The sequence below is a fragment of the Microchirus variegatus genome (genome assembly GCF_963457635.1).
Source record: "Microchirus variegatus genome assembly, chromosome: 1".
In the NCBI taxonomy this organism is placed as follows: domain Eukaryota; kingdom Metazoa; phylum Chordata; class Actinopteri; order Pleuronectiformes; family Soleidae; genus Microchirus; species Microchirus variegatus.
Genome location: NC_139802.1, coordinates 14,596,712 through 14,740,890, shown reverse-complemented (window position 1 = coordinate 14,740,890; position 144,179 = coordinate 14,596,712). Strand labels below are relative to the sequence as shown.

At 41.0% G+C, this 144,179-nt stretch overlaps 2 protein-coding genes across 2 annotated transcripts; one reads left to right on the top strand and one right to left on the bottom strand.

Annotated features, from left to right (window-relative positions):
- Nucleotides 1-43,732: 43,732 nt before the first annotated feature.
- Nucleotides 43,733-119,523, bottom strand: me1 (malic enzyme 1, NADP(+)-dependent, cytosolic). The gene is made up of 14 exons (XM_083900995.1): nt 119,391-119,523; nt 92,924-93,057; nt 89,302-89,451; nt 66,682-66,757; nt 64,573-64,734; nt 56,223-56,326; nt 48,693-48,802; nt 47,351-47,448; nt 46,995-47,108; nt 46,412-46,517; nt 46,128-46,270; nt 45,873-46,046; nt 44,327-44,425; nt 43,733-44,197 (listed from the first exon to the last, which is right to left on the bottom strand). Exons 1-14 carry the CDS (start codon nt 119,520-119,522, stop codon nt 44,030-44,032), a joined length of 1,770 nt encoding a protein of 589 aa, XP_083757121.1. The 5' UTR covers nt 119,523; the 3' UTR covers nt 43,733-44,029.
- Nucleotides 119,524-134,754: 15,231 nt separating this feature from the next.
- prss35 (serine protease 35) lies at nt 134,755-139,842 on the top strand. The gene is made up of 2 exons (XM_083899555.1): nt 134,755-134,876; nt 137,836-139,842. Exon 2 carries the CDS (start codon nt 137,855-137,857, stop codon nt 139,109-139,111), a length of 1,257 nt encoding a protein of 418 aa, XP_083755681.1. The 5' UTR covers nt 134,755-134,876; nt 137,836-137,854; the 3' UTR covers nt 139,112-139,842.
- The last annotated feature ends 4,337 nt before the right edge of the window (nt 139,843-144,179 follow it).

The window sequence follows — 144,179 nt, the reverse complement described above, 5'->3', positions numbered from 1 at the left end:
AACATTTTAATTCGTTTCTGTCATATTTACCAGTGGGACAATGGCCACTGTTGCACGGTTTCTTTTCACCTTGCAACTACACACCTTGAATCTGTGCACACTATTCCGCGTGTGTGACTGTGTGCGACACACACAGAGAAGAGCAGACAAACCACAGTTGCTGGCAATTTAATACTTCAGACTGGTCACCGGTTTCATTTGTAGCCGCTGCAAAGGAGGGAAAGATATGACCTTGATGTGGCACAGTGAAGCCACAACACATATTGTCTCCTGTCGAGTATGGTCATGGTGGTGACAATGGTAGACATTCTTCTAAAAAATATGATTTTAAAATGTTTCAAATGTCTATTTTAGTGCTTATTAATACTACTACTACTACTACTACTACTAACAATAATAATTTAAAAAAAGTCATATTAATAATTTGATGACTAGGTTCAGGTCTTCTTTAATAGAATTTGATGTCAATTTTGTAAGTGAATTTCCCATGAGTAATGGCCAGTTATCGTCCAATAGGAGCCTGTTTGCATCTGTACAGTTGTATCTGTTAAACCTCAACATGGCGCTGGTCAAATGGTGAAGTGAGATTTCATATTCTTATGGGTGACATCACTACATGGTTGTAGCCAAGTGGAAGATAATTCACCCTAAGTGAACTCAGGGAAACCTTAACTCAGGCCAAAATGTGTCACGTTAGAATATCCAATCCAATCCAACTTTATTTGTAAAGCACTGTAAAACAACCACAGTGAACCAAAGTGATGTGCAGAAGAAGAATAAATAAAAGGCACAATAGCTCAGAGATGCATCCAAGACAATTAAAATAAAAGACATGGCTAAAAACCACAATAAAAAAACAGATCAAATAAAACCGACTTAAATGGAAATAACAACAATTTAAATAGTGTCAATGAGGTGAGTTTTAAGAAGAGATTTAAAGAGGCCTGATCATTCCACCGTTTCTGGGCCACAACAGCATTTTGTGTAAATATAAGATTACATATTACATATGTATATTAGACCAATAGTTCCACGTATGAACAGGAATTGACATTGTTAATCGTACGACATCACTACTGAAATTCACATCAACTCACAAGTTCAACACAAGATAATAATCCAGTTCAAGTAGAGTCTTTACAACATATTAAATCGAAGTGGAAGCTCTGACTCCCCCGTCTTGGGAGGGGGGGGGGGAAAGTGGCCTTTTCCACTCCGATAACAACCAGAAAAAGTGGAGCAGTGCAAACACACACACATGCAGTGAGCAGTTTTGCCCATTAGTAGAGAAAATGGATGGTTGGGTTGAGTACAAGTCAGGTGCCTGAGGTGGAGTGGACAGAACCAAACAACAGAGCAAAGCTTTTGATTCAGTGGTTGATCTTTGTTCACCCACTCAAACACCACCCGGCCACACCGTGTAAGACTGTATCTGCAGGTACTAGAGATGAAATGTTTTATTTTTTTCCCAACCCAACGTTGACCCCCAGTCTTTCTAACTGTGGGAGTTTGGTGATTGCATGGTCATGTTAGCGTTTACAGGACGAAAAAAAAAGACCACTGTGCTTTTCTGTTGAATGTGATGTCATGACATTTCGCTCTAAGAGGCGCGGATTAAATTTATTCCCTTGCTTAACACAAAACGAAGAAAGGGGCTAGTGTAATGCATACGAAATCCATCACCAGAATTTATACCATACACATATCCTCAATGTAACTGGCCACAAAACGCATGCCATAATTCAACCTACAGGAATTATTGTAATTAAACACAAAGTGTTTTCACTCTCAGCAGGGGAGCAGCTTCAGAAGCTCAGAGCCCACTGTCCCTTTATGTGCCTGTTCGCTTGAGTTCACTGTACCATGTATTATACTGTATTGTCTCATCTGTGTATAATACACAGGACTCTCCACTACAGGCCCCCACATTACTCTGGACCGGATCCAGGGGCTGTTTGTGTTCAGACGCCCTTCCCCTCTCACAGTATAACACCCTGCTTGCTCGGCCCCTCCCACCGGCGTTTTCAATCGATTAGTGCCGTTCATTAGTGGGAACATTGGGGAAAAGGAGTTTGATTGAGAGCGTTTGACTCAGGGCCCAGAATTAAATCCAAAATCAGACTTCACCAGCAGGCCAACCACCACATCAAGGACGACCTGTTTCCAGGCTACAATTTGAGTTTCCCCTAGAACCTGATGCGGTAACCTTGATCATAGGAATTCTTTTCATGGCAGTGATAAAGGTAGCAGACATTTCAGCTTCACGTTGGGGTTTGAAACTACTAAATATGCCAACTATGCCCTGCTGATGCAGCTGGAATACAGGCTTAAAGCAATCAATTTGAAATGGTGTTTAATCACTTCAAAAGAAAATCTGCTTTTGTAGCCGCCGCCGAATTGTTCTTTCAGTGCAAAAGGCTGAATACGAAAATATATAAACTGAGGGCCAATCATCATACATAACGCAATCAATATTTCTTGGCATGTGCTCAAAAAAAATGGAGTACAATTACAGCAAGGACACAAAAGCTGGAATCAAGAGAGAAACAGGCAACGCTGAACTGAATACAGGAAGGACAGGAATGAATGGCTGTAGGTCAGCCGCGCCATTTATTCAACCACCCCATTTTTGGTAAAACATAATGGTTACATATTGTCTGCCTTATATTGCTATTATAAAGGCCTGGACGCTGAAAGGAGATGTGAGTCATGAAATATTTATTCAACTGTAAGTGTTCAGAGAAGAGTTTTGTGGAGATTTAGTTCAGAATAAAATCTCTCGTTACCTTATTGAATACTCTTCACTTATGTATACATATACATATATATACACATATGCGCATATACATATATATACACATATATGCATATACATATATATACGCATATACATATATATATACACATATACATATATATACACATATACATATATATATACACATATACATATAAATATATAGTTTAAATTTGCCTAATCCCCAAATCGGCAAATCTTAGAGAAAACCCACCCACACACACATAGGGAGAAATAGAACTCTTATATCAAAATAAGAATTTACATACACTCAAATTATATTAATAGAAAATGGCTATAACACTGAGAATAAGCAACACAGTAAACATTGCTGTGTGCTGGCATGATTCATTATAAAAAGAAACACAAGCAGATTTGAACCAAATGGTGAGGTTTTTCCCCCCATTTGGTTCAAAGAGATGATTCTCTGTCGACTAATCAACAGACTGCAGTTTGTTTCCGTCCACCCTTCTGGTGCAGGACTAGTGCAAACTACCCCAAACAGAAGGGTGCCAAAAAGTGGGACGGTACTGATTGGTTATTTTTATCCTCCAAAACTTTTAACAACTGAACCGGACTGTACCACTTGGTGGAAAAGAGGCCTTTCGAGGTTAATTGGCTGAATGAGAATGGACCAAAAATGACAAAAGGAAAGGGAAGGTCTCATTCATGCATTCAAATATAATGTGGATAATTCTGAACTCACACTGACAGCCAACAATGAAGGAGGTCAACGTGAAGTACAATCACCGTTTAGTATGCCGGTGAAGAACACGGTCGTCTGATGTTAAAGTTGCTTCATAATACTGAAAAACCGAGCCACTTGAACATAAACCATGAAACTGTTGAGATAAGATTTAAGGTTACGATATTGTTACATTTAGGTTTGTGTTGGAACAGAATTTCCAACACAAAGACCTCATCAGGTTTCCTTTGCATTAATACAGCAAGACAAAATAAAGAGGAGAATGCGGGGCTTTATTTTGAACTTGGAACAGTGTCCCACTTAACTTGTTTAAATCCCTATGAGGATGTTGAATAGTTCTTCGACCTCCACCATAACAAAAAAAAAGTAGTTTAAAATCCTCAAGGCTTTTTCATTATTCTTAGAATAGTAAAGCCAGCTGGATTTCTTTTTTTTTTTCCAAGTCACAAGCATGCCCTTCACTTTCTGTCTTCCCACCTGACACACACAGATCGCACAGGCACACAGGTTTTATGCCATCTCCAGGACACGCCAGGTCTTCGGGAGAAGTGTTTCAGAAGAGTTTCGGTCAGCTGGTCAGTCTTTCGAATCGCTCGAAATTTTTTGGTGAACTGAAGCCACGCTCAAAAAAAGATGACATGATTTCACTTACAACATGCACGCGTGTGCATGTTTTAATTTCCCAAGGTTTCCAGATAATAGTTTCTCCGAGACCAACGACCACTCCGATAAAAAATTTTTTTTTAATTATTTTATTTCCCCTTTTTCCTTTTAAAAAATCATTAGAAACTGCAAAGTTGCAGAGTTTTTGTCCTTGCTATTTTGGATAATTCAGAGTGAAACTGCAACCACTACTGACCTTTTATAACTGAAAACATCAACTCTATGTGCAGACAGATACACGGCCCTTAATTATCAAAAATAGTATTTTCCCAGTGTTATTTCTGAGCATCAGTGATGAAATTACATTCACGTCCATTGTACTGGGGTGGAGGCTGAAACCTGAGAGATCAGTATAAAAAAGCCAAGGCAAATTCAAATTTATTAAAAGTAATTTGCAGGGCAAATTTGAGGCAGTTTGCCCTTCACTGTGGAGTCAGTCAGACTGCAGAGGAGGAAAAGTTAACGAAACATACACAGTTTCTTTGTTCCTTTGGGAACATTAGGCTTTCTGTAACTAGGCGAGTTTTACACACATTTTAGAGAATCATATAAGAAAAAAAAAATGTGTATCACATATCAGTTTTTATACTTGAGGGAGGTGGAAGAGTTGACATACCAGCTAAATGTAAACACAAATGAATGCAATGGGAACTGATACAGGGTTTTTAAGGAGCATAGATCATAGAAGTGTCACTCCAGATTCTATATTTCACTGCACTCAAAAACGGTGAAAAGTACAAATACTTTGTTTACGGTACTTCAGTGCAAAATTCACATATCTGATATTTGTATTTCTAGCAATGTGGACTTTTACCACACTACATTTCCCCTAACTGTCTCTGTTACTCGTTACTTCCCAATAAAAAATAGAAGAAGAGTTGGTAAATGGCCTGTATTTATATAGCACTTTTCTACACTCGATGACGAGCTGCTTAACACTACAGTTTTGTCATTCACACATCTTCATGATTCAACATGGGGTTAAGTGTCTTGCTCAAGGACACATACAGACTAGCAGAGCCAGGAATTGAACATAAAAGCCTTTCGAATTCAAAGACAACTCGCCCTACCTACTTTTTTTTAAAGTATCCCTTTAAAGTACTTTATACTAGACTGGGAGACAGTAATAAAATGTGATCACCTGTTGTCCTGTGGTGAGCCAGACTTATACTTTTGTACTACCTTCTGTTTATGTAAAGCATCTAACTAAAAAACTTAATAAACTGCAGTGAAATGAAACTAGTTTTAAAAAAAAAATTAAAAAAATATTTTCAGGCTCATCGCTCCCCCAAGAGGGAGCGCGGTGCTACCGCAGCTACAAACCGGTAGAAAAAACCCCGAGTCGTCACGAACGGTGCCGGTAATAATCCACCCACAAGCTGTGACAGTTGAGACGATGTTTCCACAAACGAATAACAATCGACGACATATCTACCAGCAGATCGGATGGTTAAAATTTCAAACAAACAAATTGTTGCTACGACATACCTGCACGGGCGGAAGCGGAAGCGGGTGCACGCGAGGTGACCAGGAAGTAGGCGGGTCTCAAAACCAAAGAGCAAAAGTGGAGACGAGAGGAACTTTCTTCATTAGAAAATACGGAGAAATTATTCCCTGGACGACAGATTTAACATGATATATTGAATACATTTGATTAAAAAAAGCTTAAAAAGATTATCCTTCTAAGGAATTATTCAGACTATGACTCACCATAGAAGAAAACAGCTGCTCATTTTGTGAAAACATTGAAACTATGGACGATGTATTTTTTTCTCATGTAACACAGTACATGCGTTCATAAGTGGTTGAAAGAAAACAATCCACTGACACTGAACTCTGTGTTCATGTTTTACACAACATTGAATGTAAAAAATGGTTCCAAAGCCCAGAGATTATATAACTCTCCCCGATGTTTAAGAAAGCTGAGTTGATTTACCTTCTATTGTAATTTATTTTATTTATTTGTATTTTATGTTATTTGCTGATGCACCTTTCCCTCTGATGCTATTTGTACATAAAATGTACAATAATAATACAAAATGTGTATACTTTTATAAGGTGGCCTGAAGCGATGATAGGCTACCAACAGAATGAGAGCAAGAAAACAGCACAAAATACTTAGTACAGTAGTTACTACAACTGTATTTATTAATGGTGCGTGCAAATGACAGAAATGCCCTCAGCAGAATTGTAAACATCTGCTGCAAAATCACTGGGGTTAGACATAGAGAGAACTGTTCAATCTGGGGACAAGTGGTGATTGAAAAGTTCAAGTTCCTACCCCCAGGTTGCCGGTTTCTCTTGACCCTGAGCAGAACAAATAGATACACCCCCCAACCCCCCTCGAGCATCAACATCTTTTTCATAAAAATAATATATCTTAATAACGCCAGACAACATGCAGATACACACCACGTTGCAGGATAAACCTCACAGAGGTTTGGTATGCTGTTCGGCAGACATGTTGCTCAAACTACCTGTTATACGCCTCCACCATAAAAACCCCTGTGTTATAACTTTGCCACACGTCGCTGAGGACGATATCACTTTGGATATTTGATACGACATGCATGGAACAATTTCCTTTAGTACAGAATGAACAAATCCAACATTTGCCACAGTTTCCCAAAACATTTTCCTTGAGAGCAATCTTGTAAGCTGTGGCTGTAACCTCAAGTGCTTGCAAAATTCTGCTGCACAACGGAGTGTTTCTCCGGCGGACTTCTGTTGAAAGACACTAACATTTTTGAGCAGGCAGGCAGAGCTCAGTAAACACTTATATACTTACGCCGAGAGCCTCAGTGTCTTACAAGGCACTGTTGTAAAGAAACAGGATGCAAGTACTTCTCCTCAGAGCTGGTGTCTTTATGCTGAAAATCATGACGCACAAATGAAGGCAAATACAAATGTAGATGGTTACCCTTTTACTCTGCAGTCAGTTTTTACATAATACAAGTTGACATTTTTAGATTTAAATATAGTGATTGCAAAAATAAAGGCCAGTCACTTCACCAGCGGATTTTATATGATTTTGTTTTGGTTGTCTGAGCTGTGACCCCAGATTAAAGCTGAAACCAGATGGTTGGACAGACAGGGTTAGCAAACTCCAAAAAAGGACAGAGCCGGCTCGAGCAAACAAACAGTGCGGACCAAGGGAAAAGAACTAGTAAACATAAAATAACACGCTTACATTGTATTTCCAAGGCCACCGTTCATGTTCTGCGGTCACCAAACTGTTCAAGAGAAAAACAGTTGGATTGCTTTTGTGTGCATGTGCATGTGCTGCAAAGGTCAGTGTTTCAGTCGACTCAGTTTTCTGGTTGGCAAGAAAGAGAGAAAGGGCCGGTCTGTGCGTGCTTGTCTCAGTTTATCAGCCAGTTTTCGGTCTGACAGAACTGATGCAAAGTGACTGCTCTGCTGCTGGCAGCCTGCTCTCCTGAAGCAGGTAGACCAGGAGATGAATGCAGGTAGTCAACACACACACAACTGGTCAGATTGAGCCGAAAGAGATGGAACAAATAGCGCCCCGTGCATGCAAATAAATACTCACTGCTCCATGAGAAGTGACCTGACTGCATAAATCACAGGGAAGACATGCTTCCCTTCTGGCCATGATGTGAAGACAGAGCAGATGTGAAGTGACGGGGCAGCTGCTGCAGCCTGCTCTCCTGGAGCAGGTAAGCCAGGTAAACACACACGAACACACATTGTAGGGAGTTATATAAGGAGGTGAAAGAAGGGACAAAGGGACACAAGGTGTAAACAGACAGACATCTGCCTCCTTCCACTGCCTGTAAAGATCGCAGGAGCTGGTTTTCTTTAAGGGAAAAAATGAAGGACACAACCATGCATTCCTGCTAATACAAACAAAGAAGGGGGACAAAAAGAAGAAGAAGAAGATAGACGTATGTTGTTTCTTTTTGCCGTAGCAGCAGCGTTTGCAAAAACGCAACACAATTAATCATCACAGTACACATTATGCACACATTACAATTGACCACACAAACGCACGGCAAAGAGTGAGAGAAACCCTTTCACCCTGCATTGACCTCGATTGAAGTTTTTCATTAAGTCCTAGGATGGATTGACGCTCAAAAGCGCGCTTTAATCTGATCCTATTAAATCACGGGACCCTGAATCTATGGTGTGAGGACAATGATTCATATTCAGACTTAAAAGACGATGAAGATAACAGGCAACGTTGTCCGCCAACCTCAGTATGTTGTCATTGTAGGCTGATTCATACGGTACAAGATTGCCCTATACGACCTTTGAGCAGATTTTAATTTGATGGAATCCTTTTTTCGCTTATGTGCCTTTACACCATGGCACAATACTTGAGAAAGCAGCAGAAGAAACGCAGTGACAATGGAAAAGCCGGCAGAAATGATGACGGTGCACGAGCTCACAGCGTCAACATCAGTCAGAAAGAGTCCATTAGTCCTCAGCCACGGCTCTGCCTGGCAGTTATGATAGCAACAGGTAGAAGACTGAGACTGTAGCACACCAGCTGTGGCCCACTGGTACCCCTTCCTCCTCTGTCCCACCACCACCTCTGCAACGCAAACACATGCTAAACAGGCCACTGTCTCCGCTGCCTCCCACATTCAGCTGCAAATGAGCCTGCTATGGGCCCCGGCGCTGTTTGATGTCATGAATAATTAGGATGAATTTTCATTTGCACAGGTCTCTAAAAAAAACCTTAAATGCCTATTGTTTAGGGCCCTCACATCAAGCAAGTATAAGGCATGTGAAATGAGAGCAGATTGGTGTGTAGTTTCATGCCGTCACCCGGCCCAGGAAATTGTGGGAAATAAGAAGACCAGAGAATAAGAAGAATCAGAAATAAAATAAAAACCCAGCAGAATAGAGCACTTACACGCCTATCAATGTGAAGCAACTTGTTCTCCTGGATCACATTAACCATGGACAACAGTCAGTGATTTATCTATATGAGGATTACCAATGATCTGTAACAAAGCCTGTCATGTATATTGGAACAAAATTACTACATTTGATACAACATTTGAATCAACATATACATTCTTTCCTTGTTTACATTGGTCTGAATTCTTAACTAAAACATACATTATCATTTATCTTTATCACCAATGTTTTTCTACCATGGCTAAAATTAGATTATTATGAGATTATGTCAACATCCAATATCATTGATGAAACAGGGTATGGCACACTGTATTTATTTTACAAGATATAGTAAAAATGAACCTGTATGTTAGACAAAATCTCATGAGAGATAATTTGAATAGAATTTGATGGCTAAAAACTGTTTTCACCGAATCAAACCAGTGTGTCTTTTAGTAAGGTAAAAAATCCAAGGACATTTCTATTAAAAAACAACAACTGACAACAAAATCACCAGCATTAACAAGTGAAAGGCAGTGAAAGCAGCAGGTCTAGCACTAATCGACTAATTGGCGGGTTAAAAGTTGGATTTAATTGAAGCCCACAGGCGTCTACAAGCCACCATCGACAGGCTGCTTATGCCAGTCTATAAGAGAATAACCGGTCAACTTTTCACCCTAAATTGATGTCGCTGGAGTATGAGACAGACACGCTTCATTCTAGCTTTTAAAAAGGTCCATAATACCAAGAAAGAATAAGCGATTCTCCTCTTTATTCCTCACTTTTCTGTAAATAAAGATGCGTTGAACGTTAAACATTGATTTCCTCATTACCCTCAGCCTACTAAACAACCAGGCAACTGCTAATGCACCACCGTTACACTTTCTGCACAAGGTCTCTAAAGGCAAACCTTTTCTACGTACCCTTTCATGTTTGTGTGATTGTAAAAGGGCATATGTAAGTGTACAATAAAGAATGGAAATCAAAGCAGCTTTCACTATTAAGTTTAATATGAAATCCTGTGGCGTCCATAGCTGCGGCTGCATCATGCCGACAGTCCTCAGAAGCGAAGGACAGGTAGACTAAATGCTGTAAGTTACTTGTAGGTGAAAAGCGGTGTCAGATTATGCATGCTGGGATTGCGCTGCGGTGGGGGTTATCAAGGTTGCCGAGAAAATTGTCAACTGCCCTCTCCCCTCTCTGGAAGAACTGCACAGTTTCCTCCGCCTCAGAAAAGCCCAAAACATTTTTGCAGGACTCACACGTTCACAGGCAGCCGACACAGATCTTTGAAAACACGGACACACAGACCACAGCCATTAATATATGAAATCATAATTCACACATACACTCATGATAGATGTCTGGAAGGATTGTGCTATAACGCAATATTACTGAATGTAGACGTCTGTCTTTAAGGCAAGTTTATTTGTATAGCTCTATTCAGACACAGGGCAACTTAAAGTGCTTTACAAGGGCATAGAAATACATTAAGAACAACACATTTCACATACATTAAAATGACATTAATCAAAATAAAAGGTCGATTCTAAAATGACATTAAAAGCAACATTCAAATTAAAATACAAAGTGATTTTTTAAATAATTTAAGAAAAAGCTGCAGTAAATATTAATGATGTTTTCAGGTGTTCAGAAAGTTTCCACAGGTGAGGAGCAGAATAACAGAATAACTGAACAACTAATAAGACCATTCAGTGCTTTGTAGATGAGTGAGATTTCAAAATCTATCCTTTGACTCACGGGAAGCCAGTGTAGTGATCTGAGGACTGGTGTGGGTGTGATGTGGTCCAGTTTCCTGGTATTAGTCTGCAGCATTCTGGACTAGTTACGTTTATGTTAAGACCTGGGAAGACACCATTATAATAATATAATCTGAGAAAGCAGGAACAATAGTTAGTTTAGGTTAATTTAGAGTCTATTTTTACTTGTTGTATTTAGCAATTTATTTTATCTTTTGTACGCATAAGGAATGCACTCAATTCAGTTGAAGAGAAAGAGATTCTATTCTATTTGTAACCATATTTAATATGTTCTATATAATATGCAATGCACAGAGCTATTATATTTAATATCCTTTAAGAAGATAGATGAACTTAATTTGTAATTATGTGCAACTGAAAATGGGCATCATAAATTAATATAAATACAAAACGATATATACTGTAACCAAGGTGACATATTATATTATATTCTATGTATAATAGATGATAAAGCGACTAAAAGGAAGTCACTGTTACCTGAATAGAAATTCTGATTTCTCTGAATATAAAGTGTTGCAAATGTGTCAAAACTACTCAACAGACACATTTGTCTTGCCCTTTTTTTCGGACATTTTAATGCAGAAATGTGACCCATTATATATATTTAACTGTTTGTCTTCTTTAATGCCCTCTCCAGTGTATAGAACTTTCTTTCACATCCTCAAGGGACAATCATTATCAAACGTGACAATGGCTAACTATTTAAACCCTTGCTCCCATTCAAAGGCAATAACACTGTGAGTGAGGAAGAGAAGTTAAAGGGGGGGGAAAAAGAAAAAGAAAGACAGGCAGGAATAGAAAAGGAAACAAAAGCCAATAAAGACTCTGGGAGAACGTGGAGGAGAGTAAGAGGACGGTGAAGACACAGAGAGAGGGAGAGGTGGAAAGAGCAAGACATGTCTGGAGAAAGAGATGGAGAAGAGGAGGCTCTTTTGGTGTGCAGTGGGCTGTGAGACAGGGCCATTCACTCTGATCTAAACACTCTGTCCCACTGCGCATCAGCGCTCTCACCCAGGCAGCCAAAACTGTGGCCACAGAGTTAACCAGTCAACTCCATTACAGTGTGGGGGGCGTGTACAGACCTGCCACACCAAAGGGCTCACGCCAGCTAGCCAAGAATATTAATTGCTTTTAAATGAAGTGGAAGTCTCTTTATTGGTTGTCTGGTGTTGGTTTGTTATCTGCAGAGCTGAAAAGGCCCCTCTGCTCTTTGGTCTTGCCGCCTTTGAAAGAGAAACTGACTCTGGATGAGGTCATTGATCAGCAGGGGCTGTATACTCCCGGCGGGTTTTTGTGTGCCCTGCCCCTTTACTTCCCCCATTGTCCTCCGTCCATTCAATCCTCAATGCAGTGTGGTCAATAAACATATTTGTTAATGACGCTTCTCCCGAGTGTAGATTCAGTCCAAAGCATGTTTACATATGATGCACCATTTAAAAAAAAAAAAAAAAAAGTCTTACAAGTTAAAGGGAAATCACTAATGATAAAAAATATAGGTCGTTAAAAATTAGTCGTTATTTCAACTGTCTAAAACATACCTGGTTTATCTTGCGTCACGTTGTCTGGTAATGGTGCTCGGCACGGGAAAAGAGTGAGAGGTGAGGAACCCACGTGGAGACTCTTGATGGACTGCTGTGTCCTTCTGTCCAGTCTGCAGGGCTCTGTGCACAAAATGGACAGTCATATTGTTGCAAAACAAACCCGGTCCCCCCCCCTGTGACGCCTCAAGGGTTGTGAAGTTCAGAGGCATCACGATACCAGCTGTCAATCACACTGGTGTCCATATGTTCCCTGCTTTATCATTATTTTTTCTCTAAATTGGAACATAATTAAGACCAGAAACGATTCAGGCCATTAACTCCTGATAAAAATTTTGAAATCAAGTGAGTATATAAAGTGACACACAAAAATGCTCTATCATTTTACAGTGACGCTTATATAATGTCATATAAAGTACTTTTTAATCATTTTTAGGTAACAAGTAATAAAGAACTCGACGCTGCTGATTGTCAGTACACGCATCACCACAGAAACGTCACGAGACGCTGTCATTTTTGTCTTGCTGGTAGTTTCTCGCGGCGTTCGCGTGACTGAATGCGTTTCCACCTGTGAGCCGTGTCGGGACTACAATGACTGCTGCTGCGGCTCGCGTCGTGTACAGTGTGTCCGCGTCTCATGGTTCCCACTGAGCTCTGTGTCTGCGGCCTAGCGGGCTGGCAGAGGGAGAGGAGGGAGAACATTATCTATAATTCCCCTCACCATCTCGCTCTCAAAAGGGCCTGGGGCACCAAACAAAGCCCTGCTGCTATAGACAGCCTCCGGAGATGAAGACGGAGCTGAGGTTTCACAGCCCCATGAATAAGGTTAGATATTAATCCAGCGGCGAGAAGAAAAAACATGCTACAGGTTGCTTTCTGAGCCTCCTTTGTGGGAATATTTCTTTGTGCTGCTGTCTGTCTGGCTTGTGAATAGGACCCCCCCTTCCCTCTAACTATGTCCATTGAAAAAAATTGGCTTCTAAATACAAGCTATTAGAATATTTGTGTAGATGAGTAATAAGTTATTAGTTGCAATTACTGGTCATCTATTAGTCTGGTATAATAGACTGATTAGGCAGGGGGCCTTTTAACTTCTGAAGAAGTAATTTGGAAGACAGCCTACCTTTGACAAGGCAAAGAAAGGCTTCCTTTATTCAGGCCATATCAGGCTATTGTACTAACAGACATGTTATAATGGGATTACTAGCAACTACACTGGACTGATGAAATCAGTGGCGAATGCATCATTTTGTATAATTCACAGGTTCTGGAGATGAGACGAGATTGTGGCTGGTGAGAGGGCACTTCAGACGGGATGAATGGGGAGAGGTATATGCATTACACAACCTATATTTAATGTCATGTTCTCCATATGGGAGACGGTGGAGGGTGATTCTGTTCCGTGTGTGTGTTTAATCATGGGGACTTCTGCACAGTTTGACTTGTGGAGGATCCAGAGCTTCCCACTAAAGAATATTCTTTGGTCGGTTTTGAGGATGACATGTGTCTGGCCTCTGAGAAATTGGAAAGATGGACTCTCCTGCACAGGCATTAGCCTACTGGTTCTTTGTCAAAGATTTTAAATCACCTTTTATTTTATGAATAACCTCTATTCATAATCTGTCTGAGATATCCAAGGATGCCTCATTGTTGTCAAACATACCACATCCTGAAATCGAACAATATAATCAACAATAGCTGCTCTTGTGGTCATGGTGCTTGGACTACTTCTGTTTTCTTTCTCCTCCCTTTTGTCCACTCCATTATATGGCATCCAAGGATATGCTGGTAAATCTTTAGTAACGGTATTAACAAGTTTGCACACATGTATGCGCTTGAAAATAAAGTGCATCCCAAAGTAAGGTCGGCTCTGTGAGGAGGACGGACCTGCACTCATGTGAGATGCTGCAGGCTTGTGCCCTTGTCCCTAAACACAACAGGAGCGGTCTCTCCTCCTGATGGCTGTGGCACAGCACAGAAATTAACAGAGGAGGTTCTTCATGCCTCTCCACCCTTCAGTTATTGAAGTCCTGCTTCATGCCTCCTCATTCACCAGTGGCCACAGATGGGGTGCAGGGTTGACGGTGGGCCAAATAACCTAGAACAATATCATCTTTCCATTGGTGGCAGACAAGTGTATCGCTGTCCTTCCTACCCACTTGTCCCATTATACCTCTGCCTCGCCTGTTGTTTATTCTAATGTGGTCCGGATGCAGCAGCTGGTGGTGACATGGGGTTGATTATGCTGTTCCCACAGTGACATATTCAAAAGAGGCCAAGGAAGAAACCATTGTTGCCTCTGATCTGTGGATGACAGGCCTGCCTGTTGCACCAGCTCCACGCTGACAATCTCGTGGCGAGAGGGGAGCAGGCCGCGCATCGGTGCCACGTACAGTACATGCAGAGCGGCACCAAATAAGAGCTTTTACAGCGAAATAATCGATGCCAAATTTCAGCAATTACACTGTTTTTGTGAGAAGGGAGACATTAAAAGATGTACGATAAAGAGGAAGAGCCGTCAGTGAGTGTTCGCTTTCTGCACAAATAAATGTATTCACACAGCGCCTTCACAAACACTTGCTCCTCTGGCTCTGCAATGTTTACGAGCATTTGGGACAATGCCATGCATACACGCAAAGAAGGACAGTGCCGCTATCACTCCGCCGCCAGTACACTCACTTCTTCATCACAAGGCCCAGTTTGGATCATTTGGTCGGTAATTGCTGCCCACAAGTGAGCCACTCCACATGAATGGAAGTGCAGTAAAGCGTCAGCGGCCAGGATCACTGTCTGCTGCCAGGTAATAGCCCCCCTTCCCTCCTCCCCGATCCAACCCTGTGTCCCTCTTCCTGGCTGCTTTTCCTGTTGAATGAGAGGATAAAAGTAGTGAGAGCTTTTGCAGAAAAGGAAGAGAGGGGGGTTGTGCTATAGGCAGTCCATAATTACCTGTAATGAGACTTTTGTCTTGAAGCATTATAGGGATGTTCTTGAAGTCACCCTGGAGGTGGTTTTCAGATGGAGGGAGAGCCACAAACGCCTCAAGTCCCCTTGTCGCCCATCTCATCCATATGTGCAGTAATAAGTAATTACTGAAGTCTTATTGAAGTCCGTGGAGAGTATTCTCCCGCTCTTTCTCTCAAGGCAGATGAATACCCACCACTCACCTATTACACAAAGTGACACTCCTGGAGATCCAATGTGTCATCTCAATCTTCCTCTTCAGCTCCACTCGTTCCTCTCCTCCAACACCCCCCCACTCAGTTTGAGGAAACAGCTGGCACCCTTTGATGTCTGACTGGCCTCTCACCAGGTCACCATCACGGCTGCATTTGACAGGATCTGTATTCATGTCTCGGAAACAACGAAATCATCTTCTATACGACACCATACTACTTTCTGACATCTAAAAGAGGAGAGCTCAGCAGAATTACACAACGGTGTTGACCGTTTGGTCAAGTGAGCAACTTTCTCCACGTCCACCCAGACAAAACCACAGATCCTTTTTTGACACAAAATCGTCATCTCTGCAAGGAGAACGATCCACTTTTTTCTCAGTTGCTGTAGGAAAACTGATCTCACAGTTTTCCTACAGATCTCACTGATCTCAGAGAAGCCACCGGGTCACAACCTGGCAGCTCATCGTCATTATCATCGTGGTGGCTTTTGTCACCGACGACACGCGAGGTTCAGATTTCCAGGCTGAAGTGACCGAAGTGAGACGCGATCGTCAATTTGTGTCACTTCAGAATGTGAGATCAGATATTGATTTGTCCAATATGAGGCTACGCGAGAACTGTTATATCAGAATCCACGCGGCATCAGGGCAGCACAGCAAAATCAAAACAACACAGGGGGAGAATGTTGTCCTCTATAGAGCCACGGTTCTCAAACTGTGGTACCACCAGTGGTAGACGAGCTTCCTCCAGAGGTACTTGGAGGAAAATCAGAAATAGTGTTCTACTGTATCAACCAGGGTATGTGATCGGATTGGAGCTGAGAAGTTTTAACCGGAGTGCGTAGAAAAGGACACAAAAAAACAAATCACAAATATTTAATATTAATAAGAATGGCCTTATCTCTCGCTCGTCATCTTAATCTAATTTCTCTACACCAGTGTGTGAAGAAGAGGAGGATGATGAGAGAGCAAATGATCTTTAGGGAATAAATTAAAGTTTTCTCAGGTGGTACTTGGCATAAAAAAAGTGTGCGAACCACTGCTCTAGAGCTAAATTTTGCCCAGAAATTTTACAGTGATGCTTCCAGTTCTGAATTTTTCCCTACAGGAAAGTAATCAGATTCAAATCTGATCTGAAATGGATCAGATTTGAACTATAAAGAGCCGTTTAGCTGTAGCTTGCACATATACCTTACATGTATTGGTGTTCACGCGTTCTACTACATTATTCTCACTTAAGCCGAGTTAATTAGTCAATGGGAGATTGGGTGCCTTGCTCAGGGGGTCTCTGGTTACAAGTCAAATTCCTTCATTCCTCTTGGCCATTGGCTGCAGTTAACTTTTGATTTGTATACTGAGACCTGAGGTGCACACACACACCAACGCTGACAAAACCATAGTCATTAAAAGCTTTCCTCTAAACATGATAAATGTGTTCTCTCTTGACCCGTCAACTTCTGTTCAAGGCCTCGTGTTGTTCACACAGACATGGCTTGGGCTGTAATAAAAACCATGCACCTCAACATTCAAATAAGACAAATTAGAACTTTTTTGAACGCACTAATGAAGAAAAGTTCAATTTGACCTGCTCGGAAATCGCGCTCTTGATAATTATACGGACTATAAAATCGAATCAAAGGGCTGAAGCTTTATTGCTTGAATAAATGAAATATGTTTATCTGCCATTTTAAATGGTGTTTTGGCAAAGCACTGATGGGGTCACCAGCGTACTCCATCCTGTTCTCCTCAAAATTAAGTGCTTTCTCTCCCTCTCTGTGTGTGTGTGTGTGTGTGTGTGTGTGTGTGTGTGTAAATGTTGACTAAACAGACAATTCACAATGAAAGCAAATCCCCAGAATGAAGCTACGTCCTCAACAAGAGTGAATCATTGCACTGTGAGATGAGGACATGTATAAATGTAAAGAGTGAGTTTACATTCATTTATATTCACGTAATTTTGGACTTGACCTCTTTTGACTGTAGGAAAGCTCTCCAGGAAATCAATCTAAATCGATGTAAAGCGCGCGTACATGTTTTTGCTACACATCAAGAACTTTTCTAGTATGTACATTGACTGTGTCAGAACCAGCAGACCTCGTGGAAATCAAAGCTTGGTTTTGGTTCAGGTTTGACATGAACTATTTATGGTTAAGGTTAGTGCTATTTTTTGATTAGGTTGTCCACAATGAATGGACGTCCATGCACACAAGCAGAGGTGGAAAAAGTACTAAAATATTGTACTCAAGTAAAAGTACCAATACTTTGATGAAATATTACTCAAGTAGAAGTAAAAGTAGTCATCTGAAAATGTACTCAAGTAGAAGTAAAAAGTAGTTCACTTGAAATGTAATTTAAGTAAAAGTTACTCTTTGCGTGGGGTGTGAGGGTAGTAGAAATATGACAAGGGGTCAGATATCGAAAACTATTTCGGAGCACACAGGATATTACGTCACTTTTGGCGCGCGCGCCCTCTATGTACATTGTGCTGGATTTTTATTTTTACTCGTAACGGATAGGATTTATAAAGTACAATACTTGAGTCAATACGTACTCAAGTAAAATACAACATCCTGATTTAAATTGTACTTAAAAAATACAAAATACACAAATAAAGTATTCAATACAGTAACTTGAGTAAATGTAAATGTCCTTCATTAGTTTCCAACTCTGCATACAAGGATATCTGTACGTGTGTGTGTGGATTGAGTTCTTGAAACTCTTTCTAGACTTGGAAATTGACCATTGGTGGCAGCACGTGCTATGACTCTCATAAAAACACTCTCTCTCATACGCTCGCACACACACACACACACTCAAACACACACACTAAACAGCTGTGCGAGTTGCCCTTGTTATTAGCCGTGCTTGTTTTTCTTTTGATTGCGGTAAGTTGCATTGCACTGCAACTCTGAATGCACGTCTCAGAGTGAGTGTGTGCCATGTGGATCCGTTCTCAGTGTCCACTCGGCAGTGGGACTAATTTGCATTCCTTTGTGTGTGAATAAAGGACACCTATTCTGGGGACAGAGTTTACCAGCTGCCATCCAGGACTAGTCCTTATTAGAGCCCTGCTGTTCCTCTGAGAACGCCAGCACATGTTCAACACGCGCTTTGCCACTCATACACGGCCACAGAGCCTGCACACACTCCATGCACACACACACACACACACACACACACACACACACACACACACACACACACACACACACCCTCAAGGACACATGCACCCCCACAGTCATAATCTATTCATACACAAATGAAACCACACAAATGCACTAAAAGAAACAGACACGTTATACAGAGACACTTGCAGAGGGTTCAGTCAGTGATTACCAACACCACTGGTTGTGCTCTGTAGTTATCAATGAAAGTGCAAAGGTCATGTCTCTCACACACGTCCTGCAGACCAGCCCCAGTTCACATAATAGCTATGTATGTGTTTTGCAGCCTGTGCACATAAGTAACACAGAATGGGATTCAATTAAATTATTTTAAGCCCATATTTGCTTTTGTTTTGCCAACCTGTATGTTTTCAAGGCCGTTCGCTGTGTGTTCGCTGTGAGCTTTAGTGTTTATATCACAACTGGAACAACAAAGAGGAAAACAGCTGAATACACTATATTAAAGTTCTTTAAAGAAAAGTAACAATATGTCCAGTAGGAACAGGAAAATGAAAAATGTTTGTGTATTACGGGGTATGATTTAGAGTTTAATGAACAGCAATGAAACACATCATATAGAGACATGAGACGAAACAATCTGTTGGCAGTGATTGTTAAAAATATATATTAAAACTTGCCGTAATACAGTTGTTCAGTGACAGACAGGTACACCAGCCAATTATACATGTGGTCCATGTATGTAAAAATGGAGTCTTCTGGTTTGAAAAGTGAAGCCCAGTATGTAGAATGTAAGTAGCAGTTAGTCAACAAGGGGCAAATCCACAGGTTGGAAACATAATAATATATATTTGATATATTCAAATAATATTTAAATGGAAGTCCATTAATGGTCTCAGTTGTTAGTTTCAGGTCTTGATGTCAATTTTGTAAATGAGAAAATACACATACACATGCAAATATGAGTGTTTGAGTGTTTACATGCATGTTAAAAGTCTGATTTTAGTCGGACTAAGACAATAATTCAGTTTTCTTAATGTCATGTAAACAAGTTAGTCCAATTAAAATCGAGCTAGTCTTACTCAGACTAACACACCTGGATAATGTGATTCATAGTCTGATTACTCCTGCTGTATACGCTTAGTCGGACGATTCAGGCTGGAGTCGGACTTGGCGTTCACTATTTGTTTTTCTACAACGTAAAGGTCAACAGGAAACTGATTCAATACGCACTAGCTTAGAAAGGATACAGCGCCACCTATGGAGGTGGAGTCAGACACACACAGCCAATAAATAGATTTTCTCCTCCGCATGAATACTTGGGGTGAATTCCAATTCCTTGCTTAACCCTTAATCTTAACCCTCAATCTCAAAAATGCGCACTCCTGCTAGTGCAAGTGCTGTCCCGATTCTCAGAAAAATTCAGTTGAGGGGCAAGTTTAAGGGCTGTATCGCCCTCAATATTGAGATTTTCCCGGACCACCCTTGGGAGCAAGGGCTACCCAGAATGCATTGCGTGTTTTCATATAAGAAAGATGGCGTCGAAAGCAGCGAAGCGAGTGCGATACAAATTAAGTATTTTCTTTGTTAATAGAGATATAAAAATTATGAAAACCATTGTATTATCTTAGTTTAGGGCCATATTATGGATTACCAACCTCATTGTTGCGTAACATTTATTTTTATTTTACGATCTTTTGTCAATAGTCGGCCGGTGCGGACACACAATCGTTTGCTATCGTTTACCCTTCAATAAGCCGTGGTGTGTGGTAACTGTCAGCTGAATATGTCCGTGGTTGTGGTATTTGTATGAGAATCATCTTATAACTCACTGACAACCTAATAACTTGACTGAAATAAAATAATGAATAAATAATCGTGAATGTGTTCTTCTTCTTCTTTCTTGGAGTTGACAGACTGGACGCAGCTTTCACGTAATTCTGCCCCCCGCAGTCTGAAGACGTATCTGCATTTAAGGGGTGTCCCATTTCTAAGTGACAAAATAACCCTCAACACTTGGTTTTGAGGGCCAGTTAGATAAGGGTTGAGCTTGAGGGTTAAGATAGGAATTGGAATTGGCCCTTAGACTCTGCAAATTGTCTGTCTTAGTCGGACTATGGCCTTAGCTTGATTAAAACGTGCATGTAAACACACTGAGTGTAATTGACAACTGGCTGGAGTTCATTTTGCAACCAGAAGACGTCTGTCTGTCTCAATTAAATGAGACACCTGAATTTTATTCTTTTTTGTTCAGACACATTTTTCAGGGGATTAAGAATAGTTCGACAAATAAGTAAAAAAAAAAAATTCTAAAAATGAGTTGTATTACAGTGTCAGAGTTTATTTCACACCCACAGTGTGACAATTCTATGACAAAACACAAACTGCCACACACAGACACAGCACAGCCAGTGATAATTATCAGCTACTTTGAAGTTTCATCCGATTGCCGCTTGCTGACACTCGTCTAAATATAAATGACTGTTAGATTGAGGAATGGTTTAGGTTTTTTGAAAAAGAGACAAATTGTTAAATTTGAGCTAATTAGCACAGAAGGAGTAGACAGTGACCAGAGTGGCCTTGGCTTGAATACCTGATTATAGAGCACCAAAATTATCCAGCACTCATTCCCAAATTACAGTCAGAGCTAACAAACAGACATCTGAGTGGACAGAACATCAATTTGTGTATTTTATTTTGCTGATATAAAGCATGTACTTCAGTCTCCCCCGTTCTCATATGTGTGTGTGTGTCAAGTGGTTGCTGATATTTAGGTTCATATAATATGTTTTTTTTATCCCACTTTTTGTTTTGGGTTTTCTTTATGCCTTTCTTTTCACCAGTTCTCCTTTATCTGTTTTGCATTAATTGCATCTCTCTTAATTGTTTGTGTGTTAAATAGAGCGCTCGCGCGGCGCACAACAAGTGTGGCACAACAATGGCACTTCAGGGATGTTGCGCACAAGCTAATGCTCGGGCACACTTCAGCCCAGTGGCAAAGTGCAGTTTTTAGTGCTTAATCAAAAAATCATTTTAAAAAGAAAGGATTATGTTAATTATGTTTGTTAATACAAACCAAACAATTGGCTCTGACATGCTGGTCGCCGAGGAAAAGACAACAGAGTAGGCAAGTAAGAGCAAATGTGGGAGGAAAACAAATGACTATTGAAATGAACAACTGTCGCTTTTTACTGTTTATTTTTTGAGGTTTTGATTGACAGATTGAAGGTGAGCCCCTGGATTTCATTATGGAGAGAGAAAATAAAAAGCTTTTCTTATCTAATCCTTTAATCCCTTAACCTGCAGTTCGTCAAACGGTTCATGCAGCGCTTCTGAGACACTTCAACCATGTTTTCTGTGCAGGTCAGAGACCTTTCCAGACACATGATGTATAAAGTAGGGATGGGAATCTGTATTGGTTAGTATCGGTTACTATGGGTTAGCATCAGTATCAGTCAGATAGTCGAGAAAATTACTGGATCGAATATTGGACAGATATGAATGTAAAATCACAGTTTGCCTTTGTAAGCTTTACAATCTGCCTCTGGCCTCAGACTCTTGGCTCAGGTAAGGAACAACTATCCCATCCATCCCAAAAAAAGTAAAATAGAAAAAACTAAATGCCCATTGACAACTTTTAACAGGGAATGGGTGTTTTCGACATGTCTCCTCTCTCTGATACATCGTCACCTTGTGATATCTTTGCACCAAAATGTCCTAACCAAACGTCACACACCCTACACCAAACAATGAATTGATGAATCCATTACTTATCCATTTATATATGTATATGTGCCATTTCTCAAAAGATATTTATCATTGTCTCATGGACACAGACTTATATTAACACTTAGAATAGACCAGGTGTACACAATCGGGATCAGCAAGAAACTATGTCTCACAATTATATAAAATATGATAATGCATTACAGTACACGTACAGCAATAAAGTATCTTGCTAATACTGGCACTTTGCATCAATATGATATTAAATAGAATCATATAATCATTTTGTCCCACATTGGCATTGTTGTGCGTCACAGAAGAAATGGTTACATTCATCCGTGCCCGCTTGAAGCCGACATGCTTAAATCATATACGATAATCATCAAATAAACGATGAATCTGTATTTGCTTGATGGGATGAGTCGAGAAAGGGAACGTTATCTTGTGGCATTGCCACTGCTGCAGAAGTTAATTGGACTTCCTCGTTCCAGGTTCAGTCAATTAAAAGTGATCACTGAACCAGCACTGCGATGAAATGTCGTCATTGAACTAAACATATTCATCTATTCACAATCTAAAGGTGCTATAGGACTGTGAGGTATCCTCTTGCTCTTGCATATTTTTTTTCTACAATTACTGCAATTGTGGGATATACTTATAGCGGAGAGAGCGGCTGTGTGATGCAGGATGACCGCTGTCACAATACTGACGACAGAAAGGCTTGGTGAAAAAAAGTAATTTCCTCTTGTTGTGTGGAGCTGCAGCAAAGATGGAGTGTGGGGGGGGATGAGAGGGTGAAGCCAGCAGAACTATTTGCCTGCAACTACTAGAGCTTGTGGTAATTACTATAATGATGTCTCCAAGTCAAGGCAGAGCCAGTCGCTGCTATCACACACAGAAGCTGACCAGAAAATAAGGAAATTTCAGAAAGGCACACAAGGCGGCTGCAGCAATCTTATTAATGCACACGGAATCAGGAGACATGACAGACTGAGCGTGGGTCTGACAAATATGAAGTGAGGTGGACAGCTGGATTCTTATTGTATTCTCACAAATCACACCAAGAGCTGTAGGTTGCTATGTGCTGAAAATAATAACATTTTCATGCCTTCAACAAATAAAAACACTGCAGCACTTGAGCCTCCCTGTGCGCTTAAGAAGTTTATATTTTACAGGTTATTTTAGATTCCGATCTTAATCCCGCCATATATTCACTGTTTTTTAAATACACTAGTACAGTGCCCGTAGGCATGTATTCCTATAGTGGGAGCTGAAGAAGATTTTTCAGTTATGCCAAATGACGTTGCACAGTGTTGGTATTATGTAAGCCCTACGCTAATGCTAATCATAGCCTCGCTAGCTTACCTTTGTAAATAGGTTTGCCAAGTTAGCCGCAAAAGTAGTAGCATGCTAATGCAAAATAAATATGTGCTCATCAAGGATGCACACCATCGGGCCATGCTCAACCCATATCCAAAGTCTTAGGGCAATCTGACTAACGGTCAGCGAGATATGCCTGTCACAGACAGACAGACAGACACACAGACACAACATGCTTTATAGACAGATAGATTACAGTTCCTGAATTTCAAAAATTCATTAAAATTATTCCTTAAGAGGTTTGCAAATATTTTCAACGAATCCATGTTCAGGGCGATGGCGACTATTATGATGGTAAATGTCAAGTCATTCCGAGATACTTTTTGTTTTTTTGAAGAAAGTCAGCTCACTGTCAAAGTGCATCAGGGCAAATGAATCATTTCCTGAATTTCAAAAAATCATTCAAATTATTCCTTAAGAGGTTTGCAAATATTTTCAATGGATCCTTGTTCGGGGTGATGCCGACTATTATGATGGTAAATGTCAAGTCATTCCGAGATCCTTTTCTGCCGAAAATAGTAGCATACTAATGCAAAATAAATATATTGCGAGATACGCCTGTCCCAGACAGACACAACTTGCTTTATAGATAGATAAATATCCACATCATCCAGCATCTGATATTGAAGCTCTTTTTGTAGGAATCTATCAACACCAAATAAACAGAGAATATTGTGTCTGAATGATCTATTCACCTGTATCTGTGCACTTCTGTCACTCAGAGACACCTGCATTTTCTTTAAATGTGACTATATTTTTATTTATATTTAAAAGTGACTATATATTATTAACATTTCTTTGATTATCTGACAATAGCTTGCAACAAATTAATTTGTGACTCTGCAAATTGCTGCAGAGACTGGGGTGGATGTGCAGGCATGGTAAGAGGTGCACAGATGCTCCTTTTCATATCCACAAGCGTGTGACCACAGTCACTGGTTCGCCCGGCGCCTGCTTGAGCAGCTTGGTTCTTATCCGCGTACAAAAAAACAGTTTGATTCTGATTGGTTCTGAAAGCCGGGAGACATATGGCTGGAACAACATCAATGCGCTTCGCCAGGTTTTCAAGTCAGGGACATGTCCTGTTATAATTACTGTACCTACATGCTCTATATATTGCTGCAGAGAGACAAATCATCATGGTCCCTGTCCTCCTTTCCAGTACTGGGAGAGAAACCACAGTTTAGAAAGAGAGACAGGACGAGTGCAGGGGGGACAATGGTGCACGGGCCGCAGCAGTGATCTGCAAATCATTTATTTACATTTGGCATCTGCATAATGAGGCAGGCAGCCAATGGCAGGGTGGCATGCCCTTAGTTTTAATGGGCACAGTGAGGAAAACTTCCAATTCTTCTTGACATTTCTCATAGTGAAATAAACGTGCTCTGGGTCAGAGTGTCTATTAGGAAGATAAGAGATGAACAAGTCAATTATACTTCAATGACTGCATAGCCAAGGGGACCTCATTAACGTGATCAGTGAGGTCTATGCTACAGCAGCATCTCCTGTGTGTAGCTCCTGATTAAAATGTGGAAGAATGACATGGCCCTTTTTTTCTCCCTTTCCTTGCTTCATAGGAAAAAAAATAAGAATGACAAAGTCCAAAAACATTGCATACAACACTGCCAGGCTGCAGCGTCTGGCCAGCCAGACAGAAATTGTTGACACATTCAAAAATGTGAGAGGAACACTCCATCAGGGGGTTGTGGGAGTGTTTGTGTTGTGCTGAAATCACAGGAGTGGATGCTTTGAGAAAACATTTGTGGCAGAGGACGTTGTGAGCTGTCATGCACAGCATGGACGGACTCATGGCCTTGGGTTGCAAGTGGAGGGTGGGTGCAGTTGGTGCGGTGGGGCGACGGGAGCGGTTGGCGTATCGCGGGCGAGCAGGCGGGGCACGGGACTGAAGCGTGGGTTAAAAAAGAAGAAGAGCCTGGGGTTTGGTGGGCGGAGTGGTGCAGCCGTTTTCTCTTTTTTTTCTCTCTTTCTTTTGCTCTTTTCCACTGTGCTGGCTTGTTTTCCAGGCGAGGACACTGCGATCTGTTGACGTTGATGGGATGAGTGCAGACAGGGTACAGGGAGCGCGGCTTGTCTTTTCTAGTGCTTGCATAGTGTGCATCATATTCAGCCACTGCTCCACTAAAGCTCTGATGAGTTTATTTAAATACTCATCTGGACCATGTGGGAATTGATCAGCAGTCATCCCATCAGCAACTAAAGTGTTTGCTTCTACTTTTGACTAAGAGAAAAACAACCTATTTCTGTGAAAGGAGATTAAACACAGTGTTTCATTTAGCAGTACTGAAACTTATGATCTTTACCCTTTATTTATAATAATATACAATAAAATATGTGAAATAAGTTGTATATTATTATAAATGATTATGCTTCTTCTCTCTTCCTTGGTTGATATCATTGTTATTGTCACATTTATATATTCTTATTTTTTTGTTCTTGTTATTTTTCTTACCTTTTAGTGTAGTACGTGAGTATTTTGTATTTTATTCCATCCACCTGCATAGGGACGACACAAACACGTAGTCAATGAATACCAGATTAAAGCCACAAATCCAGAATATATATGTACAGTACATGTTGATATGCAATGCCCCCACTTAAATCAATTGCTAAATAAAAATATTGAGTAACACAAATTACTTATTACATAGAGGTTCTAGTTCTGACTTTCTGTGAATAACTGTTCTCTGATCAGCTGCACCCATGGGTTTTATGGAGCTATAAAATGGATTAAATTACCATCACATCAAATACTTTATTGTCCCCACAGGGACATTTGTTCTTGGGCAAATGTGCCACTACAGCTGCAGAACAATATAGCACGACAGAGACAACAATCAGCCAATAAGGGTTAAGGTTAGGGTAAGGACATACAATTCACAGACTATTAATAACAGGGGAAAACACAGATGAATATTGCATCCAAGATAAAGAATATTAAAAATGTAGCTATAACTGATTAAAAAAGGTTTCCTTGTTGAGTTGTGTGACAGACGGTTACAAATGAGACTTTGAGATAATTACTTGTTCAGTCAGCATCTTTATCAGACTCAAGCCTGTTTGCTGTAACATCTTCCTGATCTATCCTTTCTTTGCATGCGTTTGTGTGTAGGAGGAGAGGAGAAGAGACAGTAACAAGCCTTTGTCCACAGGCACACCAAGCACGCACAAAGACGTCCCACTAGGAGAGCTCCTCGACATATCTGCTCACATACCTCCGTTATTGCTCCCTGAAACATGAATGATTTGATTATTTGATGACAGCTTATTTCTTAAATCTGTTTCGGCACCATATGTGTCTAATGTGCAGCTCGCCTGCCATGTGAATGCCTCGCCCTCGGGTCTGTGCGAGGCCAGTGCCGTTTTCAAACCTGGAGGGAGGATCGGCTTGTGAACTCAGACAGACATACTGCACCGTGCAAAAGCGCATCGGACTGGATTCAAGTGCATGTTCAAGGAAACGTCTTCCTATCCCACTTTCTCCCACTCTGTGTCTCTCTGTTTTGTTATGAATTAAAAAATGCTGCTTGAGGCTATAAGTGCTGTTTTTGAAATTCTTGTCCTCAGCAAACTGAGCAAATCAAGCAGAACGAAGCAACAGAAAGCCCCTTTCATTATTCCCATTGCCTTCCTAGGGGAAGTCTTCTCGTTATCATAATTGGTTCTTCAGTCTTTTTCCCTGGCAGGACATTGTAAAAAAAAAAGTGACAGCGCTTCACAATTCAAACAAACTTTAACCAGCTTTGCAACCTGTGTCTCATCACTGTAATTGTCTCTTTAGCTGATCAGATGGAAGGACAGTGAAGGCCTGACAATAAAACACTGCTCCATGTTACATGAGCCATGTACAAAACGTAATTATCTGAGGTTTGACATTTTCCTGCACATTGTGATGGAACTTCACAGAAGGAAAAGCCATGAGATGATGGTGATTAATCACCAATTTTTGGGTCAGGCACATGCAGTTAATATAAGTTTATACTTCTGCCTACTCCTTTCCAAAATGTATCTATCTATCTTAGCAAGTTGACGAATTAGCCATCTAGCTAGTTGGTGAATTAGCTGTCTATCTAAGCTAGTTGGCCAATTAGCCGTCTATCTAAGCTAGTTGGCAAATTAGCCGTCTAGCTAGTTGGTGAATTAGCTGTCTAAGCTAGTTGGTGAATTAGCTGTCTATCTAAGCTTGTTGGCAAATTAGCGTCTATCTAAGCTAATTGGTGAACTATCTATCTAGCTATCTAACCTATCTTTTAAAAATAAATATAATTTTTCATGTTCAGTGTGCTGTATTGTTGTTGTTTGTTATTTTGTTGTGATTATGACTTGTCAAATTCAAAATAATAAAACACTAATCACAAAAAAAAATATTAAAAAAAAAATTCAAGTAGAATCAAAAGTCAAAGTGACATTAAAAAATTATAATAAAATAAAATAATAATAATAATAATCAGTCATATGAAAAGTGTCTGTTTACAGTGTCAACCATTAGAAGTGCGTACAGTTTGTGTTTGGCCTTGGGGCCTTTAGGAGTCGCGGCTGATGAATGCTGCGGTGCAGATGAAGGACACAAAGGTCAGGACACCCAGGCTGCACAGAGATGTTTGCTGAAATAAGGATGCTGTGAGTGTTTGTCACAGTGTCCCCATACTTATTCACACCTCGGATCAGGAGGAGCCTGTCAGCTTGCCAGCAGGAATCACTCTTCAGCAGGATATCAAGTGACTTCTCCAAAGAGCGACATAATCCTACTGAACTGGAAAGTGAAAGGATGGGCTCAGACTAATGCAAATGACCTCAGGAGCAGTCAGAATCATGTAAACACATTCATCCCTTTTGAAGTGTGCCATAAAGTGGAGGGAATTGTATAGTGGCATGTACAAATTGCCTTAAGAATTAAGAAATCGTAAGGCAAATGGGATATTTTGATTATTTTTCTGCTTTCTCAAAGAACTTTTGCAACAATTGAAAAAAAAATACTGGCCTTGCCATTTCTCCACTTCTGAATAAAAATCAATTCATGAGCTGAGAATGAGGTCATACTGTGGTCTTGGGATACAAGTCTTCCTTTATCTAACTGCAAATGAAGCGCACCACTGCTTCAAGGTTTGTGTCACAACAAAAATTCTAGTGGAGAAAACTACAACAAGGGTACATTCTGACAGTTTTGACCACAGTCAAAGATTGTTGCAGTTAAACTGGCATCACCTCCAATACATTTAGTTTGCAGATGTCACAGAGGTAAACGTAGAACAATGTCACAGTTCTCAGAAACCAAGACCCTGGAGACTGTGAAGGAACACGCAAAAGTAAAGAGTCCTTGCTTTAAGCAACATTGAGAATGCACAAATTCAAGCGGGGCAAACGGAGTGAGTGGAGCGGTGCCAAGGTGAAATCCAAAATGATACAGTCGAGGTCCCAAAACATAAACGTGTAAGTGGGGAGGAGGAGGCGCAGGTCAGGTGAGTCTACAGGCAGGTGGGAGTAGCAGGGTGAGAATATGCGTCCGCACAATGCAAGTCAGTTTTATTTGTACGGCAGTAAATCACAACTGAAGTTGTACGCTTTTTAAAGAAGATTATCGTCTCTAATATGGCCCAACAAGCAAAAGGAGGGAAAACCTTGAGGAGAACTGGGATAGTTTACTTTGCACTCACCAATCGAGACACTGCAGCTTGGTAATACATGAATCCCTGCAGGAAGCAACAGGAGGAGAATGCATGAAACTATGGTGTAGAGAAGATGGAGAAGATACAGAGGTCATTAAAGGAAGTATGCAGGGATTTTGAGTTGATGTTTGTTAACATGGCACAGGCAAAATCAGCCCCTCCTCCTCGTCTGTGATAATAAGCATACTAACTCCTGGATCACACTGGCTGTAGGCACACAGTGGAAGTATGTCTGAAAAAACTGATTAGTTTGGTCATACTACCTCAGACCCAGACATGGTAGTCTGCATGAGTCAAAGTAGTGGCTCAAATGATTCAAAGTTAGTGCAGCAGTCCTCCAGAAATTGCACAATACTAGTGTAGGAGAATTACATTTGTTGTAGAGATTACAATACTAAGCTAATTATTGGAACTTACCCATCGAACAGAAAAGAGGATACCTCTGTGTCGCTCTTCACCCCCGTCCTCTCCATCAGTGCTCGCCAGCCCATGAAGACCAACCCCAGATTGACTTGGTTTGAGGATGTAAAAACGTAGAGGAGGAGAGAAGTCCCTCAGCAGAGACCTACATGAAAAGACAGAATGAATGAACAAAGTGAAACCATGAAATCACGACAGACAAAGATTCCTAACTGACAAACTTTGTAAGTTAAACTGGTGAATATGGAAGAACTGAGTGGCTGTACGGTGACCCTTGGATAGACTTAAGCCTATTCTTAATATACCGTATCTTCTTGAGCTGAAGTGTCTGCGTCTTAATTTGTATCAATATCTGTTTTGATAAAGGAGTTGATGATGTTGTCGATATAAGTGAGAAAGAAAAGATTTTAAATTGACTTTTAACAAGAAGAAAATGAGAAGAAAACTCAAGAAATTGAGGTTCCAGCATACGGCGCATTAATCAAGAGAGTAAATTAGGTTAAGGTTGAAACGTCTACAGACAGTGGTTAGAAATTACACATTTATTTTGGTTTATTTCATATATTTAAAGCTTTAAATATGGTGAATAAATCAGGCTTTACAATGATGGACCTTATTTCTTCTTGAATCTTCTCATCAAGGCAGAATTTATACATGAGGAAAGTCTTAAATGTGACAGATGTGTAGCATGTTCTCAGTCTGGTTGTTCACTTGACATTGAAACATTTAAAAAAATCTCCAGCAGGAGTGAATACACTGCAGTTTTTCCCCCCTCGACACAGGCTTTTCATTTGGATCATCAGCTTCTGTGGTCTGTGACCACTTACCATTACTTATTACTGCGGGGAAGTGAAGCGTGTAACGTTCATTCTTTCAATAATCCCTGAGGCATACAAAAGCTGTTGTGTATGTGGAGCACAGGCGCCACCACGCTTCTTCACGGCAGGTTCTTCTACTGTCTGCTTTTCCTGCAGAAAGAGACAACACAAGATGTGAAACACCTCCAAAAAAGTGCAACCCAGGCTCCAGGATCATGATATCTGATTATATTTGAGTTCAGGGAGTAATCTGTAATTGTGTTTGGCACAAACATTAAAAGAACAATTACAATTAGTGTGGTGGGAAAGTTGGTGATATTAAAAAATCTCTTGGAATACGTAAAGACTATGACTTATCAGTGGTTTTAGGCCACAGTTTTCATAAAAAAAACACACCAAACAAACTGTAATCTGACATTTGAGACGATGTGGTGACACAAGACTTTTGACTCGGATCATGTGGTCAATCCCAGCTGAGGTTGAAAGGCAGGGTACACCCTGGAAAGTTTGCCAGTCTACAGTCAATTGAGAGTGTTCAATTTACCTAATCCCAAAATCCAACCCCCCACCCGCACGCACACACACACACACAGGGAAAATTGGTATTTAATGAGTGGTGTTAAATGTTTTATTTATGTTTATCTTTTTAATTTTCAAAGAAACGAAAGTGATCTAATGATTTTTTTCTTCGATTCTTTTATTGCTGCTGTTTACTTGTATTTACTTAGCCTGGTCATATCGTTATGGTATTATATGAACTTTTATAATTCAAGGTCTTTCAATAAAAACACGTTCAACTATCAGAGGTAAAAGTTAACGACGAATACTTTTATTCTGCGTTTCTTTTTGTCAGCCTGAACCTCCCACGTCTCTCTGATCTAGACTAATAGCTCGTCTCTTCTCTTCTAGTCTCACGAGAATCATCTCTGCGCCGTGGACCTTCAGACTGAATTACCCAAGGCCAGGCCAGACTCTTGAAATTGTAACCTTATGATCCTCCAGGCTAAACTTAATGGGACACCAGAGTCCCAACCCGCCTCAACCAGGCAGGGCATTAGTGCTGCTCGGATCCGATCACATCCAAGTCCATCACTGTGGCTCCTCACACTGACCAACTGCAAATGTGAGGCGGCATCTCGAGGTCCAAGACCTGCCTGAGTTTACCCATAGCCTCAGGTCCTGCTCACTCACTCACTCAGAGAGGGAGGTAGAGAGAGAGTGACCGACCCAGAAAGACCAGCATGGTTGGTCAAATGATGACCCACTCTCCTGCTCGCTGTGGGCAAAAATCTGCACTTGAAAACATCTGGAGGGGCTCGATGTGAGCAGCATGAAAACACAGACTCAGACAAGGACAAACCGGGATCAAAAGTTTCCATAAAAGCTCAACATGATTCGTTTTTCTTTTAGCTCCTCCAGATCATGTGCTGACTCAAGTCCTCTCTGATTATTAAGAACCTGCGAGAACAATCAGCAGATTTAATAGTTTCTGGGTACTTGATTTGAGACATAAAGGAAAGGATTTTTATTGTCATAACTGAACGTTTCTAACATGTAACATTGATGACGGCAGGAAAACGGAGAGCTCAGAGGAAATCCACGCAGACACAGTGAGAGAGAACATGCAAACTCCACAAAGAGAGGTCCCAGACCTCAGCACCTTCTTGCTGTGAGAGAAATAGTAACCACTACTACGAGAAGTGGATTTTGCAGCCAAAATGACAGCTGCTGCTTATTTAATTTCAGCAAGCAAATTATTATTTTCTGTCAGAATCTAATATACACTTCATATAAGTATGATATTCATTTATCTCCAGAAGAACTTATTCTCAGCAACATTTTCCCTTGTTATATAATCGTAAAATAGACATTAATAGTAGAGAAGTGTGTCCATTAATGGTTACTATTCCGTTTGCACTGCTGACGTCACACTACAGTTGTGAATGTTAAATTCAGTGAAAAAAAAAAATGGAGGTGAATGTGGCGTGCCACATCGTGACATCACAAGTGACTTCATCTAGGCGTAGACTAAAAAAGTATACGCTAAAATGGCCTTTATGTGCTCATCTGCTTTGCATAATTGTAAATCTATACAACATATAGTTTCTAATGGCTTTGACTGTGTTTAGTTACTGGATGACGTTTAGGCCAAAGTGTCCATGGTGCTTCAGGACAGGCTAACATAGTTCTCTGTTTTCATTACCTGGATACTTACAGTCGTAAAAAAAAATCAACAGCTGAGCAACAACAAGCATGAACCCATGCAGTGATTCAATAATAACTAGTATATGCCTTTGAAAACAGGCTCATTGTACAAACAAGGACATATCAGTGCAAGCATATGAGCCACTTCTGGAGAAATAGATACTGCATATGAATAGAATATGGAGCCGTAGAGGGAGAGAACGATGGTGGCTGAGGCACAGTGAGGGCAAACATAGGCAGATATTTGAAGCTATAATCGTAAAACCGCCACTTAAATAACGGCGATAAAAGAATTAACCCAATAAGAGCTCGGAGTGATGGAAGCCAACAAGTTGACCTCTCTCTGTCTCTCCCCATCAATGTGTTTGAGAGCCTGGCTCGTGGAGGACGTGGATGGATGCAGACATTCACATGGATGTCGTTTAAAGCACTTGTTGGCCTCATTTGGAACATAGAAACACAGGAAATAGCTGTGATTTCAAAGCCTTCAGGCCTTCATAAACAAATCAACATGGAAATCAGTGAGCTGATTCATATCTCGGACAAATCAATGCTGTGCATCATCTGACTCTATTTCACAGTAGTGGGCGTCTAATCTGGGATGTTTGACATTGGCGGTGTTGAATCTTCTTCTCTTATACTGGCATATCCAAATAAGTGGTATGAGAAATACTGTAAATCATACAGTAAATGATTACCGTCCAGCAGATAAAGTTTATCTGTTTGTGAGACAACACAGACTGTGTTTTCAATTGGGTTTGCTTACTGTTAACAGATACTGTTTGTTTGAAATGTACGGTAATACTCGCCAGATAGCATCTATATGTGTGTGTGTGTGTGTGTGTGTGTGTGTGTGTGTGTGTGTGTGTGTGTGTGTGTGTGTGTGTGTGTGTGTGTGTGTGTGTGTGTGTGTGTGTGTGTGTGTGTGTGTGTGTGTGTGTGTGTGTGCAATCATATGAGAAATCTGCGAATGTGTACAGACTGAGTTTGAATCCTTACATTTGTCAAAAAATTGTAAAGTTGCGAGTAGATATGTTGTGATTTGTGAAGAAAAATCTGTGAAAAGGCTCACACTGCAAATAGACATAGGAAGATCTTAAACATTATACATAATCATTTTTTCTCCTGTCAATATAAAACATCGACTATACCAGGTTAGAAAAACAAATCCTTCAAGGGGCATATTTGACAAAAATGGAAAAGAAAGAAAATGTAACTGAAAAACTAAGAACTGAAAATTAAATTATTGTGGAGTTGTGTCACGTTAACATTTCAATTTATACGGAAACAAAAGAAGAAGAAAAATCTGATGAAAAAAACTTGAAATCTCAAGTTTTTAGTCATTTTTTGATATCTCGAGTTTCAAAGTCGAGATCTCGAGTTTCCAAAAAATTTGACGAAAAAAAGAAATAGATTTTTTTTTCTTCATTTTTTTTCTTTGATACTCGAGATTTCAAAAAGATGACATTTTTTTCTCATCAGTTTTTGGAAACTCGAGATCTCGACTTTGAAACGCGAGATTTCAAGTTTTTTTTTCCGTCTTTTTTTCCCCATGTCATTTCGGGGGCTCCGTAAATGTATATTAAAAAAAATATAATGATTTAAAATCACGACTGCGTGTCACGTTTGTACCTGACCGTGACGTTAGTGTAGGACACTGCACTGTGACAGTTCTGTGATCAAAGAAGGAGAAAAACATACGGCCATTGCAGGTTCTTCAATCTATCATCAGGTGGACAAACTCAGGTGGACCCTTGAGCAGTTTGAGGAGATAACACATGAGCAAACACAGCGGGGCGGATTTACATGCATTCAAGCGACAAGAAAAAAAAAGATAAGAAGCAGGGTGGTGCGTTCAAAGAGAACCTGGTTATTAATGTGCAAAGAGAGCACATTACCATCACATACAGCCCCACTGTCCTCATTCACAAACGTGATATACGTTTAGCGGGAGGGAGGGAGGGACACACACACACACACACACACACACACACACACACACACACACACACACACACACACACACACACACACACACACACACACACACACACACACACACACAAACTACTTTCTATACACCACAACAACCACAAGCCACTGTTGCCTCTCTCACAATTAATTAGGCAACTTGTTGAGCTGAAGATGTAATATGCATGTTAATTTAATGGCTCATGTCTGGTCTCAAGAGAGAAGACAAAGTGCTTTGATGTCCACAACGTTTGGCAGTAAATCACTGGCAGCAAACAATTACAGAATTAATGAAGACGTCAGGACAACAACAGGCGAGGCCGCCGCTGTAGCCGCCGCCGCACATGTGTGCATGTTAATATCTTAAAACACATGCATGTTAAATGTGATTTCATCATCACCACTGCTCTCCTACAGGTCTCGAGTGCATCAAGTGTCATGGTGGGCTTATCCTTCTTTGTCAGCGGGTCAGTTTAATTTATTTTGGACCATATAGGCCTTCTTCATTAGAAGGTACAATTCAAAGTATAAAAACGTGATGTTAAAATACACATGCGGCATAAAATAATACAGTTTAACAATGCATGAATTACACACCTATGAATACATGAGGAGGAACATCATCAACTCTCTCTCTCTCACACACACACACATATGACATAACATTGACTTAACCTTAACCATAACTACTACTAACTCTAACCTTAAGCTAACCCAGAGGTGGAAAGTGTACTGGAATATTCTACTCGAGTAAAAATACCACTGTTTTGATCAGATTTTACTTAAGTACAAGTAAAAGTACTGGTCTAAAAATGTACTCAAGTTAAAGTAACTAGTAGCTAGTTTAAAATGTTCTGTGTAGAGTAAAAGTTACTTTTTTAAATTTGTTTTTAATTAAAGGCAAACACTATAAATTTAAAAATAATATTTAAAATAACATTTGTTTGAGTTTTTCTCTCAATGTCCAAAAACAGGTCAAAAAAAAAAGAAACTATGCACAGGTGTTTTTTCCCACTTTTTCCCCCTTTTCTGGCGACAAAGACGCTGATTTGTCGACTTCCTGCAACAGCACGAGTGAAAATATCGTAATAACCACACGTTGGCCTTTTCGCGTGCAACTTCTCAGCTTTCAGAAACCGGCGGAATTTGATCCGATAGCACGAACCGTAGCGTAATTACGGTAAACGCAAAATGCACTTGTGCGAACGTGTCGTCTGTAATGCGATTGATGTTAAAAGTTTTTATACATTAACAGGCACATTTTTTGTGAAGTAACATGTGATTAGCCACAACATTAACCAGAAACATGCAAAGTCAATCAATAAAGCCAGGGAGGGACAAAAATATTCTTGCTACTTGTTTAAAACAGACCATGCAGGATTTAAACCCACTCACTGTCTGTAATATCGCTGCTGATTAGTTCAACTATACATTAAATTAGCTGATATGAAATGTCTCCCTGTATGGGAGGGGGGAAAATAGATTGTGTTCCAGTCCTGGATCATTAAATAATGTCTTTGTACTGGCTTGTTTGCATGGTTAAGCAGGAGTGAGGGATTTAGGTCACATGCAAATGTCTCTGCTTGTAATATTTTCAGCATGTGTTAATCCATCTGGAGCTCGCAGCACAATCATAGAAGCACAAGCCTGGCCGGCATGTGCCAACATTCAAAAGGCGGCAAAAACACGCTGGACAGGCTAAAGGCAACATGCGGTGTATCCAAACTCACATAGGGTTATAGTTCACAGGAACATGTTCATTTCCCTATATTGTCTTGAATAATAGATCAAGGGGATGAAAAATCTGGTTTTGATAGATGGATAAATAGCTAAATAAATACATTCTTGCTTCATCTTGCTACAACAGCTCAATTTGCAGTGTCACACAAAGCACAATATATACATGCAATTATTATTATTATTATAACAAACCACAGTGTATTTGACCTGGATTTAAGCTTTTTATTAAGCTTAAGGATGGATTGATGCGCAAAGGTGTGCTTCACTCTGATAATACTAAATTGTGGGACTATTATTTATGGTTTAATTGGAATCTGGAAACAAACATCAACATATTATGGTACTGAACCCTCACAGATCTGTGCCGCAGGTGCACCCATGGTGATTTGACGTGAGAATTATACACAACTCCTTATATGGGCATGCTGGGTGTTTGTAGGTCACATATTCAGGCTTTAAAAAATGTGTTTGGTTTTTTTCCGTCTGAGTAGATTCATTTTATATCGCATTTTTAGTAGTATTTTAAGAATTTTGTTCTTAAAAAATGAGCCAAGTGATCTTTGAATGGTGACGAATTTCCAAATTTTAAGAATTGAAACATTGTTTTCACTTTTTGCTCAGGTGTGTTTATATAGTGCCATCAGAGTGCTGAAAAAAAGGATATAAGACACTCTTTATTGAACATTCTTATACCCTCTCTATATACTGTACCTTTAAACTTAGTAATGGAAAAAAATCATCAGCCTGTGTTCTAAGGGTTAATGGCTTATTTTATTCAAACACTGTGTGTTTTTTCCAGTGCAGAGAGCTGCAGGGAACAATGTCTACTGTAATAATTAATCAAACGCGACTTAACGTCACGATCACACACGTCAGGTTAGATTTTAGTGTGAGAATCCCCACGCTGCTAAGTGCAAGGTCCCATCTCATTAATGGGAGAGTTGTCAGGGCGTTACGGCTTGGTATCTGTGCATGGTACCCGCCTGAGAGACAACAGGCTGTCGGGAAACCTGCGCCCACCACCATCACCATCACCATCACCATCACCATCACCATCACCACCACTGACTGTCAGGATAAAACCTGTGTGACGGCCCTGGCCTCACAAACTGTCAACAAAACAGATACGAGCGTATAAATCACTCACAGGAACAGCAGCGTAGGTTACCCTATAATTCCCCTATCACAGAATGTCCCATATTATGCAAAATCAACTTTTTAATCAAACCTTATATTTGGGACTCTGAAGGCCCTATCAGTCGGCAAAGTGTGAAAAAAGATGACTCACTCATGTTTTTGTGGTCCTCCTCAAAGTACAGGAGATAAAACACGCGATGTTGAATTCCACACTCATTGGGACGTCACAATGCACTAAATTCCTGGAATTGTTGTCTCCCAGAGCTCCGCTTTGTCCGTAAAACATGCGAGAGTGCTGGCGAGGGCAACGGTGTCTGAAAACCGGAAGTCCGCAAAGTCTACGAAAAGTTCTGTTCTTGGCTCCACAGTGCAGCACAGTCCTACACAAACTTCCAGCTTCACAGGATTTATCTGTCCAGTGGAGGCAATGTGCCTGCTAGAGCCTGCAAATGATTACTTTTCCAAAAGCTAAGAGTAGCCTCTGATGTCATTTCCTGTCCCTTAAAGGGACACTGTGTAGTATTTATGGGTTTATATGCCCCAAAATCCACTTTTGTATACATATTATGTGCTCCTGCATTGTCTAGTCGCTGTATAATATTCTTTGTTTCATTTTCGTAGTGTTTCAAAAAGTCATGTAAAATAACATGGTCGCGGGCCGCTACTGCATTGCCACGACGCCATGTTTCTACCGGAGCCTGTATAGACAAACAAACAAACAAATCAAGCGTCTCTTTACTTGTAGCGGAAGTCCCGCCTCCACTTTCTCCGCTTCGTCTGCTACGGCCGCGGTAGCTCGCCCTCTCCCTCGCCTCACGGACCTCATCTGCTGACACGGAGAATGATGACGAGGTCGACATTTGACCGGCTGAGGATACCGTAGCGCTCAGGGAAGGGAGGGGGTGAGCAGAGGAGCAGTTCTTTGTTGTAAATTTCAGCCTCTCCTCTAGATGGCACTATAAACTACTTACTTCACCTTTAAGATTATTTTTTTTTACAGCGATACTACTAAATAGAGCGTTCTGAACAGGGCTGATTTGGCAGGGTGATTGAACTGCTGTGGTGCTTCATTCTTATGGTATTTTGACCAAAGCATGTTCATTAGGACACCAGGGAACTAGGTTAACTTGGAGAAATAGGGTATAATGTGGGACCCGAGTATAAGCAGTCTAATGTGTCTTATCTTTCATTCAAAAGTAACTAATTTCATGACTAGAACAAAAACAAAATCCTAATTTTCATGCACACAAACTGCAAAAAGATGCTATGGCTCAATGATGAGAAGACAACCACATCTTGCTTATCCAGCATCATCTACACAACTCTGTATCTCAGCGTGCACACACCAGCACATTGTTGTGTAGCGTGTTCACGATCAACACCTACTTACTGCACGAGTTTGAAAGACAAATAAGCTGCACCGAATGAAGAGAAACTAATCAACCCTTCGCCACACAGAGGACAGAGGTCAGAGCTGAAGCTGATTATGTGCTGCCCTTAAATGACCGTCACACAAGCACCACATGTAAACATTGCAACAATTAGGTTGTTATTGGCATAAGTTGAATAATAAATGTACAGTGTGTGTAAGTGTTTAATAACCTTAGAATAAAATGTGCTTGTTTTTATGGCCTTCCAATAAGTCTCTAATACACGTATGAACTTTGCATCAACTTGAGCGAGAAAGACGCCTTTGTGCTTGTTTTTGGACATGGGAGGAAACCGATAAAGGGCGTTTTCACCCATTTTTTATCCCACAATTTATTTATTTGATTTTTAAAAAAAAAAACAGGTGTAGGGCAGCGTGAAGGAAGTGACTTTGCCATCAGCTTTTTGTCTATTTTATTCAGTTCTTTCAATCACTATGTTCTCTGCTGTTGTGGGAGTGAGACATGTATGTCAGATCCACTGTCTGATGATCGAATAACACATTTATCTCTGCAAATTAGTAAAAGCATTTTGTTTTACCCTGGTGAAGTGGCCCTTTAAATGTAAAAAAAAGATTAATCAAAAAATGATTCTTACATCTATGTTTAGTGATTTACAGACTTGACGCAGAGATGTAGCGCTGGAACGGACATCGTCTGTGTCCTTGATTCCTTGAAAATCATGCAATATAGTGGGAATAAGGTGAATTGGACACTCTATAGACTCCTATCGCCCTATGTCAGCTGAGATTGGCACAGCTGCCCCCGCGGCCCTCATGTGGGAGATAAAGCGATAGAAGATGGATGGATGGTGTCATGCATTATCGTTTATTTTCCCCTAAAAACGGGAAGATCATTTACAAGACTGATATCATGCGCTGTTAAAGAACTCCTCAGGAAGCTGAAAACAGCTCATTCTACTCAGCAAAACAAAGGATTGCATCCACCTTTTATAATCAGCTTATGTTGAAAACTAATTTCCCCCTACAATGCATATGATACATTAGCATGTATGCATCACTGGATAGTTGTGACAACGTGAAAAGCAAAAGGTGAAAAGCATTGCAAAGAAATCCCTACGTCTGCCTCAGCTCACACGCCTGACCCCGTGTTTACCGGGTGTTTACAGGGTCAGCCCTGGTTCTGAAGGCTTCATGTGATGTAAACCCCTTCAGCTCAGCCAACACCCTGCTGCTTTCTTAGGGTTTTTTTTCTCATCAGCGTTGAGCTTTGCATGTATTCAGGGAGACAAAAATCAAAAGTAAAGATTGAATGAAATGTTCGTGAATTGAAAAAAAAAGAAGAAGCAAGGGTTCCAATTTTCTTTCTTTATTTCCTTTCTTTCAGAGAGCTTCAGCACACCGTCATGAATATGTTTATGCCAAAAGGGCATTGAGTAGATGGACATTGGTTTCTTTCTATTCCTACTTACTGCAATCAATATTCACCAACACTTCAGACAAGCGTCTTCAGAGTTTCTACTGTATAGTGCTTTGTGAGTGAGAGTAAAGAGCAGCGTGACGGCTTGTATAAAATCCTTGACATGATCACTTATTGTCCAGCACCACTTTAACAATAAGCAGAAAAATAAGCAGTTTAATTGTTGAAACAATGAGTTTGTAAAAACTTATTACAGAATCAATTTTATTTGGACTTTAAGATGAGTGTAAAAAATACAACAGAAAACTAGATAAAAAGCAAATTTGTGTCAATGATGTCACACGAAAAGAGGAAATGCATTAACCTAAGGATTTCTCCATTCAGGAAGTATATCTGAATAAAAAAAAACTAGCCCACAAAGCTGTGAGAGTTAATTAGTTCTGTTATCCGCTCTGAAAGCTACAATTCTTCGAGAAAAATAAAAGTCCATTATACATTGAGGCATACATTTATTATTATAATTGCCCTCTTTTGGACTAATGGACAATCTGTAAGTATAAGATGATAATATAATGTAATTTACCCCCATTTTGCCATAAATAGAAGGCGTATATAGTATACAGGCCATAATGCTCAGCAACTAGAACAGGAACAATACTGGAATATGAACTATTATTATTATTATATAGAGATTTTTATATATAAAGACATTTTAGCAGGTGAAATTAGTTGAGAGTAAATGACATGGGGGTGATACTGCATTCAGACCAGTAATTATGTGGATTCACACTTACATTGCATTAGAGTTACATGAAATGATGATGATAGAGAAAAGTGCTGGTGAGGAGAGATTATTACAGACATGTTAGACATGTTTATAACTCCCATCTGTAGATGCAGTTCATTCATGTATTTAGTCATTATCATATTGATAATGCCTGTCCTGTACACGTTGTACATTTTGTCATTCTTGTTTTAAATAAGGTTGTGTGCTCTTTAAATTTTAATCTTAATTTGTGCACTCTTTTTGGTGCTCTTTAATTTAATCAATTTTAAGGTTTAATTTAATTTAATTTTAAATTGTGTGCTCTTCTTGTACTCTCCTTCTGTACATTTACTGAGTCTGATATGGAGCAACTGTAACTAAACGATTTCCTCCGGGATAATAAAAGTATTCTGATTCTGATTCTGATGTATGTGTGTGTCTGCTAAAATGACATTTGTCACACAACAGAATACTGGAGCGCCCTCTAGTGTTTCTTTTTTATATGAGGTTTGGTTTTCTTCACAGATCTGCAGCAGAAAGAAATTATGTTTGTCAGAGCGGTGCTCATCATATAGTGAGGCGATAAAGCAGCTTATTGTGAGATGTAATTGTGATAGATTTGGAACTAGAGAAAACTGTGTGTGTGTGTGTAGTGGTGGCCGCACAGATGTGGGGTGTTTTTGGGGGGAGTTTAATGTCACCCAGACAAGCCAGGAGGGAGGATGGGCAGACAGACTCACATTCCCTCAGGGTTTTTTTTACTGATACACACTGATCACAAGGTCTCAACAAGGTTCCCTTTAATGTGAGACTGTAAACAAGGTCAAAAGTACGTCGGGTTTACAGCTGCCACTTACTGGACAGGCTGTGACCAGCAAGGTGAGGAGGACAAGACATGGGGATGGAACCCCCTACTGTACATACTGTAGCACAATGATTTCTGTTGATGCTGTTGTAGGGTGACAAAGTGAAAAGATTGAACTCGAGCAATAAATTGTTGATTTGATTTCACAATATATTCACATACTAAAAAAATATATAAAAAAATATATCTCAAAGTAGCAAATTAATGTGGAGACAGTGTTGAAATGGGTGATAGAAATGAAGGATATTAAAACTACGGACCTCAATGCGACTAAAAGCAACTATTTCCAGTTGCATTGACAGTTTGATGATTATTTAGCCAAAGTATTAATGGTGTCGATACAGTATATGATGATGTAGTTGTTTAATTAATGGTTAAAAACAGCAAAAAATAACCCACACAAGTTAAAACATTAGTTAATTGTATTACTAAATAGCTAAAAATGTTCAGTTTCTACCACAAAAAAACCACCACACAATAAAACGACGTTGTGTTTCAGTTGTAGCTTCCTCAGCTTCACTCAGCTCGAACAAACAAAAGTACACAGTCGAGCTGAATAAAAGATCACATGACCAGTCACAGAGTCAACACGTGTGATTTTACATCTCAGAATACATTTATTTGTTGTTCCTGTGACCGACCAGTGTGTTTTCTCAGTGTCACGTTCAGTTTAAACGGCTTTAAATGACCTTATTTAATGACATTCTTAAATGTCCTATCAATCGTCATTATTCCTGTCCAGCCTGGTTTTATTCATGTATATGAACCCACAACTATGGATGGGCTGAATACTCGATGGAGCTTTTATGTCCTGGTTGATGTTGTTATCGAGACACACTGTCGTCGTATCACAGTATCTATTGCTCTGGGCTGATGTGGGGATTTTCAGGGAGGGTGAGGCATAGAAACGGACTAAAAACAAATATTTGACTCAGATTTTTTTTGCCCTGGGGACAGACGCTCATCACTGGACACTGACTGGTCTGATTGCCTCTCTATTGATTGCAGACTGGGATGGACAGTCTGGTACTGGCCTGTGATGGATTAGAAAAGTAAAACCATCTTTAGTTTAATCTCGAGGAGACACAGAAGTTGGACCATAAAACCTGCTGCTTTTTTCCTGACGAAGACAGAAACATGTTCTCTTCATAAACACATAAATTAGGTTATAGATGTATTGATTGTTACATGTGTAGGTATTGATTTGAAGCCACAGCTTTCAGGGACATTAGAGTTTTCCTGTCAATATGTGAAGAAAAACGTCAATAAAAACAAACTGCCACTGTTCTTATTAAACTGCAACTACACAATTTAACCTCTAGAGGGGGCCAGAGTATTATACAATGCATTTCAGAGACACTTTGTGTCACACAGTGTTGAAGTAAACAAGTGATTAAAAAGTACAGTAAGCATTTTCAGAGATATGAGATGAGTGGTTTCACCGTTGTCTGAACAGTCTAGACACCAAAGAGGAAGAAACAGTGCATCTTTATCCTGTGTTTGTAATAATCAAACATGGGAAAAAATGTATTGAACAAATTTTATTTGAAAATGTAAATGTGGATTATAGCTGACACAGTCATAAAATAAACTCCTACTATAGAACAATCAAAAGCAGCCAGTGGAAGATTTCCCCAAATATATTATTGTAAAATACCATCTTGTTTAACATTTCATCCTCTTTTTTAAAAATAAATCTGTACTTATAACTATTACCTGAAACGGTGCAATTTAACAGTAATATAAGAGTGAGAAAATAAAGATTTGCACACAACCTCTTTAATGGCCCAACATCACTTCCTGTGTGTGACAGTTACCAGTGCACATCCCCGTCTCCTTTCCGTCTCTGTGTCCTCTCTGCATTAAAGTTTGCATGACTGCACGGTCATACAGTCCTCAGGCCAGCGGTACGAGTCCATGACAAAGTCGTCATAGTCAGTGCTATAAGTGAGCGATCGCACGTGCGCGCCTTTGTCGGACGGCTCCGGGCGAAGAGTGGCCATGTTGTGTTGGTAGGCAAACTCCATGATCTGTAACGCACAGGGAGTTAAACACAACCGCCACCAACACCAGTCCACACAAACTATGAACACATCTGCTTTTGTGCCATGTGTGTGTGTGTGTGTGTGTGTGTGTGTGTATGAATACTGAGCTCCCACCTTCACAGCCAGCTCCAAAGAGACATCCCTGATGGTGTTGAGCGGAGGATACAGTCGTCCCTCTTCCAGGTCCTTCTCAGTCACCAGGCGAGCCAGAGTCTGTGGAACAGCAAACATCAATAAGTCAGGTTATTCTCAGGGGCCACACGGTTGGTGTGGTGGTTAGAACTCTTGTCTTTGCAGCAAGAAGATCCGGGTTTGTGACCCGGTCAGAACAAGGGCCTTTCCGCATGGAGTTTGCATGTTCTATTCCTGTGTGTGCGGGGGTTCTCCCCGGGTCCAAAGACATGCATATTTTTTAGATTGGATACTCTATTGACTCAGAGTGAGAGCAAATGGTTGTTTGTCTCTATGTTGTGCCTGTGATGGACTGGTGACCTCTCCCGGGTGTACCACGCCCTTTTCGTCCTATGTCAGCTGGGATTGGCACCATGAGGTGACCCTCATGTGGAGGATAAAGTGGTAGAAGATGATTGAGTCAGGTTTCATCTGAATGAACAGTAGGAGACAACATGAGAGGAGGAATGAGCGATAGTTTGACCCAAGTGTTTTTAGTTGAAAAAAGGCAGCTGCGATAGCTCAGTGGTATAGTCCACAGACCTTGGTGTGGAAGGTGGGGGTTCAAATCCTCATCAGGACAAGGTCAGCTAACACCCAGTGTGGGCCCCTAGGCAACGCCCTTAATGCTACTTATACCGGATATATGGGCCGGGTTGTGTCAGGAAGGACATCCAGCGTAAAAATCTCTGCCAAACAAACGTGCGGGTAATCTGCTGTGGTGACCCCATGGAGGGAGCAGCCGAAAGACTCACACGCATACAAGGTTGGAAAAAAGAAAATAGTGTTCAAACAGACAAAAACTATGTTTGTGACTCAAGTTTTAAGAGCGATCTTAGAGATTGTCGCAAGTTTGCTGTCCTCCTCTTTCATAAACTAAAGTAATTAAAGTTTTCCTTCCCGATAATCCTCTCGCTAAATCTATCTAGTTTGACTGAATAAAATTAATAAAATTGTCTATTACCGACTTTATATTTTATCTTGTATTTATTATTTATCAACACAAAGTGATATTCTATTTTAACCACAACTTTAAAAATGCTACTCGCCCATCAGCACTAATACTGTGGTGACTATATAAACTGTGTAAACCTCACAGGTTTAAATGCAATGAATAGTGAATGTTGTGTAGTTATTCAACCTTCTGGTGTAGGAATTTGACATGTAGTAACTTTATTTACCAATCTAATCACAAAGATAAAAAAGTTTTGACCAATTTCCCCATCACTGTCAATATTGTACCACGAAAGGAGCGACACGTGACCCGGATGAGGCCACAGAAGAAGACATTGATTGAGTTATTGATAAAACAACTTTGGAATGAGTTGTCAGACGGCTCCTCAAACACTTTAGGGACACTGTGAGATTAAGGACTTAAAAGTTATTGTACAGCTCGTGTTGGACATTTTAAACGTCTTTAGAGTGATATTCAATTGGATTGGACTAAACTAAAAATATTGTGTGTGTTCTGCGTAGTTTATTGTGTCACCTCAGCTGCAACGAGGAAGATTTCCTCAGTAATGTGTCGAATTGCGCACACTGTGACGGCCAGGCCGACGCCGGGGAAGATGTAGGCGTTGTTTCCCTGCCCAGGGTAGAACTTTCTCCCATCAGGCAGGGTGACGGCGTCAAACGGACTGCCACTGGCAAAGACTCCCCGCCCCTGCAGCACAGAACAACGTGACTCACCAGAGACACAGAAACACTTTCAGCAAGATCCCAGGAGCGTCTCCCGATCGAGTACCTCTGTAAATGTGTAGCACTGCTCAGCCGTGCATTCGGCTTTGCTGGTTGGGTTGCTGAGGGCAAAGACGATAGGACGTTCGTTGAAGGACGCCATGTCCCTGATGATCTGTTCGGAGAACGCTCCGGCAACAGCTGCCACACCTGCGTCAGAAAAGAAAAGATTGTGAAATATAGGAACATTTCTATTCATCATTAATACTCAACTCAACAGTCCTGCACTCACAGTTTCTCTGTGTGATGTATTTAACGCTATTATGACGGGGTTAAAACGGTGGAATTTACCAATGATGGCTGTGGGTTTCAGTTGCCACACCACATCCTCCAGTTTCCTCATCTGTGGGTGTTCATGAGCAAACCTCTCCTTTTCATGAGTCAGGTTGTCCCGACCCTGAGGATTTTGACAGAGCGAAGAAAGACACAGAAAAGGGACAAAATTCAACGTGATTGTTCTCTAACTGTTTTAACATAGATGGATTAAAGGAGTAACAAGGACAAAAAATCCAGTAAAAAGAGAAGAAGTAATAGCACATGAGGATGGAGGAGGAAAGAGAGAGGGCAGTGAGGTGGAGGAATAACAAATAAAATGGATACTGTGGACAAAACAGATGTATAAGCCTCTGGAGAGCCTTTTGCTGTGATTCCAAAGAAAGATTCTCTGTTCTTTAAATTAACAAACAACAGGAAATGTGCTCTTTCTGGGTTATGGAAGAAACTGTGCAGATGAATCCACCCTTAGATGTTCTTAACCTTCGGTCAGTGCATCATAGTTTTTTTTTGTTTTTTTTTTATAAATATTTAATATACTGCATATTTTTTTTCTTTCTTTGCTACATGTGTGAATATGTGCAGGATTGCGATCCAACACCTTGACAATGAGACCCTTGGAATCAACCATCCAGATTTTCTTCAAGCACTCTCCCTTGGCGAGTCCCTCTTTCGCCATGGCCATGGTGATGAGCTCTGCGATCCCCATCGCTGCCTGTGAGAGACACAGAACAGGGAGGAACATCAAGTGACACCTCCACACTGGCTTTGGTTTTTTTCTTCTTTTGTTATTAGCTGAATTCATTCCTCTGCACAAGCGTCAACTAGGACACAGTGATCTTTTCTGCCAAAACAACATTTGCTGAGTTCAAACAATATTAACTTACAGTTACAATAGAGTTTTTACTTAGGAATAAGAATAACTAAGATGGATGGATGGATGGATGCTGAACCTACCTCCCCTGCACCTTGGAACACAATGGTGTGGTCACACATTTTAGTTTTGGTGATGCGAAGAGCGGCCAGGAGTCCGGCCACTGCCACAGCAGCAGTTCCTGAGAAATAAACGATGTGCTATATCAACACCAAAGACTTAAATCTACTCTTATTATTATTATTCATTAACCTCCACCAAGGAGGTATATGTTTTCACCCGAGTTTGTTTGTTTGTCTGTGTCTGTTAGCAACATAATTCGAAAAGACACAGAGAGATTTGGATACAATTTTCAGTAATATCCGCAATGGGACCAGGAACAAGTTATACATTTTGGGCATGATCCATAGACGCTATCACTGGTTACAACACTCGCTGTCTCACCCAGACCCACTTGTATTTTGTAGGCCCTGAGCTGCCTTGGCGGAGGTCTGCGCTCTCCGAGTGCTTTCCTAGTTTTCAATTTATACCAACTTAAAAATGCCAGTCATTCACAATAACAGACTTAAAAATGGGTGACATCAAATGAGTATGATGTACTAATAGTGAGCTCGGGCCAACAAGGAGAGTGAGGGTGCAGACTAAGAGCTAACAAACATGGGTGTTAACAATGTAAAGTCTAACATATTTAACTATTATCATAAAAAACGAGCTGGTAACTGCTTTATGAGGGAGGAAAAACGCACAACTCTGCGCGTGTTCGACTGTTTTGTTCATTCATTGCTTATTTTTCTTGAGTAAACACATGACAGAGAGGAGGGGAAAAAGAAAGTATTGATCAAGGAGAAAACTACTTTTTACAAACAACATGAACAGCCTAGTTTCTCTATCCAGGCAGGCACCTAATGAAACACTGGCTCTTTTAAAACAGCTCTACTGCAACTAAATTCACAGTACACTGATACAAAAGAGGAAGCTTGGGAGTTTCCTATTAAAAAAGCATATAAACAGTATTTGGAAGCAAAGAGATGTTTTACTGCTTTCTCCTGTGGTGTTTGTATGGCAGAGGATTTTTTTGGGATATAACTACTGTAAGATGTTGGCTTTATGAAACAATTTAAGTTTATCTTCTAAACTGTCAGATTTACAGGGATCAGACGTACAAACTAATTACCCGCTTACAATCTTAGACTTGTCAGCGCAGAGCTGACGTGAGCACAGTTATTAGAGAAATTAGAGGTTCATGTCAGAATTTACTTCAATTTACACAAAATAAAACTACTTACAGGACCAGACAAAAATGGAATGATTTTACATTCTGATGGGATTTAGGTGTTTCCCAAAGGTGACATTCCATTCCACATGGCTTTAAAAAAAACAAAAAAAAACGTAATAGTTCTAAATGTATACTAATCATGCAGTTACCTTGGATGTCATCGTTGAACGTGCAGTACTTGTTGCGGTACTTGCTCAGCAGACGGAAAGCGTTGACATTTGCAAAGTCCTCAAACTGAATCAGGCAGTCCGACCCAAACCTGCGACAAGAGCTGGCGTTATTCTGGTCGAACCAAGAGACCGAACAAAGATATAGACATTTAGGAGGGCAATGGAATAAAAAAAAGGAAATCCTCTTAAAAGATAAAGCTTTAAAAGACTATTTCAGCTCCGAGGGCAGTGCTCTCCCACTACATTACAAAGCACAGGTGCTATATGCTCACCACTTTGTTTAGGAGGCATTTGACAAGCTGGCACCTGTTCTCCTCGGCTGTTTGACAGCACAACAAAATGAGATTTCACAAAAAAAAAGAAAAAGTAAAGAGCACAGAGCCCACCCAGCCGCCCAGTAAACCAGCAGGGTTCAGTTGTTAAACTGCAACAGCTTTTTAAACTGTAGTTTAAGATGCTGCTTGGACCACCTATCACATACAGAAGCCTGTGTCAATAAGCCGCCACAAAAGCATACAACAAAAAAAACGAGCCAGAAAACCACAATCATGAGGCTTTAAATCAGATTTAGCTGTGACAAAGGGGAACCTGGTGTTCCAGTGCTTTTCAACAGATGGAACTGTTGGTCAGGGGTTTACTGGATATTTGTACCAGCAACTGGTGCTGCTGCTCATTTTATATACACTTATACTGGAAAAGAAAATAATGCCAAGCAGGAGAAAGGACATTCTTAAACATGTGCATATGACATGGCATTTGTGGCTATTTATGCATATACAGTATGTTATATATATTTAAAAATACACAGTTAATAAACAGAAATAAAATCCAATTTGCCACAAAATCTCTCATTTTGATTCCTCATGTTTCCATTTCTGATGATATGTCACAACTCGACTCGGTTTCAGACCCAGTAGATGAAGCAGGCTTCTTGTCTGTGGCTGGAAACCAACAGTTATACGGTTCGAAATCATACCATAATGAGAGCAGATCACATTAGGTTTCGCTAACTCGCCAATATAGTGTCCTTGTCTGCATTTTTCAAAGGAAAGTGCATGTGGCACTTTTTCCAGTTACAGAGAAAAGGCTTTTAGGTTAAGTTATTCATTTCCCTTTGTGCCATTTGCTGCCTAGAAATTGGAAGGATACATATTCAGAGTTTTAACAAATGATCAAGCATTGCACTCTACAGTTTTTCATTTTCATTGTCTGATATACGTGTGAGGTTAAATGTCAACATCCCTTGTGCGTCCAGGATTATATGCTTTTGTATTTTCTGTAAAGCATTACCTGTCTGCTATTGTGCAAAATGAATGTATAAACCTGAACGCAATGCTTACTGTGTATATAAACAACCTCCCTTGCCCAAACAATCACTTTTCACAAGTTCCGTTTGAATGCAGCAGCTGACCTCAATCTAAGTCTCAATCTAAGCTGGAATCGTTCTGCAGCAGGAGGTAGGGGAAGTGAAAAACAAACAACAAATCCAACTTTTTAGGAAAAAGCAACTGTTCAATATGGGTGAACAATAATATTGTTGGATATTAAAATCATATCATGATATTCCATAATGATATCGCAATTATAATGATATTAGGGACCATATTTCACAGAATATAAGTGAAATAAAAGTGCTTGTTTTACTATAGAACATTACATAGTTCACAATAACAAACTCATTTATGGTGCAAAATTAATCCAGAAATGGAAGAAATCACATAAATAACTCAGCATAACTTGATATCAAGTGGCTTGCCGCATGTGGCCCACGGGCCCGTGAGTTTGAGACCTCTAATGTGGGGCAGTGTTATGTTTACGTCAATTTCACAAGGAGTTGAGAGTTTCTCTGAAAACAGTGAACCGTGCTGTAACTGAACTGCAACGGATGAAGAGGATGCTTTGTTTTCTCTTTTCCAAATTTCATTTTACAGCTCACTAAAGCTGCAATGGCTGCTAAACTGCTTAGATGTTCAGCAGAAGGAGGAAGAGGATGTGACCGAGCGGAAGCAACACAAGAAAGAAAATGCAGCACGGGAAGCAACCTGATTCACCTGTAATAAAAGTTAATGTCCTGATGAGAAAGTGCTATTGCTAGGTTAATGTTTATCTTTCTCTCTGCCAAAGTGAAAGACACTAACACCTAGTACAGATACTAACCATCCTGCTGACTTACTGCCAACCAGCAGCAGCGAAGAGGAACGAAATGTGTTTTCTATAAAGCGGAGAGTGGCACCAAAACACTGAGAGCTTGTGTGAAGAGGAGGAATAATGAGGCCAAGAAGGCTATAAACTTTTCATTGTATTTGGGCTTTAGGAGATGGAGAAAAGCGACTAGCGAGGATAGATGTGGCCTTTCTCCACTGCCAGCTCAGCTTTCTCTAGTACAGTGCAGTGCATCTCGGTCCTGGAGGGGTCACGGCAGTTCACGCTGAAACAAGCTGCTGAGGAGTGGAAGTGGCGACTGGCGGAAGTCGCCTACACAGATCCAACGACAAGCTGACTATCCCGCGACTATTCTCATCTGACAGTAAAGACAGAGGATCACGTGACCTGTCAAACACTGAATTCATAATTGTTTTTCTTTTTTTAGTGACAGTGTCATCCAAAAAAGATCAGAGACTTCTGACATGGATCTGAGAGCGACTGATCCGTGAACACATGCATATTTCTGGCCATCCACTGACCATAAACTACAGAGTGACTTTCTGTGGTTGTGGGATCACAGGAAAAAAAAGGGAACATCTTCCCAATAGAGAAACTCTTCTGTCCCTGGTCTGAGCCAATAAAGGGAAGGGGAGTGTTTATGAGAGTGTGTGTGTGCGTGTGCGTGTGCGTGTGCGTGTGCGTGTGCGTGTGCGTGTGCGTGTGCGTGTGCGTGTGCGTGTGTGTGTGTGTGTGTTGTCAAGAACAAAGCTGCTGTTGGAGAGCATTCAGCTCATACTCTCCTCTATACTCCCTGGATGTCTTTCCTTCCTTGTCTTTCCATGACAACGCTCCCAAAAGAAAGACCAACATGTGACGATGCATCTCTGTGCCAGATTAATAATAATCATAAAATAAAGAAAGAAAACCTGGACAAAAATGCAGGAATTTTTTTGTGTCAGTCTCAAGGACGAAGGCCGGGCACACCCAGAAAGATGAAAAATGCAGCCCATTTTCCCGACTGCGCAGGGAGAAATCTATTAATCTCTCAGCAGCATAGCCCGCAGAGCTCGATGAATAGATGACTCTAAGTCCATATTCTAACCATTCTCATGTTTCAAAGAACTGAGGTTAATTCCTAACCTAAAGTTCTCTTACAACATTTGTTTCATCTCATTCAAGTTTCAGGGAAACTGAGGTTCATTCCGTAACCCAGCCATTCCCAAACTTAAAAGGGGCCCGCTTTGAAATCTCATGTCCACCCGCAGCTTAAATCACGACTCAGATCAGCACCCGAGAACAGGATCAATAATTCTCCATATACATTATTGTTTTCATGTTAAAATCGGATACAAAAATACAATGCAGACCACTTATCAGTCCACTTCACTCGTATAACTATCCATCAATGTAAATAAAAGAAAAAGAAAACTCCTCAATCTGCTCCTTTCAGCTTTATAGCCTGTTTTATCCCCAAATCAAAAATTAAGGGCAAAGATAAACAAGTTAGAAACAGATTAGATGTCAGTCCATGACACATGCAATGAAATGTATGGCTCTACCTGGATCAGAACTCAAAATATACAAAGCTAACACTTTATCAATGCATTTCACAGGATTACTGGATGGATTACTGAAAAATAATCTGGTATCATGCCATGAAGTCAGAAAATGTCATCATATAGTGTAGTCACATATTGACTGTTGAAAACAAAAAGGTTAGACAAAGTCAAAAGCTTATATAGCTTGATATTGATTATAAAATATAATTTTAAGAACAAAATATTAGTATTGTCTAATTCAAAAATAGTTAAACGGTCAAAATCTTAGCTGATCTGCATCATCCAGATAATGTGGTTGTGGTTTGCCAGGTTTCGACGTGCAAATAATCCCATGACAGTAAATTAACTGATTAGAATACAGCCCTGCCCACTATCTTTTAACCCAAACTGCTTTGTCATGGTCGTATTATGCGCACGGCGATCTTTTACAGATCAATTTGAACACTGCAAATTTAATCCAGAAATAAAAAATGTTGAAACAAAAAATTCATAGCAGGAGACAAAACAGCTGCCCAGTCTTTTCAGGCTGTTTAAGATATTTAAGCTACACAACCAGAACAACAGAGCTCCTTTGTGCTCATAACTTATAGTTGACCGTCACTCACGACTTCCCACAATAACTTGGTTTTTGAATAAGAATAGCGAGAAAACAGTCATTCCCATTGTTTGCTATACAACAGTGTGCATTTGTCGTGTTTCCTGGCAAACCACTCCGTTATATTGAGCGTAAATGCTTGTGACATAATAATAAAACTTGATAATGTAGAAAAAAGACTATCAGACACGAGACAACAGGCACATGCCCATGTGGTAAATCATTCAGAAGCTTGGTGTTACGTCTGGGACGATCTGTAGGATGATGGATTTAACGAGTGAGCCATCTCCTGGAGGAAACACAATCTGGTTTCATCTGAGGCCTGATGAAAACTGAGCCACTGGCTAATGGGAAATATGTCGTCTATAATGTACTTCCAATGTCGAGGGGAAGACGGAGGAGACACGGAGGAGAAGATACGGACGGAGACTTTTGGTTGGAACACATTCACGTGTGGCTGCGGAGTCGACGAGGACCTCAGCGGAGAAGAAGGTCACCGACAAGGGTGCTCTGTACAAACACAGCTGCCCAACCCGTGTGCATATGTACTGCATGTGTAGGCTGTCTGTTTCCTCTGTCCCTGAGGGGGTTTGTGGCCGAGGCCTTAATAAATCCCCAGCCATCGCTCACTCTCCAGAGAGCGAGCATCTCTCAGCACACATTATTTCTCAAATCCCCGCGCCGTCATTAACGACAAAGACGTATTCCACATTCTTTCTCCTCTCCTTGGTTGCTCCTTCAATCAGTCCATCCATCCATCCATCCAGTTATTCTCTCAGTGCCAAGAATCTAAAATAGTTGGTGACATTCCTGTAGTCCTTGCCTGCTACTTACATTTGTACAAGAATTTGAGACATGAACAGTTCTGAAAGCTGAAAAAAAAGTCTGCTTTAATAAAATGAACAAATGAAGATGATCAACTTTAAAAAATTAAAGGAATTGTTTGGATTACTTAAGATTATATATCTGTTAAATAACTTAAAGCAAGGATAAAGAAGACAAAGATGGATAGATCAATGGATAACTTACAGCAGGAAGTTGTGTGTGAATAGTGACCTTTGACCCTTTTTAAAACTTCATTTGACATATTTGATTGGACCTCTTGGTTAGGTGAGGTTTACAGGTTTGACTTCAGTCCAGCAGTGGACACATTAGAAATACATGTATTTATTATGTCTCTATTAACTAATGGTTGTTTAGTAGTCTGGGTTATCAATTGACAACATTTGAATAATGTTGTACTAAAGGTTTGAACACAAAAGTGTATTAGATTAACTTGTATCTTTCCTACAGGATTGGGCACATTACTTACTTTTGTGTTTAAATGGAAAATATTTTATGATGAACTTCTCTGTCCATCACGGCTTCTTAAAACTGAGGGTAACATGAGTCCAGTTTATGGCATCTGAGAGGTTGTATTCTCCTGGATTTGATCATCCTTTCCATCCATTACTAGTAGTACTAAGACCTTGCATAAAACCTCTTTGGTAGCCTACAACCAGTCAATTTGTATTAACTGAAGCTTAAATAATGAACAGGCTTTGCTCTACTTTGTGTGAAAGGTCAGAGTGGAACCCTTGGTGTTTGAGGGTTAACATCCCGGATGAGTATAGCAGTGGTGATGGTAAAGTTATTCCGAGATACTTTTTGTTTTTTTGAAGAAAGTCAGGTCACTGTCAAAGTGCATCAGGGCAAATGGATCATTTCCTGAATTGATCATCCCAGTACTATTTTTCCTCTTTTCTTTGTCCTGAAGCGGCTGGTTAAAGACACAACAAAACTTTCAAAACTGCACTCGAGCAAGGTTCGATTTTCATGTCTCTGTGACACCGACTCAAAACTGCTAAGCACAGCAGAAACTCCTCTCTGTTTAATTACTACTTGTCTAGTTCTTTCCATAATAAGCACATCGCTAAACAAAATGGTGACAAAACGGCGTGAGAGAAAATACAGAGTTCAAAGATGTTAAAACCACAACTGAGCCCTGGTTCATCCTTTGTCAAGAGTTGAGGGTGTGTGCAGGAGCATTGAGATTATGTGATCATTTCTATCGGCTCAACACTAGACAACACAGTTACTGTTTCACTGAGATTCTTCTTTGGGAGAATAGGAGGTTATTGGCCTTGAATCAAACACTTGATTGCATCACCAACATTCTCTATTTAAAGTATTTTAAACACAGGGATTGAATAAAATACCATCCAGAGTCTTCTGCTCATCGATGACGAGTCAATCCAACGTATTTCAGTGTGTGTTTAGTTTCTTAGAAAACTAACGTGAATATTATTTAAAAGGCTGCAGAGCTGTAATCATTCATTCAATCTCTGAGCCCATAATTATTCATTTTCCGCCAATCTGGCTCCTTTGAGGAAAAAAGCATCACTGTTCCCTGTAGTTGAGAAGCCACCCAGTTATTAGAGTCAAGGCTTCCTGTTGCCAGCTGGAGGAGGCCCAGACCCAGGCTTCTCCCTCTGGACTTCAGTCTCTCTGGGTTTGGACAAGGCTTAAGCAGACCAGTGTAAATTTGTATGTGCTATGTTGGCTCTGTGGTGAAGACAGTGACATCAAAATACAAAGGTGTAGCCAACAAAGTCTGCAGTTAACAGATAAGGTGTAAGGACTAGCCACGTGTCAGTAAGAAAAGGAGAGTAAAGATAAGACCAAACAGATTAAGAAGCACTAAGCCAACTGGGATCCATACTTTAAACTCTAAATTAGAAAGTGTGTGTGTTTGGATATTTTTCCCTGGACAGGATGAATGAATTCAAGCAAGACAACAATTCCTACAAGGGGGTCACTCTTCCTGCAAACATCTCTGTTCAGCATTCAGAAAAATCTCATTTATGGGGACAGTTGAAAATAAAAAAAAGTTGACTGATGGATAGCCAACATACACTGAGGGGAATCAGTCCATTGCTTTAATTCTTACCAAAATTATCACTTTCTAATAAGCTAATGCCATTGAGCCAGTCAGCAGAGTTGTGACTGACATTACGTAGCAACCGAACCTTTGATCAAAGACTTTTAAACTTCTCTCATCCTCACTGACTTCATTTCCAGACCCATGAATGCTGCATAAACTGACCAAGGCTAAACTGCTACAGCATATTTTCTTTTAAGAGCATCGAGTGCAGTCTGCGTTCTGTTGATGATGATAGCAGACCGTATTGAGGAAGTGGGCAAATAGACGGAGGGCTGATATTATCATACCTATCCGTAACGGCCGTCATAAATTCATCCAGCAGGTCGTCGTAGGCCTGGCCTCGCACTCTCTTATGCCTCAGCCCGATGTAGAGAGGGTCCTTCAGCAGTGCCTGCAAAACGGAGGCAGAGGATATTAGGAAGACTGAGAGTGAAGAAGAAAGAACATTTTAAAGCTCACATAGAGTGGTCCTGTTGCACATATATGTTAGTTATGGAGGTCTACTTACATACATTAACTTTTTTTTATGGTCAAAAACCTCCTAGTTGCTGCAAACGAGCCGATAGAAATCCTCTTTTCTGACGTTGTTCCACAGCCACGATATTTCAGAATCAACTCTCACACCCAGAAGACAGACTGTGTTGTGATTGGCCAGCCAGCATAGAGGCTTCCCAACTGTCTTGTGATTGGCCAATACCCGGAAGTGACATATTCAGCTCACCCGCTCTCAGAAGCGCAGCTCCCCCCTCTGGAACGGTGGATGCACTGCTACTCATTATCAAAACATTGTTTTAACAATGTTTAAAAATAGCTTTGTCACGACTCCCCGCCACAGTCCCTTTTATGACTTTGACCCGGAGTCAGACCCAGAGTCAGAAGACACTGTTGCTCGTGAAACTGTTGCAACTGGATGTGCCCGAACTAGTGCCCGGAGCAGGAGGATCTGCTGTTTAGGAGAACCGCTGTTTACGTAACCGGACCAGGTTTTTTCAGAGATCTCGCTGAGCCCGAGATTACAATACAACACAGCGTTCTCAGCAGTGGCTGAACTGTTTGTTTTGAACCTTCAGGGCTTCGTAAACAAGGTAAGGACACAGATACACACTAAAAAACAGCGTTAATTGGAACTTCCGGTCTAGGTCCGTTTTAAGTGAATGATGAAGGAATGGTTAATGCATGTCCTCAAATCTTTAAACCAAGATTGCTCCAGTTTAGCAGTGATATAAACTGCAAACCACAATGCTATAAGCCAAAACTAGACACATTATTTTTATAGTCGCTGAAGAGTTTGATTCGGTCCTAGACTCTAGTGCAACATCCAGTGGGAGCTTTAAAATAACCTTTAATTGGCCACTCCCTACTGACCTGTACAAAACAATGTCCCGCATGCTTACATAGGCTATAAAGTACATATACTGTATGAGAGAGTTGAGATTTCTATACACGCACTTGACATCTTTTTGGACGCGAAATCTAAAGACAGAGGGTAAACATGTCCTGCAAATCACGTCCTCTCATGCGCACGCTGTGTCTCTCCTGTAATGTGAACCATGTGTGCGATCCTACACACAGCACCGAGCAGCATCTGCCATGTTGACTCGCACACAATCTGTAGATTCATCACATACAGAAAACCATCAATTATTGTTATTATTATTTTCCATTTTCCATATAGTGACGGCTGTAGGAAACACTGTTTTTTAAGATTTCCCCGCATCCAAACACTGCTGCAGTGTTGAGCCAACATTCACCGCTGAAGCAGTCACCTTTGACCTTTGCACACAAAAAGATGAGGATACAGCAGGGGAGTGTGAAAATTTAGAGCAGAGGTGAACAGGAATGTGTGACTCACAGAGAGATTGAGAGACAGTGAGACTGGGATGAGGTAAATGCCACTTGAGCAGTGTTAGATTGCTTGCAGACATTGTTTTAAGGTATTGGCCCATGATCTACGACGAGCCGCGATAAACTCTTCTTCACACAGCGATCTTTGACTTTCCGGGAATTTTGAATCCCAAAGCATGGAGACTTTATCCGCAGCGTTGTCATGCCTCATTGGGACAGGCGACCTTTACATGTGGGGATGGATAATTAGAGGCTGCCACCAAAATGAATGAAGCTTGTACAGAGCAGCGGCCACCTTCTTATGGCAGGGACCAAAAATGCCATGTCCAAGAGCAACTGCAAAAAGTTAATTTAAGGCAATATTTATTTGAAGTTGACAACTCATTTCCTGGCAAGGCTTTAATGGACTATAATAGGCAGAGGGAGGACAATTTCAACTGTAACCAAAACAAGCAAAACATAGTCATGTGATCCTACGGAGAAGTAGACTGATAGACTTTGGTGGTAGATGATGCAACAGTGTACAGGAAAAAACCTACTGCAAAAATCATGGAGAGCTGTTTAAAGTATTTTCTCTCAGTCTCTGTGGACATATATATATTTATAAAAAATGTACAATATATATCAAGAAGTTATGTATGCCGGGGGAAGCAAAGCCAGATTGAATGCATATAGTATCTTTGTTATCTTTCTTGTAATGCCAGATATTCCATCTCGGAGGGTTGTGGAGTAAGAGCAGCTGGAAAGACAGATAACATCTGGCTAGCAGTATGAAAAAACAATCTGAATGGTTTCAGGTATCTACAAACGTCACTTTCCCTCCTTCAACAGCAAATACTCCCACATAAATGGTGGATATCTCACTCACCTCACATGAGTGAAAACTCTGGAACAATGTCCAAGTCTGTAAGATTTAGACAGATAACTGAAAACACAACCCAAAGCAGACAACAGCCCCTTTTAGACTAAAGAAAGAGGTTGTAAGGTTGTAAGGAGGCAAGTGTGCTTCTCTTTATGGTATTGTCCAGCTGTTACTGCCCTTTGGGACAAACAGAGACATCAAGCCACATGCAGTAGATTCAGCCCCATGGCATTGTTTACAAATGCACACATAATAATGTCTCATAGCACAACTTTAAACAAAAATGTTTAATCCTTAAGAACAAAAAGAAACAATTATTTTAACTTTAAGTGTACAGTGTGTAAAATGTATTTATTGGTGAAGTTGCATGTTAGCGTCATCGTTGAAAGATGTTTGTTCGTCCATTGTGGGCGATTGTAAAAACATTATGGTCCTAAACGGCAGCCTCTGGAGAGTTGACGTCGTCCCGGATGTAAATACAAAAGGCTCATTCTGGGCGTAAAGAAAAACAACAACTCATACTGTAAGAAAAAAAACTTCAGCTGTCTTTAAATTAGAGTCAGTATAAACCAACTGAAACTGGCAAATCACAAAGGCCTCTGTGTAACCTTGGCACCCATCATTTGTCTACAGAGTGTTCCTCATTATATCTTTGGAAGAACCTAACTTCACTCGGGCAAAGGACCGATAACTCAACTATGTAGTCCTCCCCAAGGTCAACTCCAGGTATCAGCCAGACTTCTTCGTCTCTCCTCCTCTCCTCCAAACCAAAGATAACCTTCACTCTGAGATCTTGTTGTTCATGTTTGGCATTGACTCCAGAAACCATCCTTGGCCGTCTCACCTGATAATCAAAATCTCCGCAACACATACAATCAGGTCATTGTACACTATTTTTGGTGCATGCAACGTAAGCCAAGTCCGACTCCAGTCCGACTAAAATGCATACATGGAGGAGTAATTGGACTATGAATCACATTATCCATGGGTATGTTAGTCTGACTAAGACTATATTGATTTTAGTTGGATTTACGTGTTAACATGACATTAAGAGAACCAAATTATTGTCTTAGTTTGAGTTTTTTGTACGTCTGTCAAATACATTTTGAAAGAAAATTTTAACCAAACCACAACAAGGATTTATTCAGCTCCGTAGCATCACTTGCAGAGTCAGTTTGTCTATTTACCCACGGTGAGAAAGCTGCTATCAAAATGGTGAAATAGAAGAAGAGGGCTGATATCTTTGACAAGGCGTTGAACTGTTGAAACAAGTTGTCTTTCTGTCCCGGATTATCTCCCGTTGATTGTCTTTTGTGTTGTACAGTCCCCTTTTTCTCAGGAGGGATTATTACTCCTCCTGTTTGTCCATACTCGCTTTGGACACAGGAGCCCCTTCTGTCCACTGATGCTATCGTTTATTAACGGATGACAGTCGGACTAGAGAATAATATGGAACTGGATTCAACTGTTGATGAGGGAGTTTAAAAGAATCCTCCCAAACGTTTCAAACAAAGATAAGGTCGGCCAGATATTCCCCCCCCATCCCCACCCTCACAAACGGCCCATTGTCCAGGATGACATCATCAACTCAGTTCAGCATGAGTAAGTGTTGAGATTACTCCAGGTGAGAGCAGGCCAAAAGATACACAGACAGATAGTACAGTCCAGGGGATAATGGTATGAAACAAACTGGACCATCTGAAAACATTAATTCCTTTGTGCTGTGTGTGTTTGTTTGTGTGTGTGTGTGTGTGTGTGTGTGTGTGTGTGTGTGTGTGTGTGTGTGTGTGTGTGTGTGTGTGTGTGTGTGTGTGTGTGTGTGTGTGTGTGTGTGTGTGTGTGTGTGTGTGTGTGTGTGTGTGTGTGTGTGTGTGTGTGTGTTCCACTGCAGATCTGTCTGTATTATTTCAGTGCTCTGTATGTGTAAAAACAGAATGGAGCTGCCCAGGTACAGTAAAAGCACATTTCGGCTCCTCAAAGCTACACAAAATAACTCACTTTCTAAATATCTTGAGCCAAACATACATTTTTACAGGCAGAGAGTCTCCTCTTTAATCTGATAAAAGCCCAACAGGATAGAGTTGATCCTCTTTTCTAAGCCATCAATCAAAATAAGACAGCACTGTTCAAAAAGGTAGGACTAAAACTTTGTTTTCATTAAGAAAAAGAAGTCCGTCTCAGTCAGGGGGGTTTGTCTGTTTGGATGCCTGCCGGCTGGCCTCCATGTCTACCCCCGTATCCACTCAAGGACAAATATAATCCCATAATAACAGTCATTTTAATAATTAGCTCGAGCTACCGCTACCTCATAGCTTCAACCACTCCATCTGCTGCCATCATGGCTTCATAGTCAAGGCCGATGTGAGACTGAGGGGCAGCAGTGTAACCCACCTCCCATCTGAAATCCAAAAAGAACTACACACACACACGATATCACTGCAGTCTGCCCTATGGCTGACTTCCCAATTGTTCCATTATTCTAAAGAGTTGACAGAATAAATGAGGTTTAATTAGATAAACTGTGTAGTGTGTGTGTGTGTGTGTGTGTTTCTGTGTGTGTGTGTGTGTTCTCATACAGTCCAGGCATGTTCGACACTGTACATGTATTATATATAGTACATATACCGTACAGACAGTAACATTATATCATAGGTCCCTTTCAACATCTCTAAAGCCTCCAAACCTTACGGTTATAATAAAAACCAATAATGTGTGTTATTGGTTTTTATTATAACCGTTATTTAATCAGGAATAAAAGATTAAAAATGTCTTTTTTACAAGAGTGTCCAAGAGTGACAGGCATTATGTACTTATTTTGGACTTCATATGTTCGCAAGTCTGTGAAAGTGACCCCATCTAACAACACCTGGAACTGTCACTGTAGCAAATACACCACAACAAAAGCAGATTTTTCGGCATCACTCTTGAACCTTCTGGGCCTGATTGTGGCAGTTTGAGTCTCTGAATATCATTAAAAAATCATTCAAAAGGCGCAGTGTGGGGGTGAAGAAAGCACCATTTATTATGATTTAAGCCATCCATCACAATGCTATTATTTATTATTATAGTGACTGCCTTCTCCTGGGTAGGGACCAAATGCCCACTCTTGTACAAAGTACCTACCTAACCTTGAGAAATGACACATTTTATAATAAGTCAAAGTCTTAAAATATATGACATCTATTGTACTTAAGTATCAAAAGTAGTTTTCAGAAATAAAATGTACTTAAGTTTTAGAAGTAAAAGTATTCAAAAAGTGAGGATTAAAGATTGAGCCATGGTAGCTCAGTGGTAGGGCGAGTAGTCTTTCAACTGGAAGGTTAGTGGGTTCAATTCCTGGCTCTGCAAGTCGTATGTGTCCTTGAGCAAGACACTTAACCCCACCTTGCAGCCTGTGAATGGGTACGAAAGATGTCCTTACTGTAGTGTAAAGCAACTCATCAAAACTAGAAAAGCTCTATATAAGCACAGGCTGTACATGTTATTTTACCACAAAATGCTTCACCGGCCATAGCAAGCATTTTAATGGTGTGAACAGGGCTAGCTGTTACTTCCTTCTTCCAGTCTTATGCTAAGTTAACATCGTTGCCATTTGGCTCCAGTGTCGCATAACAAGAAAATGTAACTATTACTTAAAAATAGTCGAGGCTATTTAAAGTGATTATGGTCCAACATGGCAACAAAGAACTGCACAAGCCAGATCATCCATGATTAAGTGTTTCTCTTCATGTTTAATAAGAAGTAGACTGAGGACATAGTAGGCAAGTGGGAATTAAATGTCTAAAACGTCTGCCCCTCACACAAAAATCATGTGGAAACTAAGAATGCATAGGGATGCCAGTATAGGAAGTGTTCAAGAAAATGACTTTACTCTAAATCCAGTTCCAGTGGCATAAAACGCTAATGTCGCAATATCTTTTATGGGTGTTCTGGTAAGTCTTTGTTTTCATACTGCATAGGATTTCTGCTCTGAGCCTGAGATCTCTGAGGAAGTGTGAACTGGTTACAAAAGCGAGACCTCAGAAAGTCTCAACTACCATCACCTTTATGACTTTTTTTTTTCTCCCTGGTCTGTGTCCAGGAGAACGACTCTTTCACTCTGCTTCATACATTTCTAGTTAAATTTTATTTGCAAAGTCATCCAACTCCATCCACATCTCTCATCCGCAATCCGTTTGGTATGAAAGTGAACTGAAAGGGTCTGAGTCATCTAAAGACTGCTGGAAAATAAAAGGACAGCTCCTGACAGGCAGAGCTCGGCTGTGTCTGGCACACATGTATCTGCGGCTGCCTCGCCCCTTGGCTGAGACAATTGTGTATAGATGTGCGCACGGACTATTCTTAGTCGGTTCAGGGCTGCAGACACACTTGCTGCTCTGCCCAAAGTTTGAATCATTGCTCACAGAGAGAGAAGGGAGCACAGTACCAGGTGGATAACTAACTACTGCTCTGTTGGCTTGCAGAGGAGAGAGAGAGAGGTGCTTTCCCAGCTGGCATCCGTCAATGGAGATGCTTACCTCACTTATGTAAAGTTATGGGTGTTTCCTGGTTGTAAAGTGTGAGATTTCTAAAAAACATTTCCTGGCTGCCTCGGAGGTGAGACCTACCCTGCTACGATGGATTTTTGAGAACATTTCCCTACTGGCATATTATATACTCGTGGCTCTTAAAATGTGTTGGAGTGATGTATGTATGGATTTTATGAGTTTGGGGCAATAGAGTTGAGTAGCTAAGCAGGAAGAACCCACAATTTTCATTGGGGGCTACAGTGAGGTGAAGAATAATAAAAAAAAAAAAATCCCCTCACCAGTTGCATCAAGTCTTGTTCTCATTGTTCTTGAATGGTACATTATCTGTTCTCTGGTGTGCTGTAACTGTTTCCAGTACCCAAATCCTTCTCCTGAATAGAAGTTTACAAGGGATCAGGAAACCTTGGGACATTGCATGACACAGAGAGGGAGCCCCATGATTATCCCCATTATCAAATACCATTGAAAACAATTATACATCTTATAGTTTAGTTTTTGTTACAAAAGTATAAAGAAATTTAGTTAAAGTAAAATTATGTCAACTTTCCTCGCCAACATTACTCCAGCATCATTTGGAGCATTTAATTTTACAGCAACACATGACACGTTATAACATTTAATGTCCTTTATGATGGCGGTCCTGAGTTTTCGATGCTGGAAAGTGTGGAAAACACTCGACTACTAAAGGAAAATATGCTCTTTGGGTTCATGTTGAGCTTTAGATGAGAAATTGATCCCACTCTAATTCATTCATTCATTCAACAAATACTGCTTTATCCTCCACATGAGAGTCATGGGGCTGCTGGTTCCAATCGTAGCTGACATATAGCTGAATGCGGGGTACAAACGGAACATGCCGCCAGTACATCGCAGCGCAAACATATGGAGACCAACAGCCATTCACTCAGTCGCACACACGCCCCTCTAATATTTATGATAAATATGAAACCACATAAATGTTTTATTAATCCTCGTAGGGAAATTCCTTCTCTGCATTTAACCCATCCTCTACTAGAAACCTTTCTAGAATTAGGAGCAGTTGGCAACCAATGAGCAGCGCCCAGGGAGCAATAAGGGTTGGGTACCTTACTTAAGCTCACTCCAGCCCTTTGACCTGGTGGGGAACCGACAACCCTCTGGTTACAAGCCAAGTTTGTAACCAGCTGGCCATGGGCTGCCCCATGTTAGTTGGGTAGGTTAGCAAACATCTCTGAAGTCAGTTATTTAAATTCTGTAGATCAAGGCTCTTGTCAAAAGTACATATATAAGGTTCATTCTATGTAGAAAATAGTATTAGCATTTTCAATTTCTGCCAATAAACGCTCCTAAATGTTACCCGCTGGACCCTTAAACCTCGACGATGAATATGCTGCTTGTAGTTCTATAAACAGTCTCTCTTACCTCATTGTCTGTTCCCACATCCAGCATGACGGGTAAGCACTGTTGCGGCGGCACACCGCCACAGGCCGTGTAGAGAGCCAGCTTGCCCACTGGGATGCCCATGCCATTACAGCCCAGGTCTCCCAATCCCAGAATCCTCTCTCCATCCGTCACACACACTGCCTGTCAATCAATGTACACAGAGACAGTCACAAACTGTTCAAGGCAACTAAACAGTATTAATATATATGTGTACAGTAATATATCATATCACACATGGCAGAATGATCCAATTTAATGAAATGAAAACAAAAGAAGCAGCAGTTCCACTTCGCTGTCCTCTTAAATTAAACCTCCTTCACCTGAACATGTCCACCCTGCTGCAAGAACACAAGTTTTTCCTCCGAGTGAGCCAGGTCCTGGCTTTCCATTCACTTTACCTATTAAGCAGTAAATAAGTTCCTCGGGCTTGATTCCACAATATGAGACCAATCAATTGTGCAACACTTATCATCAGCAGCAGAAGCATTTCATTAGAAATGTTCCAATTTTTCAGAGTTTCTTTTTCCATCTTCAGCGTGACGTAAAAACGCTTGGCATGATGCTTTAACAGCTTCGTTCGTCCTACAAAATGATAGCTTAAAAGAGTGCTGTTACTTTTGCCACATGGATGCGTAATGACCACGTTTTCCCTATAATTATCACTATCAAAAGTCGGCTACAGTAATACTTTCCATAATGGCTCCCATTTGTCCTTCCTCTATTGAAATGCTAAAAGTAGGGCACATTAGGTCAGTTTACGATAAGACCACCCCGCCAATGAGAAGCGGCATGTCAGCCCTGAAGTAAATGCCCTGCTGTTGACAGCTGGGAACAGGTGGCTCAAGCTGCAGGGATTGTTAACATGCCAGGCATGCCTGATGGTTTCATCATTCTAAATAGGACTAGATTATGACTTGCACATAGTTGCTCTATACACATGTGAAAAGGAATATTTCAGGGTTAATGGGGGAAAAGATACGGCAGGTTAAAAAGAGCTAAAATCAGCAGATCGCTGGATTAAGTACTAACTACCTGATGTTAAAAGGGACATATGATGACTTTTTAATTATTTAAATCCTTATATTTGGGACTCTGGACGCTCCATCAGTCGATGTGTGAAAAAAGATGACTCACTCATGTTTTTGTGGTCCTCCTCAGTCTAAGTACAGGAGATGTAACGTGATGTTGACTTCCGCGCTCATTGTGATGTCACAATGCGCTAAATTCTCGGAATTGTTGTGTCTGGCGAGGGCAACGGTATCCGAATACCGGAAGTCCTCAAAGTCCACGAAAAGTTATATTCTTGGCTCCACAGTGCAGCATAGAGTCATACACAAACTTCCAGCCTCAGAGGATGTATCTATCCAGTGTATACATGTTATATATGACGGCAATGTGACTGCTAGAGCCTGCAAATTATCACTTTTCCAAATGCTAACTGCTGTTAGCTCCCAGTAGACTCTGTGGCTGATGTCATGTCCTGTCCCTTAAGTTTAGGGTATAATATTTCCACTTTAATTACTTGACTGTTCTTTGGATACATTTTTTTAATTTATGACTACAAGCACAATATAGAGATGTTTTATTAATGCACCCGTCTCTCTCACACACACACACACACCGTCTGCTTAATGAAAAGAACAAAACCTACAGTTACCCTATCTCACCACTTTCACCACAATATTTTTTAATTAAACTATATGAACTATGTAATTGTTTGGGTTGTTTTGGATTTAAAACATTTACTCCCAGTTAAATTGAGCAGGCCATAATAAATAGATAACGTTCCCATGTTTATTGTGTTGGGGAACTCACTGATGCGTAACAGTTTTTGGATAAAATTGTGGCACTAAAAGTGAGGCACAGACAATAGTTCAGTAATTTCATAGATTTCCGTCTTTTCATGGGATTCAATTTAAATACTACTCACAAATATCCTTTGCATCATTGTCATATTTTGCTTATTGCTTATAAGTGATGCAAAAACAAGACAGTTCAAGGTCTTTTATAAGGTGGTAATATAAACAACAAGTGTATACAGTACATATATACAAAACCATTGACACTACTTTGAGTGCTTCAACTTACCCTTATGTCCTTTTCTGGCCAGTTCTGAAGCAGCGAAGCGACATGGCCGCGATCATGAATGGTAATAAACAGCCCCCTGCAACACAGACAAACACATTTATGATTAAGTTAGACTTTTTTTTCCTGTTGTTGTTCATGTCATGCTATATAAAATGTCACTGAATATATCTCGATAAAAACAATAGCAACACAAGGACTCCTGAAGACTTAAAGTTCTTATCAAAGAATTCAAGGGATACCGTTGTAAGCTGCAGCTCAGGTAGCGTTTGAACTTAAGATGGAAATGGTTTTCAGCCATTATTTATTTTAACCATGACTTTATTGAATATTGATGGCACCTGGGATTTTTAAGCTGAACCCAGAGCCCCAGGCCTCTGTGGGGTGTTTATGTGGGACACTTTAAGGCTCCTCAAATACCCCCATCCCCCCCTCCAAACAACCAACCAACCAACCAACCCTCCCCTTCGTCCTTTCCTTGCTCTTTGGCGTCACTGCAAGATAATCCCAGGATAAAAAGATAATTTCAATGCGTGGGGTCCAGCTGCACCGTCTTTCCTCCCCAACCAACCCCTCTAGTATTAAGACTAGGGGAAACGCCACCGTCACATGCCAGACCTCTATTTAAAAATAATCTCTGCACTATGTAGAAAAAAACCCCCCAAACAAATAAAAATTAAAATACTGAAGGTTGTGATCATGGTGGTCAAGATGTTGGGGAAAATGTCAAACATTATCAGACATTGTTGAAAATAAGGGGAAAAAATGATCTGGGAGAAAAGCATGAAAGTGCCACTTAAAAACAGTAATAATCTCTTAAAATGATATGAAAATTAAGAAAAGTTATAGTCAATGTGCAGTTTTTAACCAACAATTTATTTTACCGACAAAAATGTAACCAAAATCCTCATTTTATAAAAAACACTTCAAACCTCTCTTGTAGAACGGTGTTTGTATGCGTGCAAAAAATGACATGGCATCAGTTAAAGCTGGGGTTGGCGACATATGTTTGGCATCATTTAAATAACTGTGTAATAACTTTTAATTTAAAGCAAATGATCAGAGAGAGAGCGAGACTTTGGCATAGGATTCGTTCCCAGTGGGGGAAATCTCACCACTTCAGTGAAGAGATCAACATCTCAGCATTGGCAACACCGTAAAAACCAGCAGAGCAACCGAGAAGGATTGCCAGAGGTCATGTATTAAGTGTGTGCATCTGTCCTTGCTCCTCTAGTGGGTGTGGCTCAGGACAACGTTTTCATAACAAGGGTATGAGACTCTATGATAGTTACTTTTTATGGGGAAGTTTTGTGTTGAAAATTTGAACCTTAACAAGTTAAAAATACAGAGTTTACAAGAGCTTCAGACTGTGTGAAGTAAGTCTAGCAGAGGGCGCTGTTTGGCCGCCATCCACGCCCCCCTTTGCCCTCTGTTATTATGTTGTTTTGCAGCGACAATAGAGGCCAAAAATAATAAATAATTAATAATAAATACTAAAAAGTGACAGCCATACTCCTCAATCATCTCACTTATTGTCTTGCATTTATACAACAGCTTTAAAAGGTAAACAACAACAGTTACATGGAGGAGCTCACACATGAAATGGGCGCCTCTTTCGGTCCTAGGGTAAAACACAACACAACACTACAACCTTTCCAATTTCTAATCAGTTAGACTGAGCTCACACACTGTGTGGCATTTAACAACATTTGTCAGACAGAAGACAGACGATTAACAGGACAATAAACGGAAGAAAAGAACAATAATAAAAGTCTGGGCAGGAGCAGAAAGCCAAGTGACATTTATTAAAGGGTGTAGCGTTATATATGCGTTTGTGTGCATGCTTTCAAGCGTGAATACACTTGTTCTATCCTGCATTATACGATGGGAAAAGTAAACTGACTTGACCTTGTGATTATTCCAATTGTTGCTGCCAGACATTCAAGACAGGAGAGAAAAGGGGAAGAAGAAACACGAGAGACACAGAGTGATGTTTCCCCGAAATAAATGCAGCTATTTTTATTTATGTAGAACAATATACTATAAAACAACAAACAGACAGCATCATTAGAGACAGAAACTATATGATCCTCCTGATGTAAAAGGGCTTTGCAGGTCAAACAAAGGTCAGTTGACATCTGTCAATTTTCAAAACACCTTACAGTTTTCCTGGCAATATAATAACACACATCTGCAAAGTTACACATCTGCCTACATTAGTACTGTAAATGCTCAGTGTGAACATCACTTAAAGGGTCTGCACAGCTGTAAAAGACTGTGAGAAGAAGAATAGGAGCGGTGAGAGGAGGGACCCGCTGTGTTGTGAGCCTCTGCCAGCAACAGCATTATGGAGGGGTTTTAGGAGAAAGAGCAGTGCTGGAAACGAAAAGGTTAATCCCCTAAAAAGGACTACTGGAAGACGACTGTATATGATGATCAAAGCAGACAAGCAAGCTCAGTGTAGGTCCTAATTTCTGTCAACCAAAAACATGACAAGTTCAGCTCCTCATTATTCCTCTGCTCCTACAAGTCTTATTTTCTGCTCCATTGTGCTTTCAGGGGAATGCTGACCTCATGACCTTTAACCCCCCTGATGAGTATGTTGAAGCAGAGCTGCAGAAACATCGGTGACATCATCCCGCTCCATGAACCACATGAAACAAACCATTAAAATAATTTTATAAAAACAGTTCCCAGCTCACTCTCGACAAAATAATGGTATTTCATGGTCATGCTGTTTTAAATGTGTCAACGCTGCCTGTGAAGACAATTATAATATTTTCAGAGCAAGAGTTTTGAAACTGAAGATAATATGGTAACTGCATCATTGACAATGCACAGCAGGTGTTTGATTTGACAGATTTATGTCCACGGTCCATGAAAATGACCAGACTCAAACACTGTGTGTGTGTGTGTATGTGGGCATGCGTACAGTGGGAGAAAGAAATTAAACTGAAGACAAATATGTTTTATATACTTGTGTGAGAACATTGCAGCAACATGAAGTAATTTTGTCTCCCTCATTTGGGGTTAGGACTTGGTTTGAGGGTTAAAGGAAAATTCCACCCACTGATACTTTCATGGTTGTTAAGCTGACATGAAAGCAAATGTCCTACATTAGTTTAGTCCATAAAACAATCCTTAATCATCTCTAACAGAGGTGGCCAACCTGCCTGCAGGCGAATCAGAAGAACTCAACTGCCCCTTTCATCAACACCTTTAATACTTGTGTTATTTGAGCGGACACATCAGAAACGTGCCGCAGAGAGGCCACATATTTACCACCATTTGTATGTATCAGCCTAAAAATGCATGACTGAAGCCAACAGGAGGTAAAACACTACCAGCTGCACAACACATGTCATTAGATCTAAATGGATTTAATTTCATTGTTTTTTAAATGGCAGAGGTTGCCCAATGTACGACAATATAAAAGCCATGATGGAGATTGGTTGCCCATTAAAGACCAATTGATGACTGACTTGTTCCACCATCAGGAAGCTAACTATTGTGCAGAATATGATCAGTGTGAGTGGAAAGCTTTGAGTATTAAAAGTCTACAGCAGACATCGACCAGCCAAGCTGCCATTACACACACATTAGTTTGAACTAGCTCTTCTTAAGACCTGGACAGCCTAAACAAAGCATTATCCCTCATCTTAATACACTAGTTAATACCTAAACATAACCTCAACTTACACTCTAAGAAATAAGGGTTCCAAAAGGGTCCTTCTACAAGGGCTGAGGTTCTACCTGGAACTATTTGATTCTGAAAAAGCCTTTCCCGAAAAAAGGGTTTTTCAAGGGTTCTTGGTAACACTAATGGTTCCTGTAAGAAACCATTTTGATCTAGAGAACCGTTTAAAATCCCTTTCCTGAATAAAGTGTTTTAAAAGGGTTCCAGGTGGAAACTTTATAAAAAGGTTCTATCTGGAGCCAAAAAGGGTTCTCCTATGAGGACAAGCCGAAGAACCTTATATGGTTCTACTTATCACTTTTATTTCTAAGAGTGTAACCACAATTCAAATCTTAGACCTAAACGTCACCAGAATCTCAAAAATGAGGCTCTGTGTCACCAGGTTTAGGTCTCCATGAGGACTACTGATCCTCACACGATCAGTGTTTATGCCAGAAAATGTCCTAATGAGGTACGAAATACAAGTAAACGCACTCGGGTAGCAAGCATAATGAGTCTGCACCAAAGAAAGCGAGAGACAAACAATGCTACAGATTACTTCAGACGGGGCCAATTCAATTTATCTTAACCACTTTTAAAGACAAAAGATAAACACTACTGAGCTGAAATAGTTCCATTAAATAAGTTTGCCCAAATGTCGCCAAACTCTGATGAAACAACCGACAATTATCCTTTTAAACAAGAGCCAGCGAGGAAAAAAAAGACGTATGAACACACTTTTAAAGAATGCAAAATATCAGCTATACTCAAAGAAAAAAACCAAACCCGGTTTTGCACATTTGGAATGATAACAGCTGTTAGCCATCTATTTTAGTCTGTAATCATTGCTCCATAACACATGCTTCTGTAAAATGTGTGATGATGATGTGCGTGTGGACTGGTGTCACACTGTTGCTGCCAGAACAGCAGTCACCTCATTTTCATGATGAGGAGCTACCACAAAGTGAAGAGCTATGCTATGTCTGGCTCCTTCTATAAGTAGTGCGGTGAGAACAGCGGGTAAAGAAAACAATTCGATGACCTAAAACAGCACCACCACTGACCTGCAGTCCAACACAAAACACACCACAGGGACTGTGGAAAAGCAGCAGGAGGCCGGCAGGAGAAAAAGTTGCTTGCCGCATGAGGAAGGCAGACTCCAGTCGTTGACCCGTGTCCACACAAAACACCACCGACCACCATTCTTCACACAAACTGCATGACCTTAATCTTCACTGCGCTGGGCACCCTCAGTTAGAAAACCACACAAGAACCAACTGACACAATGGGCACAAATGAATGAGAAAGACTGTGAAAATATCGCCAAAGGTCACATTCACACAGTGCAAGATTTCTCCAACAAATGATGCTTCAAACCTGACACAACCCACACTTTTTTATATATGGTTGGTCTGTGTTCCCCAAGGAGAAAATGAGAAAAGCCTCTCGTTTTTTTTCTTCTTCTAAGAAAAGTCCCCTATTGGATTTGAAAGAATCAACCTTTATCTTCAGTGTAGCTCTGCACAGAGGGAGGAGGTAAATGTCAAAAAAGGGCAGGCAATTCCTGTTTTGTTACTGTGGGTAACTTGAACTTTTTGACTTTTTGAAAAATGTCACATTTTTCTAAAAAAAAACAAAAAAACCCTGAAATGTCACTTTGACACAGAGTCAATGTAATTATTGAAAGTCAAAGTGTGATGGGTGAACAATGGGTTACAGAAATCAGCAAAAGAAAAAGCCCACACTTAAGCCATTGTCTTATATGAAACTAAAGTTGGTAAAAGTAGGTTCCATGGATGACAAATGCATTGCCCTGGAATAATAAATAAAGTATGATGTATATGAATTATAATGGTGATGCTTTAAACAGTGCTGTGGAAAATTGCATCAACTGTGAATGATTAAAAAAAATAAAGAATCTGTTATCTCTTAATGATGTCTTAAGTTTTACTGTGGGAAACCTTGGCCATATCAGTCCCCAGAAAACTATCCAGCTGGCAAACTAAGAAACAAAGGTGAGTAATACTCATAATTATTACAGCACAACCCATTAGGATCAGGATCTTTTGCACCTTGACCACAAATTATGTGGCAAAAACAGAAAAAATATGACTGTGACTATACAAATAAATGGTACAAGCCATTGTAATAGCAGCATGCGTTGTTCTTTCTACAGGGAAATACAAAAAAGTGCTAAATTGTACGGCTGTGTTTATACACCTGTACCTGCTCCAACCATCAGCCAGCTGTAGCCAACACTGAAACACAGAAAACTGTTATTGTTAACCAGTGTCACATTTACACGGAGCTGTTTGACAAAGCTGACTCGCCGTCTCTTAAAGGTTACACACAACGAGACATGTTATGGAACCTGTCTCTCAGTGTGTCAGTAATGATACACCAACAGTCGCACCCAGATACTGAGACACATTTAGCTCGCCATGTTATGTAAGGCTGGCCTATGTAATCCCATACATGTAATGATTTAGCAATGGCATGCACTACACACAACAGCAGTGGGTAGGAAACCTTTGTTCCTCATCAAGGGCCTTAAATCATTTTTAAAGATCATGCTAAATTATTGATTTTATACTGTAAATCAGACTAAATGATACTCTTCAGTGTGAAGTCAAGTGGTACTTTGACCCCATTTAGACCTGGTAACATCTATCCTGTGTGTCAGTTCACAAGTCAATAGATGTACATCCAAATGCATCCTCTGGATCCAATCACAACATCTGGATGTGATCTGGGATGGATGTGTGCCACATTATACACATGCGTCAACTCAAATCTGTCTACCTGATCCACATGTCATATACTTTAAATCGTTATCGCACGCAGAAGAACTTACAGAACTCAGAGTGGAGGATCTGGACATTTTCATTGACAAGGTTGTAGGTTCAACATATTTAAACTTGGCGTCTCTCAACTCTTTTTCTCTCCACTCTCTTTTCTTCATCAATTGGTCTTCTCAAACAAAAATGATATTAGTGCACATTTGACTATAAAGCAGGGAAGTGACTCACAAACGTTACAGTCGGGACACATTTGAGTGTATGCCTGTATGTTAATGCCAGGTCTTTATATAACAAATCCTCACCTTTTTATCAAAATTTTCTTTGCAGATCACAGAGAAAAACTGGACATGTTCTTGTTTTTGAAACAAATTCACACTGTTTAGCAGCTCAGGACCAGCATATTCTGTTTAATGAAATTTCAGCACTAACCACAAAACCTGCCTTTGTTCATCTGTTTTTTGTTTTATAATAGAAAACATTAAATGCTCTCATGAGAACTTTTTTCCATTGAATTGTCTCACAGGCGAGGAGGACAAAGGCTCCTTCCTCTGCTCTGTAATGAGTTGTGTGCATATATATTATGCATAAAATTTGCCTGTCCCATGAACATGGACTGTATAATCATTGGATTGTGGCTACTACACACAGTATGACAAGTATGGTAAACAAAAGCTGAGGAAATGCCAAGGTACAGTCTGCCTTTGGCAGAAAAAGAATCACATTTATTCAATGGGCGAACTCCCCGGTGGAGATCTGTAGCTTTTCAAAACAGGTTCAAACAGGAGCGTCATTCCAAAATTAACACACCGGATCCTTCTGCCAGACCAGCTGCTGGGAATTCTGTGATATCATTGTGTTAAAGTTGTAGGTTCAACAGAAACAAAAACATGCGGTTGCCAATAACAAAGGATTAATACGTACAGTCCCATAATAGATTCATTACTGGTATTTTAGGGTTAGGGTTAGGGTTAAATGGTCACAAACAACAGAGTTAAGCACACAATGACAAACCACAGGCTTTGTTGTATCAATACTTCAAACCAGAAATATGTTAAATCTGCTTTTTTAAAACCTGGGTAAAAACGGCCCTCCAGAAATGGCCCATTTGGACAAACAGTAATCCTGTTACAGTTTCAGTCATTATCACTCCACAACTTACATTGGAAAGATTTAAACCAACAATGAGACAAAGTCCAACGGATATACTACACAGTAGTGTGTATATTCTACTAAATCAGGCTGCATACCTGAGTAGAGTGTGTTTCTCAAATAGAGTTACATGAAACATAGTAAATTAGGATTTTCCTGTCACTCTCCACTCCACTGCTGCCCTTTGCTTGGCACTTCCTTGTGGGGAATAAGTTGGCTGAATTAACTATTTTCCATAAACCAAACAAGGAAAGGCAAAAGAGTCCAGTCACATTACCAGCTCTGCTTTGAGGTAAATACTAAACACAAGTTAGGACGCTAACAAGACTCCAAGACGAGACCACCAGAGTTCATAGTAAACATAATCCAGTATATACATACTACCACAAAAAACACCAGTGGATCAACAGGCAGTCCAACAAGTGCATGGGGCACTTAAGTGTGGCAGAGGAGTACCTTGCTTGGGCACAGGTCAATTTAGAGTGACCAATTCACCTAAGCCCCAGATCTGCATGTTTTTGGACTGTGGGAAGAAGCCAGAGAACCTGGAGAAAACCCACACACACACGGGGAGAACATGCAAACTCCTTGCAGAAAGGCCCTTGTTCCAACCGGGACTCGAACCCAGGAACCCGGGTCTTCTTGCTGCAAAGGCGAGAGCGCTAACCACTACACCAACCGTGGGCGCACATTATTATTATTAATTTTTTTTTTTATTAAATATAATTGGAAATATATCCAGGCAGTAAGGGGTTGACTCAGAGTGCACACTCAGGAAATCACACATTATCCATTCAGCCACAACGCTCGAGTAACTCAACACACACAAAATCACCATGTTATCGTACCATAGTGATCCATTTCTAATGAAAGTGCAGTGTCATCTGTGCCAAATAGCACAGTGATTACACTGATGGTTACCTAGCAGCCACAACAGAGACAAACGATGACACCAAGGGAGGATGCTGGCCAACGTGGTGTCTTGACTTTGTCAAGGTAAACCAAACATTTCATCCAAGGGCTTATTCAGATAAACAGTGGGGTTCAATTTACAATGAATGTCAAATTTGGTCCAACTTATTACAGTAGAAAGTAGCAATCCTGCTGCGTTAGCTTGCTGCAGCACGTCAGACATACAGTACACCCATAAGGAGACAGAGCGAGCATTTATGTGACTGGATGTGGTATCTGACCACAGGCTGTAGAAATGAACAGAACACTATTTAAGCAATAGCATGGTTTCAACTTTCTCCTCGAGTGGTATTTAATAAGTTAATGGTTTTCCATGGAACAAGTTTGAAATTGTTTGTTTGACAACAGAGATTTGATCATAGTTCACGACAAAGTGAATCTGAATGCAGTCTCTGCACTTACTCACTCTATAATATAGTATATACAGTCCGCAGTATATGCTGGAACAGGAACGCAACATAGCTTAATTACTGATTGTTAGCATTAAAAGGAAAAAAAAGAAACGCACTTGTGCAGCCAAGCAACTGAGAGAGCAAAATAAGGAGAAGAAGAAAGCTCACAGCGGGGTCTGGCAGTGCCATTCAACAACCATGTTAATGCCATAGCCGCCCAGTTCAAAAATATGTAATTGCAATGGAAAAGATGATCGTAAAAGAAACTAAACATGGAGGAGCATTCTCGGAAGAGGAAAATGTGCTTTGTAAACACACAAAAAAAGAAATGACAGAGATCCCAATGTTGGGTGACACGATTAACCCTCACATAATCCTGTCAGTCAGAAAAAATCACTGCTGAAAGACACCTGAGGGGAGCATATTTATACGTGTTCCTAGAAATAAGAGATCTAAGAGAAAAATACCAAGTCATTTTTGTTTAACACACTGCTCTCATCACTCGGAAATGAAACATGACAGGCAGGAACTCTCTTTCCAGTCCCTTCTTTTTCCTTTTCCTTCACACCCTCTTTCCTCCATACAGTGCAACACTCCAAAGACAATGCACTCTTCTTCTTCTGCCTCCCACCCTCTGCAGTATGTTCAAGCTCAGGATTCCATCACATTACAAATATTCAATATGTTGCCTGAATCACCCCCTCTTTATACAAGAGAGGACCAGTTCCAGTCCCTGGCAGCGGGAAACCAATATCCACCCCCGACCCATTCCACTGCAGCCCACTGAAATCAGCCCGGGCATTCACACAACAACTAATCATCCCTTATGAAGCTTTTCCAGACTTGGAGAAGAGGGGAAAACTCTAGAGATTCCGAGGCCAAAATGAACAGTTTAGTAAATCTGGTGAGCCTTTCATCACCTCTGGTAACACACTGAAGATAAACATTAAAAAACACGGAATATATGAACCATCAACGTGCGAGTGATGAAAGTAGCAGCCAGACAGTGTGAAGTTTCTGGGGTTTCAAAGATCGTCTTCTGCTGTGGACGTCTGGGTGAAGGAGAAGCACTCAACTGTCCAGACGACTGCTGTGAAAGTCCAGTGTGTTTCCTCAGCCAGCTTTGCATAACTCATGGGTAACACACAGCAGGAAAAGGCCCATTCCAGAAAGAAGGCCCTGCTAAAGGAATCAGAGGCACAGACCTGATGAACCCTCCCACTGGCTATTAGATGAGATTCAGAGATGTGCAACTAGGTTTTCCATTCACTCTTATTCTCACACACGGACCGAGGCACGTCAGTGACGTTTTGTGTGGGATGCAAAGTCACATTTAAAAGCTATTGGTATTTGCCTTGGAGCAAGAACTATCCAAGAAGGAGTTGCTGGAGCATGTTTATTCATTAATGCTGCTTTGTGTTAGCAACAGCGCTCAAGATCAGATCACATTGCATCATATGAAATAGATCATTATTTTTCTCACAGGAAAAACAAAACAGTTCTCCAATGATGGAGGACAGTACAGTAAAATCACCCTCAACTGATCATTTATAGCATATAATATTAATTTTAATATTTACAGAAAATTGAATGAAGGTATTGCATTCAAAGTTGGGGAGACAGAGAAGTTACATTATAACTCATGGTAGATGCTGTATTTTGCATATGACACTGAATGAAGGTATACATATAAATGGTAAAATGTGAATTTTCAGAGAATATTTTTTTAAAATCAGTTTGTGAGCTACTGGAAAAAATGGGATACAATATGTTTTCATTATATCTGGACTTTTGGAGTAGGTCCAACACATTTTGTTTTACTTCAGCCCACAAAGGATGAACTACATACAGGCTTTATAGAAGAACTTCCTCAATAGTTCACTCCAAGGCCACTGTAGAATATGTTTGGAAGAGACCAATGAGGGGAGAGCTATTCACCACTGGATGCCACCGACATAAAATGGTTGCAATGCAATGCAGGGTTCAGCCAAATTTGCATTGCCATTTTGGGAAAAGCCTGACCTTCATTTGTTGGGTCACAAAGCCATTAGTAATAGAATCAGACACCTATAAGGTGCTGGGGGAAGAAAGCGCTCAGTCTCTGGCTCACAGGACCAACTGTAGTCCATTTCAAGTTTAAACTGGAAGAACAAACCAGCAGTTAATCAACTCTTGTACATGTGTATAATGTTTTGGTGTTGAGGTTGAAAATGCATGATGACTGCCAGTAAGTACATTACAATAACTTGACCCAACCAATCCTATATTCTGCCTTTAATCTATAAATATTTGTTTAACCACACCATACCATAATCCCATTTGTGGATTAAAAAGGTACTTACGTTGAAGGTTACTCAAATTATTCGCATGGAAGACACAATCCAGTTGGAATGGGTTTACAGAGGAAGAGGAAATGGGCCTTCTGGTACTCTATTTATAAGGTGGGAGCTCATGCTAATGCTTTCTCACCACACAGTGCCCCCTTGAGGATGGGAGGGGAAATACATCTTTATTTACACACCCAGGCAGTCCAGTTATATTGGTATTGAAAGCTATTCATCCACAGGTTATATGGTAAAGTCAATGCAACACAAACCAGGGTTGAAAGAAATTATAATACTAGTATTGTTTAAATGTTGTTTATTATAATTATTTTTATGGGACATGATAATTATTTTTATGGGACATGATAAAAGATAATCTCTCTTTTATTCAGTTTGACAGACTTCATGACCTAGAAAGTTATTATCTCGAATGCCACTCTGCCAGCTGGACTGAGCGTGGATCTTGTTTATGAGGAGTGATACGATTAAAGCCATGGTATAAATGTAACCAATTATTCATTCAATTTAGGATGATGTGATTTCACAAGGTACAGCATTGCAAATTCACAAATTAAGTTCTCCATTTGTCTGATGTGTATGGTAAACAGATGTTCTTCGACCATTATGTCATGCAAGCAAATGGTGTCTGTACCCTTTTATCAAGTAATCCCCCTGCTGGCCCCGACAGTCACATTTTCCAAGTCACAAACAAGGAAACTCTGACACTTAAATCAAAGTGAATGTTCAGGATGCCAGGGGAAGGATCATGTCTCATACAATGGGAACAGATTAAAGAAAGTCGAGAAGGAAAGTCACGTGGGGTCAACGCCTCATACGTCAGTGTCATCATAAAAGAAAAATCATTACACAGTGACATTATCTGTAATAATCATGAAAAATAAAAAAATAAAATGTGTGTTGTTTTTCTCACTTTCAGCAGGTTTGCTCATGCTCATGTGTTCAGCAAAAAGAAACTCATGAACTACATACTGTGCAGAACTATATCCCACATAACTGAAATATTTCACATAATATAAAATCACAATATTTGATCTCACAGTGCTAAACGGTCTGCCAAAATATGCTTTATGCACAATATAATGTGAACTTATCGTAACAATGGTGTGGCTTCTATTCAACCGGCTACTTTTATGTTTGAAGATTCACAGACATTATAAATCTACAGATGGAACAAACCATGCAACAGATTTGTGGGGGTGATTTAATGCCTTTACAATGCATCTATCAAAGAGCCATGTCATCCACTGATGTAAAAAGGGTACTTTTACTACTATATTGTTCATAGCAGCAGTTTTTAACATTTGTAGTTTGACTGAATCATTCATTTTCTCAGGTTTCGTTTGTTGTCTTCCTCTTCCTTTGTTCCAGTGGGTGTAAACTCAGGAGAAAAGTCACTGCTCTCTGATATAATCATCAGGAAAATCAGGCCAATAAAATAGTCAAATAAATAATAAATAAACAGCCTGACACTCTTCACTAAAACTCAAATTTCAGTATTATAATCGAACTTATTACCACTCTGAAATAACATACACTGTACGTTACAGCTGTGAAAAGTCTTTATAATGAAGCCTTGTGATTGACGCCATGACTCATAAAGCTTTTGACTACAGATGGATTATGTTCAAATTGTCAGTTTCTGACCTGCAGCCAGATGCATGATAGGACTGCAAGGGTTGGCAGCCAAAGCTGAGCTGAGAGCTCACGGATTGTCAAAACAAAAGGAAATGTCATTTTGGGGTTTTAACTAGCAGAGGGACATTTTATACCCACAAATACAATCCAGAGTAGCTGTTATCGAGTAAGATAGTAAAGTTCTCACATTGTTGACCGATTTATGGCTGCATCGTCGAATGATTAATGTTTGATTTGTTGATTTAGGTCTTATCAGCAGAGGAGTCGCTCATGTCAACACGAGACTGTCCCAGTTTCAGAGTTTTCATGGTTCACACGAAGAGAATTATTTCTGTATTGGCTCACTTTTTGTTTTTTAACCAAATCAAGATTTTTTTAGAGGGGACCATCATGAGCTCAACAATGTTACAGGAGAGCAACAGTACACTATCTGACTAAACATCTGCACCTAAAATCTGTAGAATAATGAATTACTACAGATCTAGATAATGAAAATATTAGATGTGTGCAGAAGACATCCTCAATGGATAAACATGATTAACATGGCAGAAGTGAAGAAATTGATGATTAATATACATCACAATGTGATTAAAGCTGATGGTTGGTCATCCTCCAAAATAATGCACATAGCGTATTTATAATTGCATATTTTCTTAAATCGAATACTCAAAACCAAAAGAAAACATCAATATCTAATACAGAAATGCAACAACAACAAAAAAAAACAATAAATAAATGAATCACACACTGCCATGGCAAATCTTGCAATGAGAAAATGTCAAAACATCCAAGAACCACACCTCAAAGAAAAAGTGTATCAGATTTTGATCTTCATCTAATCCACATTCTAAAGGTCAGATCATCACTGTAGGCACATCAGATGTGTTGGTGTTGCACTTTTAGCCATCCAAATGATAATGCGAGTTTCACACCACAGACTCACAAGGTAAAGAAAACTGCAACGATTTAAGATGAAATGGTGCCAACAAGGCTGGACTGTGAATCTGGGGAGATTCTAGCTTTGAGCTTTCCAAACAATCCAGGGGGGACACAAAGCTGGACTCAACCGCTGGGCGAGGCACTTTTCCGTGTGTTATGTTACTAGTTTATACGTAAGCACACTTGACCATATTATGCACATGCTAACTTGTTTTTTATGTATTTTTCTTGCACAAATATTTGTGTGGGTGTGAGGGGAATCCCCTTTATTTGTTTATTTTCAAATATGGGTATGAAGGGATTTTGGAACTGGTGCTACAGGCAAGTATAGCTTGTCCAAAGTTACTGTTTTTTAATCTTCGGTTACCACTGCACCACTGATTCCCAGACTCTATTCTGTGTAGTTGTGTGTGAAGCCCAACTGAAAAACAGGTAAATAAGTGAAGTCACCATTGCTAAAAATATCCTGTTTGTGGCCACAGACCTGCCAACACAAAACCAAAATGCGACCTCGGACAGCATGCGTGACTCCAGTTACCTCATGTATATACATACAAATCATTGTATATATATACACAACTGGTCCGTAAAAGTCACTACTTCACTACTGCACTGGCAACCCTCCTACCCACAATAAAGCCGACTCAAACATCTGCTTTTTCACCCGAACAATACATTATGTAGTTTTATTTTAATTTGTGTATCACTGGGCCACATGCAGCACTAATCCTGAAGATATGAGGAATAAAACTACATAAATATTCCATAATGCATTGTATTTTCCTCCCTCTTCGACCTTTTCCTACTTAAAGTTAAAGCTTTTAAAAAAAAAAAAATCTCAGACTTTATATTTCTTTCCTCAAATGTTCCCATTTCAGTAAAATTCACATTAAATCCATTGGACATCTAATCTACTCTGTGGGACATGTGCTGAATGACTTTTCTGCTGCACGTTGCTATGACACCTCAGAGTTTTCTATTACAACTACAAATTACACTGGGTGCGATTCACCCATGGCATCAGATAAGATTCATGGGATGATCGGCTCATCCTATTTTCCAGTGTGGGCTGGGAAAATGGTACCGTGACATGCCAAAATCTGACCAGCAGTGTTGAGACGGTGTATAGAAAGCATCCAAAAAGAACAGCGCTCTGTAATTTTGTTTTTTGGTTGGGATGGAGAGTCTTATTAATGCATCATGCAGCAGCTTAAGAAAAAAAAAAAAATACGGGGAAATATTAGAGATGTTCAGATGGGGTGTGTCAGTATGAAATACTGAGGATGAGCTCTGGCAAAGGGATCTGACAGACCTCTGTGACCTGTAAGGCAAGGGTCACATAAGCGACTAAGACATCCAAGGGCATCAGTTATCTGATCTTTTATTAGCCTTACTATCTGAGTTTATGCATCATTGCTTATAGCACAGCAGAATTCCAACTCAAAACTGACACCAAGTCAGCTGATGAAGTCTGGACTTGACAGCAAGTGTGTTTACAAATCATGGCTGGATTTAGACTAAAAGCCTAAATCCAAGAGGGAGGAGTGAGATAGAAACAGAGACTTTCAGGCAGGCTTTTAGACAGACAGACTTTAGCTCAACCAAAAACCTAAATAAATATATTTGTAATGATTGCATGGCTGTTTCTTAGAGACACAAAGGAAGAAGCCAAATCTAACCACCTTGCTCTCTGGGCATGCCGCTCCACTCCACTCTCAGTCATGGAAAGTTATGGCTATTTGAATGGGCAATGATCTCTCGTACTGTAGGTCACAGGCAATTCATCCAGGAAGTCTTAGATGAGCAGACCATTACTGAAAACACATTTTGTTTGATTACTTTCCATGTTTACATAGCAAATCGTGACACTACAGTGGTTTTAAGTTGGGCATTTATTATACTAAAGGACATAGCAGGAAAACTACAATTCCAGTCTTACTTGCTCTAAATTGTCTTTGTTTTCACTGGCTCAGTAACATCCTTAGACGTGCGCTCTACACTGTTACACTAAGTCTTGGAAGTCCAGGGTGGAATTAATCCCAAATGTTTGCCACGTTCCTCATGAGGTCACCATGTCTCTCCCCCCCAATTCTCCATTACTTGACTTTCATTCAACCAAAAGTTATTCTGAGCTTCTCTCGTGGTCTACCAACGTGGTAAACACATACATCAGCAGAAGTCAGGCAATCAGTCATAACCAGGAGCAAATTCTCTCTTGACACGAGTGATGTAGCATGAGCGGCTACTTTTTATTCATGGTTTCAATAATCATTCATTGATTAATGGTCCAGAAGGCGAGGGTTGTGCTTGCTGTGGATGCTCGTCAATCCAAACGTAGGATTTCCTCTCACACAAATGCGGTGTAACACTGTGTGTGGGCCTGAAAGGAGACGGGAGAGCACAGCTCTCTAATCTGCAGAGTTGGAACACTTCATTCAGAATGTGTCACTTCAGAGGAGGCCAAGGAAGCTTCAGTTGATGCCTTCATTCAGGAAGCTCACCCACTGGGTTCTTCAAGCACCAACATCTCAAGACTCATTCATCGCTGTACACAAAAGGCTTGTGAGGATACTGAGTCAAATAGCTCTTAACATCTGCACATTACTGTGAATCAGCAGTCTGGCATAAAACTGTGATGTTATAATGCTGCTTATTATGGTCACATACAGCTTCTATGTCCCACATTGTGTCCATAAACCGATGTACAGTACATTCTTTGTGGTCTAGTATGACTCAAGTTATATTTTCCTATTATTATGTAGGTTGTTCTCATTTATGGTCTATCAAAATAAATCATTCCAGCACCTCTATGTGTGTGTGTGTGTGTGATTAGCTGGGTGTGGCTATTGCATTCTTCTCCTGCAAACTCACCTGCACAGCTGCATCATCTGCTCCACCTACAGTATGCATGAACAGTATAGTATACCCTGCCTTGACAGGTGTGGTGTGTCATTTAAGCTGTGTTCCTTGTGCCAACTTGCGTCCTCGTTGCTCCGTTTCCCTTTGCTTTAGAAATCCACATCTGCTTCTCCTGTTGACTAATGGCATTCACCTTTTCCTTGTTTATTGCTCTTTTGATCCAGAATCAGAGGATCAGATGTTTTCCGGCAACACTGCCAATCCAAATTTGGTTCTGCAGATTTTTCTTTAAGCCCAGCCCTGTTCCAGAGCGCTACAACCCAGCCTGATGATGCTCTGCCCAGACAATAACTGCTGTCTCTCTTATTATACAAGATGTTTGTCATTGTTGCAATAAAAAAACATTTATTCTCAGTCTCTGAGTTTGTGTCTTTTAAGGGTTTAGCTGGAGTAAAAATTAAGACAACCTCCTTTGAGAAGAACTTAATTGCTCTACATTTGACATCACACTTTCTACTTTGCTTGTCACAATGAACGGTTATCAGTAGTTCATAACAAGCTGCTTGCACAGGCAAACCCTGAGCTTGTTTTTTTAGAGAGCAGTCTCCGTAATGATGTAAAGTTGTGCAAAGAAGCAGATAGGACTATTGATCAAACTACACTGTAGTTGTTCTTCATGCTCAATGAATGACAATGTGGCTCAGGCCTTATCCACACAGGAATAGAGCATTCCCTATCAAGTCTTTTTTCTTTTTCATTCTTAAAAAGATTTCTGTTGACAACGGCATCGTTTCAAGAAATGTCTTCATAATCACGAAACGCCCAAAAACGTCTCTAAATGCTGTAGTGTATATGCCAGGCCTGTATGTGGCGCTGTAATACTGCTACACAATTACGTCAAAAATGGTGCACAAACTAACCAAAGGTCAAGTTCTTCATGAGATTTGGTGACAGTTTAAAAGCAAATGTGCTGTGCACTGTTACTCTTATACGTTGTGTAAATACTTTTTTTCGGGGGGAGGGGGATTTGGATGTGAGGAGTGTGCAGGGAAAAGTGAACTTTTTCAATACAGCCATTTATAACATGTAATTGACAGCTCAAATCAAATGGGTATAGTCTACATTTAGTCCGTAGGAGCTACAGTGTGTACATAGGAGTGGTGGAAGAAAACGAAAGCATCTGGTCTTCACCCTGGCTGATCTCTAGGGAGTTTAAGAATGTGTGTGTCTTATGCATTCCAGCTCCTTACAAACAGCTGTAGCAGAGTGACTAACCCTTGACCCTCAACCAGGAATCCATTCATGGGTTTTAAGTGATCATCTATCTCCATCAGCAAGATGGATTGGCTCATGTCATTTACCCTGAGAGCTCCGTGAGCAGGCAGACTCCTATTTTAAAAAGAACCATTACAAGTTTATTTAAACACTCCTGAGCAGTGAGCCACAGAGCGCACAGTGACACGAGACATGCCTGAACTAAGCCTAATTATTTTCACCCAATAATAATTTTTTTCTTTATCATTTATCACAATTGAGCACTTTGGGCTGTCAAACAAAGTACACAAGCCACAGTTATGGTGAAAAAAGAAACAAATTGTGTGCGATGGAGACAGACTTAAACATTTTTTTCTGCTCACGAGAGTACAAACCATTAAAGGGTGAGCTTGTCCACTAATCTCTCGATGATGTGAATGTGTTCCTTTCTCTGGCTCTCCTTCCTGCGTCTGCCCCATCAAAAGATCACTGAGCCAGACATGTTTTGACACTTAATGATGCTTGACCTTCGGCCTCAGGTACAGAGCCCGGTGTTGGAGTGTTTTGACTTCATAAGTCAGATTAGCTGGTCAAGTCAGGGAAAGACAAAAAAAAAGGCTACTGCTTCCACACAGAACTTCTTTATACCTGAGAGCCAGTGATTTGAGACCTAATCTGCTGCTGTGGTGGTCTCACTGGAAGACACGCATGCTCACACAAGCTTAGTGACATCAGTAACCTAATACAAGCATCTGTAGACCATGGTAATGAGAAAAATACCTGGTGCAGTAGACGTGGATGGAAACAAAAGTGATATTTTATATTCCAGACACATTCAGAAAAGAATTCAGACATGGTCTTATCCTAAAATATTAGAAGCTGTCAAAAAAATAGAGCCAAATAAGAGGTTCTGTGAGGCAGGATCTAGGAGATATAATATATAATATATTAATATAAGATAACTTATAGAGTAACATATAACATAACATAAAACAGATATATTGGATATGTTTGCAAATGTTACATAAGACTATACTCTATTTTACCAATTATGGTTAGGTGTGTGGCCTTGCGATGGACTGGCAAACTCTCCAGGGTGTACCCTGCCTATCACCCTATGTCAGCTCAGATAGGCACAGCAACCCCGCGACCCTCTGGGTCGAGGATAAAGCGATAGATAATGGATGGATGGATGGATGGATGGATGGATGGATGGATGGATGGATGGATGGATGGATGGATGGATGGATGGATGGATGGATGGTTAGGTGTGTATAAATCCACTTTCCCCACAAGAAAATGTCATTTCACCAGCCACAGAAGGATTGTTCTTGGACTCATATAGCCCTTTCACACCGGCAGGTCTCCGTGTCAGTTTCTGTACCTAATTTTGAACGGGCCGGTGATCAAACTGATAAAAAAAAAAAATTGGGTTCAGAACCTGAAAAGTTGGTTCTTCCTTGCAAACTGTGACATCATCAATGGGCGTGTCATATTCTGAGTTGTGAAGACAAGCGGGAAGTAGAGGAATCCGACTGAGTAACGCGGAGTAACCTACTCCCACGTTGGTTGCTCTTACACTGGTGTGGATGTATGCTGGTTCGCCAGAAAGCACAGAGGTTCCGAGACAGAACCAGAACTGTGTCTGTCTGAAAGCACTAACAATCACAGGTGTGTTTTGATTGTAATAGACCAATCAGAGCGCTATCTTTGATTGCCTTCAAAAGCCAGCTGTGCTTGCATTTTGGCAGGAGTGCTGTTGTAAACTAAGATTTGGCAGGGACTAACAAACAATCCTTCAGCATATCGGTATGTGTAACAAGCACACAGTGTGGTTTTTGGCAATAAACTAAAAGTAGATTTTTTTTGATCTGATAGGCTGAGTTTATCACTGGATAACTAAAAACTGTGACCTGCTTTGGAGGTCACCAACACGCTGAGGATTCCACTGTCTGTGTTTATTCTGTTTCATGGCTTTTCAACAGTTGTTGAGATATTGCCCTATAAAATCTATTCTGCAAGCAATTTATGTTTGGAAATTGAATTGCAACAATGTCTATTCTTGCTGAAATTCAGTCCTCACCAACATTGCCACCACAAAAGTAAGACCATTAGCATAGCTCAAACGAGACAAACCCAGTAGACTCATATCTATCACAATCTCGGTCCCTTTTGTCTTCCCAGACACGCTTAACATAGAGAAACAGCCTGGATGAAAACCCAAATTTGTCAGAGACAAACTGCTTTGTCCCTAGTGACTCTGCTAACTGACCCTCTGATGCACATTTCATACGGGCGCAACTCCAGCCCTGGGGATTCTGGCAGCCAGCACAGGCCCACTGTGCTGAGAGACTGAAGGAGTGTATAAAATGACTCCTCCAGCCAGCTTGGTGTCAGAGGCGGGAAAGCATGCTAAGAATACTTTCCATGCAGTTGTGCAGGGAAGGGGAAACAGAGAGTTGTTGGGAAGCAAAGCTTTGTGCATGGGAAAACATTTTATAAATGTACCCAGGGTAATAATTTATGGTAAAACTGTTCGGATAGAACGTGGAAAACGTGAGTTTTAGAGGTTATCAAGGACATCCATGGTGATTCCGATACACATCTGTAAACCTCTTATGAACATATCAAAATAACCTGTTTGGTGGTGTGTAGAGGAGAATTTGATCTGACCTTTTAGCTGCTTAAAGGAGTCGCTGATTATAGCTCACATCAGTAATTGAACTTTGGTGCCCGAGACGAACTAATACCAACTGTGGCCTGACTCAAATGCGTTTTATTTGACAAAAACAAAAACAAAACTCGCCACTATACCTGGGTCACTGTAAATTCAAGGAGGGCAGGTCCAAGAAAAACAGAACATGGCCCTGTATGCAGTAGTGGGAGTAAAAGCTTTATCATCTCAGCATTTATTAGTAGAAGTCTTTGGGAGTGTTCCTGTTAGATAGTGAGAAACTTGAACCTGATGAATCTATGTGAGGGAAAACAGACACTGTGCGTGCGTGTGTGCGTGCGTGTGTGTGTGTGTGTGTGTGTGTGTGTGTGTGTGTGTGTGTGTGTGTGTGTGTGTGTGTGTGTGTGTGTGTGTGTGTGTGTGTGTGTGTGTGTGTGTGTGTGTGTGTGTGTGTGTGTGTACCTCTTTAGGACTTTTTTTCTGTCAGTTACAGTAGTCTTCATGGAGACAAAAACCTGGTCCTAATAAGGCAGAGCCTCATTTCTGAGGAATAGTTTAGAACTAAGATTTGAGTTGTTCTTAGTTTAATGTTAGGGCTATTAACTGGTTATGGTTAAGGTTAGGGATCATGCTTTGTTTCTCCAAATGCATGGAAGTCACTGCCTGCCAACCAACCAACCAACCAACCAACCAAACACCAGTTGTACATTCTGCCACAGATTCACTTCAGATTTTATAGCATCACAGACGAGTTTCAAAACAGAACACAGCACTTTTGTTCAACAGTTTCAGGTTTCATGCTTGTAGATCAACATGGCTTTAACCAATTAGTGAAGCTGCAGGTGAAATAATACAAAATATTTAGAACATTTCTTCTCCTCTTGAAGAAACAGAAATGTTAAAGGGGAAATAAGTAGTCTATAGTGCCATCTAGAGGAGAGGCTGAAATTTACAACAAAGACCTGCTCCTCTGCTCACCCCCTCCCTTCCCTGAGAGCTACGGTATCCGCAGCTGGTCAAATGTCGTCCTCGTCGTCTTTCTCCGTGTCAGCAGATGAGGTTCGTGAGGCGAGGGAGAGGGCGAGCTACCGCGGCCGTAGCAGACGAAGCGGAGAGAGAGGAGGCGGGACTTCCGCTACAAGTAAAGAGACGCTTGTTTTGTTCTCTTGCATTTGTCCTTACAGGCTCCGGTAGAAACATGGCGTCTCGCTGCTAACAGTGGCAATGCAACCGCGGTTATTTAACATGACTTTTTGAAACACTACGAAAATGAAACAAAAACTATTATACAGCGACTAGACAATGCAGGAGCACATAATATGTATAAAAAAGTGGATTTTGGGTTATATAAACCCATAAATACTACATATTGTACCTTTAAGGCAACAAGCCGATCAACTGCTTCTCTGACGGATGAATGAAATACATGTAAATGTGGTCGGCTGTCAGTGTCAAAACAACTTTGGGGTTTTTGTATTTGCCCTTCATGGTCTTGATGTGAACATTCTGGCAAGTAATTAAACACAGCATGTATTAGAAATGTGCAATCCTTGACATCTTTAGTTGTATTTTCCATTGTAATCACTTTGGCTTGGTTTAAATGTGAGAAGCCCCTTAACTGTGCTCTTGGATTGGTGTGTATTTGAGGTGACTGTGGTACATACTAAATGTGAACGGGAAGTTCTCATCACTAGTATGAGAACAGGCAGCCTGGCGTAGAGACAGACACACACTCATCAGTAGTAAAGTGCTGCAACAAAACAACCAAACAGCCAATATCATAAAAACATTGAATGACTGAGTAAGGGAAGACTGTGTGGGAACAGCATGAAAAAACAGTATCACTCGCTTTGTGTTCACAGCACTTATAAAAGGGATGTAAAATCATTTGCTCGGGAATGTTATTATATTATATGAGTTGACTCACCTTGGTCGCCTGAATATAAGGCCGTATTGCTGGCAAGCCAAGCCGACCGTCGGGGTGTAAATGATGGGCATGAACCTCTCGATGTCTGACATTAGCACCCGATAGAAGAGCTTCTCACTGCGATCCTGCAGCCCCATCAGGAACACATATCTGGTAATGACAGCAGGAGCAAGGAGGAAGGCATGTTAATCTTTACCATCTCAGACACTTGTACTTGCTGAACCGAGGAGGGGTTTATTAAAGTCAGATGTTAAAAACTGTTTTACCAGCATGTTTACAATAAGTGGGAGGCACTTGGTTTTTTAAATTTACGTGTCCTTATATGATGATCGGAAAAATACATAAAATAAAAATAAATGATCTGATTACAGATTGTGATGGAGGTTTGTATATGACCCGAACTAAGCAGCGCATGGCAGAAAGGGCTCCTCTCCTAATCAGTTAAAGGTCACATAGAGTGGTCCTGTTGCACATAATATATGTGAGTTATGGAGGTCTACTTACATATATTAAGTTGTTTTTATGGTCAAAATCCTCCTAGTTGATGTAAACGAGCCGATTGAAATCTGTCCTTTTCGAAGCGCTTGTCAGTCGCGCTATTTCAGCCATAAATCTCGCCCGAGAAGACAGAGTGTGTTGTGATTGGCCAGCCAGCGTAGAGCCTTCCCACCTGTGTTGTGATTGGCCAGGTATCTGGAAGAGACGTAATCTATCACGTCAGCTCTCAGAAGCGCAGCTCCCTCTCTGGAGCGGTGGATGCATTGCTACTCATTATCAAAACATTGTTTTAACAGTGTTTAAAAATAGCTTCGTCACGACTCCCCGCCGCAGTCCCTTTATGACTTTAAACCGGAGTCAGACCCAGAGTCAGAAGACACTGTTGCTCGTGAAACACCTCCACAACGGACGTTATTCTTCTTCTGTGGTTCAATGTACGCAACCGGATGTGCCCGGACTACCGCCCGGAGCAGGACAATCGGTTGTTCAGGAGAACCGCTGCTTACGTAACTAGTACGGGATTTTCAGTGATCTCGTTGAGCCCCGAGATTACAATAAAACACAACGTTCTCAGCAATGGCTGAACTGTTTGTTTCGAACCGTCAGGCTTCATAAACCAGGTAATGACGCAGATACACACCAAAAAAAACAGCGATAATAGGAACTTCCGGTCTAGTTCCGCTTTAAGTTTCCATATAGCCATGAATACAAGGTGCCTCTTGTTGAGAGGCTACACCAGCACACACTCTCTGCTGAAGGTTGATCCACAGCAGTTGCATAATACATGTCGGTGACAGCTGCTCCTGAAGAAAACAGTTTTCATATTGTTAAAGCAAACAAAGTCACATCTAATTATACATGTGAAAAGTTTCAGTATCCTGTGCTGTGTGTAATTCTGCCGAATATTTCCATATCAATTATTCGCAATGCATTATATTTTGTATGAAAGCTCATTTGTGCCTTTTCCTGAGCTTTCAACTGGTTCAGCTCATTGGCAATCAAAGTTTGGTGAGTTGCCATGGAGATAGGTCATGGAATGAGATCTATGCCATTTCCATGACAAATGAGCAAACCGCTTGAACTGAGAAAATCCACGAATTGTGTTTGAAAACCATGGTAAAATTGCAGGGGTTTTTTTGGTTTTTTTGTTGGTGCTTGAATAAAGTTAACAGAAGAACTTTTGTTAAGGTGAAGAAAGGACCGTGGTTGCTAAAGTAAACCAGACCACATTCTTTCCCTATAACATTAACAAGTTATTCACAAATAACACAAGTTCAGTTTCTTTCCCATAAAATATGTAAGAAACATGTGCATATTTCTATAAATCCAGTCAATCATGGGGCACCCTCTCCGTCTTCTGTTATATGGAAATGAAATAATTCACATACCATTTTTCAAGCGAAAATGCCGATGCCTGCATCTTAGATGTAAGAATGTTGAAACTTTTCTTCTTAAAATTATAACTCAGTGAAGATTTTAATGGTTTTTCCAGAAAAATAATTAGACTTAGACTATAAGAATTAGAATTTCCCTCTTGCACCACCTGGTCAGCGTACCTGTCACACGGGCTCTGTTGCACGTGAGAACATGCACACATGAAAACCAAATTAGTTCTGTGGGAAACTGTCCAGCATACTGCATCTTTAAAAAAGCTAAAGACATAACAGAGATAAGACTTGATTTCCGTCAGCTACAGTAGGCCTTAATTCAGCACTTTATTATTAGAGTCACTGCTGTTGTTTGTCTTTGTGCTGTAGACTTGAAGCTGGTACGCATTCATGAAGATTTGTTTCTCTACTCTTAGCCTTAAAAGCATGAACATGACCCACATTCAGGAAATGGGGATATTTATAATGCACAGCCTGCTTTGAAGTCCTTTAAAGTCAACCTAATGAGTGAGTCAGACATAATCTATCATTGTTACATGAGCGATCAACCAGCTCTGCTCTGTCAGCCTCCTTTCAGGCTTATTACTGCTGTCTTAGAGGTTACCCGTATCGTATTATTATACGCTGTGCTATTTTCATTGGCAAAGCCATTTAACATCCATTTCCTCTGTTGACAGTTGTTGACACAGTCATAGTAGGTATTTAACCCACTCCATCATCACACATCATACAACCAAGTGTTGTTCCCAAATTTGTCAGAACAATTCAACCCAGCCCTTACATTCCACTGTAAGATAAAAAAACGTGGGAGTCCAGATAAGTGATTACAACAGAATGGGAAGTTTGGAGTAATGGTCATAAAAAAAATCAATGACAGCATCCAACAGTAAATACCAAAGAAGAATTAAGAGTTAGGGAGCAGTCTGTATGTAAACACAGCACATTATATGAGCAGCAGGCAAAGAGCAGCCCTTAATCCACTGGACCAAAGCTGGAACACACTGTGACCACAGTGACTGATTGTCACTGACATTGATAGGGCATGGGAATAGCAATGACAAGCTCATAATGACTGTTTGTTAAATGTTGATGCTGTCATGTTGCTATGGTGGAAAAACGATGTGGCCATTACGAAGAAGTCAAATACAACTTGACCCTAAATCCTGTCTCACACTCACTCATCCCTGACATCAGGAGTGACAGCTGACGGAGACGCTCGGCCCGAGAGAGAGGCAATTTCACAGATAATATCAGGCCCTCAGCAAATATTTCAAAACATTAAACCAGGATATGACTTCAGTTCTACATCAAAAGCCAGACTGAAATTTTAGCATGTGGTCCACTTCTTATATAATACTAAGAGCTACAACTCCTAAAAGTCTAATGAGGCGTGTATAACTGAACTGAAGTTTTCATTTGGTCGTGGTGGAGGTTATAAAAACACTCCAACGCAGATGAAGGCGCACTGGGAGTCGACGGAGATGTAGGGGGAAAAAAAAGAAGAGAACAGTGTGGAGATTTGTTCAGTAAAATATATGGTGTTTGACGATAGCTGCAGCACTCAAAGGGCTGATCACGAATCTGCCTCTCGTGTTTTGACAGCTTCCAGATGTTAAATGTCTCAATGTGCACGTGGGCAGGGGAACCCTGTGGGGGGAAATCTGCCAAAATTCGACTCTGATAATCACAGTAAGTTGTAACAGCGCCGCTGGAAAGATATCCTGTGCTCGTCTTACCTGTCCAAGTCGTCTCTCCTCATGTCGTAGTTCTTGAGCACTCGCAGCAGCTGGACGTCCTGACTGATGAAGCAGGGAGGCAGCAGGCCATGGATCCCCAGCTGGACACGCTCCTCCAGGGAGAAAGCCATGCCCTAAAAACACACAGACAAACACTCATTAACCTCCACCATCCGAACACAGACAGAGAAGAGAACAAGTGGCAAATGTCTTGCTCAGGGGCACTTTAGCCATAGATGACTTCAGTAGGTGTTAAACAAGCAGGGATGAGCCTGAACAGTGGATTTTAGTGCTGTAGAGTGTTTGAAGACCCAGAAAAACAGGTTGTGATCGCTTGGGATCAGTCATCAATAAGTTTTGTAACTTCTGTGAAACAGCCCCTGTTTAACATTTTGGTGTGAATTAAATTTTCTTACAAAAAGCATAGGAATTAAAACAGGAATATCCCATCTTTGTATTTCCATAATTGACAACCTTTTTAAAACTAGAGACAATGAAGAAGATAGTAACCATGAAAACTTGCTTGAGATTAAATGAGGATGTCCCATACATGATTTAGTAAGTGTTCAAAGAATATGAGGGCTATTTCCTGGTGGGTAATCTCCAAAACTGGACTGGTACATGAGATCACGTATGCATGCATGGAACGTTAAACTTCACACAGACCCTTTTTCAACCGTATTGCACTGGCAAGCGGAAATGAGAAGCAGTTCTCCATGAAAACGTTAAGTATGACCCTAAATAACACTAAGGAAATAGCGGTTCAGCATCATCCATGCTTGTGTTATTATAAATCAATGCTGCTAATAATACTCCAGTCCAAGAGGAGATGTAGGAAACGCTAATCTGTCTTAAATAAAAACTGCAATTTAAAAGTGCACACATGCGGAAAGCTATTCCAATCGTGGTAATTGCAGCTCTCATTCTATTTACATACTTTTACATCTCGGGCTGCACGCTGAACACGGGAATATTATGGAAAGTATTCATCAATAGTTTCTGCTCGAACATTCCTGAATGATGAGGGAAAAGTCGGTCAAATGCGTCTGATCTGTCGGGGTGTTTGCTCTCAGAGGAGCTTACGCTCTGTCACACTGTGTTCAGAGAGGCCGCCGTTAGCTCACACGCGAGTGTGATGTCTGCGTTTGCCACTATCCCACATCTTCAAGCACACACACACACCAAGGCCAGCTTCACTTTTGTCCTTTACTTTGGCTTTTATCTGCCTCACCCTTGACCTCTGAATGGGAACGCTAAAAACACACAAGTTTCAATGTCAAGGTTTTAAACGCAAAAGCTCTGACCTCTGACCTGTGAGGTTTTTCCACCAAGTTGAGAATGATGTCACTAAAGAAAGTGAGATATGCGTGGAAATAGTAAAAGAAGAAGCTTGACTTCCCCCTGTATTGTAAACAAATACTGCTGTCGCTGCTCACCCTCAGAAATTCTACCTCTGCCCTTCCCCTCGATTTGCACGATACATTTGATTACCGTCCTCTATCGCATCTGCACTCTTAGAAATAAGGGTTCAAAAAGTGTTCTTCTACGAGGGCTGAGGTTCTATCTGGAACCATTTGCTTCTGAAAAACCCTTTCCCGAAGAAAGGTTCTTGGTAAGACTAATGGTTCCAGTAACACCATTTTGATCCAGAGAACCCTTTAAAACCCCTTTCCTGAATAAAGGGTTTTAAAAGGGTTCTTGGTAACACTAAGGGTTAAAGGTTCCACCTGGAACCAAAAAGGGTTCTCCTGTGAGGACAAGCCATTGAACATTGACAAGAACATTATATGGTTCTACTAAGCACTTTTATTTCTAAGAGTCTGTGATGGTCCATTTTTGAACCTTCTTCAGATCGTTTCTCCTGCTCTCCACAGGCTCAGCAAACTATACTGCTCCTACTTTTGATAAACAGAGGGAGAGGACAGGAAGACATTTACATCAATCGAAGCACATTTAATTTTCTGCCCTACAATCTGGAGTTGTGTTTTATGTTTAGATAGAAAACGACCATGATGTATCGCAAAATTTTACAAAATATGATACTTGTAATGCCTCAGCGTGCTTTTTTTTCACGAGTTTGGAAACAGCCAGAGTGGACGTTATTCCAGACCTGCAGTATCCTGACATCTTCATGGTTAACTGCCATTCATGTGGCAAACAAGAGCATTCGAAACGCCATGTTTACATGAAGCACGTTTATTCCACTCAGGCTTGATTGTATCCATGTAAATATAAATGTGACTCGGCTACTATGCTTCAGATGCATTTAAAAAGTAAAGAAAATGTGTCCCCAAAGAACCCAAAGCCAGGACTGAGTCCATATTTAAAATGAGAAACAGCGTTTTCTACTATTCTCTACAAGTCATGCATGATATAGTGGACATCTTTAATCCCTTTTCCATCTATGAAAGACCAGCAACTTGGTTAAACCTCAGCCTCAAAATGCCAGCTACTGTTACTGCCTGAGTGTGAGAGCTGCACTATCACCGTCTCTGTTTTGGATCCAATCCATGGATGCTTGGCCCCGTCACCATGCAAACCTCGAGCCTTTCCAAGCCACCAGCACTTTCTGTGTGTCTGTCTGTGTTAAAACACGCCTAAGGTTGTAAAAACCGTGCTTGATCACCCAAGTCGCAGCAGGAGGAGGAAGAAGAAAAGCACATGGCACAGAATCAGGCACTGGGGAATAAAAAGTGTTGGGTTTGACGTCAGACGAGCCATCGCTGCCCACCACAGACACACTTCCAAATTCTTAAAAGACTTAAATTACATTAACTTATTTTTGGCTTATTATTGCAACAACTTTTGAGGGAAAGAGGATAAAAAAACTGACATTTTCTTTAAGGAAAAAGAAACTGTAATCTGTCATGCAATGATAAATCCTTACTAGATGTTTAGATCATGTTTCGATCTAAATTATCTATAGTATGAATGCAAAAAGGCCATCAGTTATTTCAGACACTGAAGTATATGGGCCCAGTTCGTCTCCCGTTTGCCGAGGCCTGATGAAGTCTGTACTTAACGGACCTCAAATAAGCAGAAGCAGCTCAGAATTACAACCTTCCTCAATTATCAAAAAAGATTTTTCTATTTTTCAGAGAGCCAGCTGTTCACTTCAGGCTCCATGTGTGCTCGGCGCACACTGCTCTGCTCCGCTGTCTGCCACAGCTGACCATGAGGAATATATGGAGAAAAGTCTTAAAATACACGAGGCAAACTAAGCTTAATGGGAGGCTGTAAAAAGAGATCCATTCCTCAAACTGCTCTTTCATTAGCCGAGATACGCTCAAAGTGGCACTTTGTGGCACTTTCTTGTGCGGGGGTAAAGTCATTCTTGACAAAATTCACAAACAAAATCCTGAAACATGGAAAAACAGCAGGGGAAACATGTAAGAATGAGATTATTTCTCAGTCAGTCAAATATGAATTAAAGGACCAATGAAATTGTACCATGCCTTATTAAGCACAATCACCCTCACAGTTCTATAAGGTCCTCAAAGGCGGCCAGTGTCACATGTGTAATAGATACCATCATGCCACTGGGACCAAAATTACCAATTAACATTCCCAAAAAAGGCACAGGCAGCCTCCTCGAACAGAAGCGGGGAACCATGATTGTTGGGATAATTTCATGATTGAAGACCGGGCTGATTGGTGTCAGAGTTGGACACAGGGTGAGGCTTCATGTCAAGAAAGAAGAGCAGTGTACGCTTTTCAGAGCAAAGCATGGGAACTGCCTATGTCACTTTCACTCATCTCTTTAACTTTTGACCCGATAATTGTCCTCTCAACGCCTCTTTGTTCTCAGCATGTAAACAGAACTGTCAACTGGACTTCATTCTACACAGTTGACCTTCACAGACATCCAGGAACAACACTGTGTCAACATTAGCCAATGTAAATATGACTGTGAAGGGGAAGTTGTCATCTTATTGCTGTGGAAATTATTGATTTTGTTTTCATTTTTTGATACTTCAGGTTTTTTTAAATGCGGTTGTTTGAGGTACTGACAAAATCACAGAGAACCAGCATGAGACATTCGCTGTCCCTGAAAACATGACTGTCAGTGGGAGCACAAGAAAAAAAAAGAATTTTAGCCAAGTAAGTAAAGGCTCACCTTACAAAACCTAAGAATATGTTTAGAGCTGTTTTACACCGCTTAGACAGCTTTTTCTGAGAGAAAACTGAAATATGTGAGGCTTTATAAAACCACTCACTCCCAACACCAAGTCTATAGAGAAAATAAGCAGTTTTACATCATGGCTCACATCAGTACGTTTAAATGTTATTTTGTTACTTTGGGTGTTTAAACTCCTTCATTTGGACGTGACAAACCTACAAAACATGGCAGCAGTAGATCAGCAAACTCCTGAGTCACCGCAAGCTAAAAACAATGATTTTCTCCATGGACTCTTGAGTGGGAGGTTGAGCGGTTTACAAACTTCAGTTTGTAAGGCGCTAACTCTCCCACACCAAAGTCAAAAATGTTGGTATGTAAACTCTTTACAGACTTCATTTTCGAGAAACCACTTCAGTTTATGTCTTGTGTCCCTGCCGGCCGGCAGCCACGTTTCCAGTGAGAATGTCCGTGTCTAACGCTGGTTCACAGTGTGAAGTATGGACATAAATGAGCCAATGCAAATGTATCATTCTGAGATGGATCAATTACAAATGTATACACATCCTCAGAGCTCATCCAAAGCAAAAAAAAGTTCCAAAAAAAGCATGCGCACACACACAAATAGAGACTCGTGTATACACACAAACCACCCCTATGTTTGTTTGTCTGAATGCAGGTTTTTAAACATTTGACTGCTGTATCGCTGGCATTCTCCCTCAGCTCAAAGCGGGGCAGGGCAGAATAAACCCTCGAAAGCTTCCACATGTCCCTGACCACATCTGACGTGCCCGCACCCTGTGCCAACACATGAGATAGCCGCAGCTGCATGTTCCAGAAGCCGCGGTCACAAACCAAACCTGTAATCTGCCCACTGGGCAGTGCCACCCCATAACCTCGGAGTGATGCCATGCCCACCCCCGAAACAGCCAGCGGGGAGGAAACAGCTTATTAGTTCACCAAAGGGACAAACAAGAGAGATGAACGAGCCCTTTTTGAAACCGATAAAAATGCCTTCCTCAGGGAGTTCAAAGAGTGGGTTCGTTGCAACTTTGCAGCGAAAAAGATTTTGAAAGTTAAACATTGTGCAGCCTCAGCCTTTTAATTTTTTTCTGCCGCTGCCACAACCAAACAGGGCTGTGTCTAACAATGGAGGCTAACAGCACAACCACTCCCTTCATTACAGTTATCAGGAGAGTGTTTAAATGCCTTCATGCCAATGAAGGAGTGGCTCTCTTATCTGAACATGGTTCAGGCACTATTCTCACACACTTTGATGGTCGGAGTAGATACATCGCATAATGTGAGTCTTCTGATGCTAATTTCAATATAATTCAACTGTGATCTTTATTGGGTTATTCTGACTGACCTCCTATTGTTAAAGACTGAAAGGAGAAAACCAATAACTCCTCCTTTGTTAGTTGTCTCTGTCCTTTTTATCTATTTTAACCATTAAAAATATATGTATCCATTTCAACATTGTTTAGTTTTATCAGCTGTTTCCAATGTGGTGTGCAGCACATTTGAATGCAACCAGAAAGGAAAACATGACAACATCTTCATAATATCCTATTTCAAGGTGTACACATAAAGACTATCCATCCATCCATTATCTACCACTTTATCCTCCACCAGAGGGTCGTGGGGGGTGCTGTGCCTATGTCAGCTGACATTGGGCGATAGGCGGGGTACACCCTAGACAGTTCGCCAGTCCGTCGCAGGGCCACATATAGAGACAAACAACCATTCACTCACACCTATGGTCAATTTAGAGTGACCAATTCACCTAATCCCCATATCGCATGTTTTTGGACTGTGGGAGGAAGCCGGAGAACCTGGAGAAAACCCACGCACACACAGGGAGAACATGCAAACTCCTTGCAGAAAGGCCCTTGTTCCAAAGTTGTTCCAAACGGGGCTCAAACCCAGGAACCCGGGTCTTCTTGCTGCAAAGGCAAGAGTGCTAACCACTACACCAACTGTGGGCCCTACACATAAATACGATTACAATAAAACTTAGAATGTCCTCACAGTGGAAATATATGAAATAACCTCTTCCTTTACCACTATTTTTTTTCTTTTTATATGTAGCAGAAATTAAGTTTTGTGACTCAGTGTGAGACTAAATAACTGGCTTAGAAATGTTTGCCAATGTGCTGACCATGAAAACCTTAACCCAAAAACATTTTAAATCATCCAAAGCCTGTTCCACTCTGTGGGAAGAGTTGAAAATTATGCAATTCTGCATAAAATACATCAGCGCTTGTGAGATTTGGGGAGATAAGACAAAGTGGGAGAAGGAGGAGGGGAATTCTGCTTATGGCCAAACAATACAAAAATCCCAATTCCCCCAGAAAAAGAAATTCTCAAACAGTTGGATGTCAGCTTGCTCCTCCCATCCTCTTTTCCCTTGTGTTCACTGAGCTGCAGATTCAATGGAAGTGCCCTCTGGTCTGGGAGAAACATCCTCTATTGAGAGAGGCCTAAGCCTAACACGACAGCAAGGCCTTACCCCATTGAGCCACTCTCATCCACAGTTGCAGATCAGACAAGGAGACAAAAGCCCACGGGCCTTCAACAGGGACCGGGCTCAAATGTTTGGCACCGTGATACGGGCCTGGTAGAGATGTGTGTGGTCACAGAGCACTTTTCTATTCAATGCTGTCTGGGAGAGACAGGGCTTTCTTTTCAGCGATGAGAGCTGAGGGCGCTACAAGAGACGGCTCTCTTGTATGACTCGTTTATCAGTAAAAACCACTTGCTGAAAGTGATGTCTAATGATAGCCATCTTAACCTTGCCTCTTCTCATTCTTCTGCCTTGCATTCACTCTGCATTTGTGCCGCCACAGTTTATTTTATAAGGGTTTTTTCTATATGACGTACTGATTCAGATCAGTATTTAATACAAAGAGTTCAAGGACTGTGAAGAGATGGGGAAAAAATGGGCTGTAACACATTAAATTACAACAGATAAACCACATCAGTCACATTTAAAGGATATAAATACCAAATATATAAGAGGTTAAAATAAAGCTTCTAAAAGGACAGCTGAAAAAGATTTGAGTGGGGGTGTATGAGGTCCTGAGGATGAATCAGTGTGTTAAAAACAGAGGTGATGAGATAACCGGAATGGGAAACCCCAGGAAAGAAGTTCCAAGTGAAAAATATATATAGATATTTAACTGTGTGCTATATTTTGGATAATTTCAGTGGTTTGCCATCGCTCTTTGATAATTTTTGACCGCAACATCTATTCTGTTCTGCAACACAGCTTCTTGTGCTTACAGAAATACATCAGGGGGATTTAGTGCCATAAGAAAGGGTTGTCTGATAGGATAATTAATGCATGCATAAGTATCACATAACATCCCGGTTTAAAAAAAAAAAACCTTACCCCTTTAAAGCAAAAGGATTGCGCGAGCCACACACATTTCAGCGACAAGTCATCAAGTCACAAGTCATCACTTTGCAATTAGTCCCGGTCCCAAATCACCAAAAAAAAGACCAAAATGTTACGTTTCAAAACCTGAAGTCATTATGTCGCCATTATGTCATGCTCTAAGAAGTCGCCAGAATGAACAGTGTTGGTCAACAAAACGATCAGTGGGGAAACACCACCGAATTAAATGAACCACTGCACTGAAGGAAAACATGCATTTAGCCCAGGACATGTATGAATAGTTTATTATATTTTTGCCAGCCTGAATCCCATGAAAAGATGCAACCATAGATGCTGGTTTCCCTGCTTCCTTCTACCATGAATGATATTACTACGACTTGGAGGCCAGAGAGTGGGAAACTTTTGTACTGGCAGCACAAAGGAGCGTTTCAACAATGGCTGCCAATACAAAAGTTGACTTTGAATAAACCCGAACTGAAACTGCAGGGGGACGGAAATTTGCTCGACTCCGTGAGAGAGTTTTCGAGGCGGTTGAGTTCGCCTCCACAGTGTTGTTGCACCATGCTCCACTGTATCTGGATTCACTTCTGGAGGTGATGTCAGAGTTCCTCAGACCAGCAACCTCTCTGCAGCTGACCAAACAGGGAGCAGAGGTGGTTCCCATAAACACTGCCATGAGCACCATCTATTCTACCCCACTATTACAGTACCGCCACATGTTCTACCACAGTGAAACCTGCACCCATAGTTGCAGTTAGAGGTGCAGCACACAAGAGCTTTTCACTTTACTTGTATGGATTGGTGCAATCAGCGAAAAAGAAACTATGGCATCCATGCAAGGAAAAGAAGTCAACAATATGACAGGGATTTAAACGTAGCATTTAGGAATGTTCATGCCTTGAGGTCTCAGACATACTGACGTAAACAACTTGGTACTTGACCCTGACTACAATATGTGCCCCAGACAGGGAGAATGAGCCTATTAAGCAAACTTAATGCAGGAGAAGAATAAATACAGAGTCAGCAGAAACCAAATTAGAAACTCGCTATCACAGGAAGCCTCCTGATGAGTTCACTGGTTTCTTTGGCAGTGACCAGCACTGGAGGGAGACTCTGGCCAACAGCTGGAGGAAAGACTGAGTCACCTGTTTATAAACACACACATACACTACGTATTACACGCTAAGCTTTATTAATACTAGAAGTACAAAAGAAGAACCGTGAGCCTGCTTTAAACCTGCTGCAGTAGATGTACCCAAACTCCACAACGTCCTCATTGTCCTGCAGCAAACCCTGGCATCCTCATGTTTTATCAATAGTGACATGTGTGTCTAGACTCTGTAAAAACATCTGCTGGGAGTAGGAGGGTGAGTAGCCAAGTGGAATGACAAATTTATCCCATAGTTATCATAGCTAGGATTAGAGGACATAGTCCAAAGATGAGAGAAACGGTGGGCTTAAGTGTGACACAAATACAGAAAAAAGAGCGGGGGAAAAAAACAAAGAAAGTGGGAGGGCGGTTCACTCTTTATAAAGGTCAAAGGTAAGCTGATGAGGCCACTGGCATCTGGTTGATGGTGTGAAGAGCTCTTTGGATGCAGTGGACCAGTAGGACAGGGCCAGCATGCGTGGCTTTTTCAGGCTTTCATCAGCCAGCCGACCAAGTTTGTTATATAACAGCAAAACCACCAGAACACTCACCAGCACCCCACCACACACACACACAGCAGAACCTCTCTGTCTGGTGCTGCCACGTAGAGAGAGAGAAAGAGAGATTAGAGAGATTTTGAGTGTTTAGTAAACTAGCACTTGTTTTGGATGTTCAAGCACAAAAAATGATAAATTGATACACAAACAGGAAGGAGAACAGATCACATATGCCTGCAGTCACCAGCAGGAAGTCTCTGCAGATGAAAGCAAACAAAATCCAAAATAACAAAATACGCTGTGTACGCAACATCACGAGTCTGATTCTGCTCAGGAACCTTTGTTACAATGAATAAATCCCAGGTTCTTTACTTCTTAATATTGGCGTTGACCTCCAGAAACTCTACCAGTTAAGGCAAAGGAAAGTGAGCAGGTGTTAAACCTCCATGGCGGCGCTGTCTTTTCGTGGTTTCCAATGCACAGAAGAGGCAGCCAATGAAACCCAATGTAGTGACGGGCGATGTGTTCTCATTTGCTCTCTTAGGTTTTCACATTAGATAAAGAGAGTAGGTGTGTGCTGAAAGCCAACATGAATGCATTCAAGCATGTGTGAGTGTGTATGTTCTTCCTGGCTCACACTGCACGGCATACAGCCACCATGAATCTGAATGAAAGTAAGCACTGGAGTACTGGTTTATGTCCAAAACAAATACTGACCCTCAAGTGTTGACCCCTTCTCTTTAACTGTATCTCCTCTCTATCGATTCATCTGTCCTCCTCAAACATGAATTATCTCTAGCTTTCCATCCTCTTTCCACTTGAGAAGTTTGGAGAAGTTTAAAGCATCACTGCTGCACTAAACATCTCTCAGGCTATGCTGGCTTTAGGATCAGTGTCGGTGTCAATCATCTGAATTGAATGCCCATATGGAACCTTTCTGTAGGTTTCGTGGTAAACTTAAACCACATCTTATAAAAAAAAAAAAAAAAATGTTTCCACAGGTATGCATTCTCTAATTTGAAGGAAAAGAGCATGATGGTATCACTGCACTCATTGTTCCTGGTGAACGTAGCAGTCATCCTACACTATATCAATCCTACAGGCATCAGCAATCAAGTGGAAACAGTGGCAACATTAGAAGACCATGTGTCTTCGAACAGACTCATCCTACTGCTACAGAGCAGCTCCCGTACAACCTCAGAGAAACATAGTTTGAACTGTATCTTGGCACCATCATGTCTGTGGAGGTTCTGTAAGCGACTGGACTTAAGCAAGACCAGGCTGTAAGTTTATAGACCGTCCACTTAATGGCTCATGCCATTATTCATGTTCAAATGATCAAAATACATCATTGTTGGTCTTTGTCTTCATGGCATTCAGTCTTATCTTTATAATAATACAAAGCCCAATGAAGATGGATGAGTGACTCAGTGAAAAATACACTAATGCATTTTAATGATATAATAATACAACTATTTATATCTTAACATTATTGTTTTTGCTCTTGTGTTGTCCAAATTAGAAGTAGTTCTGAATAGTATTTAATCCTGAATTTCCCAAAGTAGAATTCATGCTCTGGTTGCACTTCCAGGGTGAGTAGAGGTTAAGTTATTTGTTGAGGTTACTTCACCTGAACCTGAACCTGAACCTGAGCCCCTCAGCTGGGATGTGACCTCACAAATGTGTGATGCTACATTCATCACCCTGTTTTCAAACAGTTATCTGCTGCCATCTCTTCATCAGACAATGCTGATCTCTCTGAGCCTCTCCTCTATAAAAAATACCTTGGTCTAAAGACAAAAAGGTTGGTCTAATCTCTGCTTAGGTTTATGATAGGGACAAGCAGTGAGGAAACAATCATCGGTGTGGCTTCACTCTGGAAATAACTCAATCAGGGATTCCTCTGAAAGTCGAGCCAAGAAAGAAATCAGCTCATTAAATGAAGCAGGCACGGAGTAGTTGGGCTGAGAATCAGATCACGTATGTTCACTGGCAGTCTGTGAGAACAAAAACAAATGAAAGCACATGGCCACTAAAATTGGAAGGTGTCAAAGAGCCTGAAAATCCAGAGTCCTGAGTTAGGTTTGCTTTAAGAACGTATCAAAGGCAGTCTCTGAGATTTCTGTCCTCATTTCCCGTGGAGGCAAATAAAAATGTCTCTACACAGAACGACATGCTGTCCATGCTCACCATATGTAAGCTGCATAACTCCATCACTGGACCCATATCATGCACCGTTTTCTTTACCTTCCTGTTGCCATGTTTAAAATCGCAGTTGTTATGGAACATTAAAACATTCCAACTGCATCCAAACTCCTCCTCAGGTGCAAATGTTTCACGAAAACCTCCCTTTCCAGTCGACCATTACAACATCCAGAGATTTTTTTAGCATCTCCAAAAGGCAAATGTCAGAATAATATCCATGTTCAAATAGTGTTGTGTTGACATAATTTGATTGTAATATTAATGATGTATGGCTGTCATAAATTCCCACAGCACATCTGGGAACCACCGGATTATGAAGAGTATGAATGTGCACATGGAAAATGATAAAGGTCGACCGTAGGTGTTAATGTTTGTTGTCAGCTCAGTTGAGATTGGCTCCAACTTCTCTCTCAGAAAAAAAACTGATGAAATCAAACAGCAAATTCGCCCCTGACATCAAAATGATGATGAGTGCAGCCAGTATAGCTGGCACTCTGACATGTGGCTAAATATAAATGTTTTTTTGTGTGTTTGCTATAAAAAGAACTCATTTGACACCCAATTTCTTTTCCGTTTGTCATTACGACACCTGATCTAAAACAAACAACTGCACACTAACAAGCTCAGGGAAGCAGTCCATTCATTTCACTCGGGCCACCATGAGGGACTTAAGTGTTTCCTATCATTGCAAAAGCAAGAGGGAACACTTTCTTAAATGGTCCTAATTGTGCAATGAGAATAAATGAGAGGTTTATTTAAGGGCCGTGCCTTTGGCTGCAGGTGCAGCGTCAAAGAATGGAAAAACTTGCGCAAACCTCACTCTGCACGTACCACATTCACATGCATTAATGCATGTGCATGAGTTTAACTTGCGTGTCTGTGTCCACTTGGTGAACAGAAGGCGACCTTGAAAGACTCCAGAGCAGGTCGCCACAGTGTTCAAGGAGGAATCCCCCTCTCTTTTTTGGAAATTCCTTGACAAATGGCTCACAGTGAAATACCTGTAAAGCCTTCACTGTACAGTAAAACCTACATTTGCTAAAAGTGCTCTAAAAAACACCACATAATAGGAAACGAGAGGTGACAAATTGTTTCTTTGATTCATTTAACATCTTCAATCAACAGCTTAGAGCTTAATGACAAACTCAATTAAAAATAAATATAGATACTAAATAAGGCCCAAAACTGCCCCCAGACTTGTTGCTGTATGCCTCCACCAACCAGTCAAATTGCAGTTTACATCCATGTCTTTCCTTTGATTTGAATTTTTTTTTACAGTTGGCTAACATGCTTCCACAAGATAAAGAGACAACCAAAAACTCCCACCAGACTGTCCTAAAATATCATGATCACAAGGTCACAATGAGCTGGAGCTTTGATCTTTGACCTCAGATTATTCTCACAGTATGGAAAAAGTGTAAGGATTGCCCCTCTCTATTCAGGAGCTCCAGTAATCCACAAGAGGAAGTCAGCATGCACGCACTTTAAAGAGTTTCAACTTTTTTTCTTACTGCAAAATGCCAAAACATGCTAAAACAAGGCCACTGCAACATTCCCTGTGAAGTCTAATGGAGAAAATGTATCTCGCTTCATTAGTCTATGCGTATAAGCCAACATTACTTACTTTGGACTGATTTGAATTCCGTCTATAGCAAGTGTGAAGCTGCAATTTCTCAATGTCTAGCGACTTATTTTCATTTCATTTGTCAGGTACTTCATTAGCCACATTAGCAAACACAAATGTTTCTGGTTTTCACAGACATGTTCTCCATAACAGAATTCTATATTTTATTTTCCAGAGGGGGTTATATTGACATTGTGATATGACATTACATATATGCTGTGAGTGTTGGATTTTGTCCACATCACACACTTCTACTGCCACATAGCGTCTGTTTAAGTCTTGTTTTTCCATCGCTTTCATAATGACACTCTTTATTAGCCTGTTTCCTCTGGTGGCTCACACAGCACTCAGAGACAGCTCATTATCTCACGTCTCTCTCTCCTCTTTGTTTTAAGAGCACATCAGCGCACAGTGACGGACAGGATTGCACGTTGAACCCAATAAACCTGCCAAAGGGAGAAAGACCAGAGCAAGCACCTGTATGAGGAACCAAACAAATGGTTCATTCAGTGCGATATGTGCGAAATATCGCACTGGTTCTGATGTACGTCAAAAATAAAATCACATCCAGTATTAAATCATAGATTTAAATAAAATGCTTGTTGATATATACAATTTAAAGTGAGATCTGAACATTTATTTCATGGAAATACTTCTAATGCAAGTCAGCAGTCTGAGCATTTAACCTGCAGTTGACTTCATGACGGTTATAATTCATGGTCCATGTCTAACCTTTACATTTGCCCCTTATCCGTTCCTCTTACATGGCACAGGAAAAAATGCAAGAATGTACTGTAGGGATTTCTGGTATTTATGTATGAAACACACAAAGGCACTGTTAATAATTCCATTAGCGGAACGGAAGTGGTGCCTCACTGTGTACAGATTGTATAAAGACTTCGATAAAAGAGCCAGTGAGTTCAACAAATATTTGACTCCAGGCCAGGTGTGTTTGCTTTATATCGACAAGATTCTGATGCTGTGTTATCTCTGAATGAATAATCTCAATCTGCATCCTGGAAACCATACAGTTCAGTAAATGGCCACATATTATAAAAGTAAAAGAAACATCATTATAAGAATAAAATCGATTGTATTAATGGTTGAATATTTACTTCAATTGGTTAAACAAATGAATATATTCTATAACTTGTTGACTTAAGCATTCAACCTGTAAAATGTACTATTACTTATTAGTTTTTGTCCTTGTAAGCTTTCACTTTTCAAAATCCAAAATCCTGCAGATTGACTCAGCAAAGGTCAAATGGCTCCCATCTGGTTCCTGCTAAAATGGCAGGCCTAGCAGGGTTCAAGAGGATTGCCCTGCTAATAAAACCCCTTTAAATTCATCCTTTCCTTTCAGGAGGAAGGGGAAAAGCACACGTCAGCTCCCATCCATCTCCTCTCAGGATCCTTCTGCTAAGCTTTTCCCAAGCAAATGCCTGCATATAAATGTGCCGTGGAAGACCTGCATGTGCCCTCTTGTCCCTAAACAACAGTGGTCATTAGCAGGCTGGCTCAACAGAACACGACCTTTGTTCAAAGGGCCAAGCACATTCATCAGTAAGATCACTAATGTGTTCACTATCCATACGTCTGCGTCGCGTTAATAGTGCTGTCAGACGGTACAGCACTGAGAAGACGCATGCTGACAACAAAATGAGGCTTAATCAAGGCAGTAATTGAGCTTTGTGCTGATCTGTAAACTCAAGTTTTTCTTTTTGGTTTGGCCTCCTATCTCTATATTTGTTTCATCTAAATTACAGGCCTAAACTGGAAGAGACCACAAACCTCCGCCAACATATAAAACGCCATATCTTGCAATGTACAAACATGGGAAAAAGTTGCCATATCCACCCACTTAATCAGGTGCCCCACAGCTCCTGCTAACAGACACATAAATACAAATAAGACAAACAGGCCAACAAATAAAATCACCTGGTTTGTATCCGTTTAATACAAACCGTTGATACAAGTATAAGAGGAATATTGGCCATCCTAAGAAGGCTGCAATGCTACTGGCTCAAAGATGGATCAGGAGAGGGTTCCTGTAAAGTTGAGCCATAACTGGTGATCACATTTTGCATATATTATTTTCACTCCACATATAATGCCTTTAGAGACCTGAATTGACACTAGTAGCTAAGTGATTTTGCAGCAATGTAAACATTGCCAACATAGCCAAGAAGCTAACACAGGACTCCACACCATGTGTTGAGATGCAGCAGCTGCATTAAGGCACACCAGCTAAACCATTTGTCCATTTTCGACCAAGTTAAGGGCACCAAACCATTTTTCTTCAGAGAATGCGGGCTCAGTCCAGTCCCAAACAAGCTCTTGTATTATGTATTTGTAGTGGGGATACAGACTCATATGTACATACATAATTTTAGTTTGAGTTTGAGTTCTTGGGTGAAGAGGTGCATGACATGCTGTCAAAGATTCTGCAGAAGAAGCTCACAGAAATATGCACAATAATCCCGAAGACTGGGCCCATCTCCCATGTTTCTTTACTCGATTCTTGGCTCATGTACGACATAGAGAGTTTGCATTTTGTAGTCATGTAATTTGGTTTTATCTTACCACAAATGCTCCATGATGCATGTGAGAGAGAATGTCCTTCAACCAGTATAACCAGGCATGTGAAAAAAAAAGAAAACTCAGGACCCAAATGCAGTTTCAAAAATGAACAAAAGACAAAAAGGTAAAACTCATTCAACAGAAACACGGGGGAACAGACCTGGAACACATAAAAAATCAAAAACAAAGTACACACAGGGAAAAAACAACAGAACAAAATCAGAACAACTAGTTCAAACTGAATAAATGTTCAATGAAAAAGTGCGTGGATCATTCAGGGGTCGTGACATTATGTAAATGTTGCTGTGTTAAAAGTTCAAGGTGGCACCATGGTCCTCTGGTCCATTAGGCACAATAATAATCAGCTGTGAGAAAACGAGAAAATCACACTGACTCTCTGTTTGTGAAATACAATGGTTGCTTGTTATTGCAACTGTAATATAAATCCACATCACCTGTCATTGATTTACCTCTGCAATGGTGTGGGTAAGCAATGTATTTACAAATTATGGGCGATTTTATCTGTTTGAACTTGTGTAACTTCTAAAACAAATGAGTAATGAGACACTGTATAACACATAAGAGACTATGTTGGATATTATGTGTTTCTACTCTACTGTGGCCAAGTCATTGCTTCACGTTCATGCCAAATTTCTATTGTTTTTTTACATTTTCTACCCTATCATCATCACATCTAATATATTTAATATCACTTAGCATATTTTGGACTATATTTCACTTGATTTTCAAGCTGTATCTACATTTTCATTTGAGCCAAATGAAAATATGCAGTATTTCTGTATTCAAGGTTTGTGTTTCAATCCCCCAAACATCACTGACATTATTATGAAAGCTATCACCACGGACGACGACAGCACATCTCGTGCCTCAATCTGCCATTAGTGAGAGCAGACAGCAGCTTGGCCTCTAATTTACTTCTCACTTTCATGAGTCATGATCCCCACCGAGCCAATCTGAGCTCCGAGGCTGCCTGAATGAAGCATCTTAAATTCCTCATCCAGAGCAAATATGCAAGCACAGGGCTCCTTAAATCAAGCGGTGTCAACTTGTGAATGTACAGACACGCTTGTTGGCCAAACAGCCTTGAAAACCAAGCCACTGTTGACTTAGGGAGGGCAGCCTTGAGTGGGTGGAGGTAGTGGACATGTTGGGTTCTTCAAAGGCAGCCAATCCCCTTGAGGCAGTCTTTTCATGCTGAACACTCAAGGTCCCTTAGGAGCCTGAGTGTTGCTGGGATTGAGTCCAAGCCTCGAAAGAAATCTGTAATTCTGTAAGGCATTGGATTCATATTTTTGGCCAAGTGGTACCTCTGCATCCATTGGTCATGTCCTGGTTACAGATTTGGTTTGTGATAAAAGCTCAATTGTGTGAAGTTTCATCGTGAAGCAGGAACGTAACAAATGAGACAATAAGTTAAAGCAAAAAAAGCAAAACCTATACTCTCTTACACACATGTATGTGTATAAAAACAGTGCACAGTGAAATGTTCATGGCTAAACCATCTTAATAGCACAGGAAATCCTCAATTAATCTGTTTGTGGTCTCACAGAGGGCCAGTCCTATTCCACAGTCTGTCTAACTGCTGACTTCTGAAAGCAATTCCAACAAGAAACAACAAAGATATTTTAGTATTAACCACCAGGGGAAATAAAGTTACATTTGCATTAGCCCTCGCTCTGTACTAGAACTGACCTACAGCCATGTCCCACTCAACTCAGTGACGACTGCGAGAGAGGAATCATTACTCAGAAGTGGATATGTCAAGCTAATGCACTGGCCCCCACAGAAATGTGTTTTCCTACAACCACCTTGAGCGCAGCTGATTCCTTAAATGCACCCAGACAGTAAAAACAAGAGGAAAAAGGTTTGGTCTATTCACAAAGCAACAACTTTGCCTCTGTTAAAACACAGGGAAAAGACCACGACACTGCCACCAGTAATGCAGAAGAAGGCTATGGTCAGTGGTGAAAGAGAAGCAGACACAGGCCACACAAGAGTTTTTTTACTAGCTGCCATGTTTGCTTAGGGATCACTTGGAAGGCAGGGATATTTGTACCAACTCATGCTATACTGCTTTGTGTAAAAACATCCTTCTCCTAAGGATTTATCTAAGAAATGCATGACAATTTGCATGACAGCAGCCATTCCATTGGAATTAAAAATGCCAATATTGGTCTAACCACCTGACATTCTTACATTTTCTTTTTGCCACACACAAACCGCTAATATCAACCTCTGCCTTGAGCCTGCAACTACACAAACCCTGTCAATCAACAAAGATATGTCATAAATGATATCCATCACCCATATCTTGAGGAAAACCATTTGCACATAATGGTCATACATCCACTACGCTGCAGAACGCTGAAACTAAATACTATGTCTGTCTGTTACAACAGTTAGAGCCCTTCACCGCTCATCCAACACTCATCCACTCGTCTAATATACAGACAAAAGTGGCCTTAAGAAGAGAAGAGAGCAGACAGCAGGGGCTGAAAGAAGAGGGATGCTTGAGATGAGCTTCATAGGAAGGTGACTAGGATCAGACTGTCTCCCTTTTTTCAGTCTGGGACAAGGTAATGACTTCTCTATTGTGCTCCCGTGAATGAGGGCCATCTTACAAAAACACAAAGATGAGCAGAGGAGATAGGGTTATTTCAAGGGACCTGCTGCTGAATAAACACACCATCAGAAGTGTGTGAGTGTGCAGGAGCAGTTGAGCTGATAGCACGCTCATATTACGCCGAGTTTATTTAAACCAATTCAGAGGTAAACACTGATAAAAAGCGCTGAATGTGTGTCTGCTGGTTTACAATCTGTTTTGTGAACATGTCAGACAATGTGTTCACGCATGCATACATGCGTGCTTGCATCTAAAGATCAGGTTAGGAGGCCATTTATTGGGAGGAGAATAAGGGGTGCACTTTCTTCCAGTCTGGCTGATCCACTTCAGTCCATCAGAGGAATGTCTAGCAGTGCGTGCGGTCCACCTGAAACACCTGGCCACACCTGGGACAATACCACCCACACACACACACACACACGCACACTCAAACAGTGTGCACACATATTCACATATACCTGTGGTCCACCTAAGGAGGGAGACTGACAAGTGCAGCTGCTCTGTATGAAGCCTGAACAGAGAAAGGTTTGTCCCACTTTTGCCGCTCGGTTAAACGTTGCCTTGTAATCTGATGACCAGAACCATCAAGTTCAACCCCGCAGTCGTCCACCTTGAAACATCCTCAAACATAAAGTATACGTACACGTGTACCATCACACGGCAACATGATTTCTGCCGTGTGATGGTGAAGAAAGTTGATTGAGCTACGAAGCCACAGTGCACGTTGATTAAATGTAATGGTATGCTTAATAATTTGGGGAAATACATCATTAACTTTATATCCAGAAACAGACCTGGCTTCATATTGGAACAGACACAAGAGTGATGTCTTCTCATCTCTATTAGCATAGCTTGGCCTAAACTTAAAGCAGACTGAAACAGGAAGTCTGACGTAAATAAGACTAAACTCATGCACAGCAATACTTCAGAATAAAACCAAACCTAGTCTGGAAACATCATTAGTTATGCTTTTTGACTGGATGAAAGCACCAGAGGGAAAGTGAACCAGGATCATTAAAAGTGAACTATACTGATCATCCTTTGGGGAGCGTGAAATGTCTCAATTTCATACGATCCACCCAACATTTCAGTCAAAAGTCGACTCTGTGGTCATGTACGAGCAGGAACATGATTTTGTGCCGAACTCAGCGTCTTGTTTAAAACATGTTTACAATTCAGAACAAGCACCGGAGGTTCAAGGAGAGTCTCACATGATTGTAGAACTGTGTGTGGTGCAAAATAAAGACAATTCATGTTAAAGACCATTGGCATGCGGACAGGCAACAATTCATCATCATTCTTTATTGTAGCAGTATCACACGTGCATTACTGCCTGCATTCTGTCATGTTTCAGCATAATTTCAGCATCCAGATTAAAGTGTTCCTAGATGTACGAGATGCACCTAAAATTCTGGTGTCTCCTAATTTTTCACAAGTGATGTACGTAGTTTTCAGCAAAAATCTGTTGATAATTTTAAACATATTATATTGAACTATTTTAGCACCTGGTCAGATTCTGTAGTAGTATTACCGAGTGAGAAATTATGTGATGTTTTTCTTTTACAGATGTGAATAATAAGTGAATAATCATATCTTTGGTGTGGGGAGACGAGCGAGACACAGAGGGAGAGTGAAACGCAGCAGACACGCAGCCGGTGTGAACACACATGTGAGACACGGCACAGCAGTAATGCACATGCCACACATCCATCCAGTGTCAACCAGGGTTAATGTTACGCTCACACACGCGCTTCCTGGGGTGTTTGAAAGTAGCTGTCACTGCTTTCATTTCTGTAAGATAATCACATACTCCCTCTCGTTTCATGCCATATCAATATTAGTATCTAATCCTCTGACATCCGTCCAATTTATCATCATTAAGTGCCCATTGTTTGTTCTCCAGTTTGTCAAGCGGCCCTCATGAATCTATTTGATTTAAAACCACTGATTTGTCGTCACAGACATCCATCAGACGACTTTCGCTCACATGTAAAAGGTTGACCGTACAGTACGTCGGATGGGGCCCAGAGACTGCAAAAACCTTCAGACTGATAATTTTAGAAAGATTTCCAAGGGCCATGGGAACTTCGGCTAACCGCACAACAAGGCTGTAATACATCATCAACACAGAAAACTGTCCTCGCAGAGCTTTTCCAAGTGTTGACAGTGCAGAAAACAAACTCGGTCCTCATGTCATGTTGACATGGTGACTCAGAGGGAAATATACTCTCCAGACTTCACTGGCTCCACTGAGTGCCAGGTCAACCAGCTGCATTATCACTGGCACCTTTTAAAAAACGGTTACGTCATTATATCAAAGTGCATACGCTGTTATAAAAAACATTATCAGACTTCAATAATAAAGATCAGCTGGAGCACACTGTTCCACGTGTAACACTTAACAAATCAGTCAAAGCACGGCGCAAAGGAGAGAGACAAACAGAGACTGCTACAGAAATCTTTGTAAAACCTCAACATATTTGTTGCCATCTGTTTGTTTATAGCTAAATTTGTTTATTTATTAAGAAGAATGAAGATTAGGAGGAATATAAACCTAATGGAAAGAGAAATGGAATCTTTTTCTGGGAGCAAAAGTTGATGAGCGTACCAAACCGGAGTTAAACTGCAAGCATAATGACTTCCAGTTGCAACCGTGGTTTATCAGGACTGCCGCTATTTAGCGTTCCAGCCCATCGTCAGTGCCCAATCAGATCCACAGCATTATTACTCAGCTCTTTCCAAGAACGGAGATTGTAAAATTATAGTCTTTGATCTTTGACAAACCATCAAGCAGCATCGTATGTGAAGCCTGTGGTCACGAATGGAGCATCCAATTACTGCGCTGTCTGGGCTCTCAGTTTTATTTAGCATTCAGATGCTGACATAACGCAAAATGCTCGGGAGGACTTTAATAAACAAAAACTTACTGTTTAATCAAGGGGATCAATGTGTGTTCTCATGGGATTTAGCACTAAATAGCATGACTGGCAGCACCATTTTTCATTCAGGGGCCTACTGTATACTTGACTGCAGTGGCGCTGCAACAGGGTAGGCAAATTAGGCAATTGCCTGGGGCCCTGAGGTGAGAGGGAACCTCAGAGAACTGCTGAAAACAATTATGTAAGAAATCCCTTCAGTCTTAAGATCGACTTGAGGAATCTGTAAGACACTGTGGTTTGAAACCCCTAACTAGACCCAATGAGGTTAGGTTTGGTTCTATGTGGGGTTCATTTTGCCTAAAGACTCCAAGGTCTTTTGAAACACCCCTGAATGCAGGTCTTGTCAGTCCGCTATTCTTAACTGTAAGATGGGATGTTTTTCTGAAAACAGGTAAAAGACTGCGACCAGGGAGTTGATGTATCACTGTCAACAATCAGGAGCTGCTGTCCTTATTCTCCTTCACCTTTATGACTGACTGCACTTGTTACAGTCGCCTTCACCCGCAGCACAGAGCCAGTGAATGGGGGCATCTGTTGGGGGCTGACACACCGACAGCTCAGTTCAGTGTTTGAGGTGAAACAGCACCCCTGATTGGGCGCTGATTTTAAGGAGCTTGTTGTTGTTGTTGTTGTTTTTTTGAGGCTACGGCAGTCGGAACCCGCGTCAGCGAGACGCACTGAGGGCTGGGATTCACACAGATGCCTCATTAATGGGTGATCAAGGGAGACAGAGGACGTCTGTGGAGCACGGCCAGCGCTCTCTTCCTCGCCACAGAGAACCCTTTCTGCGCCTCGCAACCCACTTCATCTCTTTATTGCACAGTGAACACACACAAAACACACCTATAATATCCGGTTCCACCTCTGGCAAGGGAGGAGGGAGTGTTAACTAAAGAGAAAGGTGAAGCCGTGTAATGTGTGTGCGCCCAGTGTCTGCTCTGCATGTATATATATATATATGTGTATGTGCGGAGAGATTAAAAGGAAATTGAATCTTGTCGGGTTGAGTACAGGCTGCTTTCAGCACTGCGTCCCTCAGCATCAATTAGCAGGTTGTGCTGTGACTGGCCCCAGTTAGAGGTAAGGTGGACCAGCTGAGGGAGGTAAACACACCTCATCCCCAGGGTTCGCTGAAATCAGAGGGAAGGCATCAATGTGCCACTGCCTGAGCCACAGAAGGCTGTCTGTGCCTGGCAACTAACTCACTTTTAGCAGTCATTTCCTACCTTCTCCTCCAATTTCCTCACCCCAGTTCATGCGTGTTGTTGACAGTGAACGGTTCACCTGGCAGCTTAAGGCACCTTCTTTTCTGACTTTGTGTGTGTTTGAGTTTTGGGTCAACTGACGAGAGTGGTCAGATGTATCAGATACAGCAACCACTCTGTGTTTTGCATTCTGTTAAGATGGGAAAATGGGAGCTATAAATTAAAAACATATAATTTTCCTTTTGAAGTACAACAGACAATGTTTTGTTCCTCTTTTTAGGAAAAACTAATTGGTTTGCCGAATACAAACTGTCAGACAGTCAGACTCCTCAGTCCTTGTTTCTTGGAGGGACCTGTTCTCCCATCTTATAATTCATCTTATTCTAACAAACCATTAAACAAAACAGCACAAAATTAAAAAAACTAATTGTGAGCCACCTTCAATATGAGATGAAAAGCATTCTCATAAAAGTAAGAACAAAGAGCTCAGCCTCTTGTAACATTCACTTACAACGCGGCTCAAAAGAAAGAGAGAGGGAAAGAGAGGGTAAGAAAATAAAACTCTTGATCTCTATGTGTCTGTCACACATGTCTCCAGATCACAAACAGAACTTCATTAAATCAGATGAAACACAGTCTAACAGCATAAGATTTACACCATCCATGCTTCCTCGTGGATGTAGGTCAACCTTTCTAGCCCTCTTCAGGAGCCCCCATGAACACTGAGTCCATTCAGAGCCACAAGGTGTAAATTGAGGTTTTTGAAAAAAGAGGTTTTATAGTCAGGTCATTCTGGAGAAAGTTCAAGCTTCATTAACATGATATCAAAAGGGGATTTTCAAAGCAGCACAGAGAGCGGCTCATAGCAGCAGCGTGTCAGGACCAAACCACATTTATTAACTTATATCAAAAGAGCAGACCAGCAGCAGTGCTCAGATAACATATACTTTGACTACACTGCAATATTTCCTGATAGTCAGCAAGTAGGTTGTTATTCATGACCCACTGCAAAGCTGACCATAAACCCCACTGTTTTATTGCAAATACTCCAGCCTCACAGTGAAAACCCTTTTTTTAGATCACAAAAAGTATTTCTTCCAAGTGAAGTCACGAGAAGCAAAAACTGACATAAATGAAGAAGAGAATGCAAAGGCTATGACAACCAGCACAGTTGAGTACAAGTAAAAACAAAAAGGAGACAAACTAAGTACACAAGAACATAAATGCAGTAGTTGGAGGTTCAAAATGTCACAACAGTGACCACTTAGCATAACATAGCAGACAAGAGACCCAATGGTTCGTCACATTTGAATATAACTTCGGAGTGGAAATGTTTACCAGTCAGTTGTTTAACAAACGTCTTTGCTCGCATTTAGATTTCATGGCTAAGATCCACACTGATCTCACACCTGTCTTACATGTCAACACAGAAGACAAGTGGTCAGCCACCTCAGTCCACTGTCTGTGTTTACACACGATGTGTTCAGGCACAGCACAGATTGCAGGTCGCCTGCATTTTTGACACATAATCACTTTAGTTACACACATTAAACTGGAGCAACTTTGAACAATGGGACATGAGCTGTAATGTAGACAGCTGTCTGAAAGTGGAGGATGTCTGTTACACCTGCACATGAGATACGGGTAAAGAAAAATGGACCTTAAATTGTGTTTCATCAAGTTTCAAGGGGTGTGACCAATGGATGTAGATCAAAATGCCTCTGTGTGCAGTTGGATAGACGTGCCTGATACCCTAACCGAGTCCAGTAGAGCCGAGTAGTGCTAGAACTGTATAATATAATATATCAAACATATTCCACCACACAGAATAGCTATAGGGCCGATGTAAGCTGCACTCTAATGATATCGTTCACCTTTCAGGAACAGTGCCAAACAAAACACAACATCTGTTTTGTGTGTAGCTTGAACACCCCTGGTTACAGAGCATGCCCTGATTTGCTCATATTATTAGTCACAACAATAATAATAATAGTGTACTCACGAGACAGCCATGTATCTCTGCTGCCACCACAACACTGGCCACCTCACCTCTGACACACTGGGCTTTTTGAACCCAACTGACTTACATATGAGCTCAGTGTTGACCCCACACAGGCTGACAGCTCATTTACATTCTCTCTGTTCTGCAACACCATAAGCTGGATACTGTATCTATGCATTAATAGTGAGATAAACCAGTGCCACAGGTATGCTGGCACTCAATGTGTCAACACCCATAGCCACCAATGGAGCTATCAAAATCTTCTCAGAGGGAAAAAATAGACTGCACAAGTGAACTAAAATTAGCCTGACATTGACAAAGAACAGCCAGACTGCACTGGTCTGGCATGAGAGTGACCCTGAATCAAGCCATTTGTTTTGATGGCCAGTCAGCACCATGGACAGAGACCATGTCACCACATAGCCTGACCTCTGCGGCCTCAGTCCACCGGACAAACCAGAGGAAAATACTGGAAAAAGGCTCAAAGGCAACCAGGGACTCTTTTGTTGAAGATACATTTACAGCAAAAAAAAAAAAAGATAATACATCAGTGATTTCAACAAGCAAAGCTGCTGGCCATAGGAGAAAACTCCACAGACTGAAACTCTGATACCATTATGACAGGCCCAGAAATGACTACTTCACCATTTGCAGTGTAGTGATACATCCTACTTTATTAACATACTGCATCTGCAATTTTGACCTTTCACTTTACAGAATAGATAACAGTCTATTTCTAGCAACCATTCCTCCCTTTTTCTTTCTTTCTTATTTTTAACCACAGAAAGATTATGAGAGCAATGTAATTCATTTATCTCACACTTCAGGTCAACTGGGGTCAGTAAAGGGCCTTGGATTGTGTCAGGAACTGCATTGTGATGTGTATATTTGTATTGGTTTTTTGACATATCAAAGTAAATAAATATTAATTCATCAAAAGTGCCAAACTAAAACAAGGCTTCACAGCACACCAGGCATTCATCTAGACAACAAGCAAATCAAATCACAAATACATTCAACTCAAACGACGTAAAGGGATCTCTCAGACAAAGATGTTCTCCCTTTTGCCGATGATTTTTCTCAGACAAGGTCCACCAACAACCGTCGATAGCGTCAGGCTATCCATCAAGTGTTAAATACGATATGATAATACTTCATTGTCAGAACATGACGGAAATCCGTCTTGCACAACAGAGGCTTGTTTGCAGAAGCATACGAGACAGAAACAACGACAGACATTAGACATGACAAGATAAACAGAAGAAAGTCACAGGTACAGGACTTTCAAGATTGACTCGAAAAGGTTACGAAAACCTGCTCCAGGCTATAAGTGATACAATTGGATGATGATTCAGCAACTTCCAACGTTGTTCTTCATTGTACTTTAAGAAATGACTCAAACACAAGCTTCAGTTTTAAATATTCACAGAGGTTTTTAGTAAGAGTAGACTTTATCATCCTGAGTGATATCTGGTCTGCCTTTACAATCTGCTGAGTCGTACTTTTGAGAAGTGTCTATGTGGAGACACATTATCTCCAGTCGTCAATGAATAAGCGACAATGAATAGGGTGGTCATGGCCAAACACTTGTGTTCCACAGCAGTGGTTGGTCCCTTTAGCTCTAAATATAACCCGGACTAAAAGCTGATACCTAAACCTCCTGGCTAATGTTGCATTCACTGACCCTCCTGAGGGCTCAACTCAAACAGTGGGGGGACAAGAAAAAACACATGCATTATACCTCATGTCATATGACCTCAAATATGATTAATGTTGTTACTTTTTTGGTGATCAGAGGATGTAAGTCAATGAAAGTGTGGCAAGAAATTAGCATCTGATTAAGCTAGGTGTCATTTTTTCACACGTTAGCACTAAAGTAACGTATACGCTGCTGTGGTGGCTGACACTCATTAGTTTCTCACAAACTTATTTTAAATATGACAGTATAAGAGGTTTCCTCGCACTGTCATTTACGTTTTGTTTATTCTTTGCTGCTGTACTTTCCCACAGTACCTGAAGGCAGCAGCAACAGCTGCTAGCTTGGCGCTGTGTCTCACGGAGACAAAACGCTGAAAACTCTCCTCCTCCTCCTCCTCACACTCACCTTGTTAAGGTGAGGGTTCCGGGTCACATCGTAGCCTCGTTTCTTGGTGAAAACGACAGTTTTCCTCTCGTCCCGGGACTTCTGCATCTCTGTGTCCACCGACTCTCGTCTGGATAGAGCATGTGACATCATGTTGTTGTCCCTTTAAATAGAGAGAAGCCGCTGAACGCAACAAGTGCAGAGTCAGAGTCAGAGTCAGGCCACTGATACACACTCACACACTCACTGAGCCTGTTTCTCCTTATCATGATCACTCTGCTCTTTTTATTGTTTACTATGACTCACTGGAGGCCACTGTGGCATCAGGTGCATTATATGTATACATACATGTGTGTATATATAGGAGGAGTATGAGCGATATGAACCTGAACACACCCTTTTATTGTTTTATGCTTTTATTGTTTTGAAGATAAGATTAAATAGATAGAAATAGATCACTGTTAATAAAGTTGACATCCATCCATCCATTATCTACCGCTTTTTCCTCCACCAGAGGGTCGCGGGGGGTGCTGTGCCTATCTCAGCAGACATTGGGCGATAGGCGGGGTACACCCGGGACAGTTCGCCAGTCCATCGCAGGGCCACATATAGAGACAAACAACCATTCACTCACACACTCACACCTACGGTCAATTCAGAGTGGTCAATTCACCTAATCCCCACATCGCATGTTTTTGGACTGTGGGAGGAAGCCGGAGAACCCGGAGAAAACCCACGCACACACAGGGAGAACATGCAAACTCCTTGCAGAAAGGCCCTTGTTCTGAAGTTGTTCCAACAGGGCTCGAACCTAGGAACCCGGGTCTTCTTGCTGCAAAGGCAAGAGTGCTAACCACTACACCAACCGTGGGCCCATATATAAAGTTGACATAATAAAGTAATTTATTTTTTACTGTTATCATTCAATACAAACTTAAAATAATTTTTGAAAACAAAAAAAACAGCACAAATTAATGCAGTCAGAATTCTTAGAGAAAAAAAGTGTCAGATAAAAGTCAGAATTCTGACTTTAAACTTGAATTTGATCAAATTTTATCAAATTAAAAAAAAAAAAAATAGTAGACTGCACAAAACTTCCAATGACGGCGTTTTACATACGAGACACAAACTAGTGGCGAGCAAAGCAGTTCTTTTGGGTGTACTGGATCATTGGAGTCAGTTAATTAACTATTAATTATTTTTAACTGATCTATCGGTTTGATTCTTGCGCCGGACGTCACGCTCATGACTCATGACGACACTCTCTGACCAATCAGTAGCCAAGCATTTATCTTCTGCCCCTGCCTTTCCAAATGTCGCTGCACGCCGTTTTTAAATCCAGACAAACCCGTTTACCTGAGGTGTACGAGCCCTAAAAGCAGCTCTACCTGGTTCTCGTGAAAGGCATGTATGCTATTTCTAGACTCAGCCAGGTGACACACAATAGTACTGTTGTGGAAATCCTCTCTGCTGCTGCTGCTGCTGGTGAAGAATGAAATAGAGACGTCTGCCGACAGACAAGGTTTTATTTTCTTTGCAAAGAAAAGGTCAATCTGTACATGAGTGTTTGTACCTGGAGAAAGACCCAGAGCATAGTGAGCCCCGAACATTTATACCTGGGGAACATCCCTTTCAGATCTCTTTGTCTGGAAAGGGGTCTGCCCCTCCAGGTCGTGCTTTCACACCCCTTTGTCTACGGCAGGAATCGGGGCCGACTCCCCACCGAGATATCGTGTAGATGTAGTTAGGTGCGAGTTGGATCTAGACATCCTAATTTGAATACACAAAAGGACCTGATATCTTGTGTTATGAAGACATTGAATTTACCATTACAGTACATACACTATAGTTTATTTAAAGAGAGTCAGGTGAAGAACCACCGGTACACCAGTACAAGGTTTACAAGACTTACATTACTGCATAGTTTCCCCCTCTTTAAGTTTTAACGAGTCATGACATTTCTCACATACACATAACTTACTGGTGTGATGGGTGAGTGGGGGGTTGTGACAAGAGGGATCATATTTGAGGCCAAGGTCAACTATCACGTGTGTGCAGCAGGAAAGTTATGCAACATCAGTCTGACAGCATGAAGAGATTCAATCCAAGGTCCATAAAGCATACAACGATAAGGTGGCACATTCGCAAAAGTATTGCCAAGAAACCAGCAGATTTATTAAGTTCAGTTTATTCTACCCATATAAAACGTATTACTTTCAGTTTATCGCAATTTCATTCATGTGATTGCTTTTTTGGTGTAAATAGAGACTTTTTTTTTAATGATTTTTGCTCCAATCTTCATTACCAGGGACTCACTATGAGTGTGTGTCACTGAGCTCGTGCCAAGAGTGTGAAGGAAGACAGTTACACTGATAAAGTTGTCTGAGAGTCAGCAGAACAGAGATAAACTCACTAACACTGGGCTGAGTCCTCCTCGCACACCAGTGCACTGTTTGAGTTTTTCAGGACTTATGTCATCTACCTCAGACCAGCTTGATGCCAATAAAACTTTGGGGGAATCGTCTAAACTTGTAATCTGCATTCAGAGATCACTTCCTCACAACTCACATCCACTTTGTATATTTCAATACCATCTCGCTGCTGTAAGTGAAGAGATGATATCTCTTATATAAGTGTTCAGATAAACTTTCTGTTGATTGTTTTGTTTTTTTTCCCTCAGCTGAATTAAAATTGCACACCGCTGCAGGAACAACAGTCACTGTGTAGCGGTTCACGTGGGGTCACGGAGGAGATTGTGCTGCATGCTTCACTCTGGCAACAGACACGGTCGCAGATCTTTTTTGTCCTAAAAGACAACAAAGAGTCAACATCAAACCTCTGCCAATCTCTGTGTTTAGCAGCTTCCTATGCTGACAGACTGTGAATTACATCTTAACTTTTCTCTAAACACCAACTGTCAACATGCAGCGATTCAGTGTTGAACATTAAATTGATCTCCGGTGCACAGAAGTGACATCATTTTTTTTCTCCCCCCCTGCCAACACAAACCAAAACACACAAATACAAAACATGAAACAACCTGTTCTAACTAAGGCTACATCCATACTTCTACAATTACAGCGAGTTTGGGAAGTGCCATCGGCAGCTGAAGGTGATCACAGCACTGAAACAGCTGTGTGCTGTCAAGGAAGCTGTCTCGTCTTAATCTCTGCGTGTACAAACAAATAATAAATCACTTTTCTTCAATCCAACAGTTCAAAGATGGCTACTATCATTCTCAGGTTTTCAAAAACAGATCGTTGCGTTTGCCACACACAGTGTTCCTGCCCCAAATACATGCGCTATTTGACTCTAAATACAGCCATAATTTACAAAGTGGACGTCAAACTATTGAAGAAGACCTGAAACTCCTCAGGAAAATAAATTATGTTTAAATCAAAGGAGTCAATGTATGGAATAGCTTCAGCGATGAAATTAAATTTGAGGATTGGTTGCCTGTGTTATTTTCTTTAATTTATTATAGACATAGATTGTTGGCTATATAGTATTCATATAAATAAAATACTAGGCCTCGACTAGGCTCCTTTTTTGAACCATAAGGATTTAAAGGAAATGTTTGTTGGAAATTGTGAGTTTATGTTTTATTTATTACAATTTTCTCTGATTTTCTTTCCTTCTCTTTTTGTTGTCTTCTTTATACAATAACAACAAGTTGCCCCCTGATGGTCAATCAAGAGTTTCAGATACTTCAACATCGGATTCACAGGTCTCAACATTTGATTTCTAGGTGAATCTAGGTGACTACACTCAGCTTCATTTTGCACTATATGCACTTATCAACTTTTCATGACCCTGATGTTTTACTGCCTCACGCTTCCATTATTACATCTAAAGAACCGGCAGTTCTGAAACACACACACACACACACACACATACACACAAAGAATTTCCTTAACATAAATTTATGATCTATGCAGTCTGAAACATAAACAGACGCCCACACCCCGCTCATACACCCCCGCGTCTGTGTTTTGACTCCTGTTTATTCCTGTGGGGTTTTTTTTTTACTTAGGAAGAGGAGGAACCAGCAGCAGCAGCAGCAGCAGACACAATTACCGAGAATCAAATCACCCACAAACACACACCTCCTCCGTTTATTCTGTTGCACACTGGCAAGAACACCTGGCCGCACTTCCTGCACTGCAGCTGATGGTAAAGGATTCACGGATGTGGTTGTTAGGTGTAATTACAGTCAGACTCTCAGGGGTGAGGAAAACTATACGTCTTGATAGCATTGGCACCTGTCGGTTTAAAATATACGGCATACGGAGTTCATATGGAATTTTGAAGGCTAATAGCATCACACATAAACATACTGCAGACACCACAGCTTGCCTTCTATTAAACCTTTCATCTATCCATGTTCTACTGCTTTATCCTCCCCATGAGGGTCAAAGGCTGGAGCCAATATCTGCTGACAATAAAGGGCTACAGGCGAGGTACAGGGCCAACATACAGAGACAGATTCACTCTCTCACAGACAGTCAATTTAAAAGTACAGTGCATATAAAGCTGTATATAGTATCACATCTGTAGTTGATAATCTAGATATCAATATTATTAGTCTCATACTCATATCTGGAGCTTTTTGTTTGTTTAATTTAAAGCGTTGAAGGCTTTTCCTGTTTCCATTCATGTCTTTCAAAAACCTCAGTTCAACCAGGGTTTGTTCTTCTCTGTCGCTGAATGGCTCTTGGTAAGAAACTTTGAAAATGTTGGTTTTGAGACGGATACTATGAGAACAGTGGATATGTGGAAAGGCACAAAGGTAAAGACACAGGAGTGTGAGGTAAAAGTCTCACTATCACGCGTGTGAAGGTGTGCTCACCAGTCACGACCTCAGTTTCTTTTTACGTCTCACAACCTTGTACCAATAACCGCTATCAACAAAGTCCTGTGTGCGGCTTTATCTCTGCAGACCTACACAACAGTGTGTGAGGTTTTCAAAACTCCTCCTGCTCTCAAGAACGCGCAGTGTCTGGGTTTGACGACTATAGGAAAATCTGAACCAGAGCCACATTTCCTTCCCATTAGGTACTTTTTTTTTTTACGAAGCTATGGCTGTTTCCATTTGGACTCAGAATTGAGCCCACACACAAAAGTGGGCTTGCCGAGCACCTTCAGTACCAGTGGAGGAAATGGGTGGATGTTTTGGAGGGATTCCTGAAGTGCGCTACACTTTGAAATCTGCTGCCATTCATACATACATACATACATAACTTCGCTCTCCCCCTTTTCTCTCTCTTTATACATGACCTTCCCCCATTCCACCCAAAAAAATCAATGGGCCCTTTCACCGATCACTCTTCATAATGACCCACTGTTTGAGCCTGTGGATATTTGTGGAAAAGAGGGAAAAGAGAGAGCTTTAAGCGTAGGCTTTTCTGTCTTGCATTATTACACAAAGCACAGTTAACGTGTGTGTGTGTGTGTGTGTGTGTGTGTGTGTGTGTGTGTGTGTGTGTGTGTGTGTGTGTGTGTGTGTGTGTGTGTGTGTGTGTGTGTGTGTGTGTGTGTGTGTGTTCTGCAAGACGGTGCTTGATCATAATAGGCTGGGTTGGGCTAAGGAAGCCCTCAACATATCCTAAGGGAGTCTTTTCCCTGAGCCTTTGCTTTAAAATGTGGTCCTCTGGTGCATGCGTTTAATGTGGCTGCCATTGTAATTTAATGTGAGTTTGATTTTGTTTGCTCACATTTTGCTCAATAATGCAAAAAAAAACACATTTTTAACTGTTTAATGTAAAGAGAAGCAGCAGTAGACATATATAGAGGGTGCAATAAAGCTTTAAGATAAGTTTCTGGCAGATACAGTAACCTTTTGTCACAATGTTGCCAGTTTACACACTCCAGTAATGAGAGCACCGTCAGGTTTACGGTGTGAGTGCTTAAGTATACAGTTTCTTGGTGTTTGCTCATTAATGCTTATCTGTCGTTCCTAATAAAAACAAAACAAGTTAAAGTTGAGAAATCAAAATTACATTATAAAGTAAATAGGGATCTAACTTTTCCATATTTTTCTCTCTCTTCAAGCACAAGGTGCGTGTGCGTACATGAGTGTGTTTGTGTATGTTTCCGCTCTCAAGCATGCGTGAATGAGTCGGCGGGTGTGTTTTTGGCTCTTTTAATAATGACTGTGCCCACAAGACAAGGTGTGCCACGGCAGAACGGCAGGTCATGGTTTGCCAAACACGATGGTGGAACAATGAAGAAGATTTGACATGGAGAGACAGCGGAGCTCCTCCAGTCAAACTCCAGAGCAAATAGACCGCGTCATCGACCGCGCTCCAACAATACCTCCCTTTCTTCTCCAGGAAAGAAGACAGAGATTAGCGTGTTAGCCGAGTCTCAGGGTGTGTATAGATAACCTTTGTGACCCCACACAATTCTCTGTATGTCGAGATTATAGCCCAGCTTCACTTGAGGAAATCAGTCCACGCCACTGGATATTCCCAAATCAAATGTACATGTGAATCTATCATGTGAAATGTGTTCTTCTCGCTGATATCAGCAACAAATAACCTTTTCTCTGTGCGTTCCTCCCCTCTTCTTACATGTCTCTAGTCCTGGCACCCACACTGCGAAATGAAAACATCTCCTCTGTCCAAATCCACACACTATAAACAAGAGGCCCTGTCCGCGATAAATGTCACATCACCTCGTGTTTGTCTCCGCGCGTCTAAACAGTTTCATCTCAGTGCGGACACACTGCAGATCTGTTAGCCTCGACTCAATAACAGGGATGAATTGTTGGCTCGACTCCCCCCCTTTACCGCGTGTGTTGCCAAATGAGCGTCGCTGATGCTGCGTCTACTGTATAATCTGCAAAATACACGTTTGGTGTTTAGGTTATGGCAATCATCTTTGCCAATGTCTTATGCAAATGTTTGTTTAAAGCATATCCCTGACTGGTGTTTACACATTATCATCATGATAAGAGATTTGGTTTGGGGGGTTTTTTTTGTGTTTGTTTTGCTTCCTGTTTTTAAGCCTGGACTTTTCAGCTTCAGATGGTGAAATGCTGTCGTGTGTGTACTCACAATAAGAAGACCTCAGAGGTCAGTCAGAGATCATTGAGGGCGTCCTCCATTTTAATGCCCACTTTTAAAAGGAAACTCAACTCCCGAATTCTATTCCCCTCATGCACTTTTGGACTTCTGAACTAACCATTACTGTACCAGAGCGCAAATTACAAGATCATCAATCATGACTGGAAACCACAAGTTTCCAAATATTATCCACATCCTCGTGAAAAAAAAAAAAAGCAACAGATGCTCTGTTTCTTACCTGTAGAGCACTGGGGAGTTATTTGTGAATTAACAGCACGTAGAACAGATGTTTCAGGTGCATGCAGTTGTTATGTTTTTCTTACATTAAAGGGATTAAGTTTGCAGTCAGGCGCAAACACGGCCACACACACAGAAAGAAGGAGTCATAGAGGTTTGAAATAACTTGTTGAGTTGTTTGAAAGGACAGTGAAGCGTGTCAGTCTGCAATAATTCTGTCTCCCAGAAATTATATCCACGTAAGTAAATCGTTTTCGTATTTATGTTGTCGTGGCAACTAAATCACTGGGCAGATTACTTTATATCCAGAAGTAATGTTTGTGAGGATTCTCAGTCATCCACAGCATACAGCATATACCTGCATTCTTGAAGATTCAAGTAATGTTTTACTTAAAGCATTAGTGCGTAACTTTTAAAAATGTTGGTCCCATTCAAACCCTCTGTCATATGACTTCACACAGAGCTGATTACAGACCCACATGACTCTGTGTCATGTTTTGTTTTCTTTCTCGTGCTGCACACAAAGTGATGGGTTTTATAATCCCCATGGATGGAGGGAAAGCACAGCTATGATAGTAAGGTGAGATGTCGGCACATGGTTGGAATACTACGGTGGCCCGGGCAAACCATTATTACAAAAGCCACAGTCCTTATGGAAAAGGACTACGCTTTGGAATGAGATTACCATGTTTCTAATACAGCAAAAAAAAATTATATAAGAAGGCGTAAAAAGCCGAAGTCAGCTGCTCTTATTTTGAAAGCCAGGTTGAAAGGAAGTGATGCTATATAAGATTGGTTGAGTGACTATTGTGTATGAAGAAAAAATATGTCTTGTCTCTTTTGTTTATATCGAAACAGTGTCAGGTAAATTTGTTTGGGGAATTGTAAATGTGTTTCACATCTTGTAAATTTGTTTTTCGAAGAAGGAACCATCCCTTTACGTCAGACTTGTGGCGTGGGACATTCCCTTTCCGTATAGGCACTTTGGTTTTTGTACACTTGTTTTGGGATTTGGAAAACTGTTTCTCATTTTGTGAATTTTTTTTCAAAAAAATTAATTAGTTTCAAGCTTTGTAAAAGTGTTTCACATTTTTTGTAATAATGGCTGGCACCTCTAGGCCAGTGTAGAATCTAGAATTGTCCTTTGAATAAGCTCCACAGGTTCACGAGAGGAGTCTGATGTCATTTCCCAAAAGCTTTTTTGGAATTTTAGATTGTAACCATTAGAAAAAGTCTTTGATAAACTGCTCAGCATTTTCCATGTGCAGCTAGTAGCTAGTAGCAACAGAAGTTACACACTGGAGCTTTAAGTCCTCTGACCGCGGCTGCTGGTTTTCCCCCGTTGCTTGATTTTTGACGCTGCGGTTGTGTGATGTCCGATCTCCGACAGTGAGCCAAGCCGCACGAGGCAAACTCACTTTATTTAGCCGTTGACCCAACGCTCATGACCACAGGTGAGGGTTGGAATGTTCTGCAGGACAGTCTGGCACAGTGTCCACATTTCTGCTGACGCTGCACCAGCCCACCTGTCAATCTGAGACCTCCTCTTGAACGGGACTTAAAGTCCTTCACCTGAGTGAAGCAGCCCAGGGCAGTTCCTTCCAATTTCATGTGCAACAACAATGTTGTTTTTATTATTATTATTATTATTATTATTATTATTATTCCTGAAAAGTCAACGTTCTTGAAAGTTGAAGGTTTTCAAACTTGCGACAGTGTCATGAACTCCCTGCTCCACAAGTCCGTCTTTGTGGCCGCCTGTTCATTTACACATGAGAACACTCAGCGGCACGTGTGACTTGAGGCAGCCTTTCATCGCGTACAGTCTCCTTTCTGAAAGCGGGCACGCTAACCATTTACCCAAATATTTACTATTAAAAAAGACTAAACTTTACATAGCCCTTTAACTAACTGCCCCATTACTGTTTATATATGTATTTACTATACAGTATTAATGTTTGTGTGTGGGGTAGGGAGAGCGGCAGTGAGGTACAGAGTCCTATCATATCAATGGCGGTCTGTTTCACGCCGTGCGGAGCTCAAAGACCATTCAGTTTCCAAAATAAAGCCTGTGGAAGTGAACTGTGGGTCACTGCAGCCCCTGAACTGGTTTATTAGTGTGGTCTGTGCAGAAAACTATGCTGCCTTTAATGTACGCTGCTATACGCTGAGAAAAGGCCCTCTCACCTCTCAAGGTACAGTTTTAATCTTCTATTTGTCGTAACTGAAATCACGGCGCTTGTGATAACCCAGTGGTTTTATACAATAACTCACAACAGCTGCCTTTAAGACACAATGAAGGAGGCTACGCTGACAAGAAAGGCGGCCTAAAACTTGGCGTACTCGTCTTTTACTGCTCACAAGGCAGAGAAAGTCTCATCCAAACGCAACTAATGAAATTCCTGGACCTGCGCTCCCCCACCAATAAGCGTTCGTCCACCACAGCAGAGAGCAAAGGGAGCACTTCCCGTGTGGAGGGTGTGACGCTTGGCACAAAAGCCCCTCTATCCACAACGCACGGCTCCGACCCCAACCAGAAAGATCACTCACTGCTTTCCTATTTGGAATCTGGAAGCAACTGAGCTCTCTCTCCCTCCCTCTCTCTCCCTCTCTCACTCTGTTGTCCCATCCGTCTTCTGTGACCTTTGACACTGAACTTGACTGGAAACAGGAATATTTTCTGTGCTTCTCTGTCTGCGTGTGCTACAGTTGTGATAACACTGGTTTGGGTTTGTGTTGATTTGCTTCTGGACAGAGGTGAGCGAAACGTTGCCAAGAGCACAGCAAGAACACCAGAGACAGCGACTTCCATATTGGGTTTTGGGAGGCATTTGCCAGTGCTGTAATGTAACAAAGTACTGTACTGAAGTACTATTTTTTTTTTCAACTTTTACTTTTACTCCACTACATTTCCTCTATCTTTGTTACTCGTTACTACCAAATAAAATCAGAAGATCAAGAGTTGGTTATGGTCTTTATCTATATAGAGCTTTTCTAGTCTAACTATAGTTTTACCATTCATACATTTACCATATTCATTCACACGCTTCAATATGGCATTAAAGCTCCCATTGAACGGAAGTACCAATTAACGCTGTTTTTTTTTTGTGTTTATCTCCGTCATTACCTCGTTTATGAAGCTCTGAAAGTTCGAAACAAACAGTTCAGCCACTGCTGAGAACGCTGTGTTGTATTGTAATCTCAGGCTCTGCAAGATCTCTGAAAAAACAGCGGTTCTCCTGAACAGCGGATCCTCCTGCTCCATGCACTAGTCCGGGCACATCCGGTTGCGTACATTGAACCGCAGAAGAAGAAGAACGTCCGTTGTGGAGGTGTTTCACGAGCGACAGTGTCTTCTGACTCTGGGTCAAACTCTGGGTCAAAGTCATAAAAGGGACTGCGGCGGGGAGTCGTGAAGAAGCTATTTTTAAACACTGTTAAAACAATGTTTTGATAATGAGTAGCAGTGCACCCACCGTCAGAGGGGGTGCTGCGCTTTTGAGAGCTGTTGTACTGATTACGTCACTTCCAGGTATTGGCCAATCACAAGACAGATGGGAAAGCTCTCGTTGGCTGGCCTATCACAACAGGTGAGATTTCAGTCTGAAACAGCGCGACTAGAGCTTCAGTGAGGCGCTTTTACAGCAACTAGGAGGTTTTTTTTATATATATATATTTTTTGGGCGCTTTATTGCCCTTAATTGATAGTTGTTAGTGGAGATAGACGGGAAACGGGGAGGCAGAGAAGGTTAAAGAAATGCAGGAAAGGGCCGTCCGGTGCGGGATTCGAATCGGGGCCACCTGCAGTGAGGACTATAGCATCAACACGGGACAGCAGCTCTACCAAGTGAGCTATACACCACCCCAACTAGGAGGTTTTTGACCATAAAAACAAGTTAATGTATGTAAGTAGACCTCCATAACTATATGTGCAATAGGACCACTCTATGGGAGCGTGCCTTGCTCAAGGACACATATAGAGTAGCAGAGCCAGGAATTGAGCCTTCCAGTTGAGAGACAACTTGCCCTACCACTGAGTTACTATGGCTCAATCCTAACACCTCACTTTTTTTAATACTTTTAGTTTTACTTCTAAAACTTCCGTACATTTTTTTTTTTTATTATTTTTTTTTTTAAGTGACTTCTACTAAAGTCATTTTCTGGTAAGATCAATACCCTTTTTAGGTACTTTATGCAAGACTGGCACTTGCTGAAAGTAAATATCTTCTTCTGACATGCTTTCAAACAGAACATAGTGTTAAAAATAGTATCTGTTAAACAATGTCATTCGGTTTTTTTCTTCACAGATCCTGTTAAAACCAATTCTCACTAACCTTTAACCTGCAGATACTTTCCTGGGTACATCTGTTAAACTGCTTATTAACACAAATATCACAGCCAATCACATGGTAGCAATTCAATGCATGGTTGTTTGTGCCAGATTGGCTGGTCTGACTATTTCAGAAACTTTTCAAGCACAATCATCTCAAGTGTTTTACAGGGAATGGTACAAAAAAGAGAGTGAGTTCTTGACAAATTCCTTGTTGATTGCACCTCAGCACATTACAACAAAGGTACTGAATCATTCCAAAAAGTCAAAAAAAAAAAAAGTTTTTTCTGATTACCTTGACTTCCTGCTGTCTTCCTCAGAAGGGTCATGTGATGTTACATGTGACATGTCTTGCTTCCTGTTTTATACAGGTTTGTGGACAGCAGGAGATGACTACGCCCCCTGCTGTCTGTCGTCCTGGCGAGGACACCATCCCAGGTGTGTGATGGGATGTAAGACCTTATTTTTCTGTCTGAACAAACGAAACTTCAGCTCAAAGCTACTGAAAGTGGAAAATAATGTTAAATTAATAATAAAGTGGCAGGTGACTGATTGAAGTCGAAATTATTCACATCTCGCTTGGACCACAGCTACGTGCACATTAACTGAGAAACAAAACGTCTGTGAGAAACTAAACCCTGGACATAAAGTGAGGCTCAAACATAACAGTAAGAATGAGTGGGAAAAAGGGGGGAAACAATAGGACAACAACACATTTTTGACTGGAAGAGGACATGAAAGGGCTCCACCCACACTTATTGCCTAAATAATTTACATATCGCGGCTCGGGTAATTTAAGAAAGATGGCAGTGAGTGGTAGCTTCAGAGTAAACCAGGGGCGACTGACGTCACGGACACAGTGTTTTTCCACACACCCACGGTGAAGCTCACTGATATGACCCTACCAGTGAGTTAGCACTGTGTATAAGACAAACTAAGAAGTGTGACAGCCTGCAGTGGGTGTACGAGGATTCAGAGAGGTCTCTCATAGACATAATATATTCCCTAACCCTTTACCCTCACCTTAACCACCACAACTAAACCCTTAACCTAATGCAATTATAACCATAAAACCAGGTCTAAACCCCCCCAAAAGCCCTTTAAAGAAGTGAAGACCAGCCAAATTGTCCTCACTCTGTGTGGTTTATTTGATTTTTGGTCCTCACAAAGCCACAAATACAATAAACACACACATGCATTCTTGTACAACAATTTAATATCATAACACTGATGCCTTGGACTGTCTTCATACTGTTTACAGTATGTGTGTGTGTGTCCAGTTCAATTATTCTTCTTGGTCTTCATTTGTATATCTTGTGTATTTAGATTATATCTTGTGTATTTAGATAATATTTTTAATTTCCAATGCCTTGTCTGTATGGCCGCGACACTGTAATTTACCCCTTGGAGATAAATAAAGTTATCTTTATCTTTTGTTACACTCACTTGCACTCCCTAACCTTAACCACTATGACTAAGTGTCTAACCCTAACCTTTAACCTAACCTTAACACCCATTTCTAATCCAAACTCTAAAACCAAGTCTTAACCCTCAAGAGCCCTTTAAATTTGTGACCTTACGGGGTCAACATGTCCCAAAAAAGAGAGATTTGAATTATAAATTGTCCCCACAGCCAGTTAGGCTACCAGGATGTACACACAGTCAGGAACGGGTGTCATTTTATCTCAATTTCAGTAGAAATCAATTCCCAATCACGTGCTGCACTCTTTATTCCCTCTGGAGCCACATGTGTATCACCTTCTCTTCTCTCCTTCATTATACACATATTTTCCATGTCTCATTGACATTTGGCTAAGTCACTGTGGCGTTCTTCCTCTGTCAGCCAGAGGCCACAGGTCCTTCCTTTGGGCCTTGACCTTTGCTTAATAGAAAGTCTAAACACACACACACACACAGATCTTAGCGGGTCTAAAGGTCTGTGCTTGACGCAGCGACTGTTCACAGACACTGTGCTGCAGCCAAAGGTTTATTGGCAAAAATGTAATACACTACCTCCATACTTGTTGTATCATAGATTTTAAATAAAAACAGTTTGGTTTTCATAGCCTCGGAATAAACAAACTTTAGGCAAGGGCTTTGTTGTACAGTGGCCGCCATCTTGTGTCTTCATGTTGTTTGTGTACGAGAAAAAGCGAAACGTCCACGTTTCCGTCATGGTATGGTACGGTGTGGAAGCCCTCGGTTTGAGAACAATAACTCTACTTGGTAGGTGCGGTGTGCGCTGTGCTCTACGGTCGCGTCTGTGTGATAGCGTGATGTGGTACGTAGCGCGACGTTGTACGTATCGCGACGTTGTACGTAGCTTGACATGATACGTAGCGTGTGGTGGTACATAGCATGACATGGTATGTAGAGTGACGTTGCATGTAGCGTGATGTTGCACGTAGCGTGACATGGTACGTAGCGTGACATGGTACGTTGTGTGACGTACTTGATACTTAGTATGTGGTGGTACGTAGCATGACGTGGTACATAGCGTGTGGTGGCATGTATCTTGACGTAGTACTTAGTGTGACATGATATGAAGCATGACGTGATACGTAGCGTGACGTGGTACGTAGCGTGATGTGGTACGTAGCGTGACGCGGTACGTAGCGTGACGCGGTACGTAGTGTGACGCGGTACGTATCGTGACATGGTACGTAGCATGTCGTGATACATACCGGTGTGACAACAAACAACAACATGTGTGTACAATATTAATAACTCGAATATGTCTGAAATGCTTAAAGGGGGAATAAGTAGTTTATAGTGCCATCTAGAGGAGAGGCTGAAATTTACAACAAAGACCTGCTGCTCTGCTCACCCCCTCCCTTCCCTGAGCGCTACGGTATCCGCAGCTGGTCAAATGTCGTCCTCGTTGTCTTTCTCCGTGTCAGCAGATGAGGTTCGTGAGGCGAGGGAGAGGACGAGCTACCGCGGCCGTAGCAGACGAAGCGGAGAGAGTGGAGGCGGGACTTCCACTACAAGTGAAGAGACGCTTGTTTTGTTCTCTCGCATTTGTCCTTACAGACCCCGGTAGAAACATGGCGTCTCGCTGCTAACAGTGGCTATGCAACCGCGGTCCGCGGTCATGTTATTTTACATGACTTTTTGAAACACTACGAAAATGAAACAAAAACTATTATACAGCGACTAGACAATGCAGGAGCACATAATATGTATAAAAAAGTGGATTTTGGGTAATATAAACCCATAAATACTACATATTGTACCTTTAACAACCAGGTATATGCACTTAAAATGGGGTTTATTAGTGTTGTTACACAAATATGCATCCCATTAAGTTTAAGTCTATTAATTTTAAATCAGTGTAATCCAAATGGACGGAAATTTTAAATGCAATTGAAATACATAAAACCTAAATATTGACCTTAATCTCTCTCGCTCTGTTTCTCTCTTTTTCTAAATAATCCGCTGACTTCATCCCTAATTCAGCAGATTCAGTCAAAAAGAGTCAGTCGGTCTGGTTCCTCCCCTATGAGAACAGCTTTTGTCACAAGTGAAAAAAAAAAGGTCTTTTCAAATAGTTTTCCTTACCCACTCCTCCTCCTTGCTTCCTCCCTTCCTTCCCTCCTCTCTCCCTCCCTCCCTCTCTCCTTCCCTCCCTCCTCAGCATCAAGTGCAGCCTGAGTGCAGCGTCCCCCGGCTGCGACTTTCTCTCTCAGCCTCTTTGAAGGAGTCATGAGGAGACAGGAGTCGTCGCCCTGCTGAGACCTGCACGTCTGGGATCTGGGGATGCAGTGACTGTTTTCTAACTGGGATCATATTTGTGTTAATAAATATCTGAGGGAGGGAAACAAACAATACATTTGCGGATATTTGACATATCCATCAATCGGATGCAAGCAGGTAAGAGCACGTTCCACAGTTGATCCTGTGATTCTTGTTGGAAAACTTGCAGGAGATTTAGTTGTTTTTAACTTGTTATTCAATTATTGTTGTTGTTATTGTTATTTTTATCACTTTTTTATTAAATAGTTAGTTAATAGTTAGTTAAATAGTTGTTTCTTTGTAGATGAAAAAGTAGATTTAGGTGAAATATTCAACTTTATTGACACAAATTGTTATTATTAGACATTGTTTTAATATTATTAGTATTATTGGTTGTGTTTTAAGTACATTTTAAGTGCACTGTGCAGCTGTGTGTTGAGCACAGCTGGTGATGCAGATGTGGACTTGTAGATGTTTTCCTTCTTATTTCTTTGAAAAGGAAAAATGTGATATTTATTTCCACTGCTGATGCTGATTGTGTTGTTTTTTTCCCATCACTTTTGGAATGTGAAAGCAGATGGCTCAGACTTTTTATTTGGATTTTCATAACAGAAACCATGAGCAGAGTTTGTGTGATGAGGCTTTGGTTGTTAAAACACTTTGGAAGTTGATGCATCTGAGAAGTGAAGTTTATTCAATGTTAAATGTGTCAACAACAAAAAAATGAATGGAAAGTCATTCTTTTTCAAAAAGATGGTGTGAATCACACAATGGCCTGAGCCATTCTTACTGAGGTGGAGAGAGAGAGAGACAGCTGTGCCATAGCGCCACCTGTTGGCCACTGTGTCTCTTGGGTGCCATAAGGCAGCTTTGTGACGGCCTCTGTGTGCAGGGATGGAGAGGGGGCACAGCTTTTCTTGTTCATGCTGACAGCAGTGGAAAAATAACGTAGAGTTGAAAAGGAGCGTGAGCCTGAGATGGCAGCGTATCAGTTTCCACTCTGTGCTGAATAATTGCAGCCTTTCTTCTGGATGTGTGTGTTATGTCTGAGTCTGGTGGTGGGAGTGTGACGCTTCACAGAGACAAACTAAAGGGTCATTTCTGCATCTTCGTTTAACCCGGGGCTGTTTTACAGCTACTGTGGGCTTGCATGGCCTTTTTTTTATAATTGCTGTCTGTTCTGGACTGGTTAGACGTTGGCCACTTTCTGTGTGTGTGTGTGTGTGTGTGTGTGTGTGTGTGTGTGTGTGTTTTATTGGAGACTGTGTGGCACACGACGCAGGGCAACAAGGGCTTTGCAGTGTCACGAAAAAGGTGGAACTCACACTGATATGATCCACAGATAGATGCAGCTCTCAGCTGAGTCTGCTGGAGCTTTGCCAGACCAGGCGACTTCTCATTTTCACGCTGCACTCACATCTAATTGAAAGGGAATGTTTGTGTGTGTGGACTCTCTTGAGTCCAAATGATTTTCTCTCGCTGAGTGACTTCATCACCACAGCCATGTAGACTCGCTGAAAGATCCCCCTGCCTTGCAGTCAAACGACAGTCTGCTGAATCTATTAGAGCGTGCGTCCACACTGTAACTTTCTTTACAGGGTTATCAGGATTATTGGCAGCCTCACACTTACTGTACAGACTGCACAGCTCTTCCATGTTTGATGACATTTATATGCATTGGACAAGGAGCGGAGTGGAGCTCAGGGGAAACCAGATATGGTCATTACTGAGGGAGAAGGTTAACCATTGTGGCAAACCTCCAAGCCACTGTCTCATCCCGTTCAGAGCATCAGGGTTCATCCTCTGCTTCTCACTGCCCGCAGCCTCCTGCAGGACTCAGTGGACATAAATCTCTCCTCTCTCTCGAAGCCACAAGACACATGCAACAGCTCTGGAGAAAGTGCTGCACGAGCAGCGGTGACAGAAATCACACTAATCTTTCTTTCATAGACGTTGAACATTTGAAGAAAAAAAAGTATCCCCCACAAACAGCAGTGCCTGTGCTGAGTCTAAACTTATACATGACTCAAATATTCTGTGCTGCACTGCCTCCCTGTGGCTGTAAAGGAAAGTAGATGTTACTGTGTTACACAGTCCATCATCACAGTGTGACAAAGACTCACTAACTATAAGTGTTTGCTGCACAAAACAGTTTTATACAAGAACTGACTGATGTTGTTTGGTCACACTGCACGTCACATGACCTCATAACTTTCCCTGGGACTTGGCACGGACAGCAGCCACTTGGATAAGACGTGATAAGAAAATTACAGGTGTAAAAAATGTAACTGGTGATTTCAGGGCGCGTTCCGGTTTCACTGTCGCACACTTTGTATGAACCGAGCAGAGTCGGATAATGTCATCACTATCACCTGCTAAACCATGTCGAAATGGCTGCTGTTCAAATAAGGAGCTGCAATAAATGTCCTATAAATGTAGAAAAAAGACATCAACTGATGAATAGTACAGTAGGAGTTATAGTTTTGCAGTGATTCCTTCTTAAACCATAGTATTTGACATTTGAATAAAAATATCCTGATAAAAACACACAACTTTGACCGTGAATGTCTATACAAAAGTCTGGTGTCAATCCAGTGGGAATATTTTAAGATTATGTTGATTGAAGGTGACTGTTGGTGATGCTATGTGAAAAATGGGATGCATCATGTATATATCCGTGCCAGATGTTATGAAAATCTCAATGTGTGAGCTCTCAGACGGCATCTTCAGAGCCAGGTTCTTGAGAAACAAAGCATTCTCCTCTTCTTGATGTTTTGTTTTTTTGTACCTCTTTGACATTCATTCGGCTTGCTGTGTTATCTGAACTCTGTGAACCCTGAGTACAGGCCTAAATTTAAACGGTTGTGGTTTGTTTGTCTCACAAATCTGAATGAAATGCTGAACTTCTGGATGAAAGAATCACCAAAGATGGGATCATTCATTTGGGTTATGTGTCATTTCAGTTCAGAACTAACGTGTTTGACCTGCTGACACTACAACCCCCAGTGCATTATAACTGTAGCTATAGGAAGAACAACCTGAAACCCAACTGAACCTACAGTATCATGACCTCTCCTCTCTGCTCTCTGTGTTTCAGAGCCAGGCCCAACTTAACAATGGGCCTCATACCCTTGTGTATCCTGCTCCCGGTGCTACTGGCTGTGGCTGCAGCTGCTGAGGAGAACGCAGTCAGTGATGAGTACACGTGGCCACAGTGGACGGTGCCTCTGGTAAGAAAAAGACGCACCGTGCATCTCAGCAGCCCCGACTTCTCAGCTCATTCCCAACTGGAGTTAAGTGGAACCTGTGGGATTGAGTGTCAGCGGCGCCTTCCGACACCTTCTCTGGACGACTTGGAGCAGTTCCTGTCCTACGAGACGGTCTACGAAAACGGCACGCGCACGTACACCTCCGTTTCCGTGCAAGGTCTCAACGAGGTCACCCCTCAGTCCACAAATTCCTCAACTCACTCACGGCGTAAACGCGAGGTGTACGGCACCGACACCCGCTTCACCATCTCTGATAAGCAGTTCTCCACCAAATATCCCTTCTCCACCACTGTGAAGATCTCCACAGGATGTTCTGGGGTCCTGGTGTCACCCAGACACGTGCTGACAGCTGCTCACTGCATCCACGATGGGAATGACTATCTGAACGGAGCGCAGAAGCTGCGCGTTGGTATTCTGAAGGAGAAGTCCAGACGAGGCAAAGGAGGCAAAGGTAGAGGAGGGCGAGGAAAGGGCAAGAGGAGAAAGGGAGACAAAGCTAAAGAGGAAGTCCAGGAGGAGAATGACCTGAAAGAACATAAAGGAAAAGGGAAAGGGAGGAAGAGCCGGAGTCGGCGAAGTGCAGATTCAGAGAAACCTTCATTTAGGTGGACCAGGGTCAAACAGACCCAGATTCCCAAGGGCTGGTTCAAAGGTGTGTCTGACGGACTGGCTGCAGATTTCGACTACGCCGTTCTCGAGCTAAAGAAAGCCCCCAAAGTCAAGCACATGGATCTGGGTGTTATTCCTTCAGTCAAGAAGCTTCCCGCTGGCAGGATCCACTTCTCCGGTTTTGACGACGACCGGCCCGGCAACCTGGTCTACCGCTTCTGCTCCGTGTCCGAGGAGTCCAACGATTTACTTTATCAATACTGCGACGCCAAGCCCGGCTCCAGCGGCTCTGGCGTCTACATCCGCCTCAAAGAGCCCGGCAATAAAAAGTGGAAGAGGAAGATCATTGGGATTTTCTCCGGCCACCAGTGGGTGGATGTAAACGGGGACGGGATGCAGCAGGATTACAACGTGGCGGTGAGGATAACGCCCGTCAAATATGCTCAGATCTGCTACTGGGTCCACGGGGACTCAAGTGAGTGCCAGGTGGGCTAAGACAACACAGGACTCCCACTGAACCTTACCTTTGCCCCTTTGACCCCTCCGACCTCCTCCTATCACCAACCAGGGGCCCGACGACTGCCTCTTTACTTCCTGTTTCCTCCGAGCAACACCTCCTCCTCCGCTTATTTACACACCCACCCACACACACACACACACACACACACAAGTGGATCCGCAGACTCGCAAACAAGGCACCAGGAGAACTGTGGCTCTTCAGCTTTTCTAATTTATTTGCTAAAAAAAAAAAAAAAAAAGGACAAAAAAGTGTATTTTGTTTGTTTTTTTGTGTATTTTTGCGGATCATGAAGTTGTTAAGTTTGGAACCCATTTTTGGATACAATGTTGGGAAGCGTGTACAGAGAGAGTGAGTACAGTCCGACGTGCTCCCCCTAACTACCACTGTACACGGTGATTACACGGTGCATTGGCTTTGACAAAAGACCCAGGAAAAATTATTTGAACTTCATAGAAATATTGAGATTACTGTTTTTTTTTTTTATAAAAACAATCTAATGTAATGAGCTGGTGTTTTTGCTTTGTGTATATCTAGTTTGTTTGTTTGCTTCTTTTTCTTTTTTTACAGCTACATTTTAAAATAAGAGAAAGGGTTCTTCTTTTGAATCCTGGATATTAGATGTTGAGATCTTCTCTGTTCTTGCAGTGCAGTGAAATGTGGTTTCATTGTCGTGCACATAATTATATCAGTGCTTACCCAGATGACGTGGTGCTAATTTATGGAATTGTGTTTTTGTTTGTTTGTTTTGTTTCTTTCTGAAGGGGTCGGGGGGGGGTTTCAGAATATACTTTGATAGCCTAGTACTGTAACTATGTAATTAATGTGAGGCTACATGTTTTTGGGGATGTGTTAACACGGGACTGAACCATTTAACGAGTTACTTGAGGTTTTTTTGGCGGGTTGGGGTGGGATTTTGTGTAATTCTAAGAGTTAAATAAGGTCACAGATGCAATTTTGATAGGAAATAACACATCTAAATGTGGGATGTGATTTTTTTTATATATATTTCTCATGTTTCAGTATTCATTGGGGGGTATTATCCCTTTTGAATGAACAAATACCTGAAATTAATCTGAAATTAATGTTGCAGATTGACGACAACAAACCATTAAACCAAGATTACTACTTGTGTGTGTTTTTGGGGTCTCTGTTTGATATGTCACACCACAAATTACAACATATTTACAAGTATTTTGTAAAGGGAGCCAATTTGACACAAATTATAATGTTTTATAGATGGAACCACGTGGAAAAGTACAATGCTGGACTTGCAGGGATCTGTATCATAAGTACAATTTTGCAATTAAACCGATTAATTAAACATCAGCTGATGCAAGTGGATTAACAATATGATAACAGTGTGATAATACGTTATAAATGAGCAATTATGGTATACCATCTGATTAATAAAGTATCACATAGGATTCATACATATGCATGCGTAACGCAGGGTTAATATCACATGGTTATGACCTGTTTTGATTCACAAACATTCTAATGTGAAGGTTTTACAGTGAAAGTAGCCTGTTGTAATTCTGATTACCATATAATCTGAATATTACATAAGCAAAAACATGACATCACAGTGATATTATCTCCTTATTACATCACTACAAGTCATTATCGCGGTGGTTATTGCGTAAATATGAGGTTTTACCAGAGAATGATCTCCCTATCATAGAATTATAACCATACTGTTCTTGTTAATGTGCCGTTAATGTCGTTTCAGACTTATTCATTCGTAAAACAATGAAATGCGCAGGCAGTTCAATCCGTCATTGAATTTATTGCATCTCATTGGGCTTACATGCACTGGGGGAGGGCCATAGTAAATAAAAATAACTTTACAACTAAACAAAAATACAATTTCAAGAATTAGGTCATGAAAAAAATGTCAACAATCTTCCATTGTTTTCTCTGAGTTATTATTATTATTTTAATTCAACCTGCTCACACACTCCACTGAAACTGAAATGGGGGGGGGGAGCTGGATCACACAATAACATGACAACATGGGGGGGGGCAAGATCATAGCTGTGGATACACACTGCTCCCATGTGGCCATAATACAGTATTACAGACGTTACAAATGAGGAACAAAGGTCAGCGATGAACCACATGAGCAACTCGATGGTGTTTTCGGACAGCAATTAAATCATAAACTCACTCACACACACACACACACACACACACACAAACACACACACACACACACACACACACAAACACACACACACACACACACACACACACACACACACACACAAAGTCAGTCGGACAGGTTCGCCTCACAGCACTGGGTGCAACAGGCTGGCAACATGGAATTTAAAGGACATCTATGGACCTTTTCGATGAGCACAACAAATCTAAATCTCGGTTTTCCAAATGTCTTGAGGACACAGTCATACTGCACCTCTAACTGATGTGTTCTTGAGTTTAACGTCACCGTGTTGGCTGTCAGCCACCGTTTGAAATGTCTCGGCACACGTTCAAATCAACACAGTCTGAGTCTAATTGAAATACCTTTGAGTTTGGAATGACAATATTATATTTATACGTTTTCAAATGCACAATATTCATCATTGCATGGTGAAAACACAAGCAAAAGACACTTGTACAGACACTTATAGTGAAGGGCAGTTTAGACTCATCTTGTACCATTAATATGAAAAACAAAGTCTCTGGAATTAAGATATGTTTTTTTTATGTTTGATTTTTCAATGCCAGCAAATGTCAACACGAGTTTGGAGGATATTCTCAAATGAATAAAGGAATAAACACTAAATAAATAAATTAAAAAAAATTAAAGGATCACTTGCTGGTCTGGTATGATTAGAAGCCCACAGAAATAGTTTTTTAAAATATACAATATATTAATCATATAACGCTTCTCGTGTCGAAGTCGACAACATGAAATAGAAGGATACTCACACACAACTTCTTTTTGTCAGATTCACATTTATATTTTCTCTTCAACAGACACACAGAATAGAGACAGAATCCTCGCCCGGAGAAATCTATGTACATCAAAGGAGGACCGTTCTGTAAACAACACACCACGGAATCGTTTGGAAAATCTACTGGGACTTTGTTAGCCACTCGTGCCCGGGCAGAGCGGCGTTGACAAACAGGAGCTCCTCCCCCCTTTCACCAGGAGGCGGGGACAAAAGTACAGAGGGGTGGGGTGGGTGGAGCTTAGAACACTAAAGCACATCATTCAACGCAACACTAGAAAGAAGTCTAAACACATACGCCTTCACTTCCGCTCGTTTTTTTTTGTTATTTTTTCTCCAAGGGTTTTGTTTAGACAAAAGATTGGTACATCTACATAAGCACACACTTGTATTTTTTTTTTCTCTTATAGCTATATATTATCCGCTATGGTTCACTTTCACAGTTTGTGCTACAACATCACACAGGAGAAGGACAGGGGGTGTAATTGATGGGTTGGTGGGTGGAGAGAAGATACTGTAATACGGTTTGAGAGGCTGCACATCACTGGCATCCTGAGATGTTGATCGACACCAGGTTAAAAAAAAAAAAAAAAAAAAAAAAGCTGAGAGGGCCCTTTCTGCTGCTCCAGAGACGAAGGGAAGCTGGAGGACAGGAAACACAGAGTGTTCAATAAACAAGAGGAAACACTCAGAGAGGGCAAACGTCACACCAAGGCCTGCTCACTTTCCCAGGGTCAATACCAACTTCTTTAGGGCTGTAAACCTTCATATCCAGAACATTTCATTTAAATACCTTACGTTTTAAGATACTACTCACAGTTGGACAAAACCATAACCTCCTAAGATTAGTGGTTCTCGGTCGTAAAAATGGCGAGTGCGGTGAATAAAAGTGGTTCCAGCGCATTCCCACGAGCAGACGCTAATGAACCGCTGAGATCATTAACAGTGAACCCATTCATGTGAAGGCTAAATTGGCCACACGTTTAAAACATTTTAGTGAAACTCAAAGTGGAAGTTGGAACAAGTGAAGACACTGTGGATCTGCTGTTTTGAATGCTGCTTCACTGTCATAGTGTGAACAGAGCCTTCATTAGTGTGATGAGAAACACCTGTGCTTCTCCTGCTCAAACATGTCGAATAGCTCATTGTGGGAGAACTGTTGAAAACACATTAAACAGCGAAGAAGCCAAGAGGCAGATATTTGTAAAAGGTTATGAATGTGTCAAATTGCTACAAAAACAACCTGACGAGACACATTATTTCATTAAAGATCATTGACTGTTCTGGTTTTACCCTTAAGTTATTTCTCTAGTCTCCAATCAAATATTTAGGAACCGAAAACAAGTTTCAGTATCTATTGGCAGGTTATCCACTATACAGTACCTGCTCTGACGAGATACTAAAATGTGACATGGACAGACTCTCGGTCACTGATTGGTCGTCACTGGAAGAGTCATGAGTGCGACGTCCCGACACAGGAATCTAACCGAATAATGCCGAACTGTAGATCAGTTAAAAAGACTCAAAAATCCCCAAAATGTGCGTTAATCTCCGACATTTAGTGGGGAAATCTGGTGTATTTATCACTGCAAAAAGCCCACGGTCTTGAGCTGAATCGCAACCCGTTTAGCCGTATTTTAATTCAGTGACTGCGTCAGACGGAGTCGGTGCTCTGGTCATATTAATGAACTGATTCTAATGATTCAGCACAATGAAAATAACTGCTTTGCACCTAACAAGTTTGTGTGTTTGTGTCGTGTATAAAAACGACATAACGGCAGTTTCATGTAGCCGTGGAATGACTACCTCGCCCAAGTAGTGCTCGAACTGTATATGTACTGTCCATCAAATGTATCATAAGCCATGAAGCAGATAGTGGTGTATTAACCACCACTTGTCAAAATCATCCACAAGTAGTTATTGTTCTTACTATGCTGTAAATACTGTATACACTGAAGTCTGAAGTCACACCTGGGGCATTATAAGAAGTCCTTGAGGTCGAGTTCTGCCAGAGGGTCCTTGGGTTTCTTAGGACTCTGACTCGCAGGTCCTGGAGAAATCTGTGAGACAGGGGAAAGAGTATGAAAGT

Excerpts from the sequence above, each read along its gene's own strand:
- me1 (XM_083900995.1), bottom strand. The coding sequence starts at position 119,522 with ATGATGTCACATGCTCTATCCAGACGAGAGTCGGTGGACACAGAGATG. Across the intron at positions 48,803-56,222 it reads ATGACGGCCGTTACGGATAG|GTTTGGGTCGGACTGCCTGA; the intron begins GTATGATAATAT and ends CTCTTGTCGCAG. Across the intron at positions 46,518-46,994 it reads CCAAGGGTCTCATTGTCAAG|GGTCGGGACAACCTGACTCA; the intron begins GTGTTGGATCGC and ends CAAAATCCTCAG.
- prss35 (XM_083899555.1), top strand. The coding sequence starts at position 137,855 with ATGGGCCTCATACCCTTGTGTATCCTGCTCCCGGTGCTACTGGCTGTG.